This window comes from Pimephales promelas, chromosome 2 (assembly GCF_988280905.1).
Source record: "Pimephales promelas chromosome 2, fPimPro1.hap1.1, whole genome shotgun sequence".
Taxonomy (NCBI): domain Eukaryota; kingdom Metazoa; phylum Chordata; class Actinopteri; order Cypriniformes; family Leuciscidae; genus Pimephales; species Pimephales promelas.
In genome coordinates, this window is record NC_142770.1 from 45612167 (window position 1) to 45756345 (window position 144179).

The 144179-nt window shown below is 40.9% G+C and overlaps 4 protein-coding genes, 2 long non-coding RNA genes and 1 pseudogene across 8 annotated transcripts; 3 read left to right on the top strand and 4 right to left on the bottom strand.

The window, feature by feature from the left end:
• Positions 1 to 9781: 9781 nt before the first annotated feature.
• LOC120478270 (uncharacterized) lies at positions 9782 to 61878 on the bottom strand. Its single transcript, XM_089120184.1, has 19 exons — positions 61721 to 61878; positions 61194 to 61289; positions 48389 to 48502; positions 35693 to 35818; positions 33811 to 35541; positions 32592 to 32663; positions 30595 to 30793; positions 29676 to 30521; positions 29485 to 29580; positions 28960 to 29086; positions 28031 to 28842; positions 26272 to 26814; positions 23726 to 23826; positions 23015 to 23188; positions 17948 to 18121; positions 15468 to 15629; positions 14141 to 14152; positions 12016 to 12189; positions 9782 to 11506 (listed from the first exon to the last, which is right to left on the bottom strand). The coding sequence occupies exons 2-19, from the start codon at positions 61241 to 61243 to the stop codon at positions 11494 to 11496; spliced, it is 5526 nt and encodes a 1841-aa protein (XP_088976310.1). The 5' UTR covers positions 61244 to 61289; positions 61721 to 61878; the 3' UTR covers positions 9782 to 11493.
• Positions 54206 to 57866, top strand: LOC148997613 (uncharacterized). 2 transcript variants are annotated; one of them, XM_089119043.1, is made up of 2 exons: positions 54206 to 57560; positions 57735 to 57866. In XM_089119043.1, the coding sequence occupies exon 1, from the start codon at positions 54206 to 54208 to the stop codon at positions 55466 to 55468; it is 1263 nt and encodes a 420-aa protein (XP_088975169.1). In that variant the 3' UTR covers positions 55469 to 57560; positions 57735 to 57866. The 2 variants fall into 2 exon arrangements, with proteins under 2 accessions (XP_088975169.1, XP_088975168.1); XM_089119042.1 differs by having other exon boundaries at positions 55469 to 57560.
• A 3245-nt stretch (positions 61879 to 65123) lies between the features above and the next one.
• LOC120460959 (uncharacterized) lies at positions 65124 to 67591 on the bottom strand (annotated as a pseudogene). Its single transcript, XR_016146660.1, has 6 exons — positions 67546 to 67591; positions 67396 to 67470; positions 67080 to 67303; positions 66784 to 66963; positions 66472 to 66602; positions 65124 to 66382 (listed from the first exon to the last, which is right to left on the bottom strand). The product of XR_016146660.1 is annotated as an uncharacterized LOC120460959 (transcript).
• A 13069-nt stretch (positions 67592 to 80660) lies between these two features.
• Positions 80661 to 82693, bottom strand: LOC148997614 (uncharacterized). Its single transcript, XR_016146361.1, has 5 exons — positions 82360 to 82693; positions 82047 to 82132; positions 81896 to 81958; positions 81623 to 81714; positions 80661 to 80823 (listed from the first exon to the last, which is right to left on the bottom strand). It is a non-coding gene; the product is annotated as an uncharacterized LOC148997614 (long non-coding RNA).
• Positions 82694 to 109724: 27031 nt separating this feature from the next.
• On the bottom strand, positions 109725 to 112322 carry LOC148997615 (uncharacterized). Its single transcript, XR_016147516.1, has 4 exons — positions 111423 to 112322; positions 111086 to 111282; positions 109953 to 110926; positions 109725 to 109811 (listed from the first exon to the last, which is right to left on the bottom strand). It is a non-coding gene; the product is annotated as an uncharacterized LOC148997615 (long non-coding RNA).
• Positions 112323 to 122966: 10644 nt separating this feature from the next.
• Positions 122967 to 128875, top strand: LOC148997616 (G2/M phase-specific E3 ubiquitin-protein ligase-like). Its single transcript, XM_089120193.1, has 4 exons — positions 122967 to 123057; positions 125099 to 125366; positions 125479 to 125639; positions 128701 to 128875. Exons 1-4 carry the CDS (start codon positions 123017 to 123019, stop codon positions 128873 to 128875), a joined length of 645 nt encoding a protein of 214 aa, XP_088976319.1. The 5' UTR covers positions 122967 to 123016.
• A 7938-nt stretch (positions 128876 to 136813) lies between these two features.
• Positions 136814 to 138664, top strand: LOC148997617 (uncharacterized). Its single transcript, XM_089120196.1, has one exon. The coding sequence runs from the start codon at positions 136814 to 136816 to the stop codon at positions 138662 to 138664; it is 1851 nt and encodes a 616-aa protein (XP_088976322.1).
• The last annotated feature ends 5515 nt before the right edge of the window (positions 138665 to 144179 follow it).

Sequence of the window (144179 nt, forward strand, 5' to 3'; positions counted from 1 at the left end):
CGCTTGTGTGTTTGTTGGTGTTTATAGCCTGTTTTTGTCCCGTGTGGTTAACCTGCCGTGCGGGCGTGTATCCGAATTTCTCCGGTCAGTCATCACTGCATATATTAGCGCATTGGAACGTGTAACCTAACCAAACTGTTACCGTATCAAAGACTGTTTATTGCTGCGGTTTCCGGACAATCTGAGGACCAGATAGCGCCCCAAGTAACCGTGATATTTGGGGTTCCTCTGGCGCCGCGGGAGGTGTAGTGCGTTCGGCCAACGAGCGAGCGAGAGGACGAGGAGCTGCGCGCGGCCGGCTGCTGGAATCGCGGATACCGCATTTGTTCTCACGCGGAATTGGAGGTATTGGTTTTGTTTTAGTTGTGCTCAGGAGAGTGAAGGGGCCATTTGTCGTTCTCCCGGCCACCACGAACACAAGCCACGATTCAGGCCTGCAACGGGGTGGGTTGATTGTGTGTGTGTGAGTGTGTGGGCCCACAACTGTTTAATCTGAGTATTTTGTGTTAAACATTGCACGGATAACGTGAACTATTCAGAGTATTTCTGTTTATAATTAGGAAGTTTATCTTGGGTTTTACTTTATTGGGTATACGGCTAATTTATATTGTTTTTTTGTTTGCCGGTATTCTAATTCCTGTGCGTTTGGCATCAGAGTTATTGTCCTTCTGGGACTGAATTGTGATCCAGTTAAAGTGAGGATAATTGTGTGAATATTTCACACATTTAAATTAATTCCTTGAGCCATTTAATATTCAACATTTCTATTTCAATTAAATCTTATTTTGTTCTGTAATTTTACTTGTGTTATTTCTTGAAAGTGTCGGTTTATGCTATTGTTTAGGGGGGTGATACATTTAATTTGAGTAACATAGTACAAGGAGAGAAGAGCTTATCATTTAAGTTCTAAAATTCAAATTTACTTCACTTAGTGACAACAGAGGGGCCTAACGTCAACATCTGTAGGCATATAGTAAGTGAACTTGGGGCGCTGTTCTCTATCTAGTTACGAGAAGATCAGGTAGGGGGCGCTACATAACGTGGGGGCTCGTCCGGGATCTCCCTCTGTGAGTCACACCATAGTTTGCTGTAAGAAAGAAGAAAAAATAAAGAAAGTTAGTTCCAAGCACCCCTGTAATTAACTGGAAAGTGCATAAAGTGTTAACATGGCTCTAACAAAAGACTATAGTCTCCAGGCAGAGTTGGCCAACTGGTGCAAAGATCTTAGCATTGAAGAGACCCATGCCTTAATGCTGTTAAACGTACCTGTTCACACCGAAGTGGCCGAAATTGAAGAGGTGATGGAAGCAGTAAAAGCTCTGGGGAGAGTTCGTGTAAGGGACACGAAGGAAGGACCCACTTCACATTACCTGCTGGTGTTGTGTGAGTGCAGACAAGCCATTGACCCAAAGCGCATACCGCCTGAAGTGTCCAGGGGAGAAAAGAGAGAGCCCTGGACAGTCGTAGTAATGCAGACCACAGAACCCACCCCTGACGATGTTTCTGCAGAGTTTACGGAGAAGTTAGCAAAGTTCCTGATGGAAGAAGGAAAGTCTCTTAGCGATGTACATGCTTTGATTTCTCCACACAGGGCCACTGACAGTTCCCCTGAGTCAATCATACGCGCCATGGGCGAGGTGCTGGAAAAGACCGTAAAGCACTCGAGTGACAACAACACATACCGACGCCTGCGTACCTTTTCAGCTGTAGTTCCAACCCCCATGGGTGAGGAGAATATGGAAAACTGGATGGACCAAGCCAGACTGCTGGTAACTGAGTGTGACTGTTCTGAAAAAGAAAAAAGACGCCGCATTGTGGAGAGCCTCAAGGGACCTGCCTTGGATATTGTAAGAGCGGTCAGATTCTCTGATCCTGAAGCGAGTGCTGCGCAGTACTTGGAAGCATTGGAGAGCACCTTTGGATCATCTGAGTCTGGTGAGGATTTGTATTTCAAATTTCGTCTTATGCGCCAGGGCACGGGGGAGGCTTTGTCTGAATTCCTGAGAAGGATGGAGAAGACCCTCAGCAAAGTAGTGGAACGAGATGGACTGACCCTTAGTATGGTTGATAAAGTACGAGTGGAACAGCTGATTAGAGGGGCTGTGAATTCTGACATGATGTTGCTCCAACTGAGGCTGTGAGAAAGAAAAAATCACCCACCTTCTTTCCTGAGTCTGTTGAAGGAAATACGTGAGGCGGAGGAGAGTGAATTGGCTCGCCACAGAGTGTCTGCAAAAGCCAAGGCCATTCACTTCCATGAAGAGGAAAGAGCCAGCACATCAGTTATCCAGGAGCTCAAGGCCGAACTTCAAGAATTAAGAACCCAAATAAGTGGAGTTGAGCACCAAACCGTTTCTACTTCATCATTAGCGATTAAAACTAAAGAAAAACCAATCAAAAAGACTGAAAAAAATGATGATTCAGAGATTCATGAGTTGAGGAAACAGGTCCACCACTTACAACAGCAGTTAGCTGTTCTGAGTGTCAGTTCTACTCAATACTCACCTCAGGTTACAGAGCAGCGACCAAAACAGTCTGTTTCCACGCCTTTAAGATACAAGCCAGCCAGAACAAGAGATGACTACTTCTGCTATAGGTGTGGAGAAGATGGTCATATCGCAACGAAGTGTCAAGCTCCACCAAATTCTGATCAGGTGATCCAGAAGCTGATTCGTTCTCTAAGGCAGGCAAAGAGTGGGAAACACGAGGTGGATGACAATATCACTGCCACAAACCAAGCTTGTTTCTCCAAAAAGAGCCAGGCCGCCATCCAGGAATCTAGCCGTATTCCTAAAGGACTAGTAGGACCAGCATCCACGGTAGACGTGAAGCTTAATGGCCGGGTATGTCAAGCACTGTTAGACAGCGGATCCCAAGTGACGATTGTGTTTGAAAGCTGGTATTCTGAGAACTTGGCTGATGTGCCCATTCACCCCTTGACAGGATTATCCATATGGGGGCTCAGTTCTTCCAGTTACCCTTATAAGGGATATATCATAGTGGATGTCACCTTTCCCGCCTCTGTCACCACAGTGGAGGAGCCATTGTCCATCCTGGCTCTTGTATGTCCTGAACCCCAAGGTCCTTCCCAATTACCGGTTATTATCGGTACCAACGCCAGTTTTTTCAAACGCCTTGCTGCTCTCAGCCAGGATACCGACGGATCCAGTGTTGCACATGCTTTGAGAATCCAGACCCGACACCCTGAAATCCATCTGCCACCGAAGCAAGAGACTGAAACTCTTCCTGATAAACCTGAAGGAAAAGTCCGTTGGATAGGACCGGGGAATTGTATAGTTCCACCAAGGGGAGAAGTATGTGCTATCTGTAAAATGGAGACCGACAAGCCTTTAAGAAAAGAGATCTTTGTGGTAGACACTCCTGAGGACTCTAGTCTTCCAGCTGGAACATTCATTACCCCCGTGGTACTCCCATCTTCAGCAGTAGAAGGGCAAAATATTCAAGTGTTGGTCCAGAATGTAACATCAAAAAATATCTCCATTCCAGCTGGAACCGTAATCGCCAATGTGTATCCGACTGACACACTCACCGTACGGTCAGGAGAGCAGAGCTCCCAAGCCATAGACCCAAGCTTGTTTAATTTTGGGGAGACATCCATTCCGGAGGTCTGGGAACGGAGACTGCGTGAAAAGTTGTCAACCAGAGGTGATGTGTTTTCTACCGAGGAATGGGATGTTGGATTAGCTTGCGGGGTTGAACATCACATCAGACTGAAAGATACCAAACCATTCAGAGAACGCTCCAGACGCATTGCTCCTGCGGACATCGAGGATGTACGACGTCACATCAAAGACCTGTTAGAAGCAGGAATAATAAAGGAGTCAAGGAGTCCGTACGCATCGCCCATTGTGGTTGCGCGGAAGAAGAGTGGGGCAATCAGAATGTGCATCGATTATCGAACACTAAATGCTCGTACCATCCCTGGTCAGTACACCACTCCCAGGATTGACGATGCCCTGGACAGTTTGGCTGGTAGTAGATGGTTTTCTGTACTGGACCTCCGCAGTGGATACTATCAAATAGCCATGGCGGAAGAAGATAAAGAGAAGACAGCGTTTATCTGTCCCCTGGGATTCTTCCAGTTTGAACGGATGCCTCAAGGGATCACTGGAGCTCCCGCCACCTTCCAGCGGCTCATGGAGAAAGCGGTTGGTGACATGCATCTCCTTCAAGTAATAGTATATCTGGATGATATCATTGTGTTCGGACGCACCCTTGAAGAACACGAAGAGAGGCTGTTAAAAGTCCTGGACCGTCTGAGAGAATGTGGCCTGAAAGTGTCAATAGATAAGTGCCAGTTCTGCCAGTCTCAAGTTCGGTATGTGGGTCACATTGTGTCAGCTGCTGGAGTATCACCAGACCCAGCCAAGGTGGAAGCCGTAACATGCTGGAAAAGGCCCACTGACCTAAAGACATTGAGGTCATTCCTGGGGTTTTGTGGATTTTACCGTCGATTCATAAAGGATTACTCCGCCATTGTAAGGCCTTTAACAGAGCTCACTAAAGGTTACCCGCCAACATCTGGGCAAAACAGCAAGTCAATTGATGGCAAGATATACTTCAGAGTATCGGAACCCTTTGGAGAGCGTTGGGACGACACTTGCACAGCAGCGTTCCATAAAATCATCGACTGTCTCACACATGCCCCAGTACTTGCCTTTGCGGATCCTGCTAAGTCTTATGTACTGCATGTAGACGCTAGTCTGAGTGGACTGGGGGCAGTTTTGAATCAGGAGCATTCTGGAGGACTGAGGCCCGTGGCCTACGCGAGCCGGAAACTGAGTGCCTCGGAACAACGATACCCCATACATCAGCTGGAGTTCTTGGCGCTCAAGTGGGCGGTAGTGGATAAGTTCCACGACTACCTATATGGAGCCCAGTTCGTGGTAAAGACCGACAACAATCCCCTGACCTATGTGTTGTCAAGTGCCAAGTTGAGTGCGACGGGTCATCGCTGGTTAGCTGCCTTAGCTACTTATAACTTCAGCTTGCAATACAAACCAGGAAATTCCAACATCGATGCGGATGTGTTGTCTCGCTACCCATGTGAATCAACTGCTTGCCCTGAATGGAAGGAGATACCCAAGTCAGGGGTAAGAGCCATCTGTCAGTTAGCAGTGGTTGCTGAAAATGGAGGGGCGTCATCCCGACTGGTGGAACCCTTGGGTGTCTTACCTCAGAGTATTCCTGATGCTTTTTGTTGTCCCACAGCTTTGGGTCTTGGTCCGTTGGAACAGCTGAGTAATGCAGAGTTGCAGAAAGCACAAGAAGAGGACCCCGTAGTTGGGGTAGTAAAGCGAGACGTAGAGTCGGGAAAAATACTCACCGGTGCTAGGAGTTCTGATGCTACCATCGCTCTGGTACAGCGACAGGGAGACAAGCTACAGATAAAGAGTCAACTTCTGTACCGAATTACCAAAAGTGCCAGTGGTAGCGAAAAGATACAACTTGTCTTACCTGAGAAGTACTGGTCGACTGTGTTGCACTCATTACACGATGACTCGGGTCATTTGGGAGTGGAGAAAACCACGGAACTCATTAAGGACCGTTTCTATTGGCCCAGAATGTCTGCATACATAGAGCAGTATGTTAAGGATTGTGGCCGTTGTGTCACAAGAAAGACATTACCCAAGAGGGTTGCTCCACTGAATCACATAACCAGCAGTGGGCCATTGGATTTAGTGTGCATCGACTTCCTGTCGATTGAGCCAGACTCAAAGGGTATGGGTAATGTTCTCATAGTAACCGACCATTTCACCCGTTACGCTCAAGCGTTCACAACCAAAGACCAGAAGGCTATGACGGTGGCTAAGGTGCTGTGTGACAAATTCTTTATTCACTACGGCTTACCCTCTCGGATTCATTCAGATCAAGGTCGGGATTTTGAGAGTGGTCTCATAAAAGAGTTACTAAGTATGCTGGGGATTCGAAAATCCAGAACGTCTCCCTATCATCCACAAGGAGATCCACAGCCGGAAAGGTTCAACCGGACACTTCTTTCCATGCTGGGTACCCTGAATCCGGCAGAAAAGAACCGATGGAGTCAGCACATTAACAGTTTAGTACACGCTTACAACTGTACTAAGAACGAGACCACTGGGTTTTCCCCTTATTATCTTCTGTTCGGAAGAGAGGCTCGTTTGCCAGTGGATGTGTGTTTCGGGACTTCGCCTGATGGAAAGGGAGCAGGAAGCCATCGACAGTATGTGGAAAGAATGAAATCAGACTTACAGAGAGCCTATCAGTTAGCCACCGAAGCTGCCCAGAAAAGTCAGCAAAGGAACAAACGGTTGTATGACAAGCGAGTGAAACACCAGAGCTTGACTGTGGGAGATCGTGTACTGACACGAAACCTGGCTGTGACTGGAAAGAACAAACTTGGAGACAAGTGGAATTCTGTGCCTTACCTGGTGGTGGAAAAGTTGGAGAACTTACCTGTGTACCGTCTGAAACCTGCATCCGGCGTGGGAGGTGTGAGAACATTACACCGAGACCATCTCTTGCCAGTTGGGGACCATGTGAGGTTGGCAGATACTGGAGAACTTACCAGAGTTTCTGCTCCAGTGGAGACCAGGCACCTATCTGGGGAGAGAAAACGGAGAAGAGAATTGGGGGAAGGAAATACGGTCATGACAGGGTGTGAATTGAGTAACCTCTCTGACAGTGAAGAGGATGAAGTGTGGCATTACTGCGCGGGTAGAGTGGAGAACCAGCACCCGCCAGAGTGCGTTACCCTGTTGGACTCTACAGTGGATGGTAAAATTGACAACTGTGGAGGGGACTTGGATATACCTCATGCAGCAATGGCCGAGCCGATACCCAATGAAGAGGGGTCTGAAGAGTTGCCAGATTGGAGTTCAGAGACACTGGGAGATCCTGGTTTAGAAGGGGGAGAACTTGAAAGAATTACTTCCACCAAAGAGGTAGTAGAGACCGTTAATTCCAGGCCTAAAAGAGAGATACGACCTGTAGTCAAGCTAAGCTATGATTATCTGGGACAGCCCACTAACCGACCTTTAACTCTAATTCATAGAGGGATGGTAATAAATGTAGAAAGTGGGGAAGAGTCAGAAGGGAAAGCCTGTAACACTATGTGGTGTCACCCTATGGCACAGTGTATTCGTTGTACTCGGGTAAACCCTTCCGCTGAGCCTAAAGTCACCATTAAGGTGTTGAGATGTAATCTCATGGGGTCATGAGACGTTTAGACGGGGGAGCATGTAACCCAGTAGGTTATAAAAATGCTGGTAATACGTTTTCAATTTATTAGTTTGTAATTTAATTTACTTGAGAAATAAAATGTGAATTAACTTCGCATCTGTGTTAGTGAGTGTAAGGTATTTGTTCCTTTAAGAACGCGCGTGCATGAGATACAAGTTTGATCTATGGGTACAGGGGGGAAAACGTGGTATTAACCATCATGTTAGGTGTTTTTTTATTTTATTGGTTTCAGGGAGTCAAGTCCCGCCCTCGCGATGGTTTTTGGACGATTAGAGTGGTGGTACGGGGGAGATTGAAAAAAAGAAAGACGGGAGGAGGAGAGGAGAGACGAGTTTATGTGAACAGTGATTTTAATTGACGATTTATAAGTTAAATCATCTTTAACTGCAATGTAGATCCGAGATATGAATCGCTTGTGTGTTTGTTGGTGTTTATAGCCTGTTTTTGTCCCGTGTGGTTAACCTGCCGTGCGGGCGTGTATCCGAATTTCTCCGGTCAGTCATCACTGCATATATTAGCGCATTGGAACGTGTAACCTAACCAAACTGTTACCGTATCAAAGACTGTTTATTGCTGCGGTTTCCGGACAATCTGAGGACCAGATAGCGCCCCAAGTAACCGTGATATTTGGGGTTCCTCTGGCGCCGCGGGAGGTGTAGTGCGTTCGGCCAACGAGCGAGCGAGAGGACGAGGAGCTGCGCGCGGCCGGCTGCTGGAATCGCGGATACCGCATTTGTTCTCACGCGGAATTGGAGGTATTGGTTTTGTTTTAGTTGTGCTCAGGAGAGTGAAGGGGCCATTTGTCGTTCTCCCGGCCACCACGAACACAAGCCACGATTCAGGCCTGCAACGGGGTGGGTTGATTGTGTGTGTGTGAGTGTGTGGGCCCACAACTGTTTAATCTGAGTATTTTGTGTTAAACATTGCACGGATAACGTGAACTATTCAGAGTATTTCTGTTTATAATTAGGAAGTTTATCTTGGGTTTTACTTTATTGGGTATACGGCTAATTTATATTGTTTTTTTGTTTGCCGGTATTCTAATTCCTGTGCGTTTGGCATCAGAGTTATTGTCCTTCTGGGACTGAATTGTGATCCAGTTAAAGTGAGGATAATTGTGTGAATATTTCACACATTTAAATTAATTCCTTGAGCCATTTAATATTCAACATTTCTATTTCAATTAAATCTTATTTTGTTCTGTAATTTTACTTGTGTTATTTCTTGAAAGTGTCGGTTTATGCTATTGTTTAGGGGGGTGATACATTTAATTTGAGTAACATAGTACAAGGAGAGAAGAGCTTATCATTTAAGTTCTAAAATTCAAATTTACTTCACTTAGTGACAACAGAGGGGCCTAACGTCAACATCTGTAGGCATATAGTAAGTGAACTTGGGGCGCTGTTCTCTATCTAGTTACGAGAAGATCAGGTAGGGGGCGCTACACTATTTTTTTGCATTGTGATTTTATTTTCTGTTTTAGGTGCTCTTACTCAGCAGATGGGGCCAGACGCCGTCACCCGATTCACATGTGCCAGACCGGGCAGGAGGGACTGGACCACAAAATATATTCAGGCGTCAGAGGACATTGAAGTGAAGTGTAAATAAAGAGGCTAATAAAAATGAATTTGTTTGTGTGGTGTGTTCAGTGTTTTACACAAGATTTCAAATGTTCCATTAGGCTACTTTTTAACATCCTGGCTGTAGGCTAGATAAAGCAGGCTATTTAATTTATGGCATTACATTTTAAATTAACATTTAAAAACGATTGAAATTCCATTGAAATCACGTTGATCCTTAGTTCAGTTGAAATTTCAACATTGTTTTAATATTCCTGATAATTGAAATACCATTGAAATTCCGTTGATCTATGGACAGGATTTCAATGTGGTTTCAATATTAAATCAGGGTGCAAAATGATGTAGAAACAACATCAGAGTTCGATACTGATTTAATGACTTAGCTTAATGTTGACAACAGAATGTTGATTTAACAGTTTCAATGACTGTTTGCTATTCGGTCGGTACCTAAAATAGCCGAGTACAAATCAGCATAAAGTTTTAACATCTACTCTCGTGTGACGGAAATCATGCTGACACTTGAATAAATTATGAGAAATTATCACAAGTTATTGTTGAATTGAATAGATGCACATTTTAAAACATTAACGCTGTTTAACGTGTTTAATAAAAATGCTCTTTATTTATCAAATAGCATCAAGCAGGGCTAGACGATGATTTTTAGTCACTGCAGTAGAGGTGGGTCGTATAGCAGCAACACACTGTGAGATGATCATGACTCTCAGTAAATGATCAGGCTATCTTTGATCAAAACACCGTTTAGGAGCCGCAACCACAGAAATCTCCACGAGTGTTTCACGATGCTCATCTTTCATCCGGAACAAAATCATACAGTGTGTGCCGGCATTAGATATGTGACCTCTGCTTCTTATCTGACCTGGGTCATCCAGGTAAGTTTGCAGATCTTATACATGCACAAAGAGCTGCATAACACACTAAAGAAAAAGAAAACATGAAAGTGCATCATATGATCCCTTTAATACAAACATAATGAAGCTATTATTAAAAACATGATTATACACTCAAGCTTCCATTGTTTGTTTTCCAAAAATGAGCTTGAACTGTTTTTTTTTGTCTGATAATTATGAAAAATGAATCTTTCATTAGTGTTTGTCTTCCTCTGCCAGGCCCGGTTCTACGGGGGTTTTTAAGCACCCTCAGACTAAATTTGTATTAGCGCACATGTAAACGAGATTCTGCCGACAAAAGAAACACAGACGGATTTCACACTCATACATGTAAGGCCTTGTCCACACGGACACGGGTATTTTTATAACCGGAGTTTTTCCCTCCTGCGTTTAAAAAAAAAACCTCTGTCCACATGAAAACGCAAAAACCCGCTATCAAGCGCTGTCAAGAGCATGCAACACCAGCAGGCGGCGATATAAACCTAACCGTAAAGCCACGTTAGCCAATCAGAAGCCGTCAGTGCTGCAAAAACTCCGGTTTCACTGTCTACACGACAACACTGCAACCGGCGTTTCAGAAAATACCCTGGCAGGGGTTTTCAAAAATGTTCAGTTTCAGTGTCCTGATAATGCGTTTCCGCGTGGATGAACGGCCGAACCGCGTAAAAAAAGTCAGTTATAACAATACCCATGTCTGTGTGGACATGGCCTAAATCATAACGTGATTTTTCAAATCAGAAATTATTTCATTATGCTTTCATGTTTAATGCACTGGATTGGTTGTGTCCTTTCGCGATCGTGATACATAGGTGAAGCTCTTTAATTGCCCACTTTGCTTGGGTGTGCGTCCCGCTCAGGAAATTCGATAGCTGACTTTTTAGAGGCCTTTAGGTAGCCTAAAAATATTAATAATTCATTTTTAATCATGGACATACGACATTGGCTCAAGAAAGCTCAAAGCTCTACATCACAACAAGACGAAATGACACCGCCTGCCTTCACTCTCAGCGCAGGACACCCATTCAAACACCGACGATAAATCCCAGCAAGTGCCGCGGCCGATCGAGTGACCAGCATTTGACTGTCTTAATGAGTGAGTCATTTAATCTTTAAATCAGCTGTTTAAATGGACTGATTCATTGTCGTCAGAAACTAGATGTCTAAAATGTAGTCAGTTTTAGTTTCAATACTTCACACATTTGCAATACTGCTGATATTTGGGGGAAAAGCACTCTGTGTGTAACATTTCTTAACTATATCATATGATATAAATGTAAAGCACAAAAGCTTGTTCAGGGACATAGGCTAGTCGATCATGCAGATCACATATCGTTTAACATAACAGCAATTACAATATTGTCGTAGACACTAGGTATTGCTCAGCCCTATTTTGAGCACCCTCACTATTTTCAGAAGCACCCTCAGTGAATTTGGTTCTAGAACCGGGCCTGCCCTCTGCTGGTACAACACACACACTTTCAGGCTCTATAGTTACTCTAAAACTCCAACATTTTTGAGTTTATACTGTGCGTTTATACAAATAAAAAGGTTAATCTATGAATGAGAAAGTGTAATTTGCTGTGAAATAAAAGGTGTTTCACTGCCGCCTCATCAGGTCTGTCAGAGGATGGTTGAAATCTAAATGAAGTCTTAATTTCTAACAGTGAAGTCACTGTATCTTCAGTCTCTGTTGATTCGGTTGACCGTGAGTCTCTGTAGTGGATCCTTATTCGCCATCAGATGATCAGCAGAACATCAGACTGTCATCTATAAGTCCTAAAATAAAACACACACACAGTCACATATGCAGTTTGAGATATTACATCTGTCACATCTTTTCATAAGAAAACTAACTAGATAATCTATATTAATTCCTTCTCCAACATGATAATATAGCTTCTATCTGATGCTCAAAGTCACTTTACAAAATCAAAAGCACATGAAAGGTCACTTTCACACAACGGACAGCTGATCCAGAACCAGCTGAAATCATCATTACACTCACTACAGATTTAATATCAGTTAATAACAACCCAAATCTCAGATTATCACACACAGTTAAAGACAGTTAAAGGGGAAAAGCTGAAAATAACATTAATATTACTCTCACAATCAGTCACAACAGTATGAGCAAAATTAAACTAATTTATATTCTCTCACACACACACACACACACACACACACAGTTACTGAATCTGAACCATTACTTTTATTTCTAGTGAGTAAATCAGCTATTTGAACTTTAAATGAAAATGATGATGAAAATCGTAAAGAACTATTCTTACCCCAGTGTCTCCAGTTTATAATGTGGATCATCCCTCAGATCCTCCAGCTGCTTCACTCCTGAGTCTCCTAGTTTATTCCAAGACAGATCCAGATCTCTCAGGTGTGAGGGGTTTGATCTCAGAGCTGAAGCCAGAGCAACACAACCTTCATCTGTGACTCCACACTTCCTCAACCTGTAGAGAACAATGACACACATTAAGCCTATATCCAGAGATAAAAACAACACTTAAACTATAAATAACATAATGCTGTCCAGGGGCGCCGTAAAGGGGGGGTAAACGATGACGATTCTCGGGGCCCATGACTAAGAGAGGGCCCAGAGAAGCCCTCAATAAAATTGTGGTTCTAAAAAAATATATATGATTGTTAAAATTATTAACTTTAAATTACTCTATTTGCTGTTTCCTGGTGTCAAAAAATGATTTTGTTTAGGAAACAAACGTCCATGGCCCCTCTCCCCCTCTCAATTATCATAAAATGGTTCAGTCCGCCCAAATTGTATCCAGGCAACGTATTTTTACACTCTGAGTGTACACTCTGAGGGCTTGAAATCGTTCATCCTCGGATGCTAATCTTGCGGTGCCACGCGCTGTTACAAAAAAGCTGTGCACACAGCTTAGACACAGCTACAGGTAAGTGAAACGAAGTCTTGGCGGTCTTGCGCACCGAACTTGTCACTTGCCGCGGACGTGCCGAGAATAAACAAGGCTGAGTTGATCCGTTTCAGCGCACGCTCTGATCGCACTAACTTCGCCTCCGTTTCGCTCGTAAGCTGATATTAGTATTTAAACATTCTCTATGATATCAGTCTCTTTCTCTCTCGAACATATGTAGGCTAGTTATAAATTATTTAGACTTTTAATAATTATTGCTTTATTTTTAAAGTTTGTGGTTAAGAATCGTGTAAAAAAATCCCTTATTTTGGGGATGGAATCCGGGAAATCTTCCTTATTTTCAATGTTCAGTGTTGACAGCTATGGCGTACGCACGCTTTGTAGATAGATAGTTTCAGATAAAAAACTTAGTCTCAACACAGTTGAGCTGACAAACAGCAGTATATTTACAACAGTCTGAAACAGGTGTAGGCTGAAGCTCTTGCTTATAATGCCTATCCTTTTTTGAAAATATCTCTTATTTAAAAAGTAAAAGTAAAATAATTATTGTCTTACATTATAATCTTGACAAACAAATCTAAAAAAAATTTATTTCCTAAGCAATACATTTGCACCATCCCAAATACAACAAAAACAGTTTGTTCATTTATCGCTCTTTAAATTGTTTCATTTAGTTTCATTGCATTATTTTTAAATAGTTTCTTTAACATGCTAAGTGTCCCTTCCAATTTAAATTATTGTCTATAATCACTCCAAGAAATGTAATCGCTGACACCCTTTCTAATTTAACTTCATTAATCATTCATTTACCTATTTTATTCGATAAACGATTACCAAATACAACACATTTTGTTTTCCTTAAATTTAATGTTAGTTTATTCAAATCAAACCAATATTTAGCAGTACCATTTATTTTTCCATTGTATCTAGAAGTTGTTTCAGATTGTCACCATGACAAAATAAGTTTGTATCATCTGCAAATAATATCAATTTTAGTACTTTGGAAACCTCACATATATCATTAATGTGTAACAGAAAAAGCAATGGGCCCAGCACAGAGCCTTGGAGAACCCCACATGTTACCTGCACCAATTGTGACCTGCAATTATCTATTTGGACATATTGATGCCTTTTCTCTAAATAATTACTTATCCAAGAGTGAGCTACCCCTCTTGCTTCATTTTTTTTCCCAGTTTCTCTAGTAAGATCTCTAGATCTCCTTTTCTCTGGAAAAAGTCAAATGCTTTTTAAGATCTAAAAATACCCCAACTGTGTATTGTTTATTTTCTGTTGCGTTAGATATTTTCTCCACAAATCTTTCAACACATGTGAGGTTGCTCTAATACTTCTAAACCCATATTGTTGCTTGCTTAGTATATCATATTTTATAAGAAAATCATTTAATCTTGTGTAAACTAATTTCACCAATATTTTTGAAAATTGTGAAAGCAAAGAAATGGGCTTATAATTTGAAAAGGTATCTATCTCCAGTTTTATATATGGGTATAACTTTAGCGATTTTCTTTTTTTTTTAAGGAAATATGCCATTTTAAAGAGACAAATTGCATACATGTACCAGGGGTTTCTCAACACACTCGATAATATGTTTTACCACAGACATATCCATGTCATTCCAGTCAGTTGACTTCTTATTTTTAAATGATCTGACAATATCAATTATTTATTTCCATCTGTTCCTCTTATAAACATTGATTGCTTATTTACACTACTCATTTCTCTTACCATTCTACTTTTTTTTATTAATTCCTACGTATCTCAATACGTTTCAATTGAGCAGGGTGCAGCGGGTGCACGGCTTTGCATTACAGAGGACAAATTACGAATGTGTGGACATGGGATGGAGTTCAATTGTCTGATTGACTTAAATAGATGGGCATGATTTTATGTAAATGAATATGAAAAAAAACAGCTGTGTGTGTGTGGGGGGCTGTTAAGATTCTTTTCATAGGGCCCAAAATCCTTAGCAGCGCCCCTGCGGTCAATATGAAATATATACAAATACTCATCAGTTCACTTTGTTAAATTGCATCAGTTAGGATTAGGGGATTTAATATACAGTTTAAAATCATTATTTCTATGGAGAGTCCTCATAAAACATGGAAACACAACGTGTGTGTGTGTGTGTGTGGTTAATGTATTTGTAAAAACTAATCACATTAGGTCTGCCATATAATAATATATAGGCCTATACAAATATCTCTGCATGAACTACATATTGTCACACAGTGTGAACAGTGGCAGAGTTTGTGAAACAGAAATCTCTTTATTTCAACAGAAACATGAGTGTGACTATATACTGGACTGTTTCAGTGCCTTCAACACAACCAATACACTTTATTAGTCATTGTAAAAATTGCAAAAGAGGTGAATGTAATGAACAATAAAGAGTCATGAAAACCCCTCTTTCAGCTCAAGTCTTCCTCACAATCGTTCTGAAAAGTCCTCTTATGCCGAGTTCAGACTGCATGATTTTAGCCACGATTTTGGCTCGCCGACAGGTTTTGAGAAATCGCCGACAAATGCCCGAAATCACAGGCAAATCGGCGCTCGTTCACGCGAGTGACAATCACGCAGTGTGAATGAGCAAAGACGCGAACTGAGAGAATCACCGACGAGTCGCCGACGCCCGTGAGATATTTGGCATGCTAAATATCTGGACCTGTCGGCGATTCAAAATCCTGCTGTGTGAAAAGTGTTTTGACTGAAAACTACATCGGCGATCACCGGCAGCCAGTGAGAGAGCAAGATACAGAGCAGCAGGGAGTTCGGGGAGGAGTTATAGATCACATATCAACATGATATGGCATTTTTTCAACAGTTTATAATGTGGATCATCCCTCAGATCCTCCAGCTGCTTCACTCCTGAGTCTCCTAGTTTATTCCAAGACAGATCCAGATCTCTCAGGTGTGAGGGGTTTGATCTCAGAGCTGAAGCCAGAGCAACACAACCTTCATCTGTGACTCCACACTTCCTCAACCTGTAGAGAACAATGACACACATTAAGCCTATATCCAGAGATAAACACAACACTTAAACTATAAATAACATAATGCTGTCCAGGGGCGCCATAAAGGGGGGGTAAACGATGACGATTCTCGGGGCCCATGACTAAAAGGGGGCCCAGAGAAGCCCTCAATAAAATTGTGGTTCTAAAAAAATATATATGATTGTTAAAATTATTAACTTTAAATTACTCTATTTGCTGTTTCCTGGTGTCAAAAAATGATTTTGTTTAGGAAACAAACGTCCATGGCCCCTCTCCCCTCTCAATTATCATAAAATGGTTCAGTCCGCCCAAATTGTATCCAGGCAACGTATTTTTACACTCTGAGTGTACACTCTGAGGGCTTGAAATCGTTCATCCTTGGATGCAAGTCTTCCTCACAATCGTTCTGAAAAGTCCTCTTATGCCGAGTTCAGACTGCATGATTTTAGCCACGATTTTGGCTCGCCGACAGGTTTTGAGAAATCGCCGACAAATGCCCGAAATCACAGGCAAATCGGCGCTCGTTCACGCGAGTGACAATCACGCAGTGTGAATGAGCAAAGACGCGAACTGAGAGAATCACCGACGAGTCGCCGACGCCCGTGAGATATTTGGCATGCTAAATATCTGGACCTGTCGGCGATTCAAAATCCTGCTGTGTGAAAAGTGTTTTGACTGAAAACTACATCGGCGATCACCGGCAGCCAGTGAGAGAGCAAGATACAGAGCAGCAGGGAGTTCGGGGAGGAGTTATAGATCACATATCAACATGATATGGCATTGTTTCAACAAAAAAAGCTTCTTCTCGGTCTATTTGGACACAATAAATGGAAGAAAAATTAGTAGAAATTTGGCAGGAGCACTCGTGTCTGTTTCACCAGCTGTACCACAACCGGTTCGAAAAAAAAAGTCTCACGTGAGAACTCCGGTCTTGCACGTGTGGTGTCGCGCGTTGTTTCCTTTTCATATCTCACGCGTGTTTGTTGTGAAATGTAGTTTGCGTGCAGCGTGCTAGACAGAGTCTGTCGGCGATTTTTCTAAAGTCATGCAGTGTGAAACCTTCTGTCACCGATCAATCGTCCAGTGTGAACACAGCAGTGACTGAATGCTGGCCAAGATAGTCATGCAGTGTGAAAAGAACAGCGACCCGACTACTTTGAAAATCATGCAGTCTGAACTCGGCATTAAATGTGTGTGTGACTGTGAGGAAAACTGGAGGATTTTACAGCTGACAGTTCTACTCCTATCAAATCATTGAACACAATCTGTATTTTCCCTTTAACAGTATAAATGTTTATATACATTCACTATAAATGCATATATTTGATATTTTCTCATACAAATGTCATAAAACCGGTAGCGTAGATCACAAATTTCTGTATCTTCAGGACACTGACAATAAAGATGGAGAGTGACAGAGAAGACCGAAACTCTCGTAGCTCTCCTCAGAAAAACGCTTGTTACACACACACACACACACACACACACACACAGTTTGATTGTGTCGGTAGTTTCTGGCCAACCAAACGCCCGCAGCGAGTCTCGGACTGACACATCATGGGGGAAGCCTGACACACCTCAGCTCTTACACCATGGACACACACACACACTTGCGACCCATGAACGCCTCTCTAAACTACTGCGGGATTTTACAGTTTGAAGCGTCTGTCACAGAAAAACACCATGTGCTGTCATGAACAAGAGGAATGTCTTCTCATAGGATAAGAACACACAGTCTCATTGATAACACACACACTGACGTGTCATCGATGGACTATAGTGTTTCTCCATGTCATAATCTGTGACTTTGACATGATGTAGATTTTAAACCTGGAGAAAAATCTCCACAGTATCCAGTTTCCTCCTATAATTAAAATGAATGGACTGTTAATCCTGACTGTGCTGAGATTGAGTGTGTTTAAAGTAATGGGTGTTAAATGTATGTCATGATGTCAGAGTGTGTTTTTCAGTGTGACTATCAGTCCTGCAGTTTCAGCTTAATGAGGAGCAGCTCATGTGTTCAAGCATTTACAGATCAAACACATGAACTCACAGTGCAGGAGAAACACAGCAAACGCTTTATACATATTAATCCTCTTACATCATATGAACAGACGTCATCATATGAACAGAATTCATGAATTTAATAAGGATGAATTTAATAAGGTGAATTCATGAATTTAATAAGTTTGTTTCAATAGCTTTGCTTGTAATTAATGTAATAGTTATTTCCCTGAATTTTATTCCATTTGATTATAATTTATGAATTCACAGTGACAGTTTAATGTGAGAGTCGTGTATGACCTTACCCCAGTGTCTCCAGTTTACAGTGAGGATTCGCCAGTAGATCAGAAAGCTGCTTCACTCCTGAGTCTCCTAGTTTATTATATGACAGATGCAGATATCTCAGGTGTGAGGGGTTTGATCTCAGAGCTGAAGCCAGAGCAACACAACCTTCATCTGTGACTCCACAATCCATCAACCTGTACAGAACAATGACATACATTAAGCCTATATCCAGAGATAAACACAACACTTAAACTATAAATAACATAGGCAAGGAAAGTTTATTTATATAGCACATTTCATACACTATGGCAGTTCAAAAAGTTTCACATAGAAATGAATTATAATAATCACACTAGCAATTTATAGAGCTTTGCATTGAAAATAGATAAAATAAAAGCATGGTTAATAATGTATTTGTAAGCATTTTAAGGAATGTGTGTATGTGTGTGTGTGCGTGTGTGTGTGTTAGGGCTGAGAGAAAAAAAAATCAATTCACCAAACTATCGTCATTGCTTTTCTCTGGTAGCTCTCAAAGACACTCCAGCGTGTGACGTTACAGTCGCTATATCCCTTTCAAGTGGACCCGTGGAAGCAGCGTGAGACTTTACTTTAAACACACTCAATCTCAGCACAGTCAGGATTAACAGTCCATTCATTTTCATTTCAGGAGGAAACTGGATACTGTGGAGATTTTTCTCCAGGTTTAAAATCTACATCATGTCAAAGTCACAGATTATGACATGGAGAAACACTATAGTCCATCAATGACATGTCAGTGTGTGTGTGTTATCAATGAGACTGTGTGTTCTTATCCTATGAGAAGACATTCCTCTTGTTCATGACAGCACATGGTGTTTTACTGTGACAGATGCTTCAAACTGTAAAATCCCGCAGTAGTTTAGAGAGGCGTTCATGGGTCGCAAGTGTGTGTGTGTCCATGGTGTAAGAGCTGAGGTGTGTCAGGCTTCCCCCGTGATGTGTCAGGCCGAGACTCGCTGCGGGCGTTTGGTTGCTGTTTGGTCTCACTGACGCGTCACTTATCTGCTGCTCTTTTGTTTTACATTTAAAGAATTTAGTTTGACCATTTTAATTTTCTGCTTATTACTTGTAATACTCGCTATCACAGAGCTTTAGTCCATCCAGTTCCCGAACTCTTTATTCAAATCATTTACACATATAAAAAATTTAGTCATTCACTATATCATTGCTACTCGTTCTATTGTCTGACAAAAAAAATATAGGAAAGGAGAACATCTTTATTGGACATTCGGCTATTTTACATTATATTAAAATACTGTATGTGAGCATGAATTTAGAGAGAAAATATTAGTCAGAACACAAGAATGACGCAATGAAGTCATGAATAAGCTAATTGACATATTACTTAATCTAGCGACATTTAGGGAAGGCATTAGCTACTTTCCTTTGGAAATAGTTGGCAACAATGGGGGGGGGGGTGTGATGCATTATATGAGCTGATCAGCTAATCTAAAATTAATAAGACCGTAGAAAATAGTAAAAAAAACAACAACGACATTACATTTACAATAATCTCTGTGTGCACGGGTCAGTGTTTGTTGCGTTAGTTATTATTAACACTATAACGCAACACATGCAGGTTACGTTTCTCAACACTGAGAATGAATAAATAAACACCTGCTTCTCCAGACTCGCGCTTATCTGTAATCCACAAATCACAGCACTTTCATAATCATCTTTCAAAAGCCATAGGGTAGCGGTTTCAAATTTATCCAGATTTATTGTTCAGCATTGCTTGAGCGTTTTATAATTTGCATGGCTGAATTATTCTTCCTCTTATCTGAGTGACCATGAATGAGAGTATTTTAAAGGGGTGATGAACTGAGAAATCAAATTTTCCTTGAGCTTTTGACATCTAAGAGGTCATCATATTATAAGAATATCCTGTAAGTTTCAGAACTGAAAACGTCCTTGTTAGTCCAATAAAAGCTTTTATTGACACAGCCTCAAAAAACGACTCGTTTTTAAAAGTGGGGAACTATGACGACAAAGAGGATAAAACACCACCCCCGCAGAAGAAGATCAACGCCTGCTTCACCACGGCAGGTTTAGCCCCACCCACCGATTCGCGCATTACACACATAAGTATCATACATGTACATGCTTACCTCGTGATGACAAACTGGATCGCTACCGAGCGAGCAATACAGAATATTGTGCAGTGCCTGGTTGTGCAAGACAGTCGCTGCATAAGCTTCCTGTGGATTCCAATAGGACTGCATGGATAAAATTTATTTTTAATGACGTTCCAGCTGATGAGGGTAAAACATCGTCGTCCGTTCGCTTCATTTCACCGAGGATTGTTTTGTCAACAAGACTGGATTTTCAGACCGATTAAGAGTAAAGAACGGTGCTGTGCCGTCTATATTGGATCTGACAGGAATATTGTGCAACACACGGACTCTGGGTCGAACATGTATGGGCGAATCCGGTTGCCATTTGACAACATAGGACGTTTTCCCCCACGTACACCGACGGGTGAGTGAAACTCATTACAATATGCAAAACTGTTCTCCACTCGCAGCAGTGGGTGTTTACTTCCAAGTCTTCAGTGCGACACGCCCATAAAAACCGACTGTTTTTTAGGTAGGCTCACAACCAGGGTACAAAATAGCCTATTACTTGTTCATTTTGATGTTTTTGAATGCAAAAACCAAGCGAACGTTTTAAGTTGACCTCAGACAACAATATAATAACATTTAAAAAGCCAGTTCATGACCCCTTTAAGATAATCCATGCGATCAGAAGTACCGTGACTACTGTAGAGTTACTATCCTCGCTTATGAACTCAGTCAGACGGCGGGAGTGGAAGGGGATCGAGCGGGATTCTTTATTGCTGCCGATATTCAGTCTCTTTTTAATGATAGGTCTTACGCATCTGTCAATCATCCCCGCTTGCTATTTGGGGAATGAACCGAGCGCTATGATTGGTCGAACTCTTCTTCTTTTGCTGTTGCTTGATTTGAGGACTGCGCGTGCACAGAGGCGTCACCAGGTTATTGCGTAGTTTAGAGTGACAAATCGTACCAAAGTACTTTGAGGTCAAATTGCGAAACAGGTTGTTAGATCTGCAGTAGAGCTGCACGATTCATCTTTAAAATACTGTGATCTCCATTCAAACACACACACGATCTTCTTCCAGTTCCTCTGTCTATTAAACCTTTGACCAAATCATATCGCAACATTTTAAATCTGTGTTGGCGCTGCCGCTGACCCAGAGAGAGTTGTCATGAAACAGCTTCACAAAAGGTCTTTTAAACCTCATAATAGTATCAATATTTCTGTGATACAATAGTTCAAATTATCATGGAAGTACTGGGATAAAAGTTTAAAGCTCAAATATAAACACTGATGTCTACGGTAGCGATCACAATAGAGTAAATCAGCTTTCAATAGAAACTTGGCGCTTAAAACAACACATTTATCGATTACATTGTTTCTCCACTAGGTGGCGACAAGTGACTTAAAAATGTATTTGTTATTGAATTATTTATTCAAGAGAATGTAGACCTGTATGATGATCCTGAAATAAAACTCAGAAAGATGTGATGAATTGTTTTTGTAAATATGACTCATCTAACACATCATGTAGGGGAGAGCGGGGCACAACCTAACGCGTTTTGATTTTGGCTCAATTAATTAAAAAATAATTAGGTTAGATTAATATTTTTTTACACAAGCAACATACACATCTCTGCTACAAATGAACACTTAAAGTTTTTTTCTAGGACCTACCATTTTCGTACAGTTGCACTGAAAGTGTCAGAAGTGCAAATGTTACAACTTACCCCATATGCGGGGTTAATTCTAACAGACAGAGGGGTTAGTTGTAACACTTGTGTGTAACACACATAATTCAGTACAATTTTATTTGAATAGTTTGATATTGTTTGTGCATCTGTATAGACAGATATTCATACATCCATCCCGCACCCAATCATCCTTCTATTATGGATCAATATCATGGATAGAGACATAGAAAGGGGCTGCACAGTTTTGCGAAAAATAATAATAAAAAAATTATAAAATATTGTAATTGCAATTAAATTGGATTTGTGTGTGGCAGCTGCATGTACAATTATTATTATTATTAATAATAATAATATCAGTCATAATAATACAAATGAGCTTAAAATAAAAATTTAAAGGGTTTATTGCATTAAAAACAGGCCATATTTTTATCATTTTTATCAAGTTATCATTCATAGTACACTAAATTTTAAACATTTTAAATTCCAACATTGTTTGTGAACGTCCAACAAAGTTAAATGTATACTCAAACCTGAAAAGTTGTGTGTCTCCCTGTTTTCATTTGATTATCATTGTACACTTGGCGACTTAGTTGTAACACTGTGTTACAACTAACCCCGCTGTGTGTATTACATATTTTAACTCTAGCTAACAGTTGCTAGGAATTGCTGACATGTTTCAAAACGGTGCTATGTTTGAGCCAACAAAACAGTGATTAAGGCAATATAAAGTTAGATTCAGAAACATATACACCTAACACAGAAACCGAAAAAAATCTATGATGAAAAAATGTACTTGCATGGTGTCAAAACACTCTTTGTCCAGTATCTTCACGAAATATTAGCAAAACTTTCCGCAAATTCGCGGGACACCGTCTTCTGGCAGCGAGAGAAAAAGATCAGAAAGACATCCTGCTTGATCCTGACGAACTATGTAAAATTTCCGTGTTACATTTAACCCCGCGTTAGGTTGTGCCCTGCGCTCCCCTAAAGTCTGTATGAGTGTATGATTGAACTTTTCCCCATAGTCTAGTGTTAAACACAAATCACAATACATTTCAATATCGAATCGCAATATTGTAGAATCGCAGCAGTATTGAATCTGGAGATAGACGCATTGTCCCAGCCTTATTGTGTGTGTGTGTGTGTGTGTAATGTATTTGTTAATATTTTAAAGAACTCTTAATATTGATGTAATTAATGTCCAATAAAGGTTGTATTAAAGCACTTAATGACATTCTCTGATTTTCAGTGACCTCATTTATTCACTCAGAGTCTTTATGGTAGAGATGATCTTACCCCAGTGTCTCCAGTTTACAGTGAGGATTCGCCAGTAGATCAGAAAGCTGCTTCACTCCTGAGTCTCCTATTTTATTCCCAGACAGATTCAGATATCTCAGGTGTGAGGGGTTTGATCTCAGAGCTGAAGCCAGAGCAACACAACCTTCATCTGTGACTCCACACTTACCCAACCTGTAGAGAACAATGACACACATTAAGCCTATATCCAGAGATAAACACAACACTTAAACTATAAATAACATAGGCAAGGAAAGTTTATTTCTATAGCACATTTCACACACTATGGCAATTCAAAGTGCTTTCCATAGAGAGGAAATAATCACAACATAAATGCAAGGAAAATTCAAACAGTAATTCAAAAGCTTTACATAGAAAAGGAATTATAATAGTCACACTATAGCTATTAAAAAAATCATTATTTCTATGGAAAATCCCCATAAAACATGGAAACCCAACAATGTGTTTGAGCGTGTGCCTGTGTGTGTGTGATTAAGTGTGTGTGAGTGTGGCGGCTTGGTTCAGTGGTGTCTGCAGCGGGAGAGCGAGTGAGGAGCCGAGCGGGAAGTAAGTGGGTCAAGCTCAAACGATGAACACCTGTCTGTGATTTCAGTGATTGGCGGAGGAGAGCGCATTTAAGCGGGCCAGGTGGACAGTGCTGTGAGAGAGATCCTGGAGCTTGAGTGGCTGTGTGCGGAGCTGTGTACGAACAATCCGAATCGGTCCGTGACCGTGTCTGAGGAAGCTGTGAACAGCGGGACGAGTTTGATGTCTGAGACGGAGAAAGCTGTATGCAGCGGGAAGAGTTTGATCTACAGTGTTTGATTGATTTTGTGTTTGATGTTAAGAGCGCTGAGGTGCCGTGGACTGAGTTATTGAAATAAAGCACACAAGCTCCAGTATTCGCTGACCCGTTGTCTTCTTCCATCACCCACACTGAACCAAGATTCACTTCATCACAGTGAGATTAAGTGTGTGTGTGTTTACTGTATTTGTAAACATTTTTAAAGAATGTGTGTGTGTGTGTTAGGACTGGGAAAAAAAAATCGATTCACATAACTATCACAATTTTCTGGTTCACAATTTTAAAATATTTTTTGTATTTATTCCAGAATTGATATTGATTCAAATTAAATTACTTTATACCATGGTCTGGGTGAATACTTGATTCTGATTGGCTGCAGGGTGTCCGTTAAAAAGTGATAGCGGACACCTAGTAAAGTAGTTCTGGTGAAACTGCCTGTTTACCATTCGAAATTTATAAATAAATGCGCTGCCTACAACAGCTGTGAGTAACCATAGCAACAGGCAGTCACATGCTCTATCAAAACAAACATCTAACGTTAGATATTATAGCCTAATACAACAATGAGCGACTTCGTGCTATTTCTTTTAACATTTATGGAGAATATGACAACTTTGACGACTGGTATGCTGCCGAAGAAAGAAAAAAATTTAAATAAAACGGAGAAATGACACAAAGAGTTAACACCGGGAGAATTTAATCAAATAGAAGACGAAAAAGATGAGATCAACACTAAAAAAAAAATACAAAATGGGCAGTAAATACACTCTTTATTGTTCAAAAAGAAATGGACTCCAGCTTTGAAAATGACACCGCTGCTGCTCTGAATGAGACCCTGCGGGAGTTTTACGCAGCGGTCCAGACAACCAAGGCAGGAGGAGAGTACAGCGTTTCAAGCCTATAAGGAGCCTGAGAGCCGGTATCAACCGCCATATAATTATTATGTGTAATAAAAAAAATAACTATGCCTACCTTTGTGTTTCATGAAAAAAAATAATGCGTTTTGAACCTGAAGGGTTCTACAAGCTGAGCGGACTATAAATATCTCCGGTTGCTAAATAAACCGTCAGGCAAGTTATTATGTGTAAAAACTAGATTTAGCCTAATTAAAATATAAACTAATATTTCAAAAATGTTTTATTTGGCAAGTGACCATGGTCGTCGGGCATTAACCCTTACTTATTTTTGTCGTTGCTTACAGACGAGGTTGACAGAAGTTCGCCACTCTTGCTCCAACAGAGGATTAACTTTTCGTTATCTATCTGTGTTGGCGCTGCTGCTGACCCAGAGAGAGTTGTCATGAAACAGATTCACGAAAGGTCTTTTAAACAGGGCCGGATTACGAGTTCAGAGGCCCCTGGGCACAATGTCTTGTAGGCCCCCTCTTAAGCAGGCCAAATGTATATTTTGTCCAAGGACATTTTAATATGGCATTTCTACATACAGTTCTACTGACTTAAAATTAACTTTGTTGTACTATACTGGAGTAAAGTTAATAAATGGTTGTTCTTTATATGAATTTGTAAAACTATGTTGGGTCGACCCTTAATATAGCATTTACAGTTTTACTGATTTACTGTTCGTCTAGAGGGGTTCGGGGGCATGCTCCCCCGCAAGAAAATTTTGTAGATTTTAAGGTTAAATGCATCAATCTCGTGCTCTTTGAGAGATCAACATTAAGAGCTTCAACCCATGAACTGCTCGTTAAACAAAGATAAAGCATTGATTTGTACCAGGACAATAAAGACGGCTCAAACATCTTTTTAGTTATGAGAGTCTCAGTCTACATTACATTATCAATGGTGTTTTAGGATGCCAAACAATTATTATAATAATGTAATAATGATTTATATAATTATTACTATGACATAAAATCCATATAGCCTATAAATGTACTATATGAAGGAAAATGAATATTTCAAACTATATTTTAGTCTAAATTTGTCACGACAAATGATGGCCAGGAAGCAATGTGCAAGTAACTCAGTTTATTAATATAAATGACTGGTCAGACAAGGGTGGACACAGGGTGCAGCGCAGGGACGTCGATGATCAACAGAGTGGTGATGAGAGGTGAGAATGACGAGGTAGAAGACTTGAGTAGGACCAGACACGGAGACGAGAACACGAACGGAATCAGGAACGAACCAAGGCACAAGGAAGAGACGTCAACCGGGACACAGGAACTCACAACAAGAACATCAAACAACGATCTGACAAAGAGAAGACAAAACAGTGAGTATATATAGACCAGCAAACGAGCTGCAGCTGGTGACCGTAATGAAACCAGCTGCGCGCTGATCAGCGCTGATAGATCAGCCGTGCCCTCTACTCACACACCCACACACGTATAACAACAAAGACACGAGACACGAAGAACACAATGAATTCGTGAAACGTGACAGTACCCCCCCTCCTAGGAACGCCTCCTGGCGTCCCCAGACTCTCTTACCTGTTGATTGTAATCATCAATAAGAGAGTGATCCAGAATGTCTCTAGCAGGTACCCAACTTCTCTCCTCCGGACCGTAACCTTCCCAGTCCACCAAGTACTGGAATCCGCGTCCCCTCCGTCTGGAGTCCAGAATACGATTGACCGAATAGGATGGTTCCCCATCTACGAGTCGCGGCGGTGGGGGAACCGGGGCTGGCGGATTAATGCGAGAATAAAACACGGGCTTGACTTTGGATACATGGAACACGGGATGAATTCTCCTGTACGCCAGAGGAAGTTTGAGGCGGACTGCCACCGGACTAACGATCTTGGTGACAGCAAACGGGCCAATAAATTTAGGAGCAAGTTTATTCGAGACGGATCGGAGAGGAATGATCTTGGTTGAAAGCCACACTTTGGAACCGACGACGTATACGGGAGGCTTCCGCCGGTGGCGATCGGCTTTGGCCTTGGTGCGTGCCCCCACTTGGAGTAGTCTCGCGGGCTCTAGTCCAAGTGCGGTGACACCTCTGGATGAAGGCATGAGCGGAGGGGACCGCGACTTCGGATTCCAGACTAGGAAAAATTGGTGGCTGGTAACCTACACTACACTCAAACGGAGATAGGCCCGTAGATGACACCGGTAACGTATTGTGGGCGTACTCCACCATTGACAGTTGCTGGCTCCATGAGGAAGGATTCTTGGAAACCAAACATCGCAACGTTCTTTCCAAATCTTGGTTGGCTCTCTCAGTTTGACCATTGCTCTGGGGATGAAACCCTGAGGACAGACTAACAGTCGCCCCCAGTAATCTACAAAACTCTCTCCAAAATTTGGACACAAATTGGGGTCCTCTGTCGGAAACCACGTCTATCGGGAGGCCATGTAAGCGAAAGACGTGGTCTACAACGGTCAACGCTGTCTCCTTGGCTGAGGGTAATTTGGGCAAGGGAATAAAATGGGCCGCCTTCGAGAACCGGTCCACCACGGTCAAAACTACCGTGTGCCCCTGAGAGGGTGGGAGGGCGGTAATGAAATCTAGCGCAATATGGGACCAGGGTCTTGAAGGGACCGGCAGCGGTTGAAGTAACCCATCAGGGGGCCGATTGGAAGTCTTACCAGTGGCACAAACTGAGCAAGCCAAAACAAAATTGTGAATGTCGCGAGCCATAAGTGGCCACCAGAATCGTTGCTTCACTAAAAATCTAGTACGACTGACTCCTGGATGACAAGCTACATTGGAACAATGCCCCCACTGGACGACGTCGGACCGTAGTCCCTCCGGCACAAATAAGCGGTTCGTTGGACACCCGGGCGGAGGCGTTACCCCTTCTAAGGCCGTCATGACCTTCGACTCGAGCTCCCATGTGAGTGTGGAGACAAATAGATTCTCGGGTAAAATGCACTCGGGAGTAGACGGGCGTTCGGAAGGATCAAAAATGCGCGATAAAGAATCGGGTTTTATATTTTTGGAACCCGGGCGGAACGAGAGAGAAAAATCAAAACGACCGAAAAAAAGTGCCCACCGAGCCTGCCTGGAGTTCAATCTTTTAGCAGTTTGAATATATTCCAGATTCTTGTGATCAGTCCAGACAATAAAAGGTACCCCCGACCCTTCCAGCCAGTGACGCCATTCCTCCAATGCAAGCTTGACGGCCAACAACTCTCTGTTACCAATGTCATAGTTACGTTCAGCAGGAGATAAACGATGAGACAAAAACGCGCACGGGTGCATCCTATCGTCTAAGGGAGAACGCTGGGATAGTACTGCACCTACCCCCACCTCTGACGCATCGACCTCCACCACGAACTGCCGTGAAGAATCAGGGGTAACAAGGATTGGGGCTGAAACAAAACGGCCTTTGAGTTTGGCAAACGCAGTCTGGGCTGCGTCTGACCACCTGAACGGAGCTCGGGGGGAGGTCAAGGCGGTCAGAGGCGCGGCTAGTTGGCTGAAATTGCGAATGAACCGCCGGTAGAACTTAGCGAACCCCAGAAACCTCTGTAGGGCCTTACAGGAATCTGGACTTGGCCACTCCACCACAGCCTTAACCCTCTCAGGATCCATACGCACTCCCTCAGCCGAGACGATGAACCCTAAAAAAGGGACAGACTGTGCATGAAAAGCGCATTTCTCCGCCTTGACAAAAAGCCCATTCTCTAGCAGCCTCTGAAGCACTCGTCTGACATGCTGCACATGTTCCTGGAGAGAAGAAGAAAATATCAATATGTCATCCAGGTAAACATATATGAACTGATCGACCATATCTCGCAGCACATCATTGACCAGTGCCTGAAAAACCGCCGGGGAGTTGGACAAACCGAAAGGCATGACCAAATATTCAAAGTGCCCCCTAGGGGTGTTAAAGGCGGTTTTCCATTCATCCCCCTTCCTGATGCGGACCAAATGATAAGCATTACGTAAGTCCAATTTTGTGAAGACCGACGCTCCCTGCAACCTCTCGAAGGCTGAAGACATCAACGGCAAAGGGTAAGTATTCTTTACCGTTATGTTGTTCAACCCTCGGTAATCAATACAAGGTCGCAGAGATCCGTCTTTCTTCCCCACAAAAAAGAACCCCGTCCCCGCTGGAGAAGAAGAAGGGCGGATGAATCCGGCTGCCAGAGAATCAGAAATATATTTCTCCATAGCCTCCCTTTCCGGAACCGAAAGAGAATATAACTTGCCCTTAGGCGGAGACTTACCTGGCAATAAGTCTATAGCACAGTCATAGGGACGATGCGGAGGAAGAGAAGCAGCACGAGACTTACTGAACACTTCCTTCAAGTCTTGGTACTCTGCGGGCACGTTTGACAACTCCACTGTCTCCTCCTGCAACATAGGAACAGAAACAGACGCACAGGCAGACACAAGACAAGACTGATGACATTGATTGCTCCAGGACACGACAGTGCACTGCTGCCAGTCCACACGGGGGTTGTGCTGAATGAGCCACGGATGTCCGAGAACGACGGGTGCTAGAGGTGAGTCCATAATATAGAATGACAGTCTTTCAGTATGATTTCCAGAAGTGATGAGATGGTTTCCGTGGTGAATTCGATAGTGGGGAGCTCCTGACCGTTGAGTGCATTAACTGAAATCTTGTGTGAGAGGGGTTTGATGGGAACATGAAACTTAAGTGCAAACGAATAGTCCATAAAATTACCTTCGGCTCCCGAGTCCAACAGTGCCCGACAGTCCTGGGTGTGTGTTGACCATCTAAGTCTTACCGGGAGGAGCGTAGATGTTGATGAGGTCTTCGGAGCGGAGATCCCACCCGATAGTAGCCTCATAGTTACTATCGGGCTTGGCCTTTTACCGGGCAGCTGTAAGCATGATGACCAGTCCCTCCACAGTAAAGGCATAGTCCATGGGACCTCCGCCTTTCCTTCTCCTCCCGGGAAAGCCGAGCTCGCCCTACCTGCATGGGCTCATGATCGTAAGTAGCGCTGACCGCATCCGCTCCGCTGTACCGCTGACTCTCGGAACCACTGGCCAACCGGCTGGGCAGACTTCTTCTCTCCGCTCTGGTCACACGAGCATCCACCTTTAAGGCCAGATCAATGAGTCCATTAAGAGATGTGGGTAGCTCCAGTGTATAAATCTCTCTCTGGATGCGGTCAGCCAGCCCATGCAGGAACATGTCCCACTGCGCCTCTTCGTTCCATTTACACTCAGCCGCTAAAGTTCTGAATTCGATGGAAAAATCTGATACAGACTTATCTCCTTGACGTAGATCCGCAAGAATTCTAGCTGCCTCTCTCCCGGCCACCGCCCGATCGAAGACTCGCTTCATCTCGTCGGCGAGTGTCTGGAACGAAGCACAGCATGGGTCTTGGTTTTCCCACACCGCCGTCCCCCATAGTGCCGCCTTCCCAGACAATAGCGTCAAAACAAACGCCACTTTAGATTGTTCAGTACTGAAGGGTCTGGGTTGAAGTGCAAAGTGCATTGAACACCGAGTGAGGAACGCTCTGCAGAAACTGGGCTCACCAGCATATAGCTCAGGCACCGGTAGACGAGGCTCCGTCTGGGAATGGTTAACTGATGGTATGAGGGGAACAGGCGGCGTGGGGGGCACAGTGGGCACACGCAAAAGCTGGATCTTCTGGGTGAGCTCGGACACCTGCGCTACTAGAGCTTGGACAGCTCTCTCTGTGTCATTGATGTTTTTCTCACAGGAATCCATCCTCTGTATGCTGCTGTCGACGAAATCCTGAAGAGACGCTGGCGATCCACCTGCTGCTTCCATAATGGTCAGATCGTTCTGTCACGACAAATGATGGCCAGGAAGCAATGTGCAAGTAACTCAGTTTATTAATATAAATGACTGGTCAGACAAGGGTGGACACAGGGTGCAGCGCAGGGACGTCGATGATCAACAGAGTGGTGATGAGAGGTGAGAATGACGAGGTAGAAGACTTGAGTAGGACCAGACACGGAGACGAGAACACGAACGGAATCAGGAACGAACCAAGGCACAAGGAAGAGACGTCAACCGGGACACAGGAACTCACAACAAGAACATCAAACAACGATCTGACAAAGAGAAGACAAAACAGTGAGTATATATAGACCAGCAAACGAGCTGCAGCTGGTGACCGCAATGAAACCAGCTGCGCGCTGATCAGCGCTGATAGATCAGCCGCGCCCTCTACTCACACACACACACACGTATAACAACAAAGACACGAGACACGAAGAACACAATGAATTCGTGAAACGTGACAAAATTACACTAATATAGGCAAATTAAAATACTTTTGTCCTTATTTCTTCACTTGCAAGAAATAAACCCTTGAAATAGTATTTAGGAGAAAACACCAGATGACCATGATGATCGCATCAGCAAAGTGCACACTTTTCTTTAATTCACCCAGCACGGATGCCTATTCTTAAAGTCTTGTGCTGTTTTATAACGGCAAAAAGCCATATCATGGTCTCGATATTAGTTCATTGGCAAAACATAACGCTAAAGACCTTTATGTTAGGTTATACATTTTACATCTTCTCATATGTGTTGGGAAAAGGGAGAAGAGACTTCGGCAAAAGGCGGATTCAAACTTGGGTCGAGCGCATCAAAAGTTGATTCACGCGCTTTGCGTAAAAGTTTAAAGCTCAAATATAAACACTGATGTCTACGGTAGCGAACACAATAGAGTAAATAGAGCTTTTAATAGAAACTTGGCTCTTAAAACAACACATTTATCGATTACATTGTTTCTCCACTAGGAGGCGACAAGTGACTTAAAAATGTATTTGTTATTGAATTATTTATTCAAGAGAATGTACAACTGTATGATGCTCCTGAAATAAAACTCAGAAAGATGTGATGAATTGTTTTTGTAAATATGACTCATCTTACACGTCATGTACAGTCTGTATAAGTGTATGATTGAACTTTTCCCCATAGTCTAGTGTTAAAAACAAAATCACACTACATTTCAATATCGAATTGCAATATTGTAGAATCGCAACGTATCGGCACCAAAGTATCGAATCTGGAGATAGATGCATTGTCCCATCCCTAGTAGTGTAATGTAGACAGACACTAAGGTTTGAATTTTTCTTTGTTTAATTTGCACCCTGAATATGGGTTGGAGCTTTTAATTTTGAACTCTCAAAGTGCACCAGACTGCTGAATTTAACCTTTAAAGAACACAAAATTTTCTTACAGGGGAGCATTCCCCCCAACCTCCCTAGAGAAACAGAGGTCCACTTCTGACACTGGGTAGTTGCACCCCTGAGTAACTCAGTAGTCTATGTATTTGAATAATGTTTAAATGTAGTCATATTTGTGAATTTAATTATGTAGCTAATTTTCATTATGTAGGTAATTTTCATTTTCTCACGAGTGCCGTCAGGGTTACTCTCTGGCCCTGTCCCAAATGGCACACTCCGAACTTGTGGACTTCCTCAGAGTCCACACTTCGGTGACGTCATGTAGTGCAGACCTATAGGGCCCTTAGCGCGAGTCCGCGAGGGTGCATTGAGAGGTATTTTTGGGACAGACTCGATCGTCACGCCAGAAACAGGAACTCACGCCTGTGAAAGCCTTATCCCTCTCCATACGGAGCTGAATAAACTTAAAGATCATCTCATCAGTCCCTTTATTAGAAATATATAATAATTATTTTTTAATGATATAAACAAATATCATTAAAAAAAATTCCAGTCATCGAAAACAGGATTTATTTTATTTTCCCAAATCTTATCCATGTGAACTAAACAGCCTGCTTTTACAGTTCTATAATTGTATATAATATATAATTTATAATGTTTAAGTAAGAACTGTTGTAATGTTTTAGCAGTGATGCTTGTTCTCAGTGTTACTTACTCAGCGCGTCTAGTTGCTGAAACCACAGGCATCAGCTTCTGAAGAACTTCATCTGCAGTGTTTTGTGGGACACTAATAGAAAATAACAAATAAACAATTATTAACGCTAACAATAATAAATCATATCATAAGTAAATAATACATTATACCTTTTTTAACTAAACACAGCTTTATAAAGGACGTGTGTTAAAGTTGTTTAGTGTCTATAACTGTAGAAGTCTCGTATTCAGCAACACAGATTTGTTTTCTCTTTTTCTTGTCAATGTCGTTTGTCAAGGTCTATTAGTCTACATTTACACTACAACACTATTCAACATATCAGATTTTGTTGAGTCAAATGTGTATATTTTCATGAATCAAGAAGTATTTTGTGTTAAATAAGTTGTTTTTGAAATGAGAAGTAATAATGATAAAGTCACATTAGCTGGGGAAGCAGCACTGGCGCGCACACACACACACACACACACACACACACTCACACACACACACCTCATTCATCTTCGTCTTGTACACACAACACACACACACCTCATTCATCTTCGTCTTGTTCACACACACACACACACACACCTCATTCATCTTCGTCTTGTTCACACACACACACACACACACACACACACCTCATTCATCTTCGTCTTGTGCACACACACACGCACACACACACACACACACACACACCTCATTCATCTTTGTCTTGTTCACACACACACACACACACACCTCATTCATCTTCGTCTTGTGCACACACACACACACACACACACACACGCACACACGCACACACACACACACACACACGAGATGCTGATCGACATTCACCCTTTACTCCACTCTTCCTTCCAGATCCATTTCCTGGTCATTTCATACACTTAGACTGCACTGTCTCGTCGTTTTGTCCCTGTTTCATCTGTGTGTGTGTGTGTCCGTCTGTGTCTCCCAGTGTCTTACATTAACACAAAATGATCTGAATTAAAGACACAAAATGAAGTCTGTCTTTAAAAGATCCTTCAAACTGAGACGGCCTTCAGAGGCGCTTGATGACGTGGCAGTCGAGATATGCAGCCTTACTAGGACACAGCCACGGTTTGAGAAACACCCGCAAATTATGGACAATATCCCAGAAATCAGTCTGAGCCTGTGATTTAAACACCTCTGATCTCTGAGTTTCTCTTTCTTCATAATGTTTTAGACTGTAATGATTGCACTCAGTGTTACTTACCCATCAGTACTGTCTCCAATTAAGCTCTTCAGGTCAAACACCTGCAGTGTCTTCTCTGAGGACAACAACACAAACACTAAAGCTGACCACTGAGACGAGGAGAGTTTCACATCACGTAATCCTCCATATGAGCTCGCACGAGGTTGAGCTTCGTTGACTAGAGAAAGATCTCCCAGTTCATTCAGACAGTGAAACAGATTGATGTATTTCTCTGGAGAGGGATTCTCCCTGATCTTCTCTTTAATATAGTCAACTGTTTCCTCATTGTTGTGAGAGATGTTTGCTGTCTGTGTCTTTAGTTCTTGTAAGAGACTCTGATTAGACTCCACTGACAGACCCAGAAGGAAACGAAGGAAAAGGTCCAGATGCCCATTTCTACTGTGTAAAGCCTCATCCACAGCTCTCTGATGGAGATCAGATAGGGACACTTTGCCTCCATTAGTTGGTTTGGTAATCTGGTCAAACACATTGATGTTATTGTTGATAAAGGAGAGATGCACATATAGAGCTGCTAGATGTTCCTGAATGCTCAGATGAACAAAGCAGAAGACTTTCCCCAGACACAAGCCCAACTCCTCTCTGAAGATCTGAGTGCACAATCCTGAGTAAACTGATGCTTCTGCCACATCAATGCCACACTCACTCAGGTCTTCCTCATAGAAGATCAGGTTGCCTTTCACAAGCTGCCGATACGCCAGTTCCCCCAGTTTGACGATCATGTCTTCATCTTTCACTTTCTTCTCATAGTCCTTCTCATGTTTGATGTTGGTCTGAATGAGCAGGAAGTGTGTGTACATTTGAGTGAGAGTCTTGGGAATCTCTCGTCTCTCTGCTTCACTGCACATCTCTTCTAGAACAGTGGCTGAGATCCAGCAGAACACTGGGATGTGGCACATAATAAAGAGGCTCCTTGAGGACTTCAGGTGTGAGATGATCCTGTGGGCCAGACTCTGATCACTGATCCTCTTCCTGAAGTATTCCTGCTTCTGTGTGTCACTGAAGCCTCGTACCTCTGTCACTCGATGGACACACTCAGAGGGGACGAGATCCGCTGCTGCTGGTCTGGAGGTGATCCAGATGAGAGACGAGGGAAGCAGATTCCCCACAATGAGGTTCGTCAGCAGCTCGTCCACTGAGGCTGATTCAGTCACATCACACAACCTCACATCGCTCTGAAAATCCAGAGACAGACGACACTCATCCAGACCATCAAAGATGAACAGCACTTTATACTCATCACTGGATATGGCCATTTCTCTGCTTTCAGGGAAGAAGCGATGAAGAAGATCTGAAAGACTGAGTGTTTTGTCCTTCATCAAGTTGAGCTCTCTGAAAGCCAGTGGAAATATGAGCTGGATGTCCTGATTCTCTTTCCCTTCAGCCCAGTCCAGGATGAGCTTCTGCACAGAGACTGTTTTTCCAATGCCAGCGACTCCCTTTGTCAGCACAGTTCTGATGGGTTTGTCTTGTCCAGGTAAAGGTCTAAAGATGTCACTGCATTTGATCGGTGTGTCCTCTGTTTCTGCTCTCCTGGACTGTGTCTCAATCTGTCTCACCTCATGCTCATTATTGATCTCTCCACTTCCACTCTCTGTGATGTAGAGCTCTGTGTAGATCTCATTCAGGAGTGTTGGCTTTCCCTGCTTTGATATTCCCTCACACACACACTCAAACTTCTGTCTCAGATTTGATCTCAGTGTGTTGAGGACTTCAGCAGCTTTAGAGTCATGGCTGGAAGATTACAATAACACATTATTACACAAGTCAGAGAAGTAAATAACCATGAATTACAAAATTGATTATCTGTATTATGGGACACATCAATAGGTTTCTGAAATATTTCTATCATTAATCATGTGTTTGAGTGATAGAAATGATATACCTGAGATCAGACTGTGTTTCTCCACTCTTAAACACTTGTGGTTTCTCCATAGACCAGTCACTCTTCACAGACACACAGCTGGACTCTGGGTTTGAGCTCTTCTGCTGGACTGAACTGGGTTCAAAACTAAGTAAAATAAAAAAAACATACAGACTTATAAATGTTGTGCACTTTTACTGGAATCTTCTGTCTTTAGGAAAAACCAGGGAGTGTTGTAACACTTTTGCTTTAGCGTCTGTAAGTGTGTTTTGCATATAACTTTGATTATAATTATTTTCAGGAATTAAAGGAGCATTTCACCCATTGCAAGATTAATCTTTATTGAAAGTGGATCATATATGTAGTCGAAATGTAAAATAATTTTTTTAATTTGGTGCCCTCTTGGCCGAGAAAAGACAGAAAATAACCAAGGGAAGCCTATATATGAAAAAACTATATGTCCCACAATCCACAGCTCCGCAAGCCACACCCACTAATCCGGAACAGCGCAAACAGAGAATTCACTCTTCCGTCTACAAGGCTAACATTAGCTGTCACCGGAGTTTGACATTCATTTCACACAAAATGTCTAGTTGGCTGTGGCGAGCAGGACGATCGAGGGCGAGGGATGTAAGAGGACGGCGTGAGGCCGGTGGCGTGAGTTATAACAGAGACTGATAATGAAAGACACCTGTGAGGGGCGCGCCGGTCTTGCGTTTCTCACGGAAAAGCGAAAGCATAAAACGGGGAGCGACGACGGCAGATCGAGAGAGAAACAGGCCTGATTTTATGCTGTGTTTTGTTTCTGTTGTGTGTAACGTTACAGCAGTCGTCAATGAGGAACTTTCGTTTTGTATTTGTTCATTTTACTATTAAAATGTTTAAATGTTCGCCGGTTCCTGCCTCCTTCTTCCCACAACAACAAACCCTGTTAACGTTACCTTGGCAAACTCATTAGTGAATTACTCCTCGTTTGTATTTATTTCTATATGGTGAATTACTGCATGATATAATGGATGTTTAGTCAGGCGAAACTATCACAACACAAACGTCCGTGTGCTCGTCTGATTCAGAGATTTCCTCCAGGAGAAATTGCCATCGTTGAAATTCTCTGCAGCAGAAGGACTGTGTGTCCGTAGGCCGTAGCACGCAGGGAGAGTACAGGCAACAGCAGTCCGCCTCAGCTCGACCCAGTCCGGGCGTCTCGACCCAGTCCGGGCGTCTCGACCGACGGGCAGCCGCCTCCTGTTCCTCCATCAGCCTCAGCTGCTCTAAACTATACTGCAGTTCGTAAAGATAGTCACGAACATCGGATTCGAGCAGCAGAACTTCAAAATCCTCTTCTTCCATATCATGTTTAGTTTCTTCCGTCATTGTCATACTTACTATCTCCACAGCGCTTGTTAGCTTAGCTTCCAAACAAGATGGCGGATATTGATTTCAGTTTCTGCAAGTGAAGTCCCACCCACTGATCTGTAATAGGGTGAGTGGGTCCAACACCCTGGAATAATAATGAGCTAACATATGTAGTTCTAAAGATTTTAATGAAATATGACTTCCTGCTTATCGTGACGCAAAATGAGGATTTCTACGTCATAATAAGCAGGAAGCTAAACACTTAAATCCTTATTTCTCCCATCTCAGGGAAAATAAGGGAATAAACAATGACCCTTCAAAAATATGACTGGGTTTCTAAAGATACAAAGCTTAATGCAAATGGGTGAAGTGACCCTTTAACTAACTGTTTTTTTAAATGTTAAGCCTGATGGTTTTATTCGGCATTAGGAATAAAAAAAACATTGAAAACAACTATAGAATTATAGAATAGATTAAACTCAGGTGAACATCAACCGACTCTTCTGAACGGCCCAATGGAGGACGAAGACTCAGCGACTAAAGAGACCAATGTGTTTCTGAGCTTTAAAGATAAACCAGCTTTACTGTACTCTAATAACGGTATCTTCACTGTGAAACATCACCGTTCTGACCAGACAATGTGAAGCTCTCAACAAATCTGAACCAGCGCTTACTAACATCTGCTCAATTTTACACCGACTCCATTATATAAAGGTAATAATAATAATAATTAAAGCTGCAAGCAGCATTTATCGGTGTTCAGGTCTTTAAGGCATTTAAGCACAAAATCATCAAAAGACATTAAGTTGTATGTAGCAGGCATGATTTATCATGATATACTACATTTCAGCTTGATATTACATAATTAACCATGTTCCAATATGATTTATCATAATTTAACATGTTAAAATATGATTTACTACAGTTTAGTTAACACACTCATTTTCAACTTCAGGATAATAGTCATTTTTTACTAAATGTGGTTGTAAATGTTAAAAGATTGAATTGATAAAGTTATACTATGAATTATAGTTGAGTATTGTGAAAAAAAAAATAATTTAAACAGCAGTGGGCAGTACAACACCACTCATTGACCACCTATAATCCGATCCTCACGGAACTTTGTGGAGGAACTTTGGTTGCTGTAGCGCCACCTATCCACCTATGCACCTATGCAACTCGTAATCTGATAGCTTTGAGATATACAAATCCGAGATATACATCTTGTCCGTCTTGAGCCAGGGATTACAGTGGTGTAAAAACATTGAAGCTAAGTCAAACGGTCTTGGAGTTATGAGCAATTTAGTACTTTTGGTTGCTGTAGCGCCACCTATGGGCCAATCGGGCTCATACTCTGATAGCTTCTCCACAATTTGAGGCCCTACCATCTGACAAAGTTTCAGAGCTCCAGCCATTACGGTTTGGGCTGCACGATGCGTTTTAGGGGATTTTTTTTCCATCTTTAGGACCTTTGCGTAGCTTCTCCTGATCGGAAAGATGTCGCACACTAAAATAGCACAGCACACCTCATTACAGATGAAAAGGTATTTAAATAAAATTGATACTTAAGGTTTAGATCCGTGTTTACTTTCAAACGAACTGCTGACTTGTAAAAATTTGACGTTCGCTGAGATTTACTACCTCCAGGGCCGTATTAAGAGCTCACTGGGCCCCGGGGCTATGAGTTACTGCAGGGCCCCCCCACCACGTTAGGTCACCAACTACATGAGTTAAATGTTATTATACGAGTCATTTTATCCATCTATGATATACTTCACAGTTAAGTTATGTTACTTTTAACACAATTTTTTTTATCATATCAAAATGTATTGTGACTAAAATTTCATAATTATTGTGACCAATTTCAATATCACCAAAAAATAATAGTAGCTTAAGAAAATAATCTCAAGCTTACTGATGACAAGAGTCACAAATTAAAATAGAACAAAGGCACAATAAAATGACTTTAAGCACTGAATAATATTATATTATATAAAGTAATCAAATATACAATAGCCTACATGGTTTTCACTATAAATTCAACATTCATTCTTGTTAATTTTGCAAAAGTAATTCAGTCAAATACAGTAACGTTAAATTACTTTCTTTCTGATGTTTGATTAACATTATTGACACACATGGCGACAGCATTAGCAGCGTCTGTCACTTTCAGCGTCTGTCACTGTGCAAAACCGTCTCAAGTTCACCATGGTCTCAAAACCAGCATTTACAAAATGAATTCTCACCCGCTGCTCACTGTGCCTGAGCAGTTTGAAATAAATGGTATCCAAACCACAAAAACGCGTTTAAATGATAAACTTACATCGATGCGCAGCAAAATTTAAATATTTCTACCGGATATGCAACCCGGTATTATCGCCAGTCCTTTAGGCGAATATAGAGTTTAATCAAACACAAAAAGCAAAATTATACATCCATCAAGTTAATATTCAAACTTACCGAAAGTTTGTGGGGTCGATGATGACGCTGTGTTTTAAGAATAGACTAGAATGAAGTGAAGAGTAAAGGCGATTTATTGATTGATGTATTCTAAGGCGCAGGCAGCCATCATCTATAGGCCTACTTGCAGCAGCAGGTCGATCGTTCACAAGTTAAATATAGAATAAATGTATTTGTCATATCAAATTAAAACCTGACGTTTCAATTTTGCCCTGCTGCCCACGGGGGTTTGATTGACAGGTGGCCTGGCCAATCATAACGCCGAATAAGCAACTTTGTCCGACAACAAAGCTGTCAGTAACGTCGGTGGATATGAACTTGAAAACGGTATTGTTTAAATTACTTAAATGACAATATTTGAAAGTTGAGACTTTGTTTCATATCATCAGTAAGCTGCTTTGAACTCTCTCTCTCGTAATCACTCGGTGTAACGTTAGTCTTTGCCCCGCGATGTATTTTTCACTGCGTGAGCGCATGAGAACATGATATGCGTGACTCGTGAGACCCGCCTGGCTCGTGGCCCGTCACATACTAAAAAAGGCGGGTCTTTGCGAACGTCTCTATTTATGATAATGAGTCCATGATAATGCATGGAATAAGGCAAAGTGCAACTAAATAACAGGGATAATTTGTGGGGGACGTTATTGCGTGGTAAGGCTTTGGTAATCAGATGGCTTTCAGTATCTGCTCCACAGCCAATCACGGGCCCCCTCCTTGCTTGGGCCCCGGGGCTTAAGCCCCGCCTAGCCCTATGGTTAATGCGGCCGTGACTACCTCGTCCACAATCCCTATCCATTCACCGGAAGGCATTTAAAAGCACTGAAGCCTACCGCTACTTCACCTCAGGATGGGTTAATGATCCCGGAATCTATCATCTGGAGATGAAGAAAATGTTCTTGATAACAGGAAGGGTAAGTGGCACTCTTTTATTTGCTGGACATAAAAGTATTGTTGAAATAAATTGACCGTTCGCAAAAACCCGCCCCCCGCCATGTCCGATAAGCTCATTTATTTTTAGCACTCACAATATTTCAAAACATCTTTACTGAAAATGCATATGTACATTACAATTTAGAGTGTCAAAGTTATGAATTTCAGAAATGTAGACAAATCACTGTCTATTAATTTAAGGCAAACATTGAGCACAGCACATTCAGCCATATGTATAAGGTTACTGATGTCAATATAGATAGCTGTCTAGAATGACGTTATACGTGTTCCAATTGTAAAAAATGTTTTATCAAGCTAATCTGTAATTTGCTAATTTTACTTTTATTTACATTTTCAGGTGAAGCATTCACAAAGCCTCAGTTTAACACCAACATACCACTGGATAACAGTACAGGAAGATGGGACAGTTCTCAGATATTTTGAAGAATGTCATCAACCAAACAGTAAACTGGAACCATTGACTTCCATAGTAGGAAAAAAAATTACCATGGAAATCAATGGTTCCAGTTTGGTTACTGACATTCTTCAAAATATCTTCCTTTGTGTTCTCCTGTAGAAAGAAATGCATGCAGGTTTGAAACAACTTGAGGGTGAGAATGATGACAGAATTTTCATTTTAAAGTGAACTATTCCTTTAATGAAGTTCATATCTTCATTAAGTGTTAGTTTTCAATCAGTAGTTTAAAATGCCTTTTTCAATAACATTCGGTTAAGTTACTATTTGTGAGCCGGGCACAGGGTTTCTGGTAGGAATAAATATTTGCACAGTAGAAATGCAGTTTGAATCTACAACCTAATTACCCATGTGGTTTATAATGTATATGGGATTTTTTATGAATGATTTGATTATTACAAATGATTAACAATAAACAGAATGAGAACAGAATTTTACTGTCACCTTTTTTTATTGCAAATATAAAACAGACTTGTATCAAAACAAACATCAGTTCATATAGTTATGTGTTACACTGGGAACACAATGTTACGTAGTCTTTATTCTGAGGGCACAACAGATGGGCAAATGTTACACAAAGGGAGTCAGCCCAGGTCCCCCCTTTAGGAATCCCGACAAGAAGGTGAAGACGACCATCATCTTGGAATAGGATGGAAGTCCAGTTAAGTCCTGGACCATCTCATCATTGTCTTTGAACACCTCCTGCTGGAAAGATAACTTGCTTACCCTGTCCCTAAGTTGATAGACCTCTGCCCTCAGTCTGGTACACTCTTCTGTCAGTTTCTTCACAGTTTCTCGACAGGCTTCATCGGAGCATGCTACACTGCTCTCAGTATGGATAGGGTCTTTACAGTAGCTGTGTTCCCCACTCTGCCCGCTCTCAGGAAAGCTGTCACTGTGGTCCATCTCATTGCCAGTATATTTACCATGGGGTAACATTGACACATCACTGGTACAACTTCTCTTCCTCTTGACAGCTTGTGTTTGCTCAAATTTCTTGTAGCAATTGGTTTTTCTTTGTCGTTGCTCAGGTGACAGGTAGGCAAACAGATTTGGCACATAATCGGGGTTCAGAGGATTATCACTTTTCTTGCCTGCAGTGATATAATGAGACACCAATTAACATTACCAACTCAGAATTAGTGATTACACTTTTATGATAACTGCATGCTATTAATCATTAGTTAAGCATGAGTAAACAGTTAATACATAATTTTTTAAGCATTAATAGACAATAAATAGTTTATAAATACAGCTATAAATGCTTTTTACTAGATTTTATGAACAAACTAAGTATTACTGTTTGTCTCAATATAAGATGTATGAATGTGAATTTAAATACTTTTAAGTAATCTTAGACAACTCCATTGAAAACTCTTAAATAACTGGTTTATAAATAATGCAATATTTCATTTAGAAATGATAAATTGGTCATTAATAAAGTAATCAAGAATAAAGCATTTATAGCTGTATTTATAAATTGCTTTTTTATAACTATTAATGACTATTAATGCTTTATATGTGATGGAATATCTATTTACTAAAGCCTTAGTAAAGTTTTACCGAATTAGTTAGTCTAAAAGTGGATAAATTAACGTTAACATAACGTTGATACACAGATGACGATCAAGTTATTTTGTTAGAAAATGTAAGCCAGTTACACATTACCTAATTGAATTTATCTGCAAAGGCTGATTGGTAAGCAACAGGTGCTAATGTTACAACAGTTCACATTAGCTTACATTCCTTACCTGAAATAAAGTGCTCACTGCAGAGTGTTCTGTAGGTGTCCAGTTATCCCTCTTGATAGCAGAAATCCATTTCTTACAACGTTCAGGGTTTTTGGGAATGTTATTAAATTTTAGTTTATCATTTCTTTGTGATTTGCTGTTGTCACAGCTTACAGCACTGCAGATAGACGGCACGTTAGCAATCGCGATTCGGTCCTACAAATGGCGGCCGCGCCACTGTGTGACGTCACATGAAATCCATGAATAGGTTTTCAGCACTTCGTGCCTGAACACCTAATAATGAGAGACCTTTTTGACGATTGTAGCGCCACCTATGATCCGATCCTCACGAAACTTTGCATGCTTCCTAACCATGTTAGGACACATATGCTCGTCGATTTTTGTGAAGTTGTGACTTTTTGGGGGGGGGGGGGGGGGGGGATTTAGGGGCTTTTGACTGAATTTTGCCACAGACCACTATCTAAATGACCCTGTTACAGCCAACCAAATGCAAAATTTCAACTTTTTTTCGATAATTATTGATCTAGAGAGTCCAGAGAATAGGCCTAGACTGGTTTGGTCCCGATCGGGCAAAAATCCAGGGACTAGTTCGCAAAAGTGGGTTTTGGACAAAAACCGAAATAACATTTTTTTTTTTGCTCCAAATGGAAATCCGATATACATCTTGTCCGTCTTGAGCCAGGGATTACAGTGGTGTAAAAACATTGAAGCTAAGTCAAACGGTCTTGGAGTTATGAGCAATTTAGTACTTTTGGTTGCTGTAGCGCCACCTATGGGCCAATCGGGCTCATACTCTGATAGCTTCTCCACAATTTGAGGCCCTACCATCTGACAAAGTTTCAGAGCTCCAGCCGTTACGGTTTGGGCTGCACGATGCGTTTTAGGGGATTTTTTTTTCTTTCTAGCAAATACAATAGGTTTTCAGCACTTCGTGCCTGAACACCTAATAATGAGAGACCTTTTTGACGATTGTAGCGCCACCTATGATCCGATCCTCACGAAACTTTGCATGCTTCCTAACCATGTTAGGACACATATGCTCGTCGATTTTTGTGAAGTTGTGACTTTTTGGGGGGATTTAGGGGCTTTTGACTGAATTTTGCCACAGACCACTATCTAAATGACCCTGTTACAGCCAACCAAATGCAAAATTTCAACTTTTTTTCGATAATTATTGATCTAGAGAGAGTCCAGAGAATAGGCCTAGAATGGTTTGGTCCCGATCGGGCAAAAATCCAGGGACTAGTTCGCAAAAGTGGGTTTTGGACAAAAACCGAAATAACAATTTTTCAGAGCTCCAGCCCTTACGGTTTGGGCTGCACGATGCGTTTTAGGGGATTTTTTTTTTCTTTCTAGCAAATACAATAGGTTTTCAGCACTTCGTGCCTGAACACCTAATAATTCATTACATTTATATAGCGGTTTTCTCGGCACTCAAAGCGCTTCACAGAGAGAGGGAGAATCTCCTCAACCACCATCAGTGTGCAGCTCCACCTGGATGATGCGACGGCTGCCATAGTGCGCCAGAACGCCCACCACACACCAGCTTACTGGTGGAGAGGAGACAGTGATGAAGCCAATTGGTATAGATGGGGATGATTAGGAGGCCATGATGGACAGAGGCCAATGGGCAAATTTGGCCAGGATGCCGGGGTTTAGGGGTGTCCCCGACTAAGGATTTACACATTCGAATCAGAATTTTCGAATCTTTCTATAGTCGACTGATAGTCGAATCATCTGTGTGTGTGTGTGTGTGTGTGTGTGTGAATGTGTCGGGAGGGGCACGAGGTAGTCAGCAGGAGGGTAAAACTATTTTTATTTTATTTTACACACTGCACACAGCAACCACTTTTAATAAAGCGACCAAAACTGCCTGGCAACTAACAATGGCTTTCTTATTTACGTTTAATAAAAGGTAATGTGGTGGATAAACATTCGTAAAACGTTCTCTCATAACATTTTAAAGCCGCGATCGAAATGCAGAACATCACACAAATATCTAAAAGAACATTTTGATAAATAAACCTAAAAAAAATACCTGCCTAGAGCGGAAAAGAACACACTGACTGCAGACAGGATTTGCATTTCACATTTTGCGAAATTAAATTAAATCGGCAAAATTGCCTGTGCTATCATGTTTCAGTGCAGCGCTACATCGACACAACGAAAAGCAAAAAAAGCATTAATTTACAGAATTAAATTAGAACAGGATATACATTTCTTATAATAAAAAATAAATACAAACGAAATAGTCAGAATCAAGTCACAGGGAGCATAATAAATGTGTGCAAAATGCCAAAGTACAGGGGAACATATATTTTTTTAAAAAATACAAGTTAAATTAAGTAACCCTGAGTGATCAATAAATAAAATTAAAATAAATAAATTATTAAAACAACGAAAGTTTAGCCAGAATTGTGAACTTTCTCCTTTTAACTGCCAAAACAATAAACGCTAAACTGGCAGGTTTTTTTAGCTAAACATGTTCACAGCAAATTAAAATTAGAAACGGCTGAAATGTTTGAAAACACTTGTACCCTACCCGATCGAAAAAAATCCAGTCTTTCACTCTGCTTGTGTGTTAATATTAAAGGGTAACTAAACACCAAAACAACTTTTTTTAGTTAATGATCTGTAAGAATGGAGCCTCATAAATGCTGTTCATTGATTCGAGTACATTTTTTGACAATTGAGTATAAAGTGTTTTGATTTTCAAATATATGGTGTAAAAACGTCTGAGTGCTGCCCTCTTCAGGTTAAACGGAAAGCTCCTGCAGTAGGGGTACTTGCTGACGTAGCGAACTCTCAGACGCGACTCTGTCACACCCTTGGTGCGAGCTCACCACGCCCTTGGCAGCCCCTGGTATAAAAGCATCTGGTTCCGTCAAAACTACTGTAGCGAGTCAGGAGTTGGATTTATGAGTATTGAAAACGATCAGGATATCATATATTAGTTTAGTACAGTGATCAGGATAGTGACGGAATAGAGGTGGACATGGGCTTCTCCACACAGCTGCACACGCAGTGCCAAACACTGCTCGTCCTGCATGGACTCCTCCACCGCAGCGGCGTCTTGATGTGAGTGATCATGGATATTTTAATCACAATTTATGGTTAGGATAAAGTTAATCCTCTGGGGTCGACAAACGAGCCGGTGCATTTTGCTGGATTTTTTCACATAGCGGCAGAATATCAATATGAATACATGCCCACAGAGCGTGCGCTATTGAGATCAACTTGACGACAAAACTCATCAGATGCCGGTCGCGATGCGGGAGTTAAGACCGCAGTTTGAGCCAGCGGCTCGAATGGATTTGGCCCTGTGTCTACATACAATTCACCCTCATCCACTTCAGGTGAAGGTGAAGGTGAGGGAGAAAAGTCCTCGACTTCAAATGGCCGCTCTGTTGCAAAGGCAGTTACTTGCGTCACTCCAGTCTCGCTCTATTTTAGAGTCTGACAGCAGCTCTCACTCACGGCGGGTCTCAGGTGCACGCCCCCTGGCCCCGCTGGGGTCTGCCCATTTTTTCAGCATTTTTCAAATATTGCTAGTGGGTGGAGTCAGGCTCTGACCAGGGGTTTAGTTACTCTTTAAACATATTTTAAGTCCCAACATATGATATTGCTATTCGTAAATGAAAAGCACCAGTTAAATGAAAGAGTGAAACATCCTTATTGGAAGCTAGCTTCCGAGGCTAAGAAACTTACCCGTTTTAAGTGGAAAGCCATATTTGTTGTTGATGAGTGGTAAGACATGAGCTGTTGGCACAACTTGCATTTTACTTTTTTTGGATCATCTTTTACCATTTCAAAGTGCATCCACACTTTAGATTTTTTTATTCCAGACATTGTAACCCTGCCGTCAAGATGCTCCCCGTCTGTCACGGATCAGGGAAAGTGAAACTTAAATCTGTCACTGCGGTGAGCGGTGGTTGGATTTATTCACACACACAAACGTTAAAAATATTTATTGAACGCTTCTTTCTTTTCACGTTTTTTTTACAGCATTATCATAATTAAAGGCTGTATATAACTTACTATAACCGTACAAAATCAGTAGTTCTGTGTGAAATTAGACATTGAGCACCCCCGTATTGCCAAAATGGTATGATCCACGTTTCATAAAACCCGCGAACGAAGATTCGAATGTGAGATCGGTGGTCGAATCAGGCTCCGCATATCGATGCATCGAATCTTCGACTATTCGGGGTCACCCCTACCGGGGTTACACCCCTACTCTTTATCAAAGGACATCCTGGGATTTTTAATGACCACAGAGAGTCAGGACCTCGGTTTAACGTCTCATCCGAAGCACGGTTTTCGCCGAACAGAGACGCCGTCCCGAAAACCTCAGCTTACATTTACTTGATGTCATTGCTAGTGTTAGACTGACTGAGATAAATGGTAAATGGCGCTTTCACAGACCCAATGGCCACCAAAGCGCTTTACATTTTTGCCTCACATTCACCCATTCATACACCCATTCATACACCCATTCATACACTCATTCATACACTCATTCATACACCCAATTAATACACTCATTCATACACTCATTCACACACTCATTCATACACCCATTCACACACTCATTCACACACTCATTCATACACTCATTCATACACCCATTCACACACCCATTCATTCACACACCCATTCATACACCCATTCACACACTCATTCATACACTCATTCACACACTCATTCATACACTCATTCACACACTCATTCACACACTCATTCATACACTCATTCACACACTCATTCACACACCCATTCACACACTCATTCACACACTCATTCACACACTCATTCATACACTCATTCACACACTCATTCACACACCCATTCACACACCCATTCAAACACTCATTCACACACTCATTCATACACTCATTCACACACTCATTCACACACTCATTCATACACTCATTCACACACTCATTCATACACTCATTCACACACTCATTCACACACTCATTCACACACTCATTCATACACTCATTCACACACTCATTCATACACTCATTCATACACCCATTCACACACTCATTCAAACACTCATTCACACACTCATTCATACACCCATTCACACACTCATTCACACACTCATTCACACACTCATTCACACACTCATTCAAACACTCATTCATACACTCATTCACACACTCATTCACACACTCATTCAAACACTCATTTACACACTCATTCATACACTCATTCATACACTCATTCACACACTCATTCAAACACTCATTCACACACTCATTCATACACCCATTCACACACTCATTCACACACTAATTCATACACCCATTCATACACTCATTCACACACTCATTCACACACCCATTCATACACTCATTCATACACTCATTCATACACTCATTCACACACTCATTCACACACTCATTCATACACTCATTCACACACTCATTCATACACTCATTCACACACCGAAGACGGTGTCAGCCATACGAGGCGTCATCCAGCTCGTCAGGAGCAGCTGGGGTTAGGTGTCTCACACACACACCCACACACACACGCACACAGCTTGAGTTAGGTGTCTTGCTCACGGACACCGTGACACTTGGTCAGGTGGAACCGGGGATTGAGCCACCAACCTTCCAGTTTGTAGTTTACCTACATGTCCCGTAATATAAGATAATGAGTCTAATTCAAAGATCAATTATGAGTCTAATTCAGAAGTGTCACTATTGCACATCTTTTATATAAATGATATACCTGAGATCAGGCCGTGTGTCTCCACTCTTAAACACTGGTGGCTGATCCATAGACCAGTCACTCTTCACAGACACACAGCTGGACTCTGGGTTTGAGCTCTTCTGCTGGACTGAACTGGAACAGAGAACAGATTCAGTTTAATCCTCTACATTACTGTGTTCATTCGTTATGAGATTAACCATATGAGATGCGATCTGGGAAAACCCACCACATGGTGAAATTTGACATATTACAGGATTTGAGACCCTATTAAGACCCTATTATTTTATTTATGTTATTTTTTTTCTGTAACAGACGTTGTGGTTATCTGAAGTCGGCTGATCGCTGTGATTTTCAGAAACGGAATTGAGAAAAAACTGTTTAATTTACTGTGAAGTCCTACTAGTGAGACGACTGGTGCTCTTTATTTATTGCCTTTTTTCCATATCACATATTTTAGTTATCATCATAGATTAGGTATCATTCGAAAGCTTATGAACTCAAAATTCATCCAGTGAAACCCGTTTTGAAATTGAATGATTGAGAGGCGAGCAAGATCTTTTAAACGAGCAGCTTCAAACTCTGTTCTCTTGTGCTCCGCATCACGCCACACGATAACGCTGGATAAAAATAAATAAAACTTGCGTGCCGTTGTAGTTCACCCAGGACTGGACTTTATTCTGTTGTGTGGTTTATTTTTATAGGTGAAATGTCTTTGGACCCAGATAGCAACAAAGTCTGGGCCGAGTCTGGCTTATATTCGGCACTTCTGGCTTAATTCTGGCACTGTTTTTTTCACACTTTTGTGTCAAACAGTACTAGGCTAAGCTCTGGCTGGAGTCTGGCTAACCAAAAGAAAAAATATCAAATTGTATCTGTTTGGCTAAGCTCTGGCTTGAGTTTGGCCTGCCAGAATAGGGAAGTATTTGGCTGAGATTTGGTTGGGTTTTGGTTGGCTGAGCAAAAGATCTCTGGCATTAATGTTTTGTACTGTAAAATAGCTGTGTTAGATGAGGTTGCATGTCATTATAATGCAACCTCATAAATAGGGTTAATTTTGTCAAAAATAATTAAATGAAATATGTTTGTTATAGACCTAGTTAAAAATACGTATAGATATGTATTCAAATAGTACTCTTTTACACATTTAAGTATAGGCAGGTTTTAAAGGAAAGAAGCCTTGATTATTCTATTGGCAAGATTATTTTAATGGGGGGGGGGGGGGGTGATAATGTGCAGAATGAAAAAAAAAAGATGTTTGCAAAATGACTGAAGACAAAGACAAATGGTTCAGTCTGCAGCATCATAAGACAAAAGATTGAATGGAACTGAATACTTTGTGGTTATCTAAATGGTAATCAATTTGCCACACAAAAATCACTTTTTGGGGAATTGATTAGGCTACCATTTGTATAACAACAGATTTACTACAAAAACCCATGGTTAAACTATGATTTTTTTGTAGCAAAAACCACCCATGCTTTGAGTTTTCACAATTCCTTAACAATGAAAAATGTATATAATCTACATAGAATAGCCTATACATGTGTATTTGGAGAAGAAACATTTATGTTGTCCACGTAAACCATTGAAATAGATTAAGAAATAAAACGTGGCTCTGACTTTAAAAGTCTCCGGGAAACTTGCGAATTTTTAGAGGAGTGTGTCAGTGTGAGCAAACCACCACGCGGCGGAAGACTGTTAGATGCGGCGTCCATGTGCGGCGTCTGATACAATAACGCAGTTTGCAATGCAGCATGGAAATAGTAGTTGATTTACATATACAGTGTTAAATGCGCTTTGCAAAAAAGACTACTTTTCCCAGAATGCACCCCGTAACACCATCCCGCCTACCAAAGGATCCGGAAGTTGCGTAGCAGCTATTCAGCAACAGTCGCGGTGAAATTCAAATAGATGTTCTAACTTCGACAATGACGCTATATTGGTTTTATCTTTTGGAGTTTTAATACATGATCAAGGTAAGTTTATAGTTTTTCACTATCTTAACACGTGGATTTTAATCTCGCATTACTAGATAAAATTTTTTGGGGGGTTTGTGTGGTTAGATTTTATTTGTTTTTATGTTGGAGAGGAAATAGACTTGATGTTTGAATTCTGTTTTTCATTGAAAATTAACGTTATAGTGAAGAACATCGGAAGCTGCTTCTTGCTGAACAACAGCTGATCTTTCTGAGGCCACCAAAACAGAAAACCAAGTAAGATTGATTATTTTGTAACGTTAATTCATTAACATAGACCTTTCTTACAGGTCCTTATATATTTGTGCAGTTCAACACATTATAATGCACATTTCCTTTTGAATTGCAAAAAGGGAATTTGTCACTGAATAGTCTTTACATGACCATACCACACTTTCTCAATCAAATTTATTAATCATTAAAAAAATGTACCTTTTCCTAAAGATGAAACAGGCGCCTAATGGATGAAAATGACACCGATGAGGAGGCTACTGCAGCCATGGCAAGTAAGAAGTTCACAACAAGACCTCACAAAACATCACTGTGCAAAAGGATCAAGTGATGTGAACTGGACAGAGCAGTACAGCGAGTGATCGATCAGACCACGCCCCTTTTCTGACATGTTGAGACATGCCCTGGTTTGCAGAGAACAGCATTCAGTTTAGTTTCACTTTGCAAGATAAGCTTCAGGTTGTGTTCGTGTGCGTCAGTGACCACAAGTAAGTTGTCATTAGTTATAAAGTATTATAAGTTAATCAGTGACTTTAGCATTTGATGGTTAAATGTCAGTAACAGCCTTTTTCTCTATTATGTGTAGATTGTATGGCATTCTTATTGAAGTTCACATTTCAGAATATGTTTAGCCCTGTTTATTTAAATGACTAGAGAGAGTATTAGCCTCAGTTGTGTTATGTTAGTTGACATCAATGTTTATTTCCTTTTCTTTAGAACCACACCTACCACACCTACACAGTAAAGTTTATACATAGAAATAGTGCCTGTGCATCTGTATTAGGAAAGTATACATTAAAGCTTTCAACAAGTATTCCTGCCTTCCGTGTCCTGACTAGACACCCCATATTGGTGACTAATTTTCGCAACCAGTAGAGCCCCATTACAATTTATGGTCCTTCGAGCCGGATCAGAGTCAACGATATGGCAACCAGTAAAGAAGGAATCAGCCTCCCTGTTTCACCTGTGCGCCCCAAACGTGCAGCGCAACGCCCAAGATATCTGGATGATTTCTTAGTCGAATATACAGACCAGCATAGCTTAGCGCAGATGCACAGGCACGAAGAGGAAAGGAATCTACTCAGTCCTGCTAGAAGCATATCCTCAATGACACCAATGCAGAATGCAAATGACGCCATTGTTCATCAGGCTTTGGAGACAGCGCGGCAACAGAGTGAAACGGCCAAGAAACAAACAGAGCTTTTGGAGTTTTTCCTGCAGCACCATTCCCCTCAGACCTCAGCTCAGTGGTCAAGGAGGTCATCACGGCATCAGACCCCAGTACGAAAACTCTATACAGACCGAGGTGGTAAACCACAGCCTTCCCCAGCCCTTGCTCCTCACCACCACAGAACTGAGAATCACCCAAGTGAAACTGCAGAAATAACCCATCAGCTAGAACAAATGACACTTCCTCCGCCTCTTAGCCGAGTCATTCAACCCCCTAAGCACACGCTCGATCCATGCCATGACATTCAGTCTATTAAACAGGATACTGAATACGATCCACCAGCTCACCTTCAGCCCAGCCATCCTAAAGGGTCACCCCAGGGCCTACAGCATTCAGTAGGCTTTCTAAGAAATGTCTCATCAGATAGCTCACTCTTATCCTATCCCATTTCAAGTAACTGTAAGCTCAACGCAGCTACAACCAGCAGCCAGCACAAGGAAAGTGGAGAGTCTCAGTTAGGAAATCCACATCTGGTGCCACTTGAGCCTCATAACTATCTTCCACATGTGGCTCCTCCCAGATCGCTACATGGAAGTCCAGCTACTGATCAGATGATGCCTCTACCCATGCACCAGTCAACATTCCAGCCTCCTTATGTACCCCAACCATTCTACCAAGGAAATCCAGCCATGTTGGCTCATTATCCCTCCACTGGGTATCAGCATCCACCCCTCAATATAGAAGGCCCAACATTTCCGGACTTCACCCAGGAGGATAGAGCTCAATATGTGGAGCTACGCCTTTCTCTTAGCACCCTTCTTCATCCATCTCAGTCCGAGCATTAAAAGTATGCCATCTTGCTGAAGCATGTCAAGGTGCCACAAGCTCATCGCCTCGTGCTAGCCCATGCAGAGTCTAATATGCCCTACTCTGAAGCTCTGAAAGCGCTGGATGAACGCTATGGACGTCCATATCAGTTTGTGCTGAAAGAGATAGAGGACATGGAACGCCTACCCCCGATCCGAAGTGATAGGGCACTTGATGAGTTCTCCATTAGAGTGCAGTCGCTAGTCGGCATGCTGAAAGCTCTCAGAGGTGAAGGCCATGAGGAACTCCACTGTGGCTCAAATGTGAAGCGCCTTCTAAGCAGGCTCCCCAAGCACCAGCAAGAGAGATTTCGTCGTCAACAGTATAGGAAGGATCCTGATAAGTTGAAGCTAACGCTCACTGACTTTTCAGAATGGCTAAAGGCAGAAGTCAGATGCCTGGACATTGAGCCCTCACTTCAAGCTCACAGTGAGAAAGACAGGAGAGAATACAAGCAGCAGAAGTCCAATGTTAAGATCACTACTGTTATGCATGGGACAGGCAGTTCCAGTAACCATCCATCCAACACGCCCTCTAAGGTAGCTCATTCTATCCGAACCCAAGTGAAGGGTAAGATATACTGCCCTTACTGTGAGGCAGAACACTACCTCAGCCAATGTGAGAGTTTTGCTAAGCTTACCAAAGCAGAGATGGTGGATTGGATTAAAGTCAAGAGAAGGTGCTGGAGATGCGGACGTTCCCATCTAGCCTCCGCCTGTGACCTCAAGAAACTGTGTCGCCTCTGCAAGTCAAAGCACCTTTCTGTTCTACATGAGGTTAACCAGAGGAGTGAGAACGAGCCTACCATCATGTCGACAGCAGAGACTCACTACCTGGATCAGCCAAATAGATATAGCCAGGTGCTTTTGAAGATTGTCAGAGTCAATTTGCAATACCAGGATAAAGTACTCGACACATATGCAGTGCTGGATGATGGCTCTGAGAGAACCATCCTGCTTTCATCTGCAGCACGCCACTTGGGAGTACAGGGTCAAGCGGAAGACCTCACACTCCGTACTATCCGTCAAAACATCAAGATACTGTCAGGCTCTCGTGTGTCATTTACGATTACTCCTGCTTCTCAACCAACGAAGAGGTTCTCCATTCAAGGCGCATTCACGGGTGAACACTTAGGCCTTTCTCAGTACAGCTACCCAGCTCCAAAGAAGATATCGACATCTACGAGGTCTGACAATTCCAGCCATTGATGGAGCTCAGCCAACCCTCCTGATTGGATCAGATAATGCTGATCTGATCGTTCCAATTGAGCCAGTGCATTTAGGTCCCCCTGGTGGTCCTGCAGCGGTCAAGACTAAGCTCGGTTGGACACTACAAGGCCCAGCAAAATACCTGCAGCAACAGCTTCCCACCACACAGTGCTTGTTCACCACAGTTTCCTCCCCATCTGTTGAGCTGTTCAGTCAAGTTGAACGGTTGTGGCAGTTAGATACACTGCCTTTCAAAAGTGAGAGGTTAGTGACCAGATCCAGACAGGACAAGTACTCAGTGGACTTATTAGAGGCAGAGACCATCCGTGTAGAAGTGAACGGAGTGCATCGGTACGCTACACCCCTTCTACGAGTCCCAAACATGCCCAAGCTGAAAGTTTCAAAGGAAGTTGTGATGAAGAACCTGCGAAACACAGAGAAAAGGTTAGTGCAAGACCCACTGCGTGCATCTACCTACCGAGAGGAGATCAAGAAACTGGAGATTGCTGGGTATGTCAACAAGATTGACTCCTGTGAAGCAGACTCATCAGAAGAGTCATGGTTTCTGCCCCACCACATGGTCAGACACAATGGCAAGGAACGGATTGTTTTCAACTGCAGTTTCCAGCTTGGCAGACAAAGTTTGAATAACTACCTCCTTCCTGGCCCAGCCTTAGGACCCTCACTCCTTGGAGTCCTCCTGCGCTTCAGAGAGCATCGAGTCGCAGTAAGTGGTGACATTAAAGGGATGTTTCACCAGATCCGCCTTCTAGACAGAGACAAGCCCTTGTTGAGGTTCCTTTGGAGGGATCTAAAGACAGACGAACAGCCATCAGTGTACCAGTGGGAGGTCCTGCCATTCGGGACAACGTGCAGCCCCTGCTGCGCGATCTTTGCTCTGCAGAAACACGTCAATGAATCAAGTCAACCAGGGGAGAATGTCCGCCACAGTGTCGAACAGTGCTTCTATGTTGATAACTGCCTGCAGAGTTTACCCACTGTAGTAGAAGCAAGTAACCTTGTGACGAGGCTTAGAACCCTTCTAGCTGCAGGTGGCTTCGAAATTCGTCAGTGGGCCAGTAATCAGCCAGAGGTGATTTGCAACCTGCCTAAGGAGGCCAAGTCTGATAGCAGCGAAAGATGGGTTTCTGAGATGCATGGTGAAGCTCAAGAGATGACGCTAGGCCTCAGTTGGGACTTCATGGAGGACACACTCCATTACAGGCATCGCCCGGTTGCCCCAAGCCAGACCACCATGCGACATATCTATAAGATATTAGCAAGCCAGTATGATCCCCTAGGTCATATCCTGCCGTTCACCACAAGGGCCAAAGTTTTGGTCCAGAGACTGTGGGCCAAAGACCGCGACTGGGATGACCCAAACTTACCGGTCGACCTCCTGCAAGCCTGGACTACATGGGAAGAAGAGCTCCCTCAGCTCCCAAAGATCAGTCTCTCCCGGAGTTATTTCCCACTGGACGTGGATGTTAGTGCCATCACCCTCGAGCTTCACGTCTTTTGTGATGCATCAGAGTCCGCTTATGGGTCGGTTGCTTACCTACGTGGTGAGGATCCTCAAGGCCAAGTCCATGTAGCCTTTGTGCTGGCACGCTCAAGAGTGGCAACAGTCAATGCCACGCCTTGAGCTCTGTGCGGCCCTTACCGGAGCTCAGCTTGCCCAGATGATCCAGAGGGAGCTCACCCTTCAGTTGAGGGACACAGTGCTATGGTCTGACTCCACCACCGTACTTGCCTGGATACAGTCAGAGTCCTGCAGATACAAGGTGTTTGTAGGAACTCGTATATCTGAGATTCAGGAGCTAACAGATCACCGGGCATGGAGGTATGTGGACACTCAGAATAACCCTGCAGATCCTATCACAAGAGGGATGACATTATCCAACTTAGCCAAACCAAACCAGTTCAGCCAAGGTCCAGCCTTCCTCCGGTTACCACGTGAGAGTTGGCCAGCTACAAATTCTTTCGTGGAGGTCCCAGATGAAACAGAGATGAAGAGGTCTGCTTTCTGTGGGTTCATGTCAGCCATTACTGCTCCAGAGATCCCAGCCCCTGAAGACCACTCTACCTTTGAAGATCTCCTTGAGGCAACAAGTAAGTCCCTTCACGGGGCGGCCTTCCAGTCGAGCGCCCTCAGTGCGGATGACTACGGAGAGGCTGAACTCCGAATCCTTCAGAGAGCACAATATGATAGCTTTCCGGATGAAGTTAAGTGCCTAAAAGCAGGGAAAGCACTTCCATCTAGCAGTCGGCTCTTGTCACTTGCTCCCGAGTACGACGTCTCTATGGGCCTTATCCGAGTAGGTGGTAGACTGCGCCGTTCTACTAGTCTGGAAGAAGATGTCGTACACCCAATTGTGCTAGAACCGAAGCACCATATTACCAAACTTATCATACGACAATATGATAACAAGTTACTCCATCCTGGATCAGAGAGGGTCTTCGCAGAGCTCCGACGCAAGTTTTGGATCCTTCAAGGCCGCGAAGCTGTGCGTCGTCATCAGAGATCCTGCCCAGAGTGCCAGAAATGGAGAGCAAAGCCTGTTATTCCTAAGATGGCGGACCTACCCCCTTGTCGTCTCCGCCTCCTGAAGCCTCCATTTTATTCGACAGGAGTAGATTGCTTTGGCCCGTTCCAGGTCAAGCGAGGTCGGAGTACGGAAAAGAGATGGGGAATTGTTTTTAAGTGTATGACGACCAGGTGCGTTCACCTTGATGTGCTGTCTAACATGGATACTGACTCGTTCCTCATGTCACTCAGAAGGTTCGTGGCTAGACGAGGAACTCCCTTTGAGCTTCTCTCTGACTGTGGGACCAACTTCCGTGGAGGGGAGCACGAGCTTAAAGCAAGTTTTGAGGCCATGGGTGAAGAGCTGCAAATCAAGTTGGCTAAGCAACAGATCCGTTTCCAGTTCAATCCACCAAATGCACCTCACTTTGGTGGAGCCTGGGAGCGGGAAGTCAGATCCATTAAGGCTGCACTCTACGTCACTCTGGGAGCACAGACAGTGACCGAAGAAGTTTTGCAGACAGTTCTGATTGAGGTGGAAGGAATCCTCAATTCCAAGCCACTGGGCTACGTGTCAACAGATGTAGCCGATGCGGATCCCGTAACTCCCAAATACCTCCTCATGGGGCGGCCTGACTCTTCGCTTCCTCAGGTGGTGTACCCTGAGTCTGAGATTCTAAGTCGGAGAAGATGGCGGCACAGTCAGGTGTTAGCTGACCAGTTTTGGACCCATTTCATTCGTAGTACAGTAACAGCCTTTTTCTCTATTATGTGTAGATTGTATGGCATTCTTATTGAAGTTCACATTTCAGAATATGTTTAGCCCTGTTTATTTAAATGACTAGAGAGAGTATTAGCCTCAGTTGTGTTATGTTAGTTGACATCAATGTTTATTTCCTTTTCTTTAGAACCACACCTACCACACCTACACAGTAAAGTTTATACATAGAAATATTGCCTGTGCATCTGTATTAGGAAAGTATACATTAAAGCTTTCAACAAGTATTCCTGCCTTCCGTGTCCTGACTAGACACCCCATATTGGTGACTAATTTTCGCAACCAGTAGAGCCCCATTACATCACAGTGAATTGACGTGGCAACAGGATTCAACTTTACAGTCTCACGGACAGGCAATACAGTCACCATGGCATCATGAAACACCCAGCCCACAGAGAAAAAGCCTCTCAAGTGATGACCGATTAATAAGATGTGAGATTTCTTTTAGTCTTTTTTTTATTTTATTTTTTATCATATATTCACTGTTAGTGTAAGGATACTCTAGCATGTCATAGCAGTGGTGGTGTGGCATGCATGACACATTTACACTTTTGCTTTACTGGTTGTATCAATTTAATTTATTGCTTGGTTTCTGTTGCTTTTTAGTACGGTGGCTGAGAGGGCTCAACACGCTGCAACAGAAGAAAATGGATGCAAACAGAAAAAACCCTGTAAAATAAGAACATCTTTATCACATGTGCTAAAACACAACCAAATACAGAAACGCACTCCAAATGTCCGACCATCAACGCAAATATCTACTCGACAGTGGTGTTTGTTTTATTGTTATTATTATTTATTGTTTGCATTGTATTTGCAGCATGTGTGTTGTGACACTGATGTCTTGACTTGCTGGTGTTTTTCTTGTTTGCATGTTTTCTTCTGTTGCAGGACTTTGAGGTCTCTTGCCTTTTGCAGCGTGTTTTTGTATGTGGTTGCGCTAAATATTTGCTGCATGTGTGTTGGCAAACGGATGAAGATGTTTTATTAATTTGCTGGTGTTTTTTACTGTTTGCATGTTTTGCGTTGAGATCTCTCGGAGACGTATTTTCGTTCATTTTTGTATTTCATTATTTAAAGGGCACCTATTATGCCCCTTTTTACAAGATGTAATATTGGTCTCGGTTGTCCCCAGAATGTATTTGTGAAGTTTCAGCTCAAAATACCCCATAGTTAATTTATTATAACCCTTTGAAAATGTCATTTTGGGGCCTGTTTGAAAATGAGCTGTTATGAGGCCTGCCACTTTAATGCAAATGAGCTGCATATTCCCGCCCTGCCTTTGGATGAGGGCGTAACTTGAAACCTATGGCCGTCGGTAAGCAGAAGGGGAGAGTGAGAGACGCGCTATTTTGTCTGTCATTCAGCGTACGTTTGAATCGGAATATATAAACAGCACAAAGAGACTCCGGCAGAATAAACACAAATGAGAATGGACCAGTACGTCTCGGTATGGTTATTTGATACATTTATGTACTTACAGAGTTGTAATTGCGTCCTCTTTGCAAGTATGGAGGAGCAACACAGACACACAAACACTAACGCTGGCGCATTTTTTTTAAAACTAACGTTACATACACATTCTGTGATAAAGTTTGCTACGTAACTTACAAGCGAAATTACATTTATGCGAGGGAGCTGTGGCGTCATGTTTACTTGTCATACAGGTGCTTCTGTGGCAAATGTGAGAAGATGGCTAACATACAGAACAAGAACATATATGCGGTTTTTAATACAATATCTTTAAAAATAAATATTTATAAACGTGTGGTTACACATTATACAAACAAGGTTTAAATTATATGCACTGACATTCTACGACGACAACAATTTTAGACGCTTTTGTTTTGTTGTTGAATTGGCTGACATCGACTGAAAACTATTTGCTCAAAAATCATAAAATACACTTACTGTTACTGGAGGTGACGGTGGATCGCAAACAGTAGATGACGATCCACACTTGAGGATTAACTTTTAAGCCACAACAACAGGATTAACCCACGAGTCGATAAGTTATGTTTCCAAGAGACATTACAGGCTGTCGTTGAAACAATGGAGGACGTGTGTACAGATCACCGAGGGCGGGGTCTAGGCCACAGCCACACTGTCAATCAAGCCCCTGTCTCCCGTTCTACGTCACAAAGATCTGAATCTCAGAACAGCTCGTTCTGAGACAGTGCATATGATTTATTGAGATTGTAAAAAAAACACTGGGTGGATTTTTATCATTCCAGGGTGGTTTTGCTCACACACTGCCAACACACATTTATGTTCAAACACCATGTAAAAGTGAATTTTCCATAATAGGTGCCCTTTAAGCATGCCACATACACTTTTTTAAAATTGCATAATTGCATTATTTTTTGTAACATTTTAATTTATTGCTGTCTTTTTATTATTCTTGTAATGCGAGTAATAGTTATTTTTTTAGTCTTACTCTAGTATTGGCTTGTCTTTTGTTGTTTTTCCTTTTATCTGGCTGAGATTTTCTTCCCTTCTCAATAAAATATTGTTCATTGCATTTCTGTAGTGTCGGTTTTTTTATTATTCCTTGCACAATACATAAGTATTACACAGGGATAATTTCTGGTTCAGTTTTGGGGACTCTGGTATAATATTGGCCCAGTTATGGCTGTTTTCTGCAGCTTCTGGATAAGATGTGGCTGAGTTCTGGCCTAAAGGTGGTGGCGGTTTGGCTTTTGTCTAGCTGACATATGGGGATTACGGTGTTGTTTTGGCCCAGTTCTGGATAATATCTGGGTACATCGGAAAGCTCTGGGCGAGTTTTGGTTTGCTCCCGGCATTGATCTGGTTGACTTACGGCAAACAGGACTCGGGCCAACCTTGGGCCGTAATTCCATGCGGTATGTGGGCCAAAATCTCAGCCGAAATTAAGCCAGATCCGGCCCAAAGCCAATTTGCTATCTGGTGTTTTTCTTGTTTGCATGTTTTCTTCTGTTGCAGGACTTTGAGATCTCTCGGCCAACATATTTTTGTTAATTTTTGTATCTCATTATTTAAGAATGCCACATACACATTTTTGTAACATTTTAATTTATTGCTGTCTTTTTATTATTCTTGTAATGTGAATTATAGTTATATTTTGTTTTGTCTTACTCTAGTATTGGCTTGTATTTTGTTGTTTATCCTTTTATCTAGCTGAGATTTTCTTCCCTTCTCAATAAAATATTGTTCTTTGCATTTCTGTAGTGTCATTTTTTTTTTATTATACCTTGTTTTACACAGGAATAATTTCTGGTTCAGTTTTGGGGACTGTGGTATAATATTGGCCCAGTTATGGCTGTTTTCTGCAGCTTCTGGATAAGATGTGGCTGAGTTCTGGCCTAAAGGTGGTGGCAGTTTGGCTTTTGTCTGGCTGACATATGGGGAGTACCGCGTTGTTTTGGCCCAGTTCTGGGTAATATTTGGGTACACTGCAAAGCTCTGGGCGAGTTTTGGTTTGCTCACGGCTTTGATCTGGTTGACTTACGGCAAACAGCACTTGGGCCAACCTTGGCCCGTAATTCCATGCGGTATGTGGGCCAAAATCTCAGCCGAAATTAAGCCAGATCCGGCCCAAGGCCAATTTGCTATGGGGAGTGTTAAGAGAAGGAGAGCTCAACGGGAGATATTGTTTTTTGCCGTGCGTGTTCTTAAAGAGAAACACAGTCTTGTCAGCTGGCCAGTATAAATCGCTATTTTTCTGCACTAATAGTGAATTTTCCAAAGATATATTCAGAGATGATAAACAAGATGTTGTAGAATAATCATTTAATAAAAACCCAATTTTGACAAAAAAAAAAAAAAAAACTGACATTCAATCTATATTTAGACCTTACTAAAAAAAACGTACGGGTTTTCCGACAGGTTTTCCCAGACCGCAAAACATATTAATATAAACACATTCATCTTTCATCTTAAAGCACTTTGAAGAAACTTTATGATCGTTTTATTTAATAATTCATGTTAGTTTCAAAACAAAAACACAAGAAAAATTAGGCACAAAACAAAACTGATATTTTTCTGAGATGTGACACAATATTTAACAGTGTTAGTTGAAAGTACCTGTGTCCTGGAGAGAAATCTCCATCTCTGGATGCTTGTGAATCAGCCATGATGAAGATCAGGAGAATCTGTTGAGTTTGATCTCCTCCACTGACTCTGATGAACAAACATTCAGACACAATATTAAATGATTAAATTAAACGACCTTCATAATTTATCTGGACATATCTGGAGTGTGTGAGAAAAGGGATCGTGTAATAACTTCGTTAACTCACGCCCATTTGGGCCTTTACACACACGCGCGCACACACACACACACACACACACAAGTCGGCCGTTTGATTTCATGGAAAATAACGGACACCGGAAACGCTGAACATGTTCGGGTGAAAGAAAACAAACCCCGACCCGCATCGACAGACTCTCATGTTTAAAAAGCGTTTGTCTGTGAGCTGTGATTTGGCCTATGAATGTTTACACATATAAACTTCTGAAGAATCACAAACAATACGAAACACAAAAGAAACCTTGGAGTGAAAGAAAACCTTTAAAGATTTTATATCAAACAAACAATCACGAACACTCACCTTGATCAAACTTTTACAAGATACAGGATCTCAAATCCTCCAGCTTTAACATATAAAACTACAAGTAAATTAATTCTTAAGCGTTGATAAACACTTGATGCTCTGTTTTTCATGTCGTATTGTATTTTTCCAGCTCAATTGGCGACAGGAAAACTAACTTTCACTTTCTGTTTGTGACGAGAGAGAGACGCGCGTTCACGAGAGCACCACGCGGCGCATGCGTGAGAGCAGATGAACGCGCGTTGGAGACAGGTTGGAGATTAATATTTTATAAATAAAGTGGTACAGTTTTGCGCAAAGCATTCACGTCTTTTACAGATTGTTTTTTTATGTGTAACTTTTTTATCCTATTTCGTTTTTCTCTCTCTTCTCTTTACTTAATTTATTATTACTGTTCATCCTTTTTTCTTCATTATTTCTGTTTTGTTTATTCTTTTGGTTCTCTTTTTTATTTGTTCATCCTTGCCTTCATTTGTTCAGTTTTGTCTTTCATTTTTCTTTCTGCAAACTCACAGTTCCTGATAATAAATCATAAAGAGGACTTTGTTAGATCACATCTGTATGATATGAAATAAGTGTGTCATCATCCAATCATGTTAATAATTACATTTAGTCATTTAGCAGATGATTTTATATTAACCTTTAAGACAATCTACAAATGTGGAACAATGCAATGTGACATAAACCTGAAAGAATCAAATCAATTATAACCATACTGTAAAATACTGTAAACTTTATAACAGTTTAATGGTTGGTTTAATTCGTTGTTCCTTTATTGCACTTAAATTTAACTACTTTTAATTTAATAAGCGAAATGGCCAAAAGTCATTAAGAGGAAAGGACAGAAGTGATTGAGAAATATGAATGAATAAATGGTGATGTTGTAAAGTGATCTCTTCTGTTGGCTCTCGATACGGTTCACTCGTACTGCGTCACTAGAAGCAAAACTCCTGTTTCCTCTGATCACTGAAGCCTTATAGAGTCACACAGAGAGAAACATGTTCCTTTACACAATAGTCAGTCCAGTCTCCTTCACTTATACAGCGCTTTAACAATATAGAGCCGCTTTACAGTGACAATAGGAAATTACAGTAGCAGATTGTGTTGGTTTTACAGCAGCTCTAGAATAAAGTTATTGTCCAGCTAAAGTTAGTTTTGATTGATTCACTTCCGTTGCAGAGATCATTAGTTATGAGTTGAAAGGGGAAGATGGCGGATCGGGTGCATTGCATGGTTTGAGCTCTCTAGGCCTGTCCCAGATTTCGCTATCCAAATTGCCATATTGTGCTCCTTTTGAATCTACAAATAAAACGGAACCTCCGGAAAAGTTTGTACACCATGACATCGAAGAAAAAGAATCTGGCTTTATCACGCAGCAACGAGACACCTGTCGACCACGAGTATGCTGGAAGGATGGAGGTGAGTCCACCGAGAAACCATAAAAGAAAAGACCCGTTCTCACCACTAAAGATCACACCAGCTGCGGAAAAGCAGGATACTCGGACAGAAGGGAATGAAGCTATGAATACGGTCCTGGAAGCCATAAAGCAGCTAACTGATAAGGTGGATACACTAGACACCAGCTGTAACATAACTCCATCATGTTGACCAGCATTGCTAAGGCTGTCGAGTTCAATGCAGCAGAAATGAAAGGTTGTAAAATGCAGTTGCAATCGACTGTTCGTGATGTGTCGGCTGTAAAGAAAGACAGCGCGGAGCTAACGGAGCGTGTCTTGGAGCTAGAACGATACAAACGCCGGAGGAATTCGAGGATTAAAAGAAAAAGAAGGTGAAGACATACGTCAGGCGGTCGCTGATTTACTCGTTAAAATCTCTCCATCATGGTCCTCGAGTATCAATCAGATTGTGGACTCAGTTCATCGAATAGGGAGACGTGAAGAAAACGTCATAATTCAGTTCACTCAGAGATTCCATCGAGATGCGTTGTGGAGAACGACCAAGGATCACGCGATCTGCAAAGAACTTCGTATCAGCTTCATCGAAGACCTCTGCAAAGCCGACAGGGAGACCCGCTGCACTGTGGCCTAAAATAAGAGAAGCAAGACATGCTGGAAAGCGTGCATACTTCAGAGGGGGTGCTGGATACATTAACGGACACTTAACAGCACACAAGGTAACGTTTAGGATCAAGAGGCCTGTTTTGTTCAAGGTTTGGAAAGGCCGAGTGACTTTAAGATCTTTTTGGATGGTTTCAGTAATCCAATCTGAAGGGACACTGCCTATTTGAGCTTTTTTCTTTTCTCACTTTTCATTAAAGTTTAGTCTGTTGGACATTTATATTTACTGACGGTTGTTAATTTTCTATTTTTTTTTATTTGTTATGGATGGTTTCTTTTTCATGTATTTCACTTAATGTTAGGGGTTTAAAGGAACACTCCGACTTTTTGGGACTTTAGCCTATTCACCTTACCCCCCAGAGTTAGATAAGTCCATACATACCTTTTTCATCTCCGTGCGTGCTATAAGTCTGTTTGACGCACCCACCGCTAGCCTAGCTTAGCACAAAGACTGGATGTGAATGGTTGCAGCTTTCATACTAATCCAAATGAGTGACAAAATAACGCAAACGTTTTCCTATTTACATGTTGTGGTTTGTATAGTCACAGAGTGTGCAAATATCAAGGCCATATGAGACACAGACATCTTTTGACCGTATAAATACTATATTTTCTGAAGGCGAAGCACTGCTACTTGGGCAGAGTGATAACAATCACCTGAGACGCACCGTGACGAGGAGCAGAGAGTTCGCTTCGCTCAGCGTTGGAATAAAGAGTCAGCAATTACTAACGTTAGATAGAAAAGCATAGTTTATCATGGGTGTTTGCTTTATTGTATGAGCTGTGACAATAAACAGGGGAGACCAGGTAATACAGTACCATTTTTCATTGATTTCCAACCAAAAACGCACCCAGATTTATAAATATCACATGAATAAATAATTATTATTACAGCAATCAATATATTTTAAATGCAATTTAACCAAATGAACCAAATGTATTCAACAGTAGCCTATATAATATACAGTATTGCATTACTACCCAGATAGCAATGAGTCGGCGGGCCGCCGGCGGCGCTCCGGAGGCAGTAGAAGCGTCAGAAAGGCGAAATCGCAAACACGTTTGACGGCGGACCGCCGGCGGCAGCCGCTTTTTAAAAGCGTCTGCCGCCTTCCTACCGCCTTCGTTCCGCGGACGGCCCGCCGGCCAGCCGCCGTTCCGCCGCCTATTATACCGAAGGCGGACCTTCAGCGGCCCGTCGGAGGCAAACGCTCTTTTCGAGCGTGCTGACCGCGGCCCGCCGCTTATTGCACTATATATTTATTTATTTAATTTAATATTTACAGCATGCAGTTTATCAAGAATAATGATTGCTCAAACCAGACAAATTTTCATTTGACATTTTATTTCCACATTTGAAAGTACAGTAACTGTCATTAAACAATGTCAGATCGCTGAAATATAACAGAAAAATACAAACACACACAGCTTTCCAATACATTTTTAGTTAAAAAAACACTATTTGTATATATAACACTATATAACACTGTATAACACTTACAATACTTGCTAATAACATAAAGAGTTCAGCTCTGGGATGAAAAGAATTACCAGTAAACACAAGTAATGAGGATATTTGGTACCAAAGAAAGTGAAGAACACCAAATAATTTGAGAATATACCATTATAACTGCAATGCTGACCTGTGGCACAAGGATTTACAAGCTATATTTAACTATAGAATAACAGTTAAGCACTGTGACAGAATGAAGTAGAATATTTGGTACCAGGTAATGTGCAATTTCAAGTATCAGAGGTATGAAATAGTATTCCAAGCTATTTTTAATAGAATAACAGTTAAGCACACTGATGGAATGAAAGTAGAATTTTTGGTACTAGTTAATGTGCAATATCAAATATCAGGCATGAAACGGGATTTGCAAACTATAATAGGCTCTATGCACGATCACTTCCGGCTTTGTCTCAGGACGCCCAGTTACATCCGGTGCTGCGTCAGAAGCCGGTTTTGCATTAGGTGGAGATAGTGGTAAGTTACACTCACTGTTTACGAAAAATTCTTGCGGTTAACGATAATGATGTTAACAACACTGTGAGGAATTGAAAAGTGAAAGAAAATGAATTTTGTTAAAGTTTTGCCGCTATATACATTGCCTGCAGAATGCGCTTGTGGAAGTAAAGATGCTGGCTGAGATTCTTTTGGACATACGTCAGCAGGGTTCGTGCATAGAGCATGTAGAATCGTTAAGCACTGACGAAATGAAATAAGCCAATACTAAAGTCACGGCAGGTGGAATATTTGATACCAGATAATGTGCAGAAATCAAATATTAGATGTATATTCTAGGATTTACAAGCTGTATTTAAATAGAAGAGTTAAGCACTGTAACAAGCCTTTTTTAGATGTCTTGAAGTTACTGTCTGCAGGATAAAGAAAGGGTTCCAGTTGTCAAGTGATGCTGGGGTGTCAGTAGTCAGCCTAGGTTTAAGGGGTCGGCTGTGGGTCCCACTCAGCGGTGCCTTTTTCCACCTGCACGGTCAGATGCGCCTTTCAGGTGATGTGTAACGTTAACCTGGATCGCCTCATCAGTGGCATCCTGGGTCGCCGGGTTCTTTCGGATGGCTCCTGTAGAAAATAAAGATCTGTCATTCCATTTGAAAGGCATAAAGTCATAGACATCTACTTAAATATAAAAAAAAAAATATCCAACTTACTTTGAACAATGGTCTTCAGGAACATGTCTCTAAAACATGCTTTATCACCTACAACAGACCAGGTTATATTGATGGAAAGGTGATTAGAGAAGATACTCTGAAGCATTCGCCACACGGTTGTCTTTAGGTCCCTGTAAAAAAAAGTGTAACAAATTACATTTATCTGAAGCTTCTCATAAGTTTAAAATGTAACAGGGTGTGGATTCAGACTGTAGAATATGCTGTGTACAATCTTAATTTTACTTTTTAGAAAGAAAAAAAACAACACTTTTTTTTTCACTATTGCGATATAAACGAAATCAGAACACTTACAAATTGTACATGGAGCTCTTTATCCTGCCTCATACTGTTGTCAAGTAACGCCAAATCTTCCTGGGTGTCTAGTGGGAGTAACATATCCCCTGGTAGGGATAACTCAAAATGATGCAGCATAGTCCATTTTGTTGTCCATGCTGCGAACAACATCGCCCAAACTCTCCAAGACGTCTGCACCTACAGGGGTTCCCATAATAAAAGAATAAAGTAGTCAGTCCGGGTCCCTCAACTACTAATGGGCCCCATTGGGAATTAAACCAACAACCAATGCTTAAGTTGTTTGCAAGTTGTACCTGATTGCCCAGTGTGAGCAAACATCTTCAACATTATCCCAACTTGCTTCACCTGCTCTTGAAGTGAGCCGCTGTCATCTGACGCGACAAAATGAAAGGCATATGGTAATTTTGGACCTACATCACACACAAAAAAGTTAAATTTAAGAAAGAGTGCATATTCTCACCTGCTGGTGCATTGCTTTCCCTTAGGGTTTGTTTTTCATTCTGGAGTCTCTGTAAATCTGCAAAAAAATAAAATAAATAAATACATCTAAAGGCACTGTTTTCAATACTGTTAAAACGATGGACACTAAGACATATGCCTAGACTATACCTTCATAGCAGAAAACCTCATGCTGTACAAGAGGTGACAGGGGAGTCCAAGGGCCAATAACTGAGCGATGACTGTCTATTGTTTATTAAGACACCCATGCCAAGGAAGTTTTCAAATGGGAAGCATGATATGTTATCAAGGACACCATACTTTTTGGCTTCTTGTCTGAGGAGGTGCACCAAACCAATCCAGGCATGTTGTATGTCACGTTCTTTTCCATAAAGCTTGCTGCAGTGATCAAAGAGAACCAATATTAACCACTATAGCGTGCTAGCTACATTGTGAACTGAACTAGCAAAATACTAGTTCGGACAAACAAAATAATTTACACAACCTATATACAAGTTATACTTAGTCCATCTAGATGTAAAGCTTTGGCTAACTACTGTAAGTAGCTAATTAACGTTACATTTCTACAACTAGCAACGTGTCCTAACAAAGGCAAAACAGCATGTGTTAGCTGCGAACGTTAGCCACTCTAGCAACAGGACTAGCAGCGTACTGCAAGAACAAAGATGACTAAGTTAGCATATTTTAAAAAGATAAAATAAAACCAATGTAAACATAATATTGCGTTACAAAAAAAGGAAACATATACTTACTTATACGACGGTAGTCGATGACTTTGCTAGCAAGCAAACTGTGGGCTGAGTAGCTTCTACTTCGGCAATCTTCTTCTTCTCTTGATTATTGTCGGATTGCAACCAACTTTTAGGTGCATACCGCCACCTACGGTACACGAGTTTGTAACTTCATGCTGTGTTCTAACCATAGATCGTAAAAGAAAGGTTCTTACTGCGGCAAACTGATTGTCATATTGTTAGGGGCTCAGTGGCTTCAGTGTGTAATCGAGCCCCCGTTTACCAAAAAAAAAAAAAAACATGAACACAGCAAAACTGTCAATTCAGTACTTCACAGTTCACAGTCTTGTAAAAATATAAACATTTAGATTGTGAATGTTAATTCACTATTTTGCTATTTTGTGAATAGCAAAATTATAGCTAGAACACATTTGTTTTAGCTATAGATTTTCTATGCACAAAATAGTGAATTAACATTCACAATCTAAATGATTCTATTTTTTAATTGCCTTTAAAATAAATAATAAAATAATAATAAAATATCTTCTAAATTGTTCATACCACGAATTAAATATATTTTGTAAAACCTAATCAGAAAGATATTTATTGCCAAATAAGTTTTATTGAAAAATTATTTTTGGTTAATTGGTGTCTCAAATGTGCATCAATCAAAGAAATATAAATATTTTTTACCTGCATAAAATAATTACATATATTTTACATAGCCTATTTAATTTAAACGTAATTTCCTAGACCTTATGGAATCAAGAGTCAAGAATCTGTTATAGCCTAAACCCATGGAGCAAATAGTAAGCCATGGCTGGTCGATTTTGAGTGTTGAAATCCTTGTATTTCAAAGCGGTTTGCCGCCAGCCGGCCGCGGTCCATGAGACGGAGGCAACCGCCAGTGAAAATGAAGCAGGCGGCCCGCCAGCTATTCGCCGGCGGCATCTCGCAAAAAATGGGAGTGACCGTCAGTGACGTATTCGGCGGCAAACGTTTCATCGCCGCCAGCGGGACGCACCTATAGCCGACAGCGTCAGGCCGGCGGCAAAAAGAAGCCGTGCGGATATTTTTTGCTATCTGGGTATAGGATAGAATAAGGGGAAAGTAATAGCACAAATTGTTTTTGCACAATGAACTCACAGCCTATCGTACCCTTTTGCACGCTCAAGTTCGTTATTTCCATGGTTATTTCAAATTTAGGCTACTAGGCGCGCCGCGCGCAGGGTGCAAGTTCAACGCGGTAAACGCGCTCGTTTTTTTCCCCAAGCGCGTCCGCACCGCATCAAGATAAAAACATATTCATACCCTTATCATATAATAGTGTCACTAACGTTAAATTAGATCTGGCTAATAATGGCACTGTTACAGTAGGTCATCTAAAAACATAACGGAACACTTACCTCAGCTGCAGGTGATCCACTTGTCCTGTCTGTGCTATCGATGGGATGGCCGTATCCTTCAGCACATTATGGTCCGTGTGGCAAATTCCATTTTTTCAAAATAGTCGTCCTCATTGAAATGTACCGAGCAAACATAATGTCCCTTGATAATCTTAGGTGTGTTTGGATAAATATCCAGAGTAAGTTAGCCATTTCTTCATCCAGTCAGCGTTTTTAGTTGGAATTCTGTGAAACATGGTATTACCTCCCCTGTTTACTGTCGCAGCTATTTACAATAGAGCGAAAACCCATGACTCTAAACTACGCTTTTACTATTTATAAATTGCTGACTCTATTACCCAAACACCGAGCGAACTCTCCGCTCCTCACCACGGCGTGTCTCCGGTGATGCGGTTATTACGCCGTCAAAGTAGCAGTGCTTCGCCTTCAGAGAATAGTTCCCAGGTTTTATACGGTTAAAAGATGTCTGTGTCTCATTTGACTTTGTTATTTGTACATTATGTGACTATACAAATCACAACATGTAAATAGGAAAACGTTTGCGTTATTTTGCCACTCATTTGGATCAGTATGAAAGCTGCAACCAGTCACATCGAGTCTTTGTGCTAAGCTAGGCTAGCGGTGGGTGCGTCAAACAGACTTATAGCACGCACGGAGATGAAAAAGGTATGTATGGACTTATCTAACTCTGGGGGGTAAGGTGAATAGGCTAAAGTCCCAAAAAGTCGGAGTGTTCCTTTAAGAGAGAACACTAAGAGAAAATCAATATTTTTGTTTTGTAAGGATGAAAAAGCGCACTTCACTTTGTTGCAAGAAACTCACTCAACACCAAAGGATGAAAAGTTTTGGGTAAACCAATGGGGTGACAAAATCATCTTTGATCATCAGCAGGTGTCGCCATACTGTTCTGTAACTCACCTGGTAAAATAGTGACATCTAGATTTAGTAATAATGGTCACTGGCTAATTTGTGTTATGAGATGATCTCTATTTTATTCAGGTCAATGTTTATGGGTTCAATAATTTAATTCAAAATAGACAGTTGATTTCGGATGTTTCTAATGTCATAGCTACCCTTAAGTAAGCAATAAGGTACGAGAGGCTGTGCTGTATCGTGAATAAGTAACGGCTGAAGGGCGTTGTTAGGCACGACGCGAAGCGGAGTTACTTATTCACGATACAGCACTTGCCTCGAGTACCTTATTGCTTTTATAAAACGGTTGCCACACAATATTAAAATAAAAAACAATGTATTAGTGCAACTTTATGTAGTTTAATCAATAAAAACATTCCTTCCGCCAGAAAATAGTCCCTCCCTGACTGTGAACAACAACATTCCAATGTGTAATATACAGGAAAGCTCAAATAAAAACAACAAACCATTCTCAAACTTTGTCTCATTCTTTTTATTTTTTACAACACAAAATTTGTGAAACGTCCTCACACAAATAGGCATAGCTTATCTCTCAGCAAAATACAAATCTAAAATAAAAAAATAAAAAAAAACACAAAGGCACATATTTTGATAGATAACAGTTAGGTCTTTAATCTAGTTATTAATTTATTTGCTAAAATGCTGCCTAACAAGAGATACTTTATTTATTGTTGTTTATTTAAATGTATTTGAACATCTCCGTTTATTGTGCATGCATTTATATTTGTCTCATTTCAATCGGCTCCACTGCGGTGATATTTTAGTTGGGGCTCAGCGCTGTCAGCGGTGTTTTCTGTTGCAGCAAGAATGTCACAGACATAACTTAAAAAGGCTAAAATGTTTCGTTTTATACTAGGTAAATTTCGTAAACAAATCGAAGTAAATTTCGATTTATACTAGGTGGCATTGTCACGGTTCTGTCACTACAGTTCTGGTTATTCTTGGTTTTGTGACAGAGCTGTGACATGCCTGGTCTTGTGTTTGTTATGGTCTTGATGGTTGTGAGCACATGGCTATCATGTGATTTCTGTGTGCCATGTGCTCTTGTTAATGTTCTAGCCCCTCCCATCTTGTTACCTCGTTATTGGTTTATTTGTCCCACCTGCTTTCCCTCAATTACCTCCTTGTTTGCCTTCCTATTTAGTCTCCCTGTGTTTGTTGTCTGGTGCTCGTTCGTTGTTAAATGTTACCTGAGTTTTGAGTTGTGTTTGTTCTGTTTCTGCCGTGTTCTTGGATTTTTGTAGTTAGTTCATGAGACCTGGATTTCTTTGTTTTGTTTGTTTGATTTATGTTTTATTTAATTAAAACATTACTTATCCTCTGCATTTGAGTCCTCGCTCCATTTCCCACAACCCACACGTAACAGGCATGGCGATGGATAAGTGGTTTGAGGAACAATTTGGAGAGACTTCTACAAATACGAACCGTCATGCTGAAGTGCTGAAATGTAAATTTGATACATTTGAGAAGACTCGTAATGAAAAAAATGCCGTGCAGCAAACCCAATGGGCAGTAAAATGCTTCGGTGACTGGTATAGTGACAGTGTGGTGGGATTAAGCGCATCGGACAGTTTTATGGTGCTGAAATCTTTAGTAGAAATCGGTGTGTGATGCTCCGTTTTATCACAACCCTCTCTTCTCATTGTCTTTACGACTCCAATGAAAACATTATTGGATAAGGTGAATTCGCTGTCTCTTATCAGACACCAGGACAAACTCGGTGGATCATTTAGGAATCTGTTCAGACCCGCACGTAACGCTACATAGATACTGATCCCATATTTTTCTCCTGTGGAGCTTCTGACAGTTCCGTAGAAGTCATGGATAAGTGTGTTGAGTTCCGTCTTGGTGATTTGTTTAAAATCTATGCTGCAACCCTTTTCACTACACCAATCACCGAAGCATTTCACTGCCCATTCATGGGTTTGCTGCACGGTATTTTTTTTTCATTACGTATTTGTCTTCTCGAATGTGTCAGTGTTACATTTCAGCACTTCAGCATGACGTTTCGCATTTGTAGAAGTCTCTCCAAATTGTTCCTCAAACCACTTATCCATCGTCATGCCACCTAGTAAATCGAAATTTACTTTAAACATTTTAGCCTTTTAATTCTCAAGTTTTTTTTCTGTTTAGCCTATGTTGATATGTGTGGTTGCTAAGGGTGTTGCTAAGGGCGCAGTGATAAATAGAACCGTTGGGTGAAGCGGTCATAGCCGTGTTTTATCGTGAATAAAGCACAGCTATTGACCAATCAGAATCAAGGATTGGAACTAACCGTTTTATAACACTAAATAAAGCATCTCACAAAGGTATTGTTTAGGTTACATTAGGCCTATATTTTATTATATTAAAGGCTAAATAAAGAATCTCACAAGGGTGTTGTTTAGGGCTCATTGCCATTAAAAAGTTTAAAACCCCTTGCTAAAGAAACTATTAGAAATTCATAAGGAATAAACAATCTGTCACGTTTTGATTCGGTTTGGTTTTGATCTTCTGTTATTCTTAGTCACATGTCCTTGGTTTTCCCGCCACTTTTCTGTTACCTTCATTAGTTCATCTTCGTCACCTGTGTTTTGTTAATCACCTTCATCTGTATCACCTGGTTTGGTTAATTCATGTCTGTATTTAGTTCCTTCAGTTCAGTCACTCTTTGGGAGTAGTTTCTCTGCCTGTTTGTGCCTGTCTGAAGTTTCATTTTCCCCAAACCATCGCAGTGTAACAAAGTACTTTTCTTTCTTACTATATTCTATTATTGGAAAGAATTGAACTGTCTTTCATTTTCTTTAATTTATTTATTTTTGAGCAGGGACAATGCAAAATATACATTAACCTTAAAAAGGAGAGATGCATTTTACCAGGTTGTAGCACTTGTGCTGATTTCCACCTGTAGTCTCTGGGCAGGCTGATGTCAACAGATATACATATTAATAATCCATTTATCCCAAAAACAATATATATGGCATTCATTTACAAATACACTCACACATACACATCAATTACAATACATTTTGGGAACATGTTTGTTTTAAAAGAAGCCATTTTTTGGCCCGATGTGGAAAAGTGTTGATTTACACATGTGTTTAGTTCTGTTGGCAACTTGCTCCACTGTTTGATGGCCACACATGAGAAAGCTAAGCTGCCGAAAACTGTTTTACACCGAGAAATCGTGCACTCGCCCCGAACAGTCGACCTAGTGGCTCGAGATGTCATTTCTGAGCTCAGTGAGATCAACTTTTTTTAACAGAGGGGTTGCAGTGCTATTTATGATCTTAAACAAGAGACAGATATTTGAATATATGATTGTTTTCAAACCTAATATCCTATGTTTTTCCAAGAATATGACAATAATGAAATAACCGAGATTTCTTGTCATAAACGTTAGAGAAGTTTTATACGAAGGTTCCAGGGGCCTTAATGCTGTTTTACTTGCTTGTGACCAACTCGTCATGCAGAATCGAAAGTGTGGAATTATCATCACATTTAGATGTAAATTAGATGCACCTATGATCAAAGAGTTTCTATATCTAAAATGTGCTATATGAATTTAACGTGTTTGTAATCTTTTTAATATGTTTTTTGAAATTTGGTTTTGGGTTTTGAATGACTCCTAAACATTTAATTTGGTCTACCTTTTTAATTTCCTGACCCTCAACTGATTTTGTTAAATGAAAGTTAAATGAGAGGTTTTTTTTTAGCCAAATAGAAATCTTTTCCATTTCCTCAGTTAACTTTTGAGCAACATCCTTAACAGTGTTACCATGAATATACACCATTTTGTCATCAGCATGCATTATCATTTTAGCATTGATACACACACACGGAAAATCATCAATATAAAGTGAAGACAACAAGGGCCCTAATATAGAGCCCTGCGGCACACCCATAGTGCATGCTCGTAAGAGAGATGATGCATTATTTATAGATACACTCTGCTGCCTTGCACTGAGAAAAGATTTAATCCAATTATTTGTACTTATACTAATAGAGAAATGTGTTAATTTATCTATCAGTAGTTCATGGTTTACTGTGTCGAAGGCCTTACGCTAGGGTGACCACCTGCTAATAAGCCCAAGGGGGGACAAGGGGTATGTTTCTGAGGGACAATGTGGGACACTGCTGGGCGCGGCGGTGGTTTAGTGGTTTACTGATAGTGGTTTACCCATTTCTAGCACATACCACCTTACATGGCATATTAATAATGCCCTATTACCTGGTAAACATGTGTAGGCTAATTACTGATATGCTCATGAATAGGCCAATTTATTTTTTCTAAATAAAGATTAATATTTTGAACATTCAATGAATTGACAGATGCACTTCCACTTCCGATTTACTTAAGCTATTTAATTGAATTTATTTTTCATTACAATTAATTCACTTTAAATCAATAAAAATATAAAATTATAGGATTAAAGGTTCTCTAAGCGATGTGGGGCCAAAACATTTTTTGTCACATACATCAAACGTCTCCTCACTATCGGCTAGCTGCCTGTCCCCTAAACACACTGTAAAAAAACGCGGTCTCTGTAGACACCACAGGCTCCACAAACGGCAACAAAAACAATCATATCTCACCCGGACCACGAAACCTAACAAACAGTGTTCCAGCCAATCACTGGCAAGAAGTATTTGAGGGTGGGTCTGGGGGTTAGTGCGCGTGCACATGAAGGGGGTGTGTGTGTGAAGGAGATAGAAGCGACAGAGGGAAGTTTAAAAAATGGCCGACACATGACCAAATAGACGTCGTTCTGAAGAACAAATTAAAAAGAAGAAGGAGTCGGATAAAGAACGTGCGAAGTTCCGAATTTACATCGGTAGCAAAGCTTTTGAACGATGGCGAGAACTGCGGCGGCAGAAGGGCTTCCAGTCCGACATTCAGGTTGCTCTGTTTTTGCTGGACAGGTGGCTAACGTTAAATTGTTTTTTTTTATTCTAAATTGACGCTTATGTTCGCCAAACCCACACAAGGATATAATTAGCTAGAACTATGCACAGTATGCAGTCAGCGAAATGCACGTTCACAATTATTTCAGGAAGCACGGAAGGGAGGGGGAGGAGATGAGATGCGGAGGAGGGCGGGTCTAGCTAGCCTCCGATTTGTTTGAAAATATTCCGAACGTCAACACCCAGGATCGCTTAGACAACCTTTAACAGGAATTATAGTTGCTCAACACCACAGGAACAGTTTAAAAAAAAGTCGAAAAAAGTCTAAACTCACAACTCCAGAGGTTCACGGAACAAGAAGGTGCGCTGTCATGACAACAAGGAAAAAGTTGACAACAGCCTAGTCAGCAGGTCACGTGGGAGTGGCAACCAGTCTTGGGGAAGTTTACTTTCTACATGAACTAGTTCAAAGTTCAGTTCACACATTTTAAAATTAACTAGTTCAGTTCAAAGTTTGCACAGAAATGGAAGATTTTCCCCATCTTCACCAACCTCGTTATAAAATCCGTTTAAATGATCATACGACGCCTTTGTCGACGGCGGCCGCAGTGCGAGATTGGTGTCTTGTGTTGCCAGATTGGGTGTTTTTTCACTACATATTAAACTCTGTTTACGGTGAGTTTTAGCCGGGTTTTCGCCTGGAAGGCTCTATAGAAATCTGGCAGCCCGAAGTTAAACTGAGAGAGCGTGCTCAAAATGAACGAGTTCACAGTAACGTTCATCAGGACAGGCAGTAAAACAATACGTTCAGACTGCTTTTTTTCTTTGCATGATTGTGTTTATGGGGTGCAATATAACATGTATTCGTGGTTTTTCTTTTTTTAAAAGTCTTATTTTTCATAAACTTCACCTTTATTGTCAGTCAACGAGCGGTTGACTTCCTGAGTCTATGAAACCACTCCCCCAGAAACAGACAGTGGGCTCTGATTGGTTAGTTTGGGCCGGTGTGTTGTGATTGGCTAAACTGTCGCTCACATTGTCCGGAAGGTTAACGCCCATTACCTTTACGGGCGAAATGTGCCTGCGCTCCGGTCCAGATGCAGCTGGTCCTGTAGTGGGACTGTGAGCAGAGCCGGCCCGAGGCATAAGCGAACTAAGTGGCCGCTCGGGGTTATTTTTTATTTTTATTTTTAGATTACTTAAACAAGTGACATAAATGAATGAATGAATGAATATGACTGAATGAATCATTCAAGACAACAAAACTCTGATTTAATGATCAATATACCTGCCTACAAGTTACAACTGCTGCTGTGTCTGCCTGCGTTTAAGTCATGCGCATAATCCTCTAGACACCTCGCGCGTGCATAGACAATATGTAGACAACTGAACCTTCAAGGTTTAAGGGTAGCAGTTTGAATAAATTATAAACATAGCAGTTTGAACTCTTCTCCACTTTATTATACCACACATCAGACCTCCAAAAACCCACGACACTCCAGTAGCCTACCAAGTGCGCAGTCTGCGCACGAACCATCTACGGCAAGCCCCGAGGGGAAAAATACATTGCATACACACATACAACGAGCGCCAGAACATCATTACCGGTATTAAAGTAACAGACTTTGTTGGATTATGTCATGTAATATCTAACAAAGTCTCTTACGATAATAATAAAGCTTTTGAGGACAGTTACAATGTATTGAGACAGTGGAGAAATAGTAGGCCAAATATTTTTAGTTTTCAACAATAGGCTTCAGTTTTGTCATAATTTTAGCAAATAATTTATTTTATGTTTTGAGACAGTTTTTAAGACTGTTAAACTTTTTTTATTTAAGTATGCATCTATTTCTTTTTATTAATTATTAATTTTATTGTAGCCTAATACATAACCGAAGTGTGTTCATTTATAATGTATCATTATTGCGTGACATTTGTGTCAATAATCGTCAAACACAGGTGACTCCGCGTCGTGGGAGGTGCCCCCAAATCAAATTCTGCTTAGGGCCCCCAAAAGGCTCGGGCCGGCTCTGACTGTGAGAGAGCTGGGACGGACGGAGCCGAGCGGTGAATAAGTGGGTCAAGTTCAAATGACAAACACCTGTCTGTGATTTGAGTGATTGGCGTGAGGAGAGCGCATATAAGCGGGCCGTGCGGACAACAGTTTGAGAGAGAGACTGGCCGCTCGTGCACGTATCCTATGGAGTCCTGTTACCGAACACGGGACATTTGAAAGCTGTATTCAGCGGGAAGAGTTTTCACTGCAACCGTGTTCGGCAAAGCTGTGTTCAGTGGGAAGAGTATTATCACCTATTATTTATTTTTGCCTTTGACATTCTAAGTTAACTTTATTTGAGCGCGACCTCGCGCTGTGAAGAGTTGTGTAAATAAAAGTGCAAGAGTCCCAGTATTCGCCGACCCTGTGTCTCCTTTCATCACCCACACATAACAAACCTGTTCTTACATCACAAAGTGATGATTAAATATATACATGATAAATACATTTATAAAATGAGTACATATACAAATTCAGGTCCAAAATGTTTGTACGCGTTTGTCGTAGACACAAAATAGCATAACTAAGTGGATATAAAGCCAGCGCTGGCATTTGACAAAACTAAAACATCACATCTGGAATTATACATGCAAATACATTTAAAATGATGAAGTCTTAGCCTACTTACAGGTTGTGGCCCAACAACTGCTGCCTCTGGTTTTAAAGTTGAAACTACTTCATGTTTTAGTAACAGTTTCTTGTTGAATCCGGTGTTGAACTCGTGGAGATTCTGGAAGCTGTCTTCCGTTAATGAGCAGCACAGAGAGCTAGATTACCATCGTCATTTTCAGGAACATAATCAAACATTAATTGTATCCATTGTTGACGAAGTACAGCGTCCGTGGGAAGCCGAAACACAAAAGACCTGACAGCTGCGTGAACAACTCACTCGACGAGCTGGAGCTGCTGAAATATGGCCATGCTCTTTTCTGCTTATTCTGGAGGGAGGGTTGATGCAAATGTGTGGGTTAGTGACGTACCATAACCCAGCTGTAGTCCCAATCCAGTCGTTTTTGTAGGCGTTTATACTTCCTGATTTTAAAAAGACGATATCTCTGCTTACACTGAACTTTCAGCGCTGCAACTTTGCAGATACTGTTCATGCACCAACAGCAACATTACACACTATTTAAAATGAAAAAAGTGAAATCGCAGTCAACCCCCCCCTTTAATATTCATCAATTGCAAAATCATGTTAAACACAGAGAGGAAATAATAAAAACGTAACTTCACTCAATGTGAAGTAGAAGTTATCATTGGCGAGGTGGAAAAGAGGAGAGAAATGTTGTTTGGAGGGCACAGTGTGGACATCCAATATGTCCGTCTAATGGAGCAGATATAGCAATTAAATTGTTAGTCAGGTAGATAATTAGAGAGATATATAGCCTAGATAGATCGATAAATAGGTGTATTATTTGTCCACTGGGGAAAGTTGTTTTCATTGTAAAAATATCTTCATCAGCTCCGGAATCATGGCATTCATGCATATGCCTTTAGTTTGTTTTATTTTTGATAAAATAACGTGTCTCAACCATTCAGAAAGCTGCAAGAAATTACATTTGCGCTGAACTATTTCCCATTTAGATTATAACCGACATCCGTAGCTTGTCAGATGCAGAATTAAATGGATGTAAGTAAAATGCCCCATCACAATGTGTATAATGACGCACAATGGCTGATCTTGCGCTCTTAGAAGATGTGGCGATTAAATGGAAGGATTCAAAGCATCATCTTCACAACAAAAGCTGTGGAAAAATATATTATTTATTGAAGAATTCCCTCATTGTGCAGTTTATTTCAGTTTGGACAGTCTTGATTTCGCCCAACTCCTTGGCCCTCTCTAATTGAATTAATGACTAGACGCTTTTTTGCCTCGACTTTGAAATCCGACCATTTCTTTTTTATTTCGGCCACAGTCCGAGGTTGTGAGGCTCAGCATTTACGGCTTCTGCAACCTTTTGCCACTCAAGTGCCTTTTTGGCATTAGTAATGGCGAGAATATCAGTTTTGTACATTATTTTGTTCTGTTTACCATCTTATTTATGAGAATGAATTGTATAAGCCAATATTATTGAAGAACATATTTCTTTCTTTTTTGGAAATTCGGAAATGTTAACTTGCATTTCTGTAACAGATCGATCAAACGGGTGTTCGTGTAGGCTGTTAATTGTAAGACTTGCTTTGTGAAGTCTTCGTGTTATTTATGAGAGGCAGTATTGCCATTTATTTTACACAACCGTCTACAGTTTCACACACATTCACGTGTTTTTCCATCTGCCGACGGTGTCGCCATTTCTCATTTCACCCGTTTTTGTGCGTACGCCTGGGTCAGAGCTGGCGTGAAGGACCGCACATTTTACCGTCAAGTTTGTTTTTTATAAACACCAACTATTGCGTAGAGAGCGGCGTACGCCTTCTTTTGTGTGTACGCAACGTTTATAAATGAGGCCCCTGGAGCTTATCTCCTGACTTGTGTATAGGCTTTACTATGGCTGTTTTCAAAGCTGTAGGGAAAGTACTTTCATTTATAGACTGATTTATAACTTTAGTGAGCATAAATTAATGTACAATACAAAGTATTTACAATACACTTACAATAAGTACAGACGTCCGGCAAAATCACAGTCTGAAAAAATAGAGTCTGAGATCCAACCACTCCAGCTCCAGGACGTAGATCAAGGTCAATTATTTCATTGGTCACACTGAGGTTCCATTTACATGAAACTACAATGTTTAGACGCTACTGAGGCTCCTTTTACATGAACATCAAGTCCATACGCAAGCTCCCAATTTTGTCCAAACATCTATAGTTTATTCGCAAGCTCACAGTTGACAAACAAAACATTGATAGTTCATAGTCTTGTGTCATAAAATGTGACACAAATTGTAAAGAATCAAATGTTCAGCCACTCCAGCTCCTCTTCTTCCCCACGAAAAGTCCTCTTCTTGATGCCGTGGTCGAAGCAGATCTTATCATCTTTCTTAATGTCCGTGGTGGCCTGAAAGAGCAGGACGTGCCTGTCTCCCCCCTGAAGCTTCACAATGCAGTGGCATGGCTGCACGTTGCACTTCTTCTTTGAGTGAGTAATCTATCTCCCGATGGTTTCCAGAGACGGGTGGCACTCACAGGGGAAAGTCTCCGCATCGATGCAGATTTCGTCAGGGCCATGTTTGAAGAAAAACAGGTTGCCCAGCTGGCCTGCGTCTCTGCCATCTCCCTGCCCTCAGCACCTGTGATCACCTTTCCGTGGAAATCACACAGGATGGAGCCCTTCCCGAAGGCCTTGGTTGCAACAACGCCTGTGGTCAAAAAGAGGGAGTCATTAATGTGCTGTTCATGATGTTATTATATTCATTTTATTTATGGATTTTACTGTGCTCATAAGACAGTTGTACATACCTTTCTGCTCCCCAAAGTCCTTCACAGCCAGACCCGACCATTTCTGCCTGGTCACCCCCTTGATGATGCCCGGGTCACTCTCCGCCTGTGCTCTGCTGAGCGGCCTCCACTTCGCCATGATGTCCTCTGGACGAGGATGATTGGCCGTCCAGCCCTCTGCATCTATGACTAGGATATTCTGATGTTTACCGTGTGCAGAATTTTCAAAACTCATCGGAACATGAAGTTTAAATTCAAACCAAGGCAATCCGAGAAACCTGCGGCTGTTCAAAATACGCCATTTCACTGCAGCGTGCCAGTGTTCGTCTACACTAGTGACGGCGACGCTGAAATGTGTGAGAACAGATGAATAAAATCAGTACGAAACACGAACATTTATTTATTTTGATTAAATATTGTAATCATTCAGTGTCATTTTTCAATGTCAATCGTTTTACTATTACATGTTCATGCCCAAAATGCTTAATTAATATTCAGAGAAGTTGACTGTCATTCTCCTCTAACTGCGGGCGTTCTGATCGTAGGCACCTCGCGATCATTCATTCATTCATTCAACTATTTTAAAAAGACAGGAATAAAGCACCAATGTACTTTTTATTAGTCAAATTCATTAAAAAAATGTAAACTCAAGTATAGAATATGAGTAGGCTAAGAGAAAACTGTTGTTAATGAGAAGACAGAAGACTGCTGCAGGTTAGTGGATATATATATTTAGCCTATTTATTATTCAGAATGGAAGAGTTGGAAAGAAAATATATTTAGAGGAACATTTCAGCAGGCTCGAGATAATTAATACAGAGATCATTATTCATTGTTTTAATCAATTGGCATCCATAAAACGTAGTGATAATCTGCATTCTCATGTATGGACGTGCGATGAACACTCTAACCGGAAACTCCCGGTATGTAATAAGTAAAACGCGGAAGTAGTTGTGCAAGTAGTCCATTGTTTACACATTTAGCTTACCAGGTCTGACATTCTTTGATCCCTGCCGACGGCAGAACCTGTCCCAGGCTTTGACCATAGCGTCCGGATAACGTCCACGGACACAATGTACACTAAAAAGTAAATTAATCGTTTACCCAAGGTAAAATTATAGAAAAACTATTTCTTTCTAAACAAAATGTCCTTCTTATGCGTGTATTCTTAGAAATATAACATGCAAACTTCCAATTACCTCATTTTACACTTATATAAGCTATAAAAAATAAAATAAAAATAAAAAGAGTAGAAGCATACTTGTTGAGCCCAATGAAACCATCGGTCTTGTTGGTCTCCTTTAGTTTAAGCCTGCTCAGCTCTCTGTAGGAACATTGAAGATGTGTTGAATATTTACACACCACTCATTCAAATGCATAACATATTTGTTGAGATATGCCAGAGATCCTACTTAGAAATGATGATTTCATGGAGGATTTCACGAAACGTTTTCTGATGTTGACCGTTGACTCGATGACTTCCTTCTACAGGGATGATCTATGGAAATTACACTTAAACATCTCTTCAGTCATTTTTGTATGTTTAAGAAATAATTCTGCTTAAAAATCAGTGACTAAACAGCTATTTACATAAATAGATATAATATTTAAAATACATTTTGAACTTATGTATGTGTTAGGTGCATTAAGTCACCCTGTGCCCTGTAAGACAGTAAATAGTATGCTTCTACAATGAAATTGTATATGGATAAATTGAGCACATACTTTGAGAGCGATGGCCTCATTAGAACCATTTGAAATCGAGAAGACCTCTGCAAAAGTCCCCTCGCCAATCTTGAGACAATGTTTCATGCCAGCTGGAGGGACACATTCAAAAAAACGAAGTGGTCCGCTCTGCTGGCATTCCCGATATATTCTATCAGCAATGCTGATATGCTCATCACATGAAGTCTGGAACACAAAGGCAGAGTAAAAAAAAAAAAAAAATGGGAGAAAAGAGACATCAACTAGCATTATTTAACTCACTTGTCTGCGTTATAGTGCAAAAGGCAGAGAGATAGTGATCTTCAAATATTTTAAAAGAAAGTTGGTACTTTTCTGTTATCCGGACCCCACGATGGCCTACCCCTAACCCCGCCCCTAAACCTACCCGTCACTGGGGTTAAGACCAATGAGGAATGACTATAGTTCTGAAATGGTATATGGTGGGGTCCGGATAACAGGAAAGTACCAAAGCATATTTTAGCAAGGGAACTGTAAACATTTTGCTATAGAAACTCCTGGCAAAAGTAGGCTAGTTGCTTGGGAAACGGAACCGAAACATCTAGTCTAACTACATAAACTGCATGTAGGGTGACCAACAGTCCTGTTTTCCCAGGACATGTCTTGTTTTCACATCCTGTCCTGGCCGTAATTAGTCCATAGCCTACTTTAAATGTTTTGAAATTAATAAGGCATCTTTGCCGTAAGAAATAAATGTAGTAATAAATTAATAAATAAATAAATGTAGTACTACACAGTCATGAGTCACATGCAATCATGGCCATGGCTCAAGTTGGTGCTACATGAAAGACTAACCTGCTTGATAGGCTAAAAAACGTCACTCTTCCTCCTCTAATTGATGTGGCGGGTACCTGCAAGCACACTGAAAAAATGTTGGTGATATAAGGCAATTGGCTACACGGAAATATAGTTTCCTAATTCCTACTGTACAAAAAATAATAATTACACCATGTTGTATATTGCCGTATTATGGCAACACAAACTTAATTGGTCGACATGGGATTTGTAGTTCTTTGGATATGGACGCAGATTAAGCTTATATACATAATGCAATATCTCGCATTTGTTTGCACTTATTTGTTGAATGTTTGTATGTGCAAATCGTTCAGACTGTACAGGGTAGCTAACATTAACTTATCTCACTAACGTTATCCACCTAACGTTAACTACAAAACATACTACAGGATACGTAACAGAGCATTGAGTTCATCGATAGTGCTCACACATGATTCTATCGTCACATTTACCATTACAGCAAACGTATCGCTAAAAAAATACCTTAGCTAGCGCTAGCTCACTACCCACCTGGCTACAAACATACCTACTTTGCCGGGGTTCTGGAGATGTAGCCTAGCTATGCTGTTGAATTTCAGCTAGCTGCTAACGTTAGCTAAATCACACAGGCATTCGCATATCTGTCCTTCTGACGTCATGAGCACTCACATGGTTCTAACTTTCCATTTACCATTACAGCAAACATGATTCAATAAAAGAACACGTACCACTTAACATTTATCACTAAAATAACCCAGTTTTAGGATAATGGGATATACGAGTATTACATCGATCACGATGTCACGTAGCCTACAGTCTCTTTAGCGAACCCAGTGGACGTTTGTGTTTCAAAACTGTAGCTATATGTAGCGGTTGGTACATATTTCTGGCGCTGCAAAAAAGTGTGCAGAGGTACGTATTTCCAATGAGACCGGGTTGAGGGTGGGAGTCAAACGAACTTGGTCCATCTGTACTTCCTCAGCCAGGCAGGTGTCCTCCACATAACAGAGCATTGCGTCTTCCTTCTTGTTAAAGTAGGACAGCAAAAGCAGCAACATCTCTTTGACGTCTTCAGAGCAACCACTCAACTCTCCCCTGATCACTCTCAAGTTTGTTACAGCCTGTAGGAACTTTTTGTTCCTGTTCACACCAACAGTATTGAAGTAGTTCAAGAGTCGTTTCCCCTTCAGATCCACATTCCGGGTGAGTTTCTTTAAGTCCAATTCCGGCAAGTTCTTTGAAATGGACTGCCATGCCAACTTCGTTGAATAAAAATGGCCACTCTTTCAGGAGGCATTTTATATCTCCGCCCTGGTTCACTTGTTTACGCTGTGTGTAGAAAGTCAATTTCATTAGACGTTTGACCTCCTCTGCCTTCGTTTTCTCATTTTTGGGGTCATAGAACGCTTCGCATTTTCAATTCTATACTGCAGTTGCTTAACCAAAGAGTGGTACCCTGGCCCAATCACATCTCCCTCGATTATGTCTTGCAGAGATTTAGGATATTTCACCACCATCTTTTTAGCAACTTCGGTAGAACTCTTTTTACTTGGGCAAGGATTTTTTCGCATCATCTCTTGAACCACAATCCGGACCATCTCTCTTCTGATCCGTGGACTTGGACGATTACCTCTCTCTAATAACTGCATTAGTTCCTCTGGTAACTTGTCCCATGGTACCAGAAAGGTGTCCACCCAGTCTGGATTAGGGCTTTGGGAGTGGTTGGAAGAGGTTGACTGTGAACTTCTGGATAGAGACTCAAAGGTTGAGGGAGGTCTTGGCGTGGCATCAACAGATGAGCTGCTGCTTTCAGGGGTCTGGCCTGCACACAATTATCAATACAATGTGAAATTTCCAACCTTTCAGATGTTTTACGCCATCTAATTGTTAGCACTGGTAGCATTCTGTAATGTAATAGATCACTTACATCTCAATTTCCAAGCAACAATTACTCTTCAGGCTTAAATTGGCCTCAACGCTGACAGCAAATCAGCTTCCTTAATAAATGTAAAGTCCTCATATGTCTCCACACCAAGAGATTGCAAGGTCTCTTCTAAAATGTCCTTTGTCATCTCTGGAAGGTCAGGCAAGACCTCAGTGATGGCGGAACGTAGAAACATTCTCTCTTGAGTCAGACATTTCTAGAATCAAGCAAGTAGAAATTAGATATTAGTGAAGTAACAACATGCATTTAAGAGGAGCCACTTCTTTTGAATATGTGTCTGAGGATTTAAAAAAAAATGTGCATCTAAAAGAAAAAAAAAATTATTTATAGTTTCATATTTTTCCAAATGGTATGTTTTTACTATATTTTTTTACTAACCATACATGAGCATTTTTTGTGTGGTTTATCCACCACTGTGGCCAAGACCTCTTTATTTCGACAGCACACTGTGTTTCAGTGGAATGACTTGATGCCCGTTTAAAATGTATGATGGTAACGGATAAAAATCAACCAAATCGTTAATGTTAAGACATTGCAACCTGGTGTTCTGTTTTGTCACGGAGTACAGATGGTATTCAGAATGATAGTCAGCTTTATGTTCCCTCATCACAAAATACACTGTGTCATCATTTTGAATTAAAATAATGAGAAGTTCTCCAAACTCAATGGCCTCATCATTTTTTGACACAAGGAAATTACCTTTTTTATATGATGTACCTTTGTACACGATGTCTGTGGATACATTAGTATTAATTTCTGAAAAAGTAAACTCTCTTACTGCATGTTTAATTGCGTCACTGTAAAGGTTGGGATAAAAAGTGCAACAGGCTTTGACTTGCAGAAGCTGACTGCATCCTGGTCCAGCTGAAAGATATGCCTGAAACTTCTGATGTCTTTCAGATAAAGTTAGGCAGATGTTTTTAAAGTTTTTCAAATGCCTGGCACATCTCTTGAAGTAGGAGTGTTTGCTTTCAAAACGCATCGTCCATATACTCTAATCAAGGGGCCAAATTTAAAAATAAGTGCTGGATAGTGCCGCAAATAATGATGTTTTGGTTTTAGTGGACTTTCAGGAAATAAAGACTTTCTTGATTCCAAATATTCTTGGATTAGAATATCAAGATAGGCTACCTGTGCTGATGAAATCGTTTGCGCACAAATCATATCAACAATATCTTTAAGCTGGAGAGTTAACTGCCACACTGTCACGGTGCAGGTGCAGGCAGAAAGACAGGCTGAGTCAAAAAGGCTTCAATACAAAAGGTTTACTAATTATAAAGTTCTGATACAGGCAGGAAGACTGGGTAACACCACGTAACAATAAACATCGACCGACAAAGACAGACTGAATAAGATGGAACTAAATACACAGAGGAATCAAACTAAACGAGGTGCAAACAGGTGAAAATGATGATGACAGGACGAGGAACAGGTGGCTGATTGGGGAGTGAGTCCGGGAGTAGAAACAAAAGGATCCGGGGAAGTGTAGTGCAGATGACGAGACAGACTGGTGCAGACGGAGGACTGTGACACACACATCATCTTCTGGATTTTGCACTTTGTCACCAATTAATACAGGAAGCAATCTTAAGAAATTCCAATTCTGAATGGCTTGCCCTGAAAGCTTGGGCACCTTAGAGTTGACAGCACATGGCTTTGTGAGAGCATCAGTTCCTTTGTACTTGAACTACTTGATGAGCCGGTTCAAAATTGAATATGTAAGCCATTGCTTCTTCTTGATGAAATACTTCAAGTACAATGCAACATCATAGGACAATACACCCTCAAATATGTCATGGCCTAAACAAGGAGGGAGACCAGGCTGGCAAACATGAAAAGATTTCAAAGTATTGAAAACAGAGTTTCCCTTTATGCCTTTGTTGTCTTGAGCTTGTAGATCAAGAACAACAGAATTGTAACGTTCAGGGGTGCGCTGTGGACCACAAACATTTGGGTCATTGTTTTGATATCAAATGTTCTTATCAAGCATAATAAAACAAAAGAATAAAGACAACATTTTGTTAAATTAATCACCTTAGAAGTAATTTAGACAACACATTTACACTTGAAATGTTTACTTGCCACTTTGTCTCGCATAGCATTCACATATCACAGATAACAGATAACACTGAAATTGAACTGTGGTGTAGTGTAACTGTATTGAATTGTGGTGAATGTGATCAAATAAAAGAAAAGAAAACAGAAAAAATAAAATCACACTGGTACAGCGGCATCTCAAATTGCCATCTTAGTGCTTACATGCCTCACAAATGACAACTACATGTTTGTGCTCCTTGTACTCAGGCCTGGTGCTCTGGGAACACCAGCTGCTGACTTTTCTGTCTTTGGCAGCTGGGCATCATTTCAATCATACAATGATTTCAGTATAAGAATCATTTCAGCATATGAATGATTATGAACTGTTAGGCCTACTAAATGTAAATAAGCTTTAAAAAACAATCTTTTTTTAGTGTAGTTAACATTAGCTAGCTAGAATATGTCAACAGCTAGCTAGCTAATAGTATTGGACATGTTTCTCCTTCTCACAAGTAATTTCTCACTATTACAAGGTCAAGGTAACCATAGCCTAATATTGAGATATTATGTTGTTATCTTTTACAATATATATAAAAAAATGTCTGTGGTTAAAATTAAATAAGATTAATAATAATTTTTGACCCATGTATGTAAAATTGATGTAGAAATAATAATAATAAAAAAACTAACATAATGATTTGTGGAAATTAAAAACAAAATATTTAATGAATACTTGGAATAAGAAATGATTAAAAAAAACATATTTTAAATGAAAGATTCAGCAAAGAAACACTCAGCCATCACTGAAATAACATAGCAAATGAATATGGGTCATTTTAGACCCATGTATGTAAAATTGATGTAGAAATACAAAAAAAGTGTTTGTTTATAAAGTAAGAAAGGAAACGTAGACACAATGATTTGTGGAAATCAAAAACAAGATATTTAATGAATACCTGGAATAACAAATGATAAAATACATATATTTTAAAGACTCAGCAAAGAAACACTCAGCCATCACTGAAATAACATAAGAAATGAATACGGGTCTTTTTAGACCCATGTTGCGCATTAGAAGGGTTGCTATACAAATACTATTTTTATTCAAAAAGTAAGAAGTAAAAAATAAAAATAAGGATTTGTGATGATCAAAAACAAGTTAATTGAGGAATACCTGGAATACTGAATGATGAAATTAATTTCTTGCAAAGATATAGAAAATTAAAACTATTTAGACCCATGTTGTGCATCAAAGGGTTAACAACTCCCATTCCCACTTCCATGAATCCCATTTCTGATGGGATGCTGTTTAGAATTTGGTGTATATGCTGCAAACCTAATTATGTACATTATAGGAATTATGCAATTATGATAGTGATTATGAATTATGATGGGGTGTGCTTATAATTTAGACATTTTAAATACAATTTCTAAGTCAAAAACAGCATCCCAGCATAACCTATTCATTTTGCATAATTAATAGCTGAAATGTAAATTGTGTGTTGGGTAAAGCATGTTTCACCTCATAAAGTCAATGTAATTCTGAAAAATGACCCATAAGTGTGCTGTCCATCAACAGTAATAATTAAACTTGACAACTTTTTTCAAGACAACAAATTTTATTAAGAATTAGAAGAAAATAGAAAAGTAAAATAATGTAAAAATAAACATATAAAGAATAGAACTATTAAATAAGTAATTAAAAAAAAGTGTGTTTTTCTGGAACTGGCTTATTCGTCGAGCCATTCTAGACTCAGGCCCTCTCCACGGTAAGAGCCTCTCTTTAGTCATATTTGAGCTGTGTGCCAACAGTGATGTCCTTCAGTGCTTTAAATAAGATTATATCCTTGTCTTCCCCATTAATTTTCATCTTGCAATGGAACGGTTTAAGGTTTGGCATCTTTGAAGTATGGTTTATTCTTCTGCCAAAAGTGTTTGTAAGAGGGTGGCTCTCGCATGGATAATTCTGTGAATCTACACAGTTCTCTTTCTCCAGCTTTGAAAAAGAAACAATATCCAGGCTCGTCGTTCAGGCTCTGCACTATGGCCCTCCCTTCAGCCGCTGGGATTACCTTTCCATGGTAATCACAGACTATATCGTTGGTGTAAAACCGTCGGGTTGCGACGACTCCTATAATAAAGAGAACAATAAAAATGACATGTAGTTCATGGCTGCTGGAATGCACATTTTACATTATTGCTTCTTCTGCCCTTACAAGACAAATGAAGAGTTTTCTTAGCTAGACCAAAGTCCTTGATGGCGAGCCCCGTCCATGTCTGCTGGGACACGCACTGAATGACAAAACTGTCTTCTTCTACTTTTTGCTTTGGGGCTGGTCTCCACTGCAGCACAATCTCCTCCGGCTTTGGCCAGTTCACCGTCCAGCCCTCCTGTGTGATAAGACCTTCGCTGCAGACGGTTTGCGCAGTGTGAAGTATGCTGAAAGGCAGAATGAAATAACTTTATTCATGTGATTCACTGTAAATAAATGGCCTAGTTCGTGTCGAGTCAGTGTGTGTTAATGCTGTATTGATGGATTCGGAGACTTACACAGCAGATGTTTCTCCCGCTGGGCGTACTGGGCGGCCCTCCATTTATTATAAAAGACACGGTCTTCTGGAAAACCGTATTCCACCCTTTTTTTTTACATGGAGGCAGACCCTCCAGCGAAACTGGAAATCTTTCAATGAATTCCCCAAAGTCTCTCCGATGTCCCCCAGAAGCACCAGTCGTCCGCAGACCCGCTTTGTAAGTGAGGAATACAAGGTTTATAATATGCAAAAAAATATGAATGAAAACTTGCTAATCTGCTGTGCAAATAGTTTGTGATGAGTTATGTCCTGGTTGGACGAAGAGACGTACCTGGCCAATGATTCCTGTCCATGACATCCTGAGGCTGGGCCGCACCAGCACTGAAGGACAGGTAATTCAGTAATGCCCCCCTTTGTTGCTCTGGGAGCTGTTTCAACTGCCCTCCGCACACACTGGCTGGTGAAAGGGGCCATCTCATACCTGCAGAAAGACAATGAAAAATCAAATGTTAATTGTGCTGTGACTGACAAAATGTGGATCCATTCACACACACGCATACCAGTTTGCATTTTGAAAGTGACACACTTCCTGCTGCCAGTTGGTGGCGCTATAACTTTGACTCACAATAGTCACATCCATGTGATCGTCACACCAGTCACATCCTCGCACTGTTAGTGCTCGGGCCCTAATGATTAAGTCTTAGCCTACTTACTCCTATGGAGGCCTGTTACCAAACACGGGACATTTGAAAGCTGTATTCAGCGGGAAGAGTTTTCACTGCAACCGTGTTCGGCAAAGCTGTGTTCAGTGGGAAGAGTATTATCACCTATTATTTATTTTTGCCTTTGACATTCTGAGTTAACTTTATTTGAGCGCGACCTCGCGCTGTGAAGAGTTGTGTAAATAAAAGTGCACGAGTCCCTGTATTCGCCGACCCTGTGTCTCCTTTCATCACCCACACATACAAACCTGTTCTTACATCACAAAGTGATGATTAAGTATATATACATGATAAATACATTTATAAAATGAGTACATATACAAATTCAGGTCCAAAATGCTTGTACGCGTTTTTCGTAGACGCAAAATAGCATAACTAAGTGGATATAAAGCCAGCGCTGGCATTTGACAAAACTAAAACATCACATCTGGAATTATACATGCAAATACATTTAAAATGATGAAGTCTTAGCCTACTTACAGGTTGTGGCCCAACAACTGCTGCCTCTGGTTTTAAAGTTGAAACTGCTTCATGTTTTAGTAACAGTTTCTTGTTGAATCCGGTGTTGAACTCGTGGAGATTCTGGAAGCTGTCTTCCGTAAATGCGCAGCACAGAGAGCTAGATTACCATCGTCATTTTCAGGAACATAATCAAACATAAATTGTATCCATTGTTGAAGTACAGCGTCTGTGGGAAGCCCGAACACAGAAGACCTGACAGCTGCATGAACAACACACTCTACGAGCTGGAGCTGCTGAAATATGGTCATGCTCTTTTCTGCTTATTCTGGAGGGAGGGTTGATGCAAATGTGTGGGTTAGTGACGTACCATAACCCAGCTGTAGTCCCAATCCAGTTGTTTTTGTAGGCGTTTATACTTCCTGATTTTAAAAAGACGATATCTCTGCTTACACTGAACTTTCAGCACTGCAACTTTGCAGATACTGTTCATGCACCAACAGCAACATTACACACTATTTAACATTAAAAAAAAAAAAAATCACAATCAACCCCCCGTTTAATATTCATCAATTGCGAAATCATGTTAAACACAGAGAGGAAATAATAAAAACGTAACTTCACTCAATGTGAAGTAGAAGTTATCGTTGGCGAGGTGGAAAAGAGGAGAGAAATGTTGTTTGGAGGGCACAGTGTGGGTATCCAATATGTCCGTCTAATGGAGCAGATATAGCAATTAGATAGTCAGTCAGGTAGATAATTAGAGAGATATATAGCCTAGATAGATCGATAAATAGGTGTATTATTTGTCCACTGGGGAAAGTTTTTTTTCATCGTAAAAATATCTTCATCAGCTACGGAATCATGGTATTCGTGCATATGCCTTTAGTTTGTTTTATTTTTGATAAAATAACGTATGACGTGTCTTAACCATTCAGAAAGCTGCAAAAAATTACATTTGCGCTGAACTATTTCCCATTTAGATTTTAACCGACATCCGTAGCTTGTCAGATGCAGAATTAAATGTAAGTAAAATGCCCCATCACAATGCGTATAATGACGCACAATGGCTGATCTTGAGCTCTTAGAAGATGTGGCGATTAAACGTAAGGATTCGAAGTGAACGCGTCATCTTCACAACAAAAGGTGTGGAAAAAATATATTATTTATTGAAGAATTCCCTCATTGTGCAGTTTATTTCAGTTTGGACAGTCTTGATTTCGCCCAACTCCTTGGCCCTCTCTGATTAAATTAATGACTAGACGCTTTTTTGCCTCAACTTTGAAATCCGACCATTTCTTTTTTATTTCGGCCACAGTCCGAGGTTGTGAGGACACAGCATTTACGGCGTCTGCAACCTTTTGCCACTCAAGTGCCTTTTTGGCATTAGTAATGGCGAGAATATCAGTTTTGTACATTATTTCATTCTGTTTACCATCTTATTTATGAGAATGAATTGTATAAGCCAATATTATTGAAGAACATATTTCTTTCTTTTTTGGAAATATGTGTTAATTTGCATTTCTGTTGCAGATCGATCAAACGGGTGTTCGTGTAGGCTGTCAATTGTAAGACTTGCTTTGTGAAGTCTTCGTGTTATTTATGCCATTTATTTTACACAACCGTCTACAGTTTCACACACTTTCACGTGTTTTTCCAACTGCCGACAGTGTCGCCATTTCTCATTTCACCCGTTTTTGTGCGTACGCCTGGGTCAGAGCTGGCGTGAAGGACCGCACATTTCAGGGACGTGCACAGGGGGGTTGCTCAGGTTGCCCGGGCAACTGCCCATATGCCCTTCTCGACTCAGGTTGCCCTTCTGAGGAAAAAAAAAATCGTACAATGGATGTAGAATTTCACGTAGGCCTAGACAAAAAAAATAATATAAAAATTGCAAAGCCTCATTCACTTCCAAAAAAAAAAAAAAAAAAAAATAGAAAGTCAAACTGTTTCCACCAGACCATAGACTGCACGCGACCGTATGGTAAGGCACCGCAAATTACTCAGGCCGCGCCTCCATCTCGTGTCGCGCGCTAATTAATGTGTACGAAGTCCATGACAAAATGAAGCGAAACTATCCTTCTCGTCACGAAAAGAGGAAGAAGAAAAACATGAGAGTGAATTGCGGGAACAGCAGTCAGGTAAACTTGTGTTCTGTCCTCTCTAGTGTCAGCAAAGTTTGATGGTTTGTCTGGGCAGGCAGTGCATCTCTTGCATCACTTTTTGCCTGACAAAAGTGAGAGTAAAATACCATTATTTATTACGTTTTGTTTTTGATAAACGACAAAGTGCAACAACAGTGTTTGTTTACTGCAGCTCGGAAAACATAACCGCGTCGTTGCGTTCATATGCGCGTGCACGAAATGAAACTCGCATTTTTCAAGCTGTGGAGACCAGAGAAATACTACAATACGTGAATGATGGCACTCCCAATCAAAGTACACATTATAAAGACACTGGTTATCTAGTCTCAGTGTAGTTAAAAACTCTAAACAACTGCACTAATTATGCAAGATATAAACCAATGTATTGGCAATTTTACATTGATTGACTAATGATTTATAGGCTATATTGAATTTAAAATGATGATTAGATGGACATTCTGGTCCATATGAATGCAAATCCCTCAGTAAATAACCATAAATCAAGATTTGCTTTAACATGCATAAAAAAAATTAAATAAAAATCATAGGCTACTGATTCCGAAAATACCCTGGCTGTAGAGAGAACCAAAGCTAATCCCAAAAGCCAAAGTTCAGGGTTGTACTTTATTATTTTCTTCTTGTTAATGTTTACGTTAATATTCACTTGTTATTTTAACATTCTATAAAAACGCTTTATTCAGTAAATATTGTTTGTTTGAACCTCATTCTGTTCAATATTGTTGTACTTATTCTTTGACTGTTTTGTTTAAAGGAGGGAGGATTGTATTTGTGATGGATTAAGAGAGGACTCAGAAGCGAGGGTGACAATCACAGCTCTTTTAATAGCAATGGCAGGATGACCACAGGTAACTTGAAACAGAGGAATAATATTAAACAGCAACAGAAGGCTCCTGTAGAACAGGCAGTCGAACTTGAACAGAAAACTCCCTCTGTGGTTCAGGCCAAGATGAGCAGAGAGCTGGAGCAGTAGGGACCCAGAAACTCACAGGGCCGGGATAGCGAGCATGGAGAAGGAACACAGCCTCAGACTCCTAGCAGGTATGGTTCTGGAAGTATATCGCATGGACACAGAATAATACTCGAAGTAATCAGAGATATGCTTCTAGACAGGACTGGACTGGACTTAGACAGATGCACGCATCGAAACTTACGAACAAACTGACAACACGACAAGAAAGAGAAGGTAAGAAAAAGCCAAGATAATGAGGGGGGAACGAGAGACAGGTGGAGAGAGATGAGCCTAATGAAAAGTGATAACAGCTGACAGTAATGAAAGTGAAAGCGGCAAGTGGGTGCGTGAGAGAACGAATAACCAGCAGGGGGAGACAGAGAACGAGCCGGGATCATGACAGTACCCCCTCCTCAAAGAGCGCCACCTGGCGCTCCCTAGGAGGAACCCTGGCGAGACCGGAGGAAATCATCAATGAGCGAGGGGTCCAGGATGTCCCGGGGGGAAACCCAGCTTCTCTCCTCAGGCCCGTACCCCTCCCAATCGACCAGGTACTGATGTCCTCGACCCCGACGACGCATATCCAAGATCTTACGGACAGTATAGACCGGAGAATCCTCCACACGGACTGCCGAGAACGCGGTACGAGAAATCGAGCGATTGACGGGCTTAACGCAGGAGACGTGGAAAACCGGGTGGATGCGACGAAGGTTAGGAGGTAAATGAAGCTTGACGGCGACAGGATTAATAATCTTGACTATACGGAATGGCCCGATAAAACGGGGAGCCAACTTGCGAGAGTCGGACTGAAGAGGTAAATTGGAAGTGGAGAGCCACACTCTCTGGCCAACACAATAGCGGGGACTCTTAATGCGATACTTATTGGCCGAGATGCTCATGCGTCTCCTAGCACGACAAAGGGACGATCTCACTCTCCTCCAAGTTCGCTTGCAGCGACTGATGAACGTCTGAACGGAGGGACAGTTCGACTCTGTCTCTTGCGAGGGAAAGAGCGGAGGTTGGTAGCCGAGACAACAGTGAAAGGGTGAGAGCCCCGTGGCAGAAGATGGGAGAGAATTGTGCGAATATTCTGCCCAGGGAAGCTGCTCAGCCCAAGACGCAGGATTACGGAATGCCAGACTGCGGAGAATGCGGGCCACAATCTGATTGGCACGTTCGGCCTGACCGTTAGTCTGGGGATGAAACCCCGAAGAGAGGCTGACGGTGGCACCAATAAGACGACAAAACTCTTTCCAGAATTGAGATGAGAATTGCGGGCCCCTATCAGAAACGACGTCGGTGGGCAAACCGTGCAATCTGAAAACATGATTAACCATTATCTGGGCGGTCTCCTTGGCAGAGGGAAGCTTGGCGAGAGGAATGAAGTGCGCGGACTTCGAAAAACGGTCGACCACAGTAAGAATGACGGCATTACCGGCCGAAGCAGGGAGACCCGTGATAAAGTCGAGCGCTATATGAGACCACGGACGAGTAGGAACTGGTAGCGGGCGTAACAGACCAGCGGGCGGAGAATTACCAGCCTTGGTCTGGGCACAGACAGAACAAGAAGCGATAAAACGACGCGCGTCATGAACTAAGGTGGGCCACCAAAAGCGTTGGCGAATAAGCGCGATAGTGCCCCGAACGCCGGGGTGGGCTGACAATTTGGAAGAATGTCCCCACTGAAGGACGGCTAGGCGAGTGGGCACCGGAACGAATAAAGAGCCCCTAGGGCAATCTCGCGGAGTGACGGCATGGGAAAGAGCACGCTTCACCTGTCTATCGATTCCCCAAATCGCCGCTCCCACCACTCGACCAGGGGGAATAATCTCCTCCCGGGTGGAAGAAGAGGAGGAGGAACCAAAGAGGCGAGACAGCGCGTCCGGTTTAACATTCTTGGACCCGGGCCGATAAGAGATGGAGAAGTCGAAGCGCGTGAAAAACAGCGACCAACGAGCCTGGCGTGCGTTCAGTCTCTTTGCGGAACGGATGTATTCTAAATTTCGATGGTCGGTCCAGATGACAAAAGGAACGGCGGAACCCTCCAACCACTGACGCCATTCGCCTAAAGCCAGACGAATGGCGAGCAGTTCCCGATTGCCGACATCGTAATTACGTTCCGCGGAAGACAGACGGTGCGAAAAAAAAGCGCAAGGATGTACCTTGTTATCGGAGGCTGACCGCTGAGAAAGAACGGCGCCTACCCCTACTTCCGACGCGTCGACCTCGACAATAAACTGTCTAGTGATATCCGGCATGATCAGAATGGGTGCGGTGGTAAAGAGAACCTTTAGACGGTCAAAAGCCTCTTGAGCGGATTCTGACCACCTAAAACAGGACTTGACTGAGGTCAGGGCAGTGAGCGGCGCGGCTACTTGACTGAAATTGCGTATAAAGCGGCGATAAAAATTAGCAAATCCAAGAAAGCGCTGTAACACGACACGAGAGTCAGGAACGGGCCAGTCAACTACCGCCTGGACCTTAGACGAATCCATACTGATTCCCTCAGCTGAGATGACCGAACCTAAGAATGTAACGGAAGGTACGTGAAAAGAGCATTTCTCAGCCTTTACAAAGAGGCGATTCTCGAGTAAGCGCTGAAGTACGCGGCGTACATGCTGCACATGGACTTGGAGGGAGGGTGAGAAAATCAATATGTCATCGAGATACACAAACACGAACACGTTTAGCATATCCCGAAGGACATCGTTGACAAGGGCTTGAAAAACGGCGGGGGCGTTGACCAAACCGAACGGAAGGACCCGGTATTCAAAGTGCCTGAGGGGTGTATTAAAAGCGGTCTTCCACTCGTCCCCCTCTTTAATTCGTACGAGATGGTAAGCATTGCGAAGATCAAGCTTAGAAAAAATCTTTGCGCCCTGCAAGATCTCGAAAGCTGAAGACATCAGTGGTAAGGGATAGCGGTTCTTAACCGTGATGTCATTCAGCCCCCGATAATCTATGCAGGGACGCAAAGAGCCGTCTTTTTTCTTGACGAAGAAAAAACCCGCACCGGCCGGAGACGAGGACGGGACAATAGTACCAGCCTTGAGAGAGTCAGACAAATAATTCTCCAACGCCTCCCGTTCAGGAGCCGAGAGAGAATAAAGTCTTCCCCGAGGGGGCGTGGTACCCGGGAGAAGCTCAATACCACAATCGTAGGGGCAGTGAGGAGGGAGAGAAGTGGCCCGGGAACGACTGAATACCTCCCGCAAATCGTGATACTCCTCCGGTACTCCAGACAAATCCCCTGCCTCTTCCTGAAACACAGAAGACACAGGAGGAACAGCAGACACAAGACAATTAACATGACACGATAACTTCCAAGACAAGATAGAGCCAAGGGACCAATCGATATGGGGATTATGACGTTTAAGCCAGGGATGACCTAATACTACTGGAGTAAAGGGCGAACGAAAAACAAGAAAAGAAATAGTCTCTCGATGGTTACCAGAAACGGTAAGAGTCAGTGGAACGGTCTCTCTTAGAACCCTAGGAAGGGAACTACCGTCTAGGGCGAAAAGGGGGGTTGAATGCTTTAAATAGGTGAGGGGAATACCTTGCTGCCGGGCCCACTCCTCATCCACGAAATTTCCCTCGGCCCCAGAGTCGATCATGGCAGAGCAGGAGACAGATGAACTGGACCACTGAAGATGCACAGGTAGAGTAGTGCAAGAGTCTGAAGGGATCTCTCTAGAGATTGCGCTCGCCAGTAACCCTCCGCCTACTGACGAGCGCTGGGTTTTACTGGGCACGGCAGAGCAAAGTGGTCGGGAGCAGCACAGTACATGCAAAGACGATTAACCAGTCTCCTCTCCCGTTCCTTAGGGGAGATTTGCAGACCTCCAAGCTGCATGGGCTCGGGATCCGGACTCGGAGCGGGTATAACGGAACCAGCAGTGGGCGTGGACCCCAGGACAGGCTCCATGCGGCGAGCTCGGCGTCGTAAGTCGAATCTCTTCTCCACTTGAATCGCCAGCTGAATGAGCTCGTCGAGCCGAGCGGGGACCTCTCGGATAAGGATCTCTTCTCTCAGCTCGGAGTTGAGACCCTCCAGAAAACGAGCGACCAACGCGGGTTGGTTCCAGCCGCAGGTGGTAGCTAGAGTCTGAAATTCTATGGAGAAATCAGAAACCGAGCGCCTCCCCTGCCGGAGAGAAGACAGCAACCGTGAAGCCTCCTCGCCGTGAGCAGAACGGTCGAAAACCCGGATCATCTCGTCCTTAAACAGTGCGAAGCTGAAGACGCAATCCCTCTCCGCCTCCCAGTTAGCCGCTGCCCATTCCCGTGCCCGGCCGGCGAGAAGGGAGATAACGTACGCCACCTTAGTGCGTTCCTTCGCGTACGTCAATGGTTGCAGGGAGAATACTACCTCACATTGGGTCAGAAACGACCGACACTGTGTGGCCTCACCCAGGTACACGGGCGGATTATTTATCCGGGGCTCCGGAGAATCATGAGACCCCAGCGAGGAGGGAGGCTGGAGACGCAGGTTGTGGACCTGACAGGAAAGATCCGACATCTGGGCGGCCAAAGTCTCGACCGCGTGTCTGGCTGCTGAGATGTCCTCCACATGCTTGCCCAGGAGAACACCCTGATGTTCGACAGCGGACTGGAACGCGTTGCCATTCGCTGAGTCCATTCTTGGTCAGTTTGTTCTGTGATGGATTTAGAGAGGACTCAGAAGCGAGGGTGACAATCACAGCTCTTTTAATAGCAATGGCAGGATGACCACAGGTAACTTGAAACAGAGGAATAATATTAAACAGCAACAGAAGGCTCCTGTAGAACAGGCAGTCGAACTTGAACAGAAAACTCCCTCTGTGGTTCAGGCCAAGATGAGCAGAGAGCTGGAGCAGTAGGGACCCAGAAACTCACAGGGCCGGGATAGCGAGCATGGAGAAGGAACACAGCCTCAGACTCCTAGCAGGTATGGTTCTGGAAGTATATCGCATGGACACAGAATAACACTCGAAGTAATCAGAGATATGCTTCTAGACAGGACTGGACTGGACTTAGACAGATGCACGCATCGAAACTTACGAACAAACTGACAACACGACAAGAAAGAGAAGGTAAGAAAAAAACAAGATAATGAGGGGGGAACGAGAGACAGGTGGAGAGAGATGAGCCTAATGAAAAGAGATAACAGCTGTCAGTAATGAAAGTGAAAGCGGCAAGTGGGTGAGTGAGTGAACGAATAACCAGCAGGGGGAGACAGAGAACGAGCCAGGATCATGACACTATATACACATAAAACAATAAATGACATTTGAGGAGATAAAATCATTTTCAACCCCACAAGTTCTAAATCATTAGCAGAATTAAACATGAGACGTTCACACTTAATGCCATCTTTAACATAAATTAACACTCCTCCTCCCCTTCCATAAGGTCTATCCCGTCTAAAACACTGAAATCCAGGCATAATAAATACACTAGAAGATGATGAATGCTGCAACCACGTTTCAGAGATACATAGGAAGTCCAAATTTGAATTAGATAATAGATGAGACAACTGTTCACTCTTTGCAACAATGCTTCTTATATTCAAATGACCGCCAAACAGTCCTCTCGGTTTCACTTTCGGATCCCATAGGACCTTCGCATGATTTGCAGTCTGAAATATCCTACATGTATGCCACGACTTCTAAAATAATGAGAACACATTACATTTTTTAATTAATGAACAAACATTATGTCACAGGTCGGGATGGCCCCCCCTGTTGCAGACCACCCCTATGAGCGTACCACCTCGAGGAGTTACCCAGAAACACCACGACCACAAACAAGGTATCAAATGTAAAAGGATTTTATTGAATTAAAATTTCGTAAACTAAAACTGGATGTTTCTTCTTCTTGGCTGCTAGGGGTAAGTATAGAGCAGATGCTGTTCTGATTTAGGACAGGGAAGTCAAACAGCAATGCATAAACATTTCACAAGTCGTCTTCAAGTCAATCGTATGCATGTACTCACAGCAGGTGGCTGACTTCAGCATGAGAGACTCGGTGGGCAGATTCAGGCTTTCAATATGAGAGACTCAATGGACAGGTACTGGTGCTTATCAGTGATGCGCGGGTTGATCCGAAATGACCGGGTGCCTGCGGTCACCCACGGTTACCCGCAGTTACGGGTCATCTAAAAATGTTTTTAATGATATTCGGGTCGCGGTCGGTCGGGTCGTTTGAAAAAAGATGCCAATTAAACATTTGTATTAATATAGTACTAGACACAATTTTTGATGAAATATACAGCCCTACACATTATTGGCTTAATAACTGGCACGAAGATTACACACAAGCTCAGTCTAAACAGTTCCCGGATCTATACTGGTGATTCGAGAACTGTTGTCCCTGTGCGTTCGGTAGTACGCAGTATCTATGAGCAGTATCAGCTGCTCGTGCTCATCACTTCTCTCAACAGGGGCACCAACATGTCTCGGTTCAGTGAACTGTTGGAGTTACTGAAGTAAAATATAATTCAGGATATTGATTTATTTCGATTCGGAGGGACTATCAGGCATGTCTAAAAGTGAGTAACTTTAGTAACTTCTGGATCAGCACTGACGCAAGACGCGAACTGTTTCGAACGATTCAGTTCGATTTAGTGTACTGGTTCAACCGGTTCACTAAAAAGAACCGGTTCAAAAGAACGATTCGTTCACGAACCGGCCATGTCTACGATGATCACTACAGTCTGCAGAGAGATGGAGGCGGCAAGAGAAAAGGTGAAGACTGGGGAGTGGAAGCTCCGCAAATACACAAATAGAAAGAGTAAAAGTGTGGGAGACATTTGCTGAAATAATGAAAGATGATGACCTAAGTGCTGGCTTTGCCTTTGTTATGTGTAGGCGTACGTCTTCTTGCGATGCCGTGTTGTTACACGTCTATGGCCCAATAATGCTCCGATGAGCATTTACTACTTTTAAAAAATGCGGTCAGGAAGCAGGTCGGGTACAATATTTTTTTTACTTTTTTTGTGGTCCGAGTTGCGGGCGGGTAGTTGAAAACATCGGTCGGTTGCGAATTGTTTATACATTGACCCGCGCATCACTGGTGCTTATTTAGGACAGGGAAGTCAAACAGCAGTGCATAAACATTTCACAAGTCATCTTCAAGTCAATAGTATGTACGTACTCACAGCAGGTGGCTGACTTCAGCATGAAAGACTCGGTGGGCAGATTCAGGCTTTCAATATGAGAGACTCAATGGACAGGCGCTAGTTCTTATTTAGGACCGGGAAGTCAAACAGCAGTGCATAAACATCTCACGACTCCTCTTCACACTGGATGGACTGGAGGCACAATCCTGCACAGTGCATACTCAGCACACAGTAACAGACAGAACAGACACAACAATCCTCACCCCAGTGCAAACATCAATCACTTCAAATAATCATATGTGATCACTCCACACTAGTCACTTCACACTAGGCACTGCAACTCACACCACTCGCAGTGAATAAGATCTCCACTCTTGATCCCGGCCAGCTCCCTCCTCTCGTGCCGATGGAACAGCGTGTCCACACTGTATGGAGAGTATACTACGCACACACCACTGCCATAAAAAGGTTACCACAATATCAAACAGAAGACCTCAATAGGCAACCTCAGAATGCACAAAGATCCAGGGCAAATTCACTGGTCGTTTATATACGGTGTGAGACCGGAGTCAGATAATGAGGATCTCCAATGGCACTTTACTGTTACTGCTGTCTCTCCTTCTCCATCCAGGTTGAACTGCTGTTTTCAGGCTCCTTCCCTGCCGTGGATTTCTCTGTCCCCTGCCGCTTGCCCTCTTCACTCGAACATCCGCTTTTATGATCCCCCTCGTGAACGCGATGATTCAATCTCCGCCCATCTCACAGCTGCCGCTCGTTTCTCCTCTCCTTTGGTTCGTGATAAAAAAACCACGCTGAAGAAACTCCTTGACCATGATGACCCGAGAGCGGTGATCAGGCAGGAGCGCACAGATCTGGTTGTAGTTCCAGGTCCTGTTCATCCGAACCCACTCTCTGCTCGAAGCCTTGGCTTTCTGGACCTCGGCCGCTCTCTCCTCGGGCGTGCGTTTCTTCATGCAGACTCTGGCCAGGTGAACAGCAAGGTTTTCCTTGGGTTTGTGGCACTGCAAGCAGTGGACAACGGTGCGATCAGCGGACCTTAAAAACAAAATTACATGATATAGAATCAATTATTTAAACTATGATCTGAAAGAATGAGACATAAGTAAAAAAAAAGAAATAAAATACTCTTAAATATACAGCAAAACAGGGCATTGTCCTATTACCATTGAAATGGAGCTCAACAGAAAATACACAAAAACACAAACATTACCTCGTTTCAGCTTGTCCTTCCATTTCAGCAAAATCCAATTCAGATTGTCTCAGCAGATCAGCAGAGTAGATAGAATCCAGATGTCCTCAGCAGAATCCAGGAGTCCTCAGAAGATCAGCACAGAATGCTTCCCAGATAAACCTCCTGAGTGTCTCAAACCAGCCAATCAGATCGCAGTATTATACAATGGGTGTCTGCCTCTGCGCAGACCTGATAACGGGCCATCATGAGATAGCTGAGCCATCAGTGAGCCATCAGTGAGCCATCAATGAGCCATCAGTTTTACTGCCTGAGCTTGTGAAATGAAACTGATTAGTTCTAATGGTTTTTAAATGGGCAATCATATTTACTGCCAGGGATACTTAAGTGTTTGTTGGCTTAAGAGATGGAATTAATTTAAGTCCTGAGGGAAATAATCTTTTCCCCTCTCTGACCAGCAATAAGCAGAAACAAATTCGTACAGCCATTTTTAGTGCAGTCACTGTAAAGCTCAGAGGCCTAATTCGAGGCCTGTTTGACCCCTGCTCTCTCAGGCCGGGAAAAACATGAAACACCCTGATATTATTATTTAATATAAAACTAATCTAGGGGTATGTGTGCTTTCATACCCCAACACTTATTTGTCTTTACCATGTTCATAGAGGGAATGAGAGGTCGTCAGGTTAGCTGACCTCTTTGCCGTGGTGAAAATCTGGGAGCACTTTACCAGTTTTCAACTTGGATTATTTTATTAAAATGAACGCATCTCAGTCATTGTTTATGCTACAGACAAGTTTTGCACATCTATTGAAAGCTTGAGACCTGCACTTTAATGTGTTTGCATTGAATCTCTGTATCTTGTTCAGGGAGTTGATAATACAGACTAAAGTTGCGGCGGTCACCGCTGAACTCACCCCAGGCCTTTGTCGTTACTGTTTTGTGCTAAAACGTCTTTATTTAACTCAAATCTCAAGCTTTCTTTCTGCTTTTAGCATCAAATTAATCAGTGAGTTCGGAAAGATTAAGAGTTGAGAAAGATTATTTCCCTCAGGACTTAAATTAATTCCATCTCTTAAGCCAACAAACACTTAAGTATCCCTGGCAGTAAATATGATTGCCCATTTAAAAACCATTAGAACTAATCAGTTTCATTTCACAAGCTCAGGCAGTAAAACTGATGGCTCATTGATGGCTCACTGATGGCTCACTGATGGCTCAGCTATCTCATGATGGCCCATTATCAGGTCTGCGCAGAGGCAGACACCCATTGTATAATACTGCGATCTGATTGGCTGGTTTGAGACACTCAGGAGGTTTATCTGGGAAGCATTCTGCTAGAGAAATCACTTTTCTTCAAATGATTCTACTGTGCTGATCTGCTGAGGACTCCTGGATTCTGCTGAGGACATCTGGATTCTATCTACTCTGCTGATCTGCTGAGAACACTTGGATTCTATCTACTCTGCTGAACTGCTGAGAACACTTGGATTCTATCTACTCTGCTGATCTGCTGAGACCATCTGAATTGGATTTTGCTGAAATGGAAGGACAAGCTGAGAAGAGGTAATGTTTGTGTTTTTGTGTATTTTCTGTTGAGCTCCATTTCAATGGTAATAGGACAATGCCCTGTTCTGCTGCATACTTAAGAGTTTAAGGTTTAAGTTTTTATCTCTTTTTTAAGTTTTGCTGGTCAAGGGTCACATTAGGCCTCTGTTTTAAGAATTCACTGTCTTCATTCATTTGATTTGTAAGTTTTGGTGTGTCTGCTTTGTCTCACAGACAGAAATCCGACCGTCGCATCATTCACTGCTTGCTGTGTGGGAAACCACAGGAGATGCTGTCGACGCATCTGAGCAGAGTGTGTATGAAAAAGAACACACCCGAAGAACGGATGGAGGAAACAAATAGGGCAAAGGAGTCTGCCAAGGCGTGGACACGGCAAGCCAGGAACTGGGACTACAAGGAGATGGTGAAACGTTACCCCCACAGACCATCCAGACTGGCTCTTCTGAAAGAGCTTTGCCAAAGAGACTTTTTTGTGGCTAATGCTCCTAAACAGGCAGACTTGGACTCAGAAGAGGCGTCCACCAGCACAGCGGGTGAACCTTCTGGAGCAGCCGGTGGCCAGTCTGAAGCAGCCGTTGTCAGCTCCCTGACACGGTATGTAATTATCTGTAATATAATTATGTTATAAATCTGTTATAATAATAATGTTTCTCAACGCTCATCCATCAGTTCGTTAGTTTGTAACCTCCAAACCTTTTTGATATTGCAGCTCCTCTTCTTACGACTCTGGCGACGAGGGCACCCAGGCAGTGAAGAGAAGGCGGGTGGAAGAAGAGGTTGGCAGCCCAGCCCCGGACTTTAATGCTTTCCTGCAGGCCTTCCCTGTGGGAATCACTGGCCAACCACCCAACAAGACCCAGAGAGAAAAAGCTGGGTTCCCCGGCGACAGAGTCTTTTATGATAAGTGGAGGGCTCTGCAGTACAGCCTTCGGGAGCAACATCTTTTGTGTAAGTGTATATACTTCCTTATGATCCAATGATTAGATTTGCTCCAACAGAAACACTTAGAACTAGTATGTGAACCTGAATTTTAATTCAAATGTGCTCTCTTTGACAGCAAAATTCTCAAGACGTACCCCAACTGCAGCGATGGTGGCCAAAGTCATAGATGCAGAGGGCTGGACGGCCAATCATCCTCGTCCAGAGGACATCATGGCGAAGTGGAGGCCGCTCAGCAGAGCACAGGCGGAGAGTGACCCGGGCATCATCAAGGGGGTGACCAGGCAGAAATGGTCGGGTCTGGCTGTGAAGGCCTTTGGGGAGCAGAAAGGTATGTACAACTGTCTTATGAGCTCAGTAAAATCCATAAATAAAATGAATATAATAACATCATGAACAGCACATTAATGACTCCCTCTTTTTGACCACAGGCGTTGTTGCAACCAAGGCCTTCGGGAAGGGCTCCATCCTGTGTGATTTCCACGGAAAGGTGATCACAGGTGCTGAGGGCAGGGAGATGGCAGAGACGCAGGACCAGCTGGGCAACCTGTTTTTCTTCAAACATGGCGCTGACGAAATCTGCATCGATGCGGAGACTTTCCCCTGTGAGTGCCACCCGTCTCTGGAAACCATCGGGAGATGGATTACACACTCAAAGAAGAAGCACAACGTGCAGCCATGCCACTGCATAGTGAAGCTTCAGGGGGGAGACAGGCACGTCCTGCTCTTTCAGGCCACCACGGACATTAAGAAAGATGATAAGATCTGCTTCGACCATGGCATCAAGAAGAGGACTTTTCGTGGGGAGATAGAGGAGCTGGAGTGGCTGAACATTTGATTCTTTACAATTTGTGTCACATTTTATGACACAAGACTATGAACTATCAATGTTTTGTTTTTCAACTGTGAGCTTGCGAATGAACTATAAATGTTTGGACAAAATTGGGAGCTTGCGTATGGACTATCAATGTTTGGACAAAATTGGGAGCTTGCGTATGGACTTGATGTTCATGTAAAAGGAGCCTCAATAGCGTCTAAACATTGTAGTTTCATGTAAAAGGAGCCTCAGTAGCGTCTAAACGTTGTAGTTTCATGTAAAAGGAGCCTCAGTGTGACCAATGAAATAATTGAGTTTGATCTACGTCCTGGAGCTGGAGTGGTTGGATCTCTGACAACCCGGACAGACTCCATTTTTTCAGACTGTGATTTTGCCGGACGTCTGCTTGCCTCTCACAGACCATGTGTGACAAATTTAAATGGAGCCTCATTGTGAACTGACAACACAGACAGACTGTATTGTAAGTAGAGTAAAGTACTTATTGTAAGTGTATTGTAAATACTTTGAACAGTATTGTACATGAATTTATGCTCACTGTACATTAGTAAAATAACCTCTCTGTTTTTGGTTTACCACAGCAGGATTTTGAAGAAGGCACCACGCACTCTACCCGGGCATCCCAGGACAGTGTCTCCTTCCATCATCGGCTCCTCAGAGCTCCTTGAGGGATGCTGAGAACGAGCCAGAACCTGAGAACCATTTCCATAAAGTTACGCATCTCTTTAACCATTCATTCACATATTGCTCACCTTTTATACTACTGCTGAATCAGATCAAATGCATTAATATTATGAACATCAGCTATGCTAATTATTTCCCATCTGCCTTTCTGCTGTTATCTCGGGACAAGCGGGGTTCGTCAGGTCCAGCTTGTATCCAGCGTGTCACGGAGACTTCAGATGCCCCAACGCCTGTGATTTGATGACCAAACGCCCGTGAAGAGACGACTCGACCCCTGTGAAGAGGCGACTCAACATCGGTGATGTGTTTTCCCATAAACTAATACATGATTAACTAACTGTATTTTTCTATGGACAATTCAGAATTGCACTATTGTGTAAAGAACTATACGAATAAGAATTAGAATTAAAGCTGCTATGCATATTTCTTTTCTGTTTTAAAAACATAATTTCCCTTAATCTGAATTCAATCATTCTTTTAACAGTGGGAGCCTTACGGGAGTGTTCACGGGGCCTGCATCTTCTTCCACACATTCTCAGATGCCCAGGAAGGGATTTCTAAAAATTAGAATTAGGGATCGACCGATATGGATTTTTTAGTGCCGATACCGATACCGATTTTTTTCCCATCAGCCTTAGCCGATGACCGATACGGGCTGCCGATTTTCTTGAGCCGATATTTGGAGCCGATACATTTTGCTCCCTCAATTTACATCATAAAAATGACATGACGTTAAGAAATGTTACAGGTCTCAATTTAATAAAAGTAACATTTAACTAACTTCAAAAATTAATATTTAACAAATAGTAAAAAAATATGAGGTAGAACAAGAACAAGTAGATAAACAATTGAACAAATATTAAAAACATAAAGTAGAACAAAAAAAGTTCAGTGCTGAAAATGAATATTTAAGCATAAATTAAATAATTACACTATTGCACACAGTAGCAACCAGCATAATAAAGTGCACAGTGCACACTGTACTTCATTTTAAAAGAAACGAACTATGTACTGCCATAGTTTCATTTTTTTCTACATAAAATAAAATGAGCATGTCTAGTCTGTAATATCACTGCGATGGCGAGGGACACACCACACGCGTCCAAACCTCAACCAGGTGGGCGCTGAATAAATATCCACAAAAAGCACAGAACAACGTTGGCATTACTTAATCCTATGACCAGTGTTCATAACAGCTACCGTATGCATACTAGGGCTGTCAAAATTGCTCAAATGGTGTTTGCATATTCCCTCTAAAAAACATATTCGAACATCCCTTTGCGCGTTTTGTTATTGACGCGCATTACGTCAATAACAGGACACATTAATATACAAAGAGACATAACTACTAGTATTAGATAGTTTATTTGAGTTTAAACATATTTGACAACGTATTAAAAAGCAAGTAAATCAACTAATGGCCAAGACCGCAGAGCTCACTCTGTCTCGCACAGGCACTCTCTCTCTCTCTCGCCCTCACGCTCTCTGCGCGTCGGTTAAATGATCAACAAACAAATGTTCAGTGCTGATCAAGAGTTTTGTGCAAGCAATTTAAGGTTGCGAGTCGCGACTCTTGTCCCAAATATTGCAGGCTTCATTCAGTGATTGAAGTTTCACAGTATATAACCGACAGTGAGCGCTCCGAGCGAGCTGTGCAGCTGTGGTAACGTTATTAGTCTGCAACCGCGGGCGTGTTTTTCCACATTCAAATATTAATTTTCACCTTCAAAATTAATAAATATTCGAATGTAGAATATTCATAGACAGTCCTAATGCATACTGAACGGATAGCCTACACCTTAGCTATTTGCAGCTCCCTAATATAATGGCAAGCAGTTAAGTTTTATAGACGAGGCATTCGCGTTTTCCATTTGGACCCACAAACTTGCTTAGTTGCAAGCACATAACAGTTATAGGGCGACGTGTTTCCATTTTCAAAGTGTTTGACAATATTTCAGCAGTCAAACATAAAAGATCCTTTGAAAGTTTAAGTTACCATTCTCGTGAAGAGCAGGTTGCACTCTGCTAGTGGGGGAGGGCGGGGCACGTGAACTGCAGCATCTCCAGCAGCACGGAGCTGCCCGTGGCCGCCTGTCTATAAATAACGCCGGAAAAAAAAAAAAAAACTATCGGCGAACGCGCAGCGGTGTATCGGCCGATTCCGATACACGTAAAAACCTCAAATATCGGCCCGATATATCGGTCGATCACTAATTAGAATACAGTGATCTCTATTCAAAACAACTGAATAAGCTCTAATCCCTAACTGTAAAACTGTGTGACGTGTTTTTGAGCATGTGATGAGGCTGTGCATTTATATATAATGGTGTCAAGTTTATAAAATGTGTGAACAACATGCAGTGTACATATTCTTTTGGAGTGCTCTTTTATATTGTTAATAAAAAATAATTTTCACAAACCTATTGTTGCATTATGATTGTTTGTTGATTATGCTGTAGCTTATGGTTTTCGATTTAAATAATCTCCTGTTAAAAATCTTTTATTAGTATAAGTATTGTCTGTGACCCTACATTCACCAAATGTTAGAGTGACTGAGATAAAATAGGACTAAAATAACTTTAACTTGTCATTTGATTTTGATTTTTCTACAGTATTTTACAGACAGCTGTCAAACTCTGTTGCAATTGTGTAAACTTTTCGTTTGATTTTTATTTCTCTACAGTATTGTGCCAACAATGAAGAGATGGAGGACTTATAATTTATTTTAAATAAATATCATTATGATCTACTCTTCTCATTTTTTAAAATATATTTCCAAATCTGTCGAGGTTTTGCAGAGATATTTGCGTGTTCTTTGTGTGTCTTGTAACATTGAGGGTGCAGCCATGTTTGTTTAGATGCAAAGCCCTCTGGGATATGACGTCTTAGCTTGTATTGTGATCAAATCAAACAATTGTTCAAAGCAAACTGTATTTTATTAAAATTACAATAAAGCAAAGTAAAAACTATATACACAATTAATACAGAAACAACAAAGAAATATATAAATGAACTCAATTGAAGCTTTAACAAGTTAAGAACTATATACACACACACACACAATAAAAAGCAGAAAGACACTTTAAACATTAAACAGTGCATCTGTTACAGACAGAGATCCCTCCAGTTGTCTGGCACAGGATCCTCCGAACGCAAGCGCCTGTTGAAACATACAGAATGATAATGAAAAGTATGGTTAAATAACATTTTGGAACAAAACAAAATAGAAATGGGTATCCAAATGTACTTTAAGCCTAAATGTTTGCCTAAAAATCTATATATTAACAGGTATATATAAAAACAGGTGATGCAAACTTACTCGTTGTGCTGTGCTCGAAGGCCACCCTGGCCTCGCCATCTTCGAGGACACAGGACGGCCTGGTGTATTCCCTGTATTGGGATCCCTGTATACAGGGTTATTGCCATAAGCAAGGGATGCGATCGCCGAATTACCCAGGTCACATGGGGTAACCGCATCTCATGTCTGAGCGGTATTTCATCCCCGACCCATCTTCCTGGTTGCAAAAAAATATATATATAGTTTTTTTTAATTATAATGATCAGAAATGGGTATCCAAATGTACTTTAAGCCTAAATGTTTGCCTAAAAATCTATATATTAACAGGTATATATAAAAACAGGTGATGCAAACTTACTCGTTGTGCTGTGCTTGAAGGCCACCCTGGCCTCACCATCTTCGAGGACACAGGACGGCCTGGTGAGTCCCGAGGTGGGCATGGCATCGCGGCTCCCTCCGAGTTCCAGTGACTCCAGCATGCCGCCGAACCTTCTTCCCGTGGTCGAACCTCAGCTTTTTACGGACCGGTGTCCCTCTTCAGCGAGTTTCCAGGCATCTCGTTGTCTCCACGGATGCATCTACCACGGGTTGGGGTGCCATGTGCAATGGGCATGCAGCCGCGGGTTCCTGGACAGGACCCCAGCGCCTCATGCACATCAATTGCCTCGAGCTGCTGGAAGTACGCCTGGCCCTGCACCGCTTTCGAGCGCTGCTCAGGGGTCAACATGTACTTGTCCGCTCAGACAACACCACTGCAGTAGCGTACATCAACCACCAGGGTGGTCTACGCTCACGCCGGTTTTCGCAGCTCGCCCGCCACCTCTTGTTATGGAGTCAGAAGCACCTAAGGTCCCTTTGTGCAGTATACATTCCAGGAGACCGGAACCTGGCAGCCGACGAGCTGTCACGGGTCCGCCCTATCTCCGGCGAATGGCGACTCCATCCCCAGACGGTCCAGCTGATTTGGGACCAGTTCAGGGAGGCACAGATAGATCTGTTCGCCTCCCGGGACTCATCCCACTGCGCCCAGTTTTATTCCCTGACCGAAGGTACGCTCGGCACAGATGGACTGGCGCAGAGCTGGCCACGGGGCCCACGCAAGTATGCGTTTCCCCCAGTGAGCCTTCTTGCACGGGTGTTGTGCAAGATCAAGGAGGACGAGGAGCAGGTCCTGCTGGTAGCCCCCTATTGGCCCACCAAGACAAGTTAAGAACTATATACACACACATACACAATAAAAAGCAGAAAGACACTTTAAACATTAAACAGTGCATCTGTTACAGACAGAGATCCCTCCAGTTGTCTGGCACAGGATCCTCCGAACGCAAGCGCCTGTTGAAACATACAGAATGATAATGAAAAGTATGGTTAAATAACATTTTGGAACAAAACAAAATAGAAATGGGCATCCAAATGTACTTTAAGCCTAAATGTTTGCCTAAAAATCTATATATTAATAGGTATATATAAAAACAGGTGATGCAAACTTACTCGTTGTGCTGTGCTCGAAGGCCACCCTGGTCTCGCCATCTTCGAGGACACAGGATGGCCTGGTGTTATTCCCTGTATTGGGATCCCTGTATACAGGGTTATTGCGATAAGCAAGGGATGCGATCGCCGAATTACCCAGGTCACATGGGATAACCGCATCTCATGTCTGAGCGGTATTTCATCCCCGACCCATCTTCCTGGTTGCAAAAAAAATGTATATAGTTTTTTTTAATTAAAATGACCAGAAATGGGTATCCAAATGTACTTTAAGCCTAAATGTTTGCCTAAAAATCTATATATTAACAGGTATATATAAAAACAGGTGATGCAAACTTACTCGTTGTGCTGTGCTTGAAGGCCACCCTGGCCTCACCATCTTCGAGGACACAGGACGGCCTGGTGAGTCCCGAGGTGGGCATGGCATCGCGGCTCGCTCCGAGTTCCAGTGACTCCAGCATGCCGCCGAACCTTCTTCCCGTGGTCGAACCTCAGCTTTTTACGTACCGGTGTCTCTCTTCAGCGAGTTTCCAGGCATCTCGTTGTCTCCACGGATGCATCTACCACGGGTTGGGGTGCCATGTGCAATGGGCATGCAGCCGCGGGTTCCTGGACAGGACCCCAGCGCCTCATGCACATCAATTGCCTCGAGCTGCTGGCAGTACGCCTGGCCCTGCATCGCTTTCGAGCGCTGCTCAGGGGTCAACATGTACTTGTCCGCTCAGACAACACCACTGCAGTAGCGTACATCAACCACCAGGGTGGTCTACGCTCACGCCGGTTTTCGCAGCTCGCCCGCCACCTCTTGTTATGGAGTCAGAAGCACCTAAGGTCCCTTTGTGCAGTATACATTCCAGGAGACCGGAACCTGGCAGCCGACGAGCTGTCACGGGTCCGCCCTATCTCCGGCGAATGGCGACTCCATCCCCAGACGGTCCAGCTGATTTGGGACCAGTTCGGGGAGGCACAGATAGATCTGTTCGCCTCCCGGGACTCATCCCACTGCGCCCAGTTTTATTCCCTGACCGAAGGTACGCTCGGCACAGATGGACTGGCGCAGAGCTGGCCACGGGGCCCACGCAAGTATGCGTTTCCCCCAGTGAGCCTTCTTGCACGGGTGTTGTGCAAGATCAAGGAGGACGAGGAGCAGGTCCTGCTGGTAGCCCCCTATTGGCCCACCAAGACGTGGTTCTCCGAACTCATGCTCCTCGCGACAGCACCTCCTTGGCCTATTCCTCTGAGACAAGATCTACTCACTCCCGAGCTCTGGAGACTCCACGTGTGGCTCCTGGACGGGACGAGGCAGGTTTGAGTTCGCTGCCACCTGCGGTGGCGGCAACCATCACTTCTGCTAGAGCGTCGTCCACGAGACACCTTTACGCGTTGAAGTGGAGAAGACCCCCGGAGATGTTCGATCGGTGTCGTGCTTTCCTTCCTACAAGAAGGGTTGGAGCGCAGGCTGTCGCCCTCCACCCTTAAGGTTTACGTCGCGGCCATTGCCGCTTCTCATGAAGCAGTGGAAGGTAAGTCCTTAGGGAAGCACGACCTGGTCATCAGGTTCCTGAGGGGAGCGAGGAGGCTACATCCGCCTCGTCCTCCCCTCGTACCCTCTTGGGACCTCTCAGTAGTTCTAAGTGCTCTGCAGAGGCCTCCCCTGGAGCCTTTGCAATCGGTAGAGTTAAAGTTTCTGTCCATGAAGACAGCACTCCTGGTTGCACTGGCCTCCATCAAGAGGGTGGGGGACCTGCACGCATTCTCCATTGACGAAGCGTTTCTGGAGTTCGGGCCGGCTTACTCTCACGTGATCCTGAGACCCCGGCCTGGATACGTGCCCAAGGTTCCCACCACTCCCTTCCGGGACCAGGTGGTGAACCTGCAAGCGCTGCCCCTGGAGGAGGCAGACCCAGCCTTGGCACTGCTCTGTCCGGTACGTGCTCTCCGCACCTACGTTGACAAAACGTGGTGTTCAGGACCTCAGACCAGCTCTTTGTCTGTCATGGGGGGAGCCAGAAGGGAAGGGCTCTCTCGAAGCAACGGCTGTCTCACTGGATAGTAGACGCCATTGCTTTGTCTTACCAGCAGCAAGGCCGTCCATGCCCCCTTGGTGTGACGGCCCATTCCACTCGGAGTGTGGCCTCCTCTTGGGCTCTAGCGCACGGCGCCTCGCTAACAGACATCTGCAGAGCTGCAGGCTGGGCGACACCCAACACCTTCGCCAGATTCTATAATCTGCGAATTGAGCCGGTGTCCTCTCACGTACTCGCTTTCGCCAGTACTGGACCCGCTTAAGTGTCTTCGCTTGCTTGCCATTCCACTCCTCGGATTGGATAAGTGCGATATTTCCTCAGTGTCTTCTGTTGAAGCCTTGAGTTCTCCAGCACCGACGATGCGGGCACCACTGCTGTTGCTCTGGATGCTGGCTAGGTGCCTCCATGTGCACGGTTCCCTATGGTAACTGTCTCATGTGTATTATCCACTGTAAGCCTCTCTGAGCATGTGTCTTCCCTTGGCAAGCCATCTGCCACCCCTGGACTTAAATTCTAGTAGCCACCTGTGGTTGGTGCTCCAGTGATCTCCATATGCGTTCCTATGTGGCCATATGTGTATTTGTAAGTCCTCCTTCGGTAGGCATCTGGTAGCATGTCCCTCCCGGGATATGTTTCCCAGTGTACCTTGGTAATCCTGTGTCAAAGTGGGATCCCTAAAAAAAAAAAAAAAAAGGGTAAGGTGCAGGGGTCCAGACTTTCGCAGGGCACTGGAAGACAGCTTGAAGATGGCGTGATGGCACTGACCCCTATTCTCCGTCACTTCTGACGTAACTCGAAGTGACTACGAAAGGGAACGTCTCGGTTACGGATGTAACCCTCGTTCCCTGAGTAGGGAACGGAGACGTTACGTCTCCCTGCCACTTCAGCTGTATCGCTGGGTAGACGCCGGAGTTCAGTCTTGGCTCCTCAGTGAAGACATACTGCGGTTGCGTTCACTTCCTCCTTTTATACCCACTGCGTGGGGCGGAGATACGCTATGCAAATTCCGCAGCCCCAAGGCATTTTCATTCCATTGGCTCATTGTTAAATACTCGAAGAGGATTGGCTTTCATGCGAAACCCCCATTCTCCGTCACTTCTGACGTAACGTCTCCGTTCCCTACTCAGGGAACGAGGGTTACATCCGTAACCGAGACGTTTTTTTCTTACAGTGCAGTGTAATCATTACCAAATACATTTAAGAACAGCAATTTACCTGCATGTCAAGTCAAGTCAAGTCAAGTCACATTTATTTATATAGCGCTTTTCACAATACAGATTGTATCAAAGCAGCTTCACAGTGATAACATGAAAGTAGTACAACACAGATCAATAATACTGCTAAACACTAAATAACCCCAACTGAGCAAGCCAGAAGCAAGGCGACAGTGGCAAGGAACCAAAACTCCATCAGACTGGATGGAGAAAAAACCTTGGGAGAACCCAGGCTCAGTCGGGGGCCAGTTCTCCTCTGGCTTACATTTATATTGTTTATATATAAATCATAAATGTAAATATTGTTTATGCATAAAACGGCGCCATAACATATCGCAGGCGTTGAGTCGTCTCTTCACAGGCGTTGAGTCGTCTCATCACAGGCGTTGGGGCATCCGAATCCCCGTGAGAGGCTGGAGACAAAACTGGACCTGACGAACGCCATTTTTCTCGGGACAAGCGTCCCGAGATAACAGCAGAAAGGCAGATGGGAAATAATTAGCATAGCTGATGTTCATAATGATTTCCATTATACGGGAGTCGGTGTTAGAAAACCACTATCTCACAAACTCTCCGTAACCCAACCATACGCGCCGACCCGTTTGACTAAGGCTGTCGAGCCCCACTGTCGCGGAAATGCGTTTCAGTGGCAAACGGTTCCATATGGCATAACAGAGGACTAAAAAGTAAGTATTATGTGAATGCTTGACTAAAGAGATGCGTCTTTAATCTAGTTTTAAACTGTGTCAGCGAGTCAGAGCCTCGGACCGTATCGGGAAGGCTATTCCAGAGTTTTGGAGCTAAATGCGAGAACGCCCTCCCTCCTTTAGTGGACTTCGATATCCTAGGAATGACCAGAAGCCTTGACTTCGATATCCTAGGAATGACCAGAAGCCTTGAATTTAGTGATCGCGGTGGATTGTAGGGCGAAAGAAGGTCCGTTAAGTACATAGGAGCTAAACCATTTAGGGCTTTATAGGTTAGTAGCAGTATTTTGTAATTGATACGGAACTTAATAGGCAACCAGTGTAGAGATGATAAAATCGGTGTTATATGATCATATTTTCTTGATCTAGTAAGAACTCTAGCAGCTGCATTTTGTACTAACTGTAGCTTGTTTATTGAGGATGCAGGACAACCAGCTAATAAAGCATTACAGTAATCTAGTCTCGAGGTCATGAATGCGTGAACTAATTTTTCAGCATCAGAAATAGATAGCATGTTACGTAGCTTAGCAATGTTTCTAAGGTGGAAAAAGGCTGTTCTTGTAACATATGAAATATGATTTTCAAAAGACAAGTTGCGGTCTAGTATAACACCCAGGTCTTTTACTGTAGTGGATAAAGTAACAGGACATCCGTCTATATTAAAGTTGTATTGTGAGAGGTTTTGTGAGTAGTTTTTTGGACCAATAAGTAATACCTCCGTTTTATCTGAATTTAATAGCAAGAAATTACGTGTCATCCAGCATTTTATATCTTTGAGACACTCTGTCATTTTAGATGAGTTAGTGTTTTCATCTGGTCGTGATGAAATATATAATTGAGTGTCGTCAGCGTAACAGTGGAAATTAATTCCATGTTTTCTTATAATATTACCAAGTGGCAGCATATATATTGAGAATAGCAGAGGGCCTAAAACCGATCCTTGCGGTACTCCATAGTCTACTGACGTTATCTTTGATTTTTTCCCATTTAAACAGACAAAATGATAACGGTCCGATAAGTACGATCTAAACCAGCTTAATGCCTGTCCCTGAACACCAGTGTAGTTTTGTAGTCGATCCAAGAGTATTTTATGATCTATAGTGTCGAACGCAGCGCTAAGATCAAGTAGGACTAGTATTGAGATACAGCCTTGGTCAGAAGCTAAAAGTATATCATTTGTAATTTTAACTAGCGCAGTTTCTGTACTATGATGCGGTCTGAATCCTGACTGGAATTTTTCATAGATATCATTTTCTTGCAGAAAAGAGCACAATTGAGCGGACACAACTTTTTCTAGTATTTTGGACATAAATGGAAGATTTGAAATGGGTCTGTAATTTGCCAAGTTATTTGTATCTAATTGCGGTTTCTTAATGAGAGGTTTTATTACTGCCAGCTTGAATATTTTTGGGACATGACCTAAAGATAAAGACGAGTTAATAATATTGAGGAGAGGCTCTTCCACTACAGGTAATAGTTCTTTCAGTAGTTTAGTGGGTATTGGATCTAATAAACAAGTTGTTGGTTTAGATGCAATGATAAGTTTATTTAGCTCCTCCTGTCCTATCGTTGTAAAGCGGTTTAGTACAGAGTCCAATGCAATACCGAGAATTTATATTGAATTTTATACTCCATGGTTATACTAAAGAAACGTTAGTCACAAAAACAGATAAAACAGACACCCCTCGTTGTGTTTATGCTTCTTTTTAAAATTATATTAAATAAATATAACTATATATCAGTGTTGTAGTACTCGAGACTCGGACTCGTCTCGGACTCGGTCTCGAGACCATATTTTAATGGTCTTGGTCTTGTCATGGACTCGTGTGCATTTGGACTCGGAATTGACTCGTACTCGAACATTTTTTTTTTAGGACTCGGACTTATTCCCGAGTCCACTCGAGTTCAATTCAAAATAATTTTCATGATTATTAATGTATGTTAATTAAATATTTCTTTAAATTGATCGACACGCCCAGTGATTGGTGATTTTCTAGTGTGCAACTGCGCATGACAAATTGTAATAAAATTACTTTTAACACCACCTACTATGCGGCCTTTTTACCCTAAACTGATCATATTTTTAAAACTCTAAGTAAATTAAGTAAAATAAAAAAAGGATTTCTCTAAGTAAATAAAAGTAAATTAGGTAATCAACCCTCACTGGTCTCGGTCTCGACTCGGACTCGACCGTCTCTAGTCTCGGACTCGACTTGGACTCGACTCTCTATGGACTCGGTCTTGACTCGGACTCGACTCTCTCTGGTCTCGGTCTCGACTCGGACTCGAGTGAGGTGGTCTCGACTACAACACTGCTATATATAAAATTACATCTAAACGTATGTACGTTTCATTTCAAAGACTGGAGGACAGTAAATTTTGAAGACTCTGCCATAATCCCGTTTTCCTCGGTTTTCCTCCGCTTTAATCTCCACAACCGGAAATGGACGAGCATCCTTGCGTCAAATGCGGAATTTATGCGTGCATATAGCCCATTGCGATCTCCTTACACTACTTCAGTTCAGTTCTCGCGCATGCATCGTAGAAATCTAAGGAAGTCTCGTTTCTGGCCAACAAGGAAGAAAAGGAATAGTCGAATAAACTCGTTATTTTTGTTTGTTTTTTCGCACAAAAAGTATTCTCGTCGCTTGATAAACATATAGTTGAGCCACGGTAGTCACTTGGGATATTTAAACATTTTCTTCATTGACTTTCTGGGCCGTCAAGAGGCAGTCCCTTAGGCAGCCAATGTGGTAGTTATACAGCTCTCAAATTTAATCAAAAATATCTTCATTTGTGTTCGGAAGACGAACGAAGGTCTTACGGGGTTGGTACAGCATGGGGGTGAGTAATAAATGACTTAATTTTCATTTTTAGGTGAACTAACCCTTTAAGAAACGCCTCATAATCAAAGCCCAATGGAACGGTCTCAGACCCATTTTCTTATTCGAAAATGAGAATGACGAAGTCAGGCTAGTGAACAAGGCTTTATACTGTATGTCAGGAGAGAAACTCTGAGAAGATGGTGCACTTGAATTAAAATCTCTATTGTAGGCCAATTTTGTATCGTTTCTATCGCCTATTACTATGATACAGCTTTTATTCTTCATGTCAATCATATATTCATAAGAAAAATACTCCATTTGAATAAGGAAAATATCTTTGACATTGTATCCTTTCTAATGTTGAAGTTTTCAGCCATTGCATTTGCTGCACTTTATTAGTACCATTTTGTTTTATTCATTTATTTTCATTTGTCCATTTACCTTTTCTTTTGAAAGATAATGAAGATATTGTTTGATAAGTGAGATCTCTGATTGTAGTTCTTGAAAACCAAAAAGGTTTACCAGGACTTTTGAGATCTGAACCGTTTTACAGTGCTTACGTTTCAGTCTTTTCCCCTCACAATTGACGGCATTGTGATTTTGGGGTGAATCATGGTTGAAGAGCAGTTTATTTCAGTACGTCTGTCTTGCACCATGCACCATTAACAAATGTCTTTTCTGGCAGTGAGCATTTAATAGCTTTATTTCTTTGCATCTTTCTCCAGTTTCCGGAGAAGGAGTTTCTCTTGCATGTCTCCTATATGGAAATCTATAACGAGACGGTCACAGATCTGAAGAGAAGGCCTCTGGAGATCCGTGAAGGGAACCACGTGAGTGTTTGGTTGGACTCGTACAGCAGATGCAAGTGTAGTTTCAAATCTTAAAGGGGTCCTAACCAAAAGTGAGAATCAGCCCATGATTTACTCTCCCTCAAGTCATCCTAGGTGTATATGACATTCTTCTTTCAGACGAACTCAATCGGAGTTATATTAAATAATGTCCTGGTTCTTCCAAGCTTTATAATGGCAGTGTATGGCCGTTTCTGTTTCTGATGGAAGTGCATCTGTCCATCATAAAAGTGCATATATCCATAAGTAACTTTTTGTTTTGATGGAAAGATTCACTTTTATCATGGATGGATGCTTCTAAAGCTTGGAAGAACCAGGGCCCGGTTCCCCGATAACGCTCACTCTTAGAAGACTCAAAAAGATATATTTTACAGAAGTTGTATATGTTCCTGAGTGTGTTCCCTGAAGCGTCCCTTAGGAATTAGTTGGTATCGATTGCTCAGGAATCGATTTTCCACTTCACGCGTAAGAAAGATAACACGTTCTATGCAAATTAAACATTCCTCAAATTATTCGAGTAACATTTATTTTAACATTTGTTTAAGTTATCAGTAAAATAGAGACTATTAATTAAATTATCAAATTGTGATGTGTCAATGTTTGAGATGGCGATCAAATCAGGATTTATGTTCACAGAAGCGCGAGCGAATCCCAATGCAAAGCTTCACGAGATAGTATGTAAGTGGCAAAACTAAACATCCATCAAAGCTCAACTTCAGGAAGGGGATATTTACAGGTAAAGATAAAGAGACTGAGAGAAGAAGAACGAGAGATGGAGATAAGAGAGGAGAGGAAAGCAGATAAAGCAATAGCCTATTGCATACAGTGCCCAGAATAAGAATAACTTTATTGCAATGGATCCATATTTATCACAAATATACATAGCCTAAGTTCTTTGACAATTACAGTGGAAAAATAATATTCCCCGCACCCCCTAGCAAGATCACTTTTGGGACCTCTGTATTTATAAAACCCTGTGTACGGCTTTTGCACTGAATAGAAAATTATATTTTTGCAAAATACAATGAATTACAAGGCTGTACAGAAGAGTACACTATTGCAGACTACATTATTATTATATATATTTTTTTTTACAATCACTGTTTGTTAATGTTTTCAGAACCTTGATGTCATTTTTTCAAAACTCTAGAGACAAAACTCACAACCAATGATCAAAATACACATTTTTCAAAACTCTAAACCATTTCTCAATTGCTTGGATACAAATACACAAACTCACACAACTTAACATCACAGTACTACTATTTTAAAAGACAATTCACACATTACATTTCAAATGAGAGTCTATTCATTTCCTTACAATGATATAAGTATCAATTGATACAACTGCTCAAAATGCTAAGTAACTGTTGCAGTACTCTTAATGCATAGTTGTATGGAAACAGACACATAACCTTCCATGTTTACAGTAAATCATGAAAGTTTCAAGATTACGAGATGTATATTTACTGTACATGTAGTATTATAATGAAACTTGTATCACCTATTTTGTTCTACAATATATATAATGATTGTATGAACAATCACTCAGTGAAAATATCGGTTGCTTGTGTGTGTGTGATCTATAGTTATGTTTCAGTGGTGTTTCACAGTAAATTTGTATTTTTTGAATTTTTTTTGAGTTTTGTTGAAAAATGACATCAAGGCTCTGAAAATAGTAGCAAAGTGATTGTAAAAAACTGTAATATAGTCAGCGGGGAACTAAAGTGGGCATGTGGGTAAAATGAGTCCCACTCCAGCCCTGAAACCTCTCACTCCAAGTGCAAACCTACACACCAAATCTCAAACCATAAGCTATTTCTCAGCCTTTGACTCAGTTTTCAACTGCATAAAACACTTTTTTCAAAACACTACACACAATTCTCTACCTAAAACACAAACCATCTAGCAGGAATTTACTTGCTTTCCTTTTCCAAACACACCAGTCAAAATGCTACACTTATTCACCAGGTCTCACACACACACACACACACACACTCCTTATGTCCAAACACTAATTGCTTTACTGATCACTAACCAATCACTGCTTTTACTGTAATATAAGCCTATAATAGGTCAAAGGTCAGATTACCTGTTTTGAACAATGGACGCCAACAATGGACAGAGACCCCCCCCCCCCCCCCCCCCAAATCAATTGTGTCCTTTACTGTATTATAAAGAATATACTTTTGGTTTAAGTGTTTGCCATTTGATGGAAATGCTTCATTCTGACATGTGTTTATGGCATTTTGAATGCAGTTACATTTTTGAAGGAGATGTGAGGCATTTTGCCTTTTGTGTGTGAAGTTTTGGAAGTTTTAGAGTTTTGAAAAAAGGTGACATAGTTTTGAAAATGTGTGTAAGTTTCTAAAGACTGCTGCACAGTGGCGGCAACTAGTGTCTTGAGCTCAAACAACACTAAGAGAGAGCTTATGGATGGTCCAGACCAACCTTACGAAAGTGTGACTTACAGAAGATATACTTATGAGATATGCGTATGAACGTTTTGGGAACTGTGCCATAAGGTCAAGAGAGAGGATAAGGAATAGGTTAAGAACTACTTAGTGATAAGAACTTTTTGGGGAACCGGGCCCAGGACATTTTTAATATAACTCTGATTGTATTCGTCTGAAAGAAGAATGTCTTCTACACCTAGGATGGCTTCGGGGTGAGTAAATCATGGGCTAATTTAAATGTTTGAGTGAACTATCCCTTTAACCCACTGACTGTCCACAGAAAAACGTGTACGTGGCTGATCCAACCGAAGTGGTGCTGACGTCTCCGGAACAAGTGCTGTCCTGGATCACCAAAGGAGAAAGTAAAGCTGCTCTCATTGAATCGCTCACTCGCTCGTTCTGCAAACATGGTGAAATGATGGAGATTACAAATCTGGCACATTTGTTGAGAATATGATTTGCTAGTTAAATGCCGTTTCCAGCTCTCACCGGGTTTCTGTCATGGCAGTTCCTCTAGGAAGCATCACAAACGCCAAATCTCCACGAATGTATCACATTCTTCTTTCAGACGAATACAATCGGAGTTATATTAAAAATGTCCTGACAAACTTTTATTTATTTTTGGGGCTTTTCTGACGATAAGACAGCCAGTAACAGCCAGTACATAACACGCTGCTTTGTAGGGCTGGGTATTGTTAGGTATTTCACAATTCGATTCGATTTCAATTCTTGAGGCTTCGATTCGATTCGATTTCGATTCGATTCAATATTGACTTATTAGCTTCGATATCGATTCAATAATAAGTAAATACACAAGTAATTATGTGCCTGAGTATATTTTTAAGTAATGTGCGCAGTTTTACCAATGTTAAAGAACAAATTGACCCCAGCATGTTTGTTTCCTGTCATGGTTTATTCAGCAGAATAAACTGTACAATATTGTATGTGTTGAATTCAAACACAACTGTGACAAGCACTGTACAGTGCTTTAACAACACCTCTAAAGTGCATGTAACTAAGTAGTAGAAAGTATATTTCTTTCTTCCTATACATTCAAGTTATAAAAGAAATGTAAACAGAAGCACAAAATGTGCATACTCAAAAAAGTGCAATATTAGGTGTTTGTGGGGGCAATTTAGTGAATTTACCTCCTTGCACCATCGCTTCCGCGTTTTGTCTCAGCCTGCCCAGTTACATCCGGTGCTGCATGCGTCAGAAGCCGTTTTTGCATTAGGTGGAGATAATGGCAAATTACACTTGCTATTTACAAGAACTTCCATTGGTTAACAAACGATGTAAATAATATTGTGAGGTAGTTAGATGTTGCAGCACATAAGAGTAAGAAAGAGAAGGGCTTTAAATTATACATTTCTCATATCATGTGAAATCCGACTAGCGATTCGGTTTCTTAAATCGTTGTTTTTTTTAATTAAATCGTTTATTTTTATTAAATCGTTTAATTTTATTAAAGTTTTGCTGCTAGTACACTTCGCTATAGAATGCACTATGCGAAAGTAAAGACGCTACCTGAGATTTCTACCGGAAATTACTTAAAACGCACACAAAAACTTCTTGCACTAGTTTATTGATTGTCAATTATTTTTTAATTGTTTATTTTCAAGTGATAATTTATTTTTATCCAATTTAATATGTTGGTGAATTTTTATTTATTTTTATTTTCAGCTTGAGCGAGAGCTAACAGCAATTCTACAGGAGTTTCGTGAGGACAACCTAGACTTGTCTTGCCACATAACTGTCATAGCAAGACAAAAGAATATTCTACAGAGTGCATGTGTGGCCCTGTCAAGAGGGTACTTTGAGTGGCACAAAAGTCCAAACATTGAGTTTGTGGGAGAAATGGCAGAGGACTATGGTGGTCCAAGGAGAGAATTTTTCAGGTACATTAGATATTACACGTATATACAGTAATGTCTACAGTGCCCTTCAAAAGTTTGAAAATGTCTAGGTTTCAAAGTGTGTTTCTGGACAATATCAGTTTAAGCCCGAACTTGTTCTTGCCGGAAATGCATTAAACAACATTAAAGAGCAGCAATAAATTAATAATAATTTTTTGATTACATAATAATGTCAACATATGTGACAGTTAGACATGCCCCTTTGGCAGCTTTGACGTTAATTAAATTATTTTTGCAACACCGGCAAAGATCTTTAACACTCATTATTTTTTTAATACTTTTTACGCTTTTTCCAGAGTGCCTGCAGTTAGACAGGCTCTGGTGAAGTTGAGTTCTGTTGACAATTATGCGTGGCTCAACTTACTGCGTTGCTCTGATTGGTTGTAGGTCTATCCAACTGAGTGCAGAGTTGTTGTTTTTTTTTTTCTGGTTCGGTTAAGACACGCCTCATAATCAAAGCCCTATAGAGCAGTATCAGACTCACATTCTGACTAGAATAGGAGTATGACGAAGTCAGGCTAGTGTTACGCCCGTTTCACACATACTCCGTTTGCAGTGCGTATGCGGTCCGTATTTTTTTCCGTACCCATGTTAACAGGTTAGAGCTTTCACACTGCACGCGGATGCAGTCCGTCGGTCCGTTCCAGTTGCGGTGCGTATACAGCAGTGCAGAGATCGTTTCCGTACCGAGTCTATTTCTGCTGTGCTGCAAACGCAGAAATAAAGTGACAGCGCTCGGTTCGTGGTCAAAATGAACTCAGATTGACCTCGAAATGTAGTAGTTTCACCATAAATGCATTTAATTCAATAAAATGTAGTAATCTCTCCATAAAGGTATTTAATTGTTTCATATTTTTACTTTAAGACATATTAATATACAAGTAATGCATGGAATTGTATGCATTCGTTGTTTAAATCGTGTTTAAACGAGCATGCGTCCATTCAAGTTTGTAAAAGAGAATCGCAAAGCCATGGCAAAACTTTTATTTTTTAAAAAGTTACTGCATATGGTGAACATATTTTGATTACCAAAAACCAGGACACATGGCCCAGAAAACAAATGATACTCGAAGTTTACTCAAAGATGCCTTATTAATTTCAATACAATTAAAATAGGCTATGCCCCCTCTGTACAGAAAATTGTTGTATTAAGACACAAAATCAGATAGGCTTCTCAGAGGATACTCAACATGTTTTATTATGACAGGTTGGTTTAAAAAATAATGAATGAAATAATGATTAAAAAATAATCTCTCTTCTGTATTAGAAAAATAAATATATCAATATTAATTAACTAAAAGAAATACCTTTAAATTGAACAAAAATACCTCTCACAAACGTACAAAAACGAACTAGTTTCCTTCCTCTTTATCCTGTTTTTCCTCCTCATCCTCCTTGTCTGCTCATCTCCTATATTTTGCTATAAAGCTGATCTTTTCCAGCGTTTTTTTTTTGTTTTTTTTTTGAAAACCAATAACAGGACTGTTGGTCACTGGTCACACTATTGCTGCATAACTTCTGATTTTGAAATAAAAATAGCGAGTGTTTGTGGTACAGCTCACGCAATGCAAACGCAGCATATGTGAAAGCACTTTAGCGCGTGCGGCTCCTGTACCGGATACGCACCGCAACACTCACCGCATACGCACTGCAAACGGAGTATGTGTGAAACGGGCGTTACCTGTGAATTTATCCCAATTGAACCTTTGTGCTGATAATGCAATACTAATCGAGCTACAGGAACACTTTCAGCTCAGATGCTTTAGAAATATCTATTTTTTCCGGTATCTTGAATACAGTGATATAAATTTGATGGGTACATAATTGTATTGAATGAAAAACATTACGTACAAAATTATGTAAATGTATTAGATAATTCATTTAATTTGTTTTATATCAACGCAAACTTATCATAAAATGTGAAGGTTTTATGATTGTTTCAAAATCCCAGGCCTAAGGTGTTCACAGACTTTTGTAACATTGTTTTAGGCTACAGACTTTATCTTAACCTTTTTTTTCTTAGACTCCTCATGATTGAGCTCCAAAGCAACCTTGGGATTTTTGAGGGCAAACCTGGACTGCTGCTCTTCAGCTACGATCAAAAGGCTCTAGCTGAAAATAAATTTTATACAGCAGGAAGACTAATGGCCTGGTCCATAATTCACAATGGACCAGGCATTAAGTGCATTAACAAGGAGCTTTTCATGATTATGTGTGGCCAGAAACCAGACCTTACCACATTTGATCGTACTAATTTCCTGGAAAATGACCTTGCAGAAAAGCTGGCAAAGGTAAGTTAAGTAATTTTACATGCCACATAATGTAGCTATGTGCTCATTTAAGGAGAAAAATGTTTTCACTAACCACTATTCATCAAGTCCACATGTGTTCCTATGATTTTAGGTTGTTGGGTGCAGCTCTCCAGAGGAGCTGACGGAGCTTAAAAACTCCCTGGGGGACTGGATTTGCGACTGTGGGGTAGGGGTACCCAACATTTTCACAGCCTCCTTGAGTAATCTGCCCACAATTTATGGCCAGTTAGTGACCCACTTCATCTACCACAGGTAAATAAATAACACTTACAGTAACTTCTAGCTGCCTCAAATGTCTCCTAAAAAGATCATAATAAGGTGTACTATGTTGGGTCTCTGCTATTGTAAAGTAATGTCTATATTTAGAGTGGACATGTTGTTCCATACATGCATATGTCAGGTCATTAAATCCCTAAATGTTAGGAAGTAGTGAATGTGGATGAGATTTTCCATTTAACAATAGTCTTTTTGTAAATTTGACATGCTTTCATTGAATGAAAAAGACTTATTTTAACAAGCATTTATTTCATATTAGTATATTATATTTAATAATATACTAATGATTATACCTTGCGATTACTCATCCTGTTGAATATCTAAATATTATCAAAACAGGCCTATTGTCTTCCATGTGATTCTCCTGATTTAAGCCTACGGTACGCTCGGGGTTCAAACTAAAAAGGCTGAACGGTAGATGTGCTCATTTTGCAACTGTCAACTTAGCTAGCTAGTCTGTACATTGAAAAACAAACAAAGCTGCTACAACCATCTACAACCTATATACGTCACTACTACCAGAATGCATTGAGATGTAAATAACTATGGCGGCCTTCGAGTGAATGGATTTTCGGCTTCTTTTAACAAAAACAAAAGAAGATATTTTTGTATCACCTTGTACTGTTGATCCTGATCTTAATAGGAGACCAGAGATAATCACCTTTTTTAATATATAAAGGTATCAGGGGCCCGTTTCAATAAGGAGGTTCAACCAACTCTGAGTTAAAGCTTGAACTCAGAGTTGACTTACCCTGAGATGGGAAACTCTGAGTTTTCGGTTACAGAACAGCTGAAATGAGTTAGTTCAATCAACTCTGAGTTGACTGACTCTGAGTTAAGCGCGTGCCGTGCACCACAGCTATAAAAAGCCATTATCAATGGAGCGCAGATATTATGAGTCACCATGGCAACAGCGCCAGACAAAAAGAGGTGTTGGGTGTAATTAATTACCAAGTAATCTAAATATTGTAATTTAATTAAAGGGATTACTCTTAATTCTTCTTTAATTTAAAATAAAATATGATGCAAATAGGCTACTGCATAAACTATAGACCAATTCAGTATAAAACAATAGTAGTGGATTTAGCATACATTTTTAAAAGGTATATTTTTATATAACCTTCTCCCTCTACACACATTGATCAATTCAAGAATAATTCCTGCAATTGTATTGTTAATTTGAAAGCATTAAAAGTGCAGTTTCTTGTCTCTCCTCCTTGTATTGTTCAAGTGGTTGAGGTTGATATAGGATTTAGTAATTAGTAATATGTAGACCAATACTTTCTAGAGATAGTAATTATTACATTAATCTAACTACACCGTTGAAGATGTCATTTGTTGTTAATAATTCATAACTATTTTAGAGTAACTGTTATAATATCAGAGGTGAAACTGGAAGAATGTTATTCAACCTAAAGTAGTCTACTATTACTTTGATACATTTTTACTTAAGTAAAAGTAAAAATACCAGTCTAAAAAATCTACTCAAGTAAAAAGTAGTTAATTTAAAACATGAGTAAAAGTTGCTGAGTAACTTGTTTAACAGTGGGGGTGGGGTGGGGGACTCCCCCATGTGGGGTTGTAACGTATGAGAGTTTCACAGTATGAGAACCGTCTCAGAAAATATCACGGTTTATGGTATTAAACAATTGTTAAATATATAAACTGCATTATTAAATTACGGTTATTATTTTCATCAGTTAAAATGACAGTTAAATAAATTAAACATTTATTCAATAAAACATAATATCAACTAACTTCAATAATTGATTATGATTGACATCTTATTTTTTTATCATTAATAACTTATTAAATTTTATTACAATTTTTTCAATGATTTAATAGAAATATATTATCCAAAACAGTGGTAATGAAATAAAAGTTTAGCAAATGTTTTAATCCTTTTATTTTTTGGCAAAGTGCTGCAAAACAGATTTAGTCAATTAAACCATGGACAAACAATATATATATTCCTAAAGAATGTGTAAATACATTTTAGTATTATTGTTGGTGTTTAAACAGCACTTCCTCTTTAAAAAAGGGGAGGAGATCGCAAGAAACTCTGGGTTTACTGAAGAAAACCTGCTCCCGACCAGGTTAGGTTCACAGAGTAAGTTACCATGGTAACTGACTCTGAGTATAAGTTACCTCTCTTTCAGAAACGGGCTTGACTTACTCTGCTTTCTCGGGTTTGATATACCCCCCTTTCTGAAATGGAAAACCCAGAGTTTCCCTCATTTCAGGGTTAACATACTCAGAGTTTTCACTTAACCTCCTTTCTGAAACAGGCCCCTGGTCAGGCTGCAAAAGGTTTGTTGCTTGTAATGTTTTTTTTTTTTTTTTTCAATGATGAATGTGTATGTAAAATTGGTAATTTATGTATTAGAAATGTGGATTTTTAGACTTCTACACTGAGAAAATCCAGAAAATAATGTATTTTTCAGCTTAAGTGGATGAAAAAGATTTTTGAAAAAGAAGGTGGCCACGCCTACCTGTAAGAGATCACAATTAAACAAAAAGGCTAGCTACTAGTGAGTCTCCGTGATGAGTCTGACAAGGATTTCGAGATCGCCCAAATGTCTGGGATTCGGCTTTTGTGTTCTACAGTCTCCATTCATTATTCTACTGATACAAAGCTTGAAGCTAAATCCTGAAGTATCTCTTTAAAGGGCACCTATTATGGAATCTTGAAAATTTTGAAGTTAGCTTTCATGTAGTATGTAACAGATCTAAGTGAACCAAAGTAAAGTTTTAAATATAAAAGTTCTCCATTGCAGAGTCAGTGGATCAAATCGTTCAAACCGTTGAATGAATCATTCTGGAGTCGCTAAGCAAATCAGATAAAAATAAATTAATATTATATAAGACAAGAAAAGTGTTTGTCATTGCATGTATGTAAAAGTGTAAATAATAGTGATAAGGTGTCAGGTAGTGGTGTGGCATTAAATGCCATAATAAGGGCCCTTTAACCTGGCTACAAAAAATGAGCTTTCAGTAAGATTTTGTTTTGGGCGCAGTACCACAAATTCCCCATTAGATGCCAGCAAAACTCCACTGGGACACAGAGGTTTAATTTGTCCTTTAGAGTGGAGTTTTTCCTCTCAAATTACACGCATTCAAACCACATGGACGAGTGGAAGCATAAAAGGTGGAGCGACGAGATCGAGATCGACGTGAGGGCTGTAGGGAAAAACTTGTTCACAGCTGTGTAAAACTTTTTTCTTGGAATAAATATATGAATATTACAAATTTATAACTATTGGTAAAAATAATTTCATTTATAATTATCTTTGGCAGAAATTAAAATATTCTGACAGTGATACTGCGTTCACGTGCTATGGAAAGTAGGATATTTTCCACTTGTGAACTGGTATTTACCTAAAACTATTTTAGATTGCTTAAGTCATCTGCAACAGCAAGAAAATGATTTGTCAAAACTCAAAAGGTAAATAATATGCTGTATATTTTCTAGCATGAATAGTATATATTTTTACCATTCACGACTCTCGCGGTGCTCTCCGCCATTTTGAAATGGTCAAAGGTTATCTCATCTCGGCAACTCGTCCAAAATATCAAAATATTCTACAAGTTGCCCAGTGGAAAATACCACATGAGGGGGTGTTCATGTGCATTTTACATGTCGGATTTTGGTATTTACCATAATTACCATAGCACATGAACGCAGCATGAGACCATGGTAACCACAGGTAAAACCATGTATAGCTACTCGCTCACTACCACTGTGTAAGAATGAATAAATTACAGAATAATGCCGGACAGTTTGTTTCGAGGGTGACCAGAACCTGAGGACAAAAGGACCTCTCTGGAGATTACCATTTGAACTGGCTCTTATGCAACATCGAGACAAAAGTCTCAACTCCAAATCAACTTCATCTACATCTCTTTCCCTCTCTCTTCACCCTTCTCTCATGCTCAGATGATCACCTGAATCCTCTCAAGAAAATATATTTAAATATAAATAATACAATATAAATATATAGTTTAATGTGAATGATTATCACAGAGTATTTTCATATTTGGCATCATTTAAAATGTCACAGTGTGACTGGTACAAATGTCTCATTTTGGAATAAGTAAAACACAAGGTAATAAGGTTTTTTATTTACCTTATAAGAGTTAATGGATAACTGACACACTATAGAAGAAGGTTTCTCAAGCAAATGGTTATTCACCCCCATGAAGGTGTGATCTCTGAATGTAAAACTCTATAAGCCACATAAATAACATATTAACTCACATTTGACGAAGTGATCACTGCACACACACACACAGGCATTTTCCCATTCAGCTCCTCCCGACCGCAGACGTAGGTTTGCAAGGCATTTTTCCTGGTGTTTTTCTGTCAATTTCTTGTATTTCCCCCCCTTATGAACAACAACTTTTGGCACACGATAAAAACTCCTCGTGGTTTGATCGATTTGAGCAACCATAAACGACGCAAAACATAGGCATTTTGAGTTTGTTATAGTGCTTCCTAAATATAGAAAATCACTTTCTGCCCTCCATCTGCATTTGAAAACAAGCTATTGTAAGTATAATATACATATATTATTTAAGTATATTGTTGTATAGTCCAATTCCGGACTTATGGCCCTTTCTCACGATAACCGGAAACACGTAATCGTTGTGGAAGCGGAGTTCCTGTCAACAGCCAACACATCAGAAAAACATACCCGAGGAAGATACAATCGACCAGCAAGTCTTCACAACTTCAAAAAAAATATAAACTTGTCATGGTCCAATTGTTGATGACTTTGTAAAATGTCATGGTGATGCTTGTCTGCAGCTGAATGTATCTAAGACCAACGATATGACTATTGATTTCAGAACTGAAGCTCATTCTTCCCAATATACATTCATTGAAGATGAGAAGGTGGAGTGTGTGGAAAGTTATTAATATTTAGGGAGTATTATTTACAATAAACTGCATTTTGATGTGAATACCAGAAAGAAGTCTGTCAGTTTTATTCAACAGTTATGCTCTTAGGGAATGACCTTTTTTGCAATGCTCTTGCTACAGAACTATCAAAGATGAAGAGCAAATTATACAAATATTAATTTATCCCTTGTACACTCAGATTGTTTAATACTCAAAATGGTATATATTAATATTTTAAATGTATATATAGCATTCTGTTGTGTGTTCTTATTTATCTTGTTTTATATTATGGTGTATATTTTTATGTGTTTATAATGCTGCATACAAATTGCCCGGGATCTTAATAAAGTAAACTGGAACAACTTCAATATACAAATCATAATACATAAATAATAAACATAAACAATGACAGCTTAGTGAATGGTGACATTATAAGTAAGTACGAATGAAAACGACAGATATGGCTGCTTTTGGGAATAATGAAAAAAAAAAAAAAGAAAGATTGGTACGCAACTACTCTTACTAGTTGCCTGCGCTATTTGTTCTGACCAGCGGAAGTAGATCACCACGACAATTGCGTATTTCCGGCCACAAATATGGAAGATATGAGAAAGGTCTATGTGTCTTTCTCATTGGCCACATGAAGCTGATGCGAGCTGCGAGACTGACAGGTAGGTTAAACGTGTGAAAACTAATTATGAATGTTTCCTTTATTTATCAGTGCATTTGTTTTACAATGGCTTTTATTATTAGTGCAATGTAGACAGACACTAACTAAAAGAGGATTGAGTTTTTCTTTGTTCAATTTGCACACTGAATATGGGTTAGAGCTTTTTATTTTGAACTCTCAAAGTGCACCAGATTGATGAATTTAACATTAAAATGCACAAAAAACTCTTCTGGGGTGGGGGGTTGGCGAGACCCCCCTAGAAGGACCGAGGTCCACCCATACCACAGTTTTACTAAAAATCCTGTGACAAACACTGGTATTGCTATGTCTGTCCAGCTTATAGCTTGTTTTAGGATGTATCACTCTGGAGTATAATTTCTTTTTTTTTTTTTTTTTTAGTAAATTGTTTTAATAAATTACTTTTTTATTTTATTTCATCTGTTAACTCTCGCTCATTACATGTCTACTAACTCATTACATGGCATTAGTGGTTAATAATAGTGATAAGGTGTCAGGTAGTGGTGTGGCATTTTAATTTGCTTACCTCCAGCTTCATCCATCAAGCCATAAAATAAACTGTCATCAGGCACTTGAACACAGAAACAGAGGACACAGTAATGAGCATCAATTGTTAGGTTGAGTGAATGCGCTCTCTAAACAATTTCCCCATGAACTATGCATGTATACACAGAGTAACAGCCTCAACATTAGCTGCAGGGTCATCCTCATCATCATCCTAGATGTTAAATACATGAATCCTAGAACATCTTCTGGTGGTGAGGCAGCATACATCTTGATTCAGCTGGACATTGGATCCCCTCTAATGTCTCTCATCCTTTTCTTTCAATCTAGACATCCTTCACAAGCTATAATTATGACATGATTAGGGTTGTAAAGCAATACTGGTATAATTATTATACTACACACACACAATTAAACTAGGTGTGTATTAGTGCACTACATATGGCCTTTGAGTTCCAAACAAGTTGCCTATGTCCAGTATGAGCGGCAAAGACATTTAAAATGTTCCACGTCAGTGATAAATAAGGCCATCCTTAAAAATATTTTGGTTTGCAGTAACAGCAATTTTTTTTAAAAAAAAGGGTCGGTAGGTAGGTCTATTTTTTTTTTTTCCAGGATTCAGTGTAAAAAAAAAAGTAAAATTTTGGTCATGGTGATCATGAATTTTTTTTTTTTTAATTGCATAGGCTACTGTGACGTCACTGACTGGGTCTTCAAACTGTGCATCCACCACTAGGTGTTATTGCAACCTACAACCGGTTACGTTTTTAGGCCAGTCACAAAATGAATAAATATCTACTGTATTTGTTATGCAGCAGTGTGCAGGCTTTTTTTCCCCAAATACATGAGATATAAGCAAAAACAAGTACAAACACATGGTGAAACAAAGAATACAATTAAACAAAGATACAAATTAGCCTATATACACAGTGCTTTAATTTCAGAAAGGTCTAAAATTAGCTACTTTTCAGTTAAGTGTGTTGCGCTGTCTGAAAAGAAATTTAATTTAGTAAATCAAATGTAAAATGACACTGCATGGTTTATCATAGTTAGATTAATGCTTATTAAAGTTTAAGTTAATAATTCAAGAGCTGCGAGTGATTTTTCTCTGCCTTTTGTTGTTTGATTCCCATTACTGGCTCAATCGTCACATGTTTATTAGACTACTGCCCCTTTAAGACCCAGTGCGGATCTAACAGATGACTGATGCACCACCATATCCTCCCAACTATTCACATCCATTTAAGACATAAACTGTGTTTAAATGAATCTCAGAGCAGGTCATTCTAGATTTTATGTATATTTGATAGTTTAGCTGCGCACATGAAGCCCAAAATGAGGCTATAGCCTACTTTTCTTGTCCCGTTGCAGTGCATTTCGGAGCACGCATCACCTTGTGAACAGCGTCTCTTGCGCAGACTTTTGTGCTTTTAATAGCTCTTTTAATGATTGAACCCGTACGCAGTTTAGCAACAGAACAGACTGCATTTTACAACAATTACCGATCGTGCTGATTCTGAAGGTACGTTTGGGTTTTAGGAAGAAATGACAGCGCAACGCTGTGAAGGGAAGGAAGTTGCGATAGACAGAATGCGTCTGTAATGGTTTCATCTCAAATATCTTTTTATAATCTTTGAAAGCGGAAATCTAAAATACAATTAGAATAATATCCCAGATCTAAAGTGTAGGTAACCACGTTCTGTCCTCATTGTCACTCATTAAGCAGGGCTGTCATGTTGTTCGCGCTGTGGCTCCGGGTGAGAGATCGCTCTCTCTCTTCTGGACTGGGAATAGCAAAATTGCATCAGACAAATTGTTTAATATTATTATTATATATAGAAATGGTTGATATTCAGCCCATTTAATACCGGGTTTACCAAGCGGGAACACTGAATGAAACGAAGCGAACGTAAGCCTTATAGACAGTGTGACACGGGTAAACCAATCGTGTAACGTTAAACATAATCAGATGACTATGACGCCACGGGTTTTTATTTAAAAGAAAGAACGTAGCCTACGTTTGTAGACATAAGCAACTTTCACAATACTAACTAAAATATCATTTTATGGAATTTGAATTAGTCGTTTGAAGAGTAAAAAAAAAAAAAATCGGTCGGTCTGAACGCAAGTTACAACCGGCAAGTCGGTCGGACTAAAAGGGAAAAAAAATAAAAAATTGGGTCGGCCCTAAATTGACAGGGTCGGTCGGGTTACGGCAAACAAGAATATTTTTAAGGGTGGCCTAACTGCCATAACGGAATTAATGTTTGTTGGTTGAAGACGGTGGTAGAAGTAGACGAGCTCGAGTTGATTTCTTATTTGTTTCATATAAACTGCGCGAATTTTGTTAGACAAGTTACTTACTTCGTTTGATTTACATTATAGGATTAGTTAGTTAACGTATTTATATTAGTTGTGTACATTGATAAGGTCGATATTCAGCTAGGTCATAGTTTTTTACCCTTAGATTTAGTGTACAGTTAAGTTGTGTGTATATACGTTGTTTACGTGTTTGTGTACATAAGATTAGCACGTTTATACGCCGTTTGTAGCTATATTTACTTATTTGTTTTGGTACGCGTCGTGTTCATATAACGTTACGAGTGGACCGTTTTTGTAATTTTAGTTTTATAATTCAGGCCCATCACATCACTGTCCCCGTGAACACATACTTTACATTGGTAAGTACGTTAAATGTATTATTATATTATAACCTCTAGTCCACAGCTAACGTTATATATGCCAATTACATATTTATGCTGTGGGTGAAGTGCGCGAGACAATTACATTTCTTGCGCGAGATCATGCAATCCCGGGCTCGCGACGCAATATCTATCCAAATAATTGATTCTTGAATAAAAGAAAGCTAACATTTGATATAATTATAATTAAACACATAATAAACGTTTAAATTATGAAACATATTACCATTTAAAAGTGTTTCTGTAGCCGCAATCTGCAAGCCGTGTGTGCGGCTCCTGTTCACCTGTGGATGTACTAACGCATAAGGTTACTGCCCCGGGCAGACAGCACACTATACCGCCACCTATTGTACTGGAGTTTAATTAAAATGAGGTCTAGGATTGTGCTAACACACTGAAAAGTATTTATTTAAGTGTACTATAAAAACAATAGGACAAATCACAATAATAGCCTAATTCACCTTTGTTTGTAGAGAGATGTGGTTAATTTGAACTTAATACTAAGGTCACAGCTGAGTGTAGACTGTGCAGACCATTCAGCCTGAAACATATCTTTATAGAATCATCTCTGATGGTCTTCGGGGTCTATTGGACCCCAAATGACTTTTGCTTGAATTAAAAAAAAAAAGTTCTCTTTTTCCAAATGGTATGAAACTTCCTACGGCTCTCAACACTGTCTAGATCTACAAAAAAAAAAAAAAATTAAAAATGGAATTCTATCTGTTTTTATGTAGGCCTGACAAAAATAGTCACACTCGTGGTCTTCAGGGTCCATTGGACCCCAAAAAATAATAACGTAATTTTGCAACAGAACAATAGTTTTTTTTTTTTTTACAAATATAATTTTACTCTGTTTATTAATGTTTTTACTCAACATTTGTGCAGTTTTAGGGGATTTATGATATCTTTTAAATATATATAAATAAATAAATATTTATTTATCATTGGACTCAAAATAGACAAAATTCATCATCAAAATCAGAAATAATGCAGAACACAGACAGAAATGACAGAAATGAAGTGGCACACTTCCAACAATGCAAAAAACATCCACAATCCAAAATTATCATGCTCACACACATGCACACACACACACACAAACACACACATATAGAGGAATACAATATACAGGAATACATACAGACTATAAAAACTGTTCTCTTATCATTTGTAAAATAAAATACTCTAAAATGCAGAACCACCGCAAAAATAAATTGGTAACACTAAGACACATTGGAAATGTGCACACACACACTCAGGAATACATTTGTAAGGCTATAAAAAAGATAAAAGAGATGAGACCAACTATTGTTCTATTGTTCCAAACTATTGTTCCTAGTTGTTCGATTTTCTTCCCAATTTACTTTTTTTTTTTTTTACAAAAACAAATGCTAAACTTTGACAAAAAGTATTTTATTTTTGTTATAATTGTAATTTTATAATATTTAGATATGAATCCAACTGAATCCAAGTTTAGAAACAAAATCTTTCAGTAATTCAATATAGACATCTAGTGGTTAAAGTGACTTATTACAAATTTTAACCTGTTTTTTTTTAAAGAAATGGGCAAAAATCTTACATTCAACCTTGTAAAGTTATCCATGGTAACCCCTAGGAATGAAAGTTATAAATCTGGGTCTGTTATAAAGTCTATTTAACATAAAATGCTGTTTTTTGGTAAATATCCTATTTAAATAAATATTTATTTATTTATTTATAGAAATAAATTTAAAAAAAAATCACAAATCCTCCAAAAACTACACAAATGTTGAGTAAAATCATTAATAAACAGAGTAAAATTATATTTGTTAAAAAATATATGTATTATTCTGTTACAAAATTAGATCTTATTGTCTGGGGTCCAATAGACCCCGAAGACCACAAGTGTGACTTTTTTTTTGAAGACCATCAGAGGGTTAAACCTTTACATTACATGAAAACTTAAATTAATTCAATTTATATTTAAATTATATATTTAAACAACAACAAAAAATCTAATTAGGGACAATTTACAAATTGTTTACTTAAAAAAGTAATTGTTTACTTAAACGTTAAGGCTTTAGTTTAAATATGCTTTGCCACAAAAAAAGTTGTTATATATATATATATATATATATATATATGCATGTATATTTGTGTGTGTGTGTGTGTGTGTGTGTGTGTAATTTATACTTATTTCTATTTTCTCAGCCAGTATACTTCTTGCAACTATGTCATCCAAAAAGGTAAGTTCAGAATCAAATCAAGTTTGGTTGATACTGGTAGTTTGAGGGGAGAATAAATAGATTAAATCTACAAGTTTACTGAAAAACATAATTTATCGGATCATTGGCAGAGACACCAGTACAGTAGCTTGATGACATCCAAAGAGCGTAGGAGGCAGTACAAAAGAATTTGGACAAGAGTGTCGAGGGCACAAAAGAAGGCAGCCAACAAACAAACTGTCAGTTCAGATGAGATGGCCAGCGTTCCTGATACTGAAAGTTTTAGTCACAACCAGCTCTTTGAGGAGGAAAATCATGTTTTTTCAGATCCAACCCTGTCAAGTTCTGAGAGTGAACAAGACAGTATAACCATGCCTCTCAGAGAACAACTATCTGAATGGGCATGTGCATTTCAAATTAAACATAATGCTTTGGATGCTATCTTAAGCATACTTAAAAAACATGGACATGAAGAACTCCCCCAAACAGCAAGGACACTCTTTGGAAACGAAAACCACTATGAACTTTCTAACAAAGATGGTGTCGAGAGTGTTAAATTTAATGTGGCAGATCAACTGTCAAAGCATCTGAGCAGATATCCTGCATCTGTGACAGAGCATCTGCAGTCACTTGACCTTTCGATGAACATTGATGGGCTACCATTGTTCAAAAGCACGAACCTATCCCTCTGGCCAGTTCTCTGTTCCATAAACTTGTCACCCGAATGCATTTTCCCCCTCTGCATATCCATTGCTGCATCCAAACCCAAAACACTAAACTTTGTTGATGACATTATTCAGGAATTGGGAGAACTAATCCAGAATGGTCTGACCTGGGGAGGCAGATGCTTAAACATCCAAGTAAGATGTATTACCTGCGACGCTCCAGCAAAAGCTATGGTCAAGTGTGTAAAGCAGTTTTCTGGATACTATGGGTGCGATAGATGCAACCAGAGGGGATCCTGGCGTGGTAGGATTACATATCAAGAAACAAATAACCTGACCATGAGGACAGATGAATCATTCAGGGAGTGCTGGCAACCTGAACACCATCAAGAAGAGCAGATCTCACCCTTCTCTGTCCTCCCGATTGACATGATAAAATCCTTCCCCATAGATTATATGCACCAGAGCTGTCTTGGGGTAATGAAAAAGTTGCTGCTTTTGTGGACAAGAGGTAGAACAGATTTGCGGATGTCATCAGGAGATGTGACCAGAGTAAGTGAGAGGCTGGTTACACTAAAGAAGTCCATTCCTGATTGTTTTGCCAGGAAGCCAAGGGGTTTGAATGAAATTGAACGCTGGAAAGCAACAGAGTTCAGACAGTTTGCTTTGTACACTGGGAAGATTGTTCAAAAGGGAGTTCTCAACGATCAGCTGTATGAACACTTCTTGTGTTTCAGCACAGCTCTTTGCATTTTAGTGAGCCCAGACCTTACAAAGTCACAAGTACCTTATGCAAACCAGCTGCTGAAATATTTTGTGGAGAGAGGACGGGAGCTGTATGGAGAGACATTTTTGGTTTACAATGTCCATTCCTTGCTGCACCTTGCAGAAGATGCCCAAAACTTTGGCAGCCTTGATAACTGCAGTGCGTTTAAATTTGAGAGCTATCTTCATCAGATGAAGAAAATGGTGCGGTCTGGGAAAAATGTTTTGGCACAAGTTGCAAATCGACTGGAGGAAAGATCAAAGTCCAAGATGGAAAACAAGACAATCTTGATGTCAGTCAAGTGCCCAAACAATGTGTTTGTGTTAAGCCCTGAACAATGTTGCGAGGTGGTGTCAGAAGAAGACAGCAACACAGTGTTATGCAGAGTGTACACAAATCTACAGCCATATCTGATGACGCCGTGTGATTCACGTCTCTATGGAACATACACCGTTAACATTAGGCATTCTAAAATGCTCTGCTTAGAAAAACAGTCACTTCAGACGAGGGCATTCATTGTGGAGGAAAACTATGGGACCAAAATTGTGGTGTCCATTCTTCATACTTTCTAGAGCTTGACAATGATGAGAGAATGACAATTTGAGTGAGAATACATACTTGAAGTACTCCTTTCGTCCCCCGAGTCTCTACATCTTTTATCCCTGAGTCTTCGCCTCCTAAAGCTTTGCCCTCTGAGTGTCTAACGCCTTTGGCTTCATCCCTGAGTGTCTGGCTCCTGAAGCTTTGCACCCCGAGTCTCTGCCTTTTGAAGATTTGCCCCATGAGTTCCTGCCTCTTCTAGTGATTGGCTATCCAGCACCATTAACTTTTGAAAACCTAGATGTTTCCAGTACAACAAAAAACAACATTGGAAAAATATAATTTAAGCATGAGGTTAGAGAAAGTAGCAAATAATTGTCTATTAATAGCTAATTGTGTACATAACATTTTTGTATTGCAAGCTGAACTAACAGAGTTATCTGAATATTACTTACAGATTTATCTCCGCTACGTAGTACTCAATTTCATTGAGCAAAATGAGGTCGAGGTGGCACCATCCTCATGGCTAGAGTGGATCGATGGGGTAAGATTTAGATATTATATTTATTTATAAATGATAAACATTAAAACAAAGTCAACTATATACAGAAAACATTAAGCAAACATCCTTGTTTCTGTCTGAAAGGTACTGTTTTGCTATTGGCCCAATTCAAATGTTGGGACCAAGGTCAAAAAATGTGCCATTCGAGACGAACACCTCTGGACAAAATATGCAGTCAGAGTATTTTCTGACACAGGTAAAGTGTAAAAAACAAGGCTATCTTCAAGCTCATCAAATACTGGCAACATTCATAAAATATAAATTGTTTATATAATGTATATTAAGCAAAAGTTGTGCTATTTTGAGAGCAGACAATTACAACCTGGCCAGATACCGGGTCCAAAAAGCAATGGAAACCTCTCATGTTGAGGACTCTGATGAAAACAGTGTACGAAAGATCATCCCACCAAGACGATTCAGAGGTATTAGATCTGTGCTCACACTGTAAATAAATTAAGGTTGGTCACATTGAAAGACAATTTCAGTTTTAACTTTGTTTTTTGCAGAAGAAGAAATCCAGCCCAGAAGAGCACAACACTGTAAGTATACAGTACATACATCATTAAACAAATGAAGTTGAAATGATCAAGGAAAGTCAAATGCATGTTGTCTATACATATTTTCTTTAAATGATCATTTTGTTTTACAGTTCAGGAGGACAGTGAATCATCCCAAGGTGAAATCAGTATGTTACTGTCATTACATCCATGTTAAATATTGTTAAATTATTAAACAGCAGGCATGATAAAGGATTTAGAACAGAGACATTTTGCATCTGTTTCTAATTTATATTAAAACTTTTTTCTTTCCCTATTGCATTTGATTCTGAAGATGAGCTGTCCAGCTTGAGAGCAAAGAAAACCCAAAAACGGTCAAGATCGACACCAATTAGATCTGAGTGTAAGTAGAGTGTTAAAAAAAAACTGTTGAATATTTGATTATAATTATATGTTAGATGATAATTTGAAGAGTACAGAGAAGTCCCTTTCTATGTTGTGCAAAAAACTCAAAAGAAGGCCTACACATTTAGAAATATATATTAAAAAAACTTTCAAAGACTGTTAATGTTGTTGTTGTTGTTGTTGTTGTTTTTTAGCTGAGGAGCCTGATGAAGGTAAAATCACTCGGATTTACTTTGATATGTTTATTTTATCATTATTTTTCTACTCACAGTTTTTTTTCTTTATGTTAGATGAAGTACAACCTATAACAAAAATAACAAAAAGGTCTATATTGCCTGAAGCACCTCGCTGTGAGTACATTTAAATGTTTTTAGTCATATAGTTGCCCCAATGGAAGTACCATTGAATGAAAGGAATATTCCAGTATTTGTGGTATAATACTGTATACTTTGTTTTCAAATGTATACTGTAGTCACATGATTTACACATATGCTAATAACATTTTTTTGGCTTATAAAAAGAAAAACAACTACAGATCAAGCATGTACAAGAGTTCAACTGTTGGACTAAAAATGGGTCTTACATACATTTTTATTTTAATCTAATGATTTATTTTATGTGTTTAAAGTTTCATCTCCTTCATCACAACTGCAGCCACATCAGTCCATTTCTGCCAACTTTCAGAATCAAGGTACATTAAAATGTTTTTTTGTTGTTGTTTTTTGATGACACATTGATACAGATGTTAATCTGAATAATGTTTTTGTGACTTGTTAGGGAGTGTGAATGATCCACAATCTCTTCGAGATGGTAACTATTTAATTTCCTCAAAATTATCTTACAGTCAGTTTTATTAAAGGGTTAGTTCACCCAAAAATTAAAATTCTGTCAGTATTTACTCACCCTCAAGTTGTTCCAACCCCGTAAGACCTTTGTTCGTCTTCGGAACACAAATTAAGATATTTTTGATTAAATCTGAGAGCTGGATCAGTCCTGTATACTAGTCCATAGGCTTCTTGAGGGATTGAAACTTGCTGGCCTCGAAAAGTCATTAAAGACATTGTTAAAATAGTCCAAGTGACTTCAGTGGCTCAATCTTAACTTTATCAAGCGACGAGAATACATTTTGTGCGCAAAAACAAACAAAAATAACGACTTTATTTCAAATATTCACTTCCTTCTCTATGGGCCTGTAGTCAGTTAACGTAGTGTGATAGCGTAGAGCTACGTCACACGTAGGCTCACTATTGAGAGTGAGGAGTCACGTGCCGATTTGGGCGGGGTCTGAGCCGGTCGGCCATTTTGGGAGGATACACTATCGGTTGCCAAGGGCAACGCCTTCAGAACTACACAGAGGCGCGACTAAATATGCCAGAAATAGCGAGAGAGACAGCACAGCGCAGTATTTGTTTACATTTTAGCGATACACACGGCAGTGTCTTTGGAAGATATGGATAAGGAAGAGAAATGAAAGTGGTTCTATAACAATGCTAGCCGGCTTTATTTAGAGAAACTGCTTGTGGATAAACTGACAGCAGCAACAGCATGAGCAACAGTGAGAAAAGCATGATTTCAAAAGCAATACATTTCAGTTCGCCTTTTATTTAACACAAACAAACGAAATGAATACTCTGTTATTCAACTAGAGTTGTTTAATTTATTATAGATATATCTGTACCGCGAAATGTTTTAAAAAGACACTTTTTTTAATGACGTACGATTCTCATTGACAGGGGAATGTCCTATCTATCTGCTTGACGTTGCATGGCAGGTGCAAATGCACGTATCTGATTCAAATCAGATTTATTTCCACATATGAATGAAGCCTGAAACATGAAGTTTGACTGAATTCTCGCAGTTTAGCGTTACAGGTTTGGGGGTTTCTCTTGCACCCAGCCACAGCAGAATTGTTCATAAGCTTCTAATGACTTAAAAGCTTCTGAACTCTTTGCATTGTGTAGCAGTAACGTTAAGCACTGTTACCATAAACCAGGTGCTTGACTATGTCAGGGTGTGTGAAAGGTGGTAGTGCTTCGGGTCTTTCGTCCATTCTGTAGCAGGTCGTACGGGTCCTACTGTATGTTGATGTCAAGTAGTTTCTCTAAATAACGCTGCTCAGTGTTGTTATGTAGTCTCTCCCGATAGAGACCTTAATTTTCTTTTGCTTCATTTATTCCCAAGAAAGTGTGCCTTATCGCAAAAATGCAAATAAATATCAAGCTGCACTCCTTCTCTGTCGCTATTTCTCTCAGTCTCACGGTCGAATTTACCATGACAACGGATAGCGTGTCCTCCCAAAATGGCGGATCCCTCCCACAAATGCACCGCGGAGTTATACGCGTGACGTAACCTCCTCATTCTCAATTGGCCGACGATGGTCATGTGTGTGTGATGCGTGTGACGTACAAAAACAGAAGCTTACGTTATTAAACTATTAGCCTGACTCGAGGCAGAGAGAGAAGTAAATGAATAGTTGAAATAAAGTCATTCTTTTTTGTGCACAAAAAAGTGTTTTCGACGTTTGATAAAGTTAAGATTGAGCCACTGAAGTCACTTGGACTATTTTAACAATGTCTTTAATGACTTTTCGAGGCCAGCAAGTTTCAATCCCTCAAGAAGTCTATGGACTAGTATGCAGGAGTGATCCAGCTCTCAGATTTAATCAAAAATATCTTAATTTGTGTTCTGAAGATGAATGAAGGTCTTACGAGGTTGGAACAACATGAGGAATTTTCATTTTTGGGTGAACTATCAACTTTAAATGTCTCCCAAACATTTTTTTTTGTATTGCTGTAGTTAGTTATGTCATTATTTTCAAAACAAATTCTGAACAGAAATATACAAGTTATTTGAGAATTTGGAGAGGAGAATCATACTGAAACTAGACGCAATCGAGGAAAACATCACATCAGCATTCAGAATGCAGAATATGAGGCAGCCAAGCACCTCTGTCTCTGATCTCACAGAGGTGCTAGAGGAACCCTGTGAGACTGTGGAGGAATTAGAAGAGCTCTGTGAGAAGCTAAAGGATGCTGACCTTCGAAAGAAGATGGTAGTACTAGTAACATAACAACACAATTAACATTACTAACCTGAAATACTAAAAACAATCCACTCTTGTGATTAATTGCTGTTCTTTGTTGTTTGTAGATTCGTTATCTGTGTCTTCAGAGTGGAGGCACCTTGGGAGATGGAATAAGGAGAATGTTAAAAAAAATTGGAGATAACTCTTTATGGACACACTATAGCTACAAAGGGAGAAAGGGAAAGCTTAAATTTCAGCAGCTCCTAATTAATGATGTGATCATACGTACGTTTCAAAACTTGCCACTTATAATGACTAATAATGTGTCAATCCCCAAAATGTAAATAAATTAATCTTAAATGTATAAATGTAAAATTTGTTAGTTCTCAGGTCTTAGCGTTCAGACTTATAGCACTCATTTTGAAAACAAGATTTAATTTTGAAGCGTTTTACTAGAACTTTCAACATCTATCTGAGTGCAAGTTTTAATAACTGTAATCTCTGTATGTATCAAGGTGCATGCAGTAAGGCATATCCACACCAAAAAAGCCAGAGTGTGGAGGAAATGATTGCTGTGACCCTGAAACATGCCCCAGATCGTGCAAAAACAGCAAATCAGGCAAGTGCATAACATTTAATTCTAGCAATTATAATAGGTTAGATTACATTAGATAGATTAGAGTTACATTATAGGTACAATGTAACATGACCATATTGACCATGATCATGACCATGACAGATTAAAATTATTTGATCTAATAAAAAATATGCACGCTGCAATGCAAAACTATACTATTTTGTCAATAAAATACAACTATTACATTTTTCATATAAAATGCAAGTTCAAGACATTTGAAGGATAAGAAAAAGCTTTAAAACCATGTCATATTCATTCTTTGCATAGAGCTGAACTTTTTTAATTTACTGATGGCTACAAATTTTACTATATTAATTCTCAATATGTAAACATTCATTTTTAATCTTTTGCCTATGATGAAAACGGCTTCATGTTTCTTGACCACTTCACAAGACGTAAACAACACTGGTCCAGAAGCACT

What these genes read in the sequence shown, in the direction of transcription:
- LOC148997613 (XM_089119042.1), top strand. Translation starts at nt 55,506, where the DNA reads ATGATCCAGAGGGAGCTCACCCTTCAGTTGAGGGACACAGTGCTATGG.
- LOC120478270 (XM_089120184.1), bottom strand. Translation starts at nt 61,243, where the DNA reads ATGGCTGATTCACAAGCATCCAGAGATGGAGATTTCTCTCCAGGACAC. An exon ending in GATTTCTCTCCAGGACACAG is followed by an intron (nt 48,503 to 61,193) that starts GTACTTTCAACT and finishes TCTCTGTTCCAG; the next exon opens with TTCAGTCCAGCAGAAGAGCT. An exon ending in ACGATCATGAGCCCATGCAG is followed by an intron (nt 29,581 to 29,675) that starts GTAGGGCGAGCT and finishes TCATGCTTACAG; the next exon opens with CTGCCCGGTAAAAGGCCAAG.
- LOC148997616 (XM_089120193.1), top strand. Translation starts at nt 123,017, where the DNA reads ATGGCAGAGGACTATGGTGGTCCAAGGAGAGAATTTTTCAG. An exon ending in CCAAGGAGAGAATTTTTCAG is followed by an intron (nt 123,058 to 125,098) that starts GTACATTAGATA and finishes TTTTTTTCTTAG; the next exon opens with ACTCCTCATGATTGAGCTCC. An exon ending in ACCCACTTCATCTACCACAG is followed by an intron (nt 125,640 to 128,700) that starts GTAAATAAATAA and finishes ATTCCCCATTAG; the next exon opens with ATGCCAGCAAAACTCCACTG.
- LOC148997617 (XM_089120196.1), top strand. Translation starts at nt 136,814, where the DNA reads ATGACATCCAAAGAGCGTAGGAGGCAGTACAAAAGAATTTGGACAAGA.